This window comes from Dermochelys coriacea, chromosome 26 (genome assembly GCF_009764565.3).
Source record: "Dermochelys coriacea isolate rDerCor1 chromosome 26, rDerCor1.pri.v4, whole genome shotgun sequence".
In the NCBI taxonomy this organism is placed as follows: domain Eukaryota; kingdom Metazoa; phylum Chordata; order Testudines; family Dermochelyidae; genus Dermochelys; species Dermochelys coriacea.
The window spans coordinates 6,040,135-6,146,530 of NC_050093.1; the positions used below are offsets into that span (position 1 = coordinate 6,040,135).

General features: G+C 49.2%; 2 protein-coding genes across 15 annotated transcripts; both read left to right on the top strand.

Annotated features, from left to right (window-relative positions):
• Window positions 1–1,918: 1,918 nt before the first annotated feature.
• PPP3CC (protein phosphatase 3 catalytic subunit gamma) lies at window positions 1,919–57,181 on the top strand. Of its 6 annotated transcripts, XM_043502966.1 has the most exons (15): window positions 1,938–2,192; window positions 24,508–24,705; window positions 25,006–25,130; window positions 36,447–36,558; window positions 39,307–39,452; window positions 40,759–40,898; window positions 41,927–42,004; window positions 42,111–42,205; window positions 44,139–44,264; window positions 45,311–45,388; window positions 46,057–46,083; window positions 46,932–47,013; window positions 47,700–47,797; window positions 50,884–50,913; window positions 52,249–57,181. In XM_043502966.1, exons 1-15 carry the CDS (start codon window positions 2,141–2,143, stop codon window positions 52,422–52,424), a joined length of 1,563 nt encoding a protein of 520 aa, XP_043358901.1. In that variant the 5' UTR covers window positions 1,938–2,140; the 3' UTR covers window positions 52,425–57,181. The 6 variants fall into 6 exon arrangements, with proteins under 6 accessions (XP_043358903.1, XP_043358901.1, XP_043358902.1 ...); XM_043502967.1 differs by lacking the exon at window positions 50,884–50,913; XM_038384718.2 differs by lacking the exon at window positions 46,057–46,083 and having other exon boundaries at window positions 46,935–47,013.
• An 8,908-nt stretch (window positions 57,182–66,089) lies between these two features.
• On the top strand, window positions 66,090–101,469 carry SORBS3 (sorbin and SH3 domain containing 3). 9 transcript variants are annotated; one of them, XM_043503005.1, is made up of 24 exons: window positions 74,998–75,972; window positions 80,514–80,633; window positions 81,473–81,859; window positions 82,697–82,814; window positions 83,679–83,923; window positions 84,387–84,450; window positions 84,902–84,937; window positions 85,398–85,473; window positions 86,789–86,885; window positions 87,631–87,702; window positions 88,317–88,376; window positions 88,942–89,028; window positions 90,602–90,654; window positions 93,335–93,480; window positions 95,064–95,155; window positions 95,656–95,702; window positions 96,383–96,497; window positions 97,214–97,339; window positions 98,409–98,930; window positions 99,278–99,384; window positions 99,822–99,928; window positions 100,161–100,617; window positions 100,951–101,257; window positions 101,298–101,469. In XM_043503005.1, exons 1-22 carry the CDS (start codon window positions 75,814–75,816, stop codon window positions 100,220–100,222), a joined length of 2,898 nt encoding a protein of 965 aa, XP_043358940.1. In that variant the 5' UTR covers window positions 74,998–75,813; the 3' UTR covers window positions 100,223–100,617; window positions 100,951–101,257; window positions 101,298–101,469. The 9 variants fall into 9 exon arrangements, with proteins under 9 accessions (XP_043358945.1, XP_043358947.1, XP_043358942.1 ...); XM_043503010.1 differs by lacking the exons at window positions 74,998–75,972; window positions 101,298–101,469 and adding an exon at window positions 66,090–66,204 and having other exon boundaries at window positions 100,951–101,291; XM_043503012.1 differs by lacking the exons at window positions 74,998–75,972; window positions 101,298–101,469 and adding an exon at window positions 66,093–66,204 and having other exon boundaries at window positions 93,338–93,480; window positions 100,951–101,291.
• The last annotated feature ends 4,927 nt before the right edge of the window (window positions 101,470–106,396 follow it).

Sequence of the window (106,396 nt, forward strand, 5' to 3'; positions counted from 1 at the left end):
ATATGACTTTTCCATCTATAACTTCTGATTACCCAGCTTGTGCAGATGCTGGCTTTAAGTGCAGTGCTGCGTTTTAAACGGAAGATGGCATTGATGCCCATTCATGCATCATTTGATTGGTTGGATACTTTGGTTTGTGGTGCCCCTTTCTCACATTTTCACTTTCCAAGTGTTCACCTTCTTAAAACGATATGTCCATTCAAAATGCTGTCTTTGTGCAGCAAGCCAATTGCCTGTTTAGGATTTTAGAGTCCCCTAGCGGGGCTTGGGGATGCCTTGTGGATTTCACTCTAGTTCACATGAAGCGAGTCTGGGCCAGAGGGACCTGTGTCATTCTTGCTGCTTTATTTATTTTTTAAAATGAGCATAGTCAGTTTCGACTCAATGTCACATTCCAGGCTCTTGTAGCTTAGCCCAAAACTGCAGTAGCCTGGTTGTAACCACTTTTGTTTAAATACATTTTTTTATTGCTTTCAAAAACAGTTTCCCACTAGGTTTAAACAAACAAACCTTGAACCATCCTGGCTGCCCTTACAATACATAACACTGAACAATAAATTTGGGACAAATATGACTTACTGCTGTCCTCCTAATGCAGTGTTTGAGTTGAGAAATCAAGCATGCTCATCCGCACCGTTAATACTGAAGAAGCCTTACTGATGAACTTGGCTACGTTGGGCATAGACCAGAGCTTCTTGCCTCTTTTAAAATCATGGCTACATAAGTACCTCTTCTTTTCCCCTCCCCCCCCCCCCCATCAGCAACTCTACCTCAGACTATTGGCTCAGTTTAAATCCCAGAAATTTTTGCCATTTTTGCTACAGTTAATCCCTCTTCTCTGCTAATTTAAAATGACTTTTCCCCAATTGTAAAAATGGCTCATTTAAACAGTTTTCTCTAAAGTGGGTACCTGTTTACCAATAATTCCCATGCTGCTGGTTTGTCACCGCTACCCATCCTTTATCTGTACGTTTGTCAGTCTCATTCCATTCCTCTGCCTGTACACGAGTACTTGCAATTCCCTTTTTTCCTGTTTAAAGGTGAGCCTAATAGTCTTGTTTTGTTAAATGCATACCCTTGGAATCGCGTGTGGGTCAGGTTAATGGAGCCCTGTGGCCTGAGTGCGTGATGTCTCTTTTTGCCTTTGGAAGGGCTAGCTTAAGCCCTGTGGATAGGGATGATGGCTGAGTGTGCTGCAGCCTGTTCTTTCAGTGTGCATTAGCATGTAGCTTGGTGGTTGGGCAGAGTGGTGGAGGCAGTGTCCTCTGTGCATTGCAATCCCTACACATGTCATTAAAGGAAAACTACTGCACAAAGCTGGGGGGGGGGGGATAGGGAGTGTCCTCTCACGACCCTGCCATGCTATACTGCAGGATGCAAAATCCTGTGGTCCGGGCCGTGCTTTGAGCCTCTGCCCCGTTGGGTAGGAGGCCTCTCCCCTTAATGGATAAGGTGATGCTGGGTGGAGGGGTCCCCTGCAGCTCTGCCCTGGGGGACCCTGGGTGTCCCGCAGGGGCACGAGCTCTGCGGTGCGGGAGCTGGATCAGGCTCGGGGAAGGCCTCCCTTCGCCCTGCTGCAGGGGCTCAGGCTGCCTGCTTCCCGCCGCAGGCCCCAAGCAGGGCCGGACCCTCGTCACCTAGCAACACAGGTCATGCAAGATGGGGGGGGGAGGGGGAGGAAAGGGTTCCCCGCAGCTTGGTCACGTGCCCTCCGAGGCGGGCCGTTCCGACAGGCGCCTGCGGGAGAGCGTCTGCGCGGGCGGAGCAGTGCGCGTGCGCCGGGAAAGGGCCGGGCGGGGGTGGGGAACTGGGGAGGAACACCCGTTGGTGCATGCGCGCAGAGACGCACAGGGACGGTAGGTGGCGCCTGCGCACGAGAGGAAATGAGGGGGTTGGCGCCTGCGCGCTCTGGGCTAGGGAGGCGGAGGCAGGGTGGCGCCTGCGCGCTGACGGCGTAGGCTCGGGGAGGGGGTGGGGAGAAGAAGAGCTCGGGAGGAGCCGCCGCCGCCGCCGCCTGGGCACCGAGCGGATCCGGATCCCTGCGCCGCCGCCGTCAGCAGCGGGGCCTGCTCAGCCGCTGTCGGAGTCCCGGCTCCCCGCGGGAGGGGCGGTCCGGGAGCCGACGCGGGGAGGCGGCACCATGACCGGGCGCGGCCACAACAAGCTGCCCACGACCGAGCGCATCGTGAAGGGTGAGGGGCCGGGGCGCGGCCGGGGGGGCGGGGCTGCCTCCCCCCGTTCTGTGGCTATGGGGGGGGGGCGCCGCCGCGCGGTGACTACCGGGGGGGGGGACCTGGGGGTTCCCGCGGTCTGGGCCCGGAGGGGGAGGCTGGGGCGGTTGGGTTGGGCACCGTTAGAGGCGGGGGAAGGGGGGGGGGTTACTGCGCGTGGGGAGGGGCCCCCGTGTGTGCGGGCGGGGGCGGGGGGGGGGCCCTGATTGCAGGGAGCGGGCGGGCGAGCGGTGCAGGGCGGGGAGCTGGCTTCCCTGTTGAGCTCGCTCTTCACAGGTAAAGGAGGGGGGCGAGCTCAGGGAGTTGGGGGTTGCGGCCCCCCCCCCCCCGGCCGCAGGTGGGGCGGTGTGGGCACGTGGGCGACCCCACTTGCCCATTTCCAGTCTGGGCTCTCGGAGTCACGGAGCCGAGCCGTGGCCAGCGCTTTGGGCTCCAAGGCGGGTGGAGATTTCCCCTTGCCCTCCCTAGCCCCTGATGTGTAAGGCACCTCGTTTTGTGCCTGCAGCTGAGTGTCTTCCTGAAGTCCTCCTGCTTTGACGTGCTGTGCTTGGTGCATGCTGCCCTGCGCTGAGCGCCTCACCTAGTCGCTGCTATTTTAAAACAGCTGATGATGTTGGAAGCGGTTAATAGAGAGGAGGGCAAAATGTTAATCGAGAAGTTCCTGGATTAGTTGGAAGCTTGTACAATGTAGACTTAGCTGCCCTAATTAATCTAATGCCACTCTCATACCCACGTGTTGGAGAACATCTGTTTTTTGTGTTTGATTTGTTTAAATTTTTGCTCAGCAGCCACCACTACTATACAATTGCACCGTTACAACAGCTGCTCACTTGGGCATCTTAAATTGTTATATTCAGTCACTCTGCCTTTAACCCATCCTGTTACAGGGACTGAGATATGGACAGAAATATGTCAAATTTCACATGTATGGAGCCTCTGCTGACCATTTTGGTGCTTACACTGTCACCTCTACCTACTACTCTAACCTGGGCCCAAATGAATTTTTACCTGTTCAGATGTTAATAGCTGCTGCTTGATACATAGACAAAGTGAACCAGGGTGGCAGCCAGGACCCTGAGGTTCCTGTGAGTTGGCTAGATGTTTAACATTTGGTCTCTTTTGTGATTTAGTTTAATATTGCTGCTAGAAATGAGAGGGTAATGTCAATTTAGTTCTCTTGTATATTAACATTGTTAGCTTACATTGTAGCTGAGCCTTTGGACTCATTTCTGTGAAATCCTATTAACAACGATGTGTACCTTGTGGATGCACTGGATTGAATACATTCAGTAGAGAGAGTAGCTTTGGGTCTAGACAGCAGTGCGATATCTAGAAAGCCAGAGTTTGGGAATGACCTTTGATAATTAGTCCTCAGCCAGGTGGAGCTCACACACGTAGTGAGTTATTCACTGGAGCTTAAAGGGAGACAGTATGATCATTCACTACACAAATGCATGCTGACAGTATGTAGTGAAGCATGGGGGGATAGTCTCATAAGGAGGCTGCCCTATAGCTAGAGTGCTGTGATTTGGACTGGCTTTGGATGCCTCTGGAGGAATTTCATCCATCTTTAAAAAAAAAAAAATTATTAAAAGGTGATTGTAAAATGTATTTACATTTTAAACCTAAAGAGAAATCAGAGCTAATTTTGTTCAGTTCCTGCACTGAAAAAGTTTCTCCTCTTCTGTTACATATTTTAATAATGTTTATCTTAAGAACTTACATTTCCAAAGGACTGTGAAAACATTAGCCTTAATTATGTTCAGTCATAAACAAATGGAAACACTGTAGTTCCTCAAGTTTGTCTACTTACACCTATTATTTTAAAGCAGCTCAGTTTTTCAATCCCGCGTTAGACCCCCTTGTATTTCTGGTTCATGAGATATCACTATTAAGCAGCTCAGCACATAACCAAGTGATGTCTGTTTTAACCGAACATCTTAATCTTCAAACATTTGTTAATAGTTTAGACATGGCCAGAAGTAGGTGTCAGTGGAAGCTGTCAAGACATTACTTGAAGCAAAATCACTCAGCTATTAAGATAAGTATAGTTTTGCATATATATATATATATATATATATATATATATATATATATATATATATATATATTAATTACTAAAAAGACCTGGCATAGATCAAAAGCCTATGAAATGCAACAAAACTTCAGCATGGTGGAATGTGATACTTTAGTTAGATGTAAACCCTCTGAAATGGGACTGCAAATGAAATTTCTATTCTATTTGGGCTCCAAGGAGGGTGGAGATTTCCCCTTGCCCTCTCTAGCCCCTGATGTGCAGATCACCTCGTTTTTATTAGCAGTCTCAGCAGTGAGGTTAAGAATTGGTAAAAAGAACAGGAGTACTTGAATGGAACATGTATATACATTCAGAGAACATGAAGTTGCCATACCAACTTCCACCTTTTCATGTTCTCTGCATGTGTATATATATATATAGCTATATGTTCCATTCTGTGCATCCGATGAAGTGAGCTGTAGCTCGCGAAAGCTAATGCTCTAATAAATTTGTTAGTCTCTAAGGTGCCACAAGTACTCCTTTTCTTTTTGCGAATACAGACTAACACGGCTGCTACTCTGAAACCTGTCCATTAAGAATTGGGTGGACCACGAGGACTGACCTCCCTTCTCACACCTATTCGTGGATCATCCAGGACAGAGGTGAACCATGTTGTCAGGGAATAATGCTGTACACCTCTCCTCTGGGTGAACAGGGCATTGATCTACAAAGAAGTAACTTGTAAAAATAGGCCTTCAGACATGTCTATTGTACAGTAAAGGTTCTATTTCATAGTTCATACTTCATGTACAATCACCTTTGGGTGTAAAATAAATCATCTGGAAAGTAGTGGTGATAGTGAGAGTAGCTGTCTACAGTGGGGATCCTGATTTTTTTTCTTAACTAAAAGTTATGTCCCGATGACTCAAGTGGACTGGAGAGAGCAACCCGACTACTGAGTTATATTTACATTTGTCTTTATGAAGAATTCTTAAAAAAACCTGATATTGTTATTTCAACCCTTGGCCAGATCAAGGCAAAGAAATGAGAGCCTCATCTTTACTTCTTCCTGAAAAAAAGTCACCGAGTTATGTCAAAAAAGAAAAGGAGTACTTGTGGCACCTTAGAGACTAACAAATTTGCTAAGGTGCCACAAGTACTCCTTTTCTTTTTTGAGAATACAGACTAACACGGCTGCTATTCTGAAACGAGTTATGTCAGTGTGTTGGGATCTTGACTAATAACTATGAAGAACTGAATTGCTAAAATCTAGCATTTTCTCTTTTGGCTACAACCACCATTTCATGTTTCTCAGTAATCAGCATAATAGCTTTATAATGTAATACTTAAGACTTATATAGTGCTTCTGTGTAGCCACTAATTTGCAACCCTTTTGTGAAATAAGGAAGCGTATTCAGTGTTTTACAGCTGGGCAAACTGAAGCCCTTAAGAAATAAAGTGACTTTCTTAAGGCCATGCTGCGAATGATAGCTAATGCTGGGATTAGCATTTGGCAGTTCCTGCTTTGGTTGAGACCACATTGATAGATATCTCCCACAAACAAGAATTGTTTTTTCGGGTTAAGATTCAGTTTACCATCTTTCAGAACTCCCTGTGTGCTCCTCTCTCACAAACACTTAAACTTTGTCAGTCTCATAGCTGCATACCCAGCTTATTTGTATTAAGGGAAGAGCATAAGAGGGGGTGAGTTTAAAAGCCCTCAGCTTTTCTTCGCTAGTGCTTGAGCTGCTGCTCTGACAATTCACCCAACAAATTTATCATAAGAACGTTTAGTTCTCAAGATAGAACAGTGTTTCCTTTCTTGTTTCAGGAGTCCAGTTCTTGGTTTGGATTTTCCAAACATGGGTTAGATCTCAAGACCTATGGCAGCATGCCATTGAGGAGTTAGCCAAGAGAGTAAATAGCAAGTCTAGGAAAGAAGGACTCCTAATAAGAGGTAGCCAAAACTTGGAGATTTCAATATTTATGGGAATGGAAGACACTGTGTGCTGGTCAAGGTGATGTCTTAACAGTATGCTTGTTCAGCTCAGATGAGGCATAGTTTTTGAGTGGAATATAAATGCACAAAAGATGGTTCATCTTGCTCTTTTTGTGCAGGCCACGTCCCATATACCAGTTTTGGCATGGGCAACTCTTAGTATAGGGCAGCTGTTATTTTTAGAAAGATGGGGTCTGATTATGCAGTCCATATTTGGGCAAAACTCCCAATGATTTCAATGAGGGCTTTCCACTGAGTGAGAGCTGTAGGGTTAATGCTAATTTGGTGTATTCTGCTTTTCTGTGGCTTTGAAGGGGTTGGTTCAGATTGTGTCAAAGCGAATCAAGATGGAGCTAGAAAATTCGCTGTTCTACCATGCTAGGTCAAAACTGTTCTGAGGCCTTGCACTTCGTAAAAAGTTGTGGTTTTAAAATATATACCTTGTTAACATACAGTATTCTTATTTTGAAGTTGAATATATTTCTCCCCTATCTGAGGTACTTACAGATGCTGTACAGTTATTTCATAACACAACACATGGATAAAAATATCAAACACATACTAGCCTAAAACTGCATACACTGGGAATGGGACTCTTATAAGGAGGCACAGAGATGGACCTTAATATGAGGGAAATGTTTATTAAAAGAAATAAATATATGTATGAGGGTCTTCATAATAGCTGCCATAATATTTAATGTTTTCTTTTGTGAGCTTAGACAAGATAAACCAACTTAATTGGTTTATCTTGTCTAATGTTGTAATATTATGACTGAGAATTAATTTATGAAACTCTTGCGGCGGTGTGGGGGAAGCCTACTGTAGGTAGTGGTTAAAAGTAAGGACAAAGGGTGCAAACTTATTTGGGGGACGAGGGGAGCTTTCTCAAATCTTGGGAGCACCACACTAAAAGTGCCAATGCCAGCTGACTTAAGACACATCAGTGGGATCCCTAAAAGCCAGGTGGTGTCACAGCACAAGTACTCATCTGGGCAAGGCTCAAGATCTTGATCATAGATATGGCTATACCATTAAGGGCTATAGAAATCTGGAGATCTCACTGAATATTCCTTAATTATTGTCTGATCTTTTCTGCCCCAAAGACACTTCTTAGGTCAGGTGGTCTTAATTTGATGTGGTTTGAGATGGGACAGCTTGCAGCCTGGGCTTGAATTGTCTGCTGCAGAATTCATGCTAACGCTATCAGATCATGTGATGATGCATCCAAAAATGCAACAGAAATCAAATGCATTGCAGACTGTAGCACTCTGACTAATACCTTATGGAAGAGTGAAAGATTAAACTATAATGTGCATCTGGGATTAAATGTCTCCTGCTCAGTCCTGTATATTAGAAGTGGCACCACCAGTTCATGTGTCTAGCAACCTTTATAATATGAACCTGGCTTGAGCAAGTGCTCTAAACTGGGTCTTGGTAGCTAAAAATATGACTGCTCTCTCTTGTCGTTATGCTATCCTCTGATTATTCTGCATTTTAGCAGAGGTGTCTAGGCTGCTACCAAAGCCTAAAATATGGTAGCAAAGATATAAAATCATTAGAAATCATTGATGAGGCTTTGTGAAAATATAAAAGGTTGGGGTGCATTTGTATTCCTTTGGAGAACCACATATGAAGTGCCAGAATGGTGCAACTATATAGAAAGGCGGGGGAGAATCCCATGTGTAAGGGGCAAGAGTTGCTGTTAATGGGTGAATCTTCTGTATATAATGTGATTTTTCTCTATTCCTACTGTCTAGATATTCTTCTGTGAAAGGTTAAAACTCCGTTCTTCATATTAAGGTCTGAACCTGCTGCTCAGAATCCCAATTCTCTAGCAGTCAGAACAAATGAGTTCAAATCAACCAGGTATCTCGATGAAATGAAAATGCTTAGCATTTTTCATTTAGTTTAAAAAAAAAAAAGACATGACTCGAATCTACCACTCGAGCTGTAATATCATTTTCAGTGTTTAACTGGTTTTATGGCTAGAAAATGAAGGAAGGCTGCTTGCTTAGGAATTGAGTCTGCAGGAAGTAGGGCAGGGTGCCGGCTTAAAATAGTAATGAAGGCTGGCCTGTTTGTGATGAGCAGAGCTATTTAGGTAAATCCTGGAGTCCCAGTGGAGGTAGAGCCACACATTAATCTCAAGATATTAGCTTGTAGACCAGTAATTGACTGAGTTTATCTCTGACGACTCTTTATTGGTTTTCAGGCATCTCCTGTTCAGTCCTTTATGCTTCTGTACGGATTGCCTTGCGATGCCGGGTATGTTTACTAGCTGTACAATGTGTTAAGGGGTTTAGACATTATTAAGCAGTTTGAAGCAAGGGAGCGGGCTATGTGAAAGCAGCAATGTTAATATATAATAAAACTCAGCTGTAAAGCCCTTCTTCAAGACTGGTCTCTTGGCCTGCAGTACTGAGCTGGGTTGGAGTCCTGGGTCAGGAGTACAATAAAAGCTTATGGAGAACATGATGATTTCTGTTTGATTGGTATTGGTGGGCTCCACAGGGAGGTCGGTCTCTGACTAGAAGGCTGATGGGCTGACAGGATGAAAAACAGAGTTGGGAGGATAGGGGTTGGAAATGGGATGCATGAGGAAAGTCCACATTGATGTGGCAGACCCCAAGAGGGATAGGAGAATGAAATCCTGTTCTGCTCTTTTAAAAGACTTAATTTGCAGGGAGTGGTAGTGTTGTGCTATCTAGACTGCACTCCTGACTTCAAACCTCCAGTCTCTGAAGAGGAAGTCTCTCTAGCTTCTGTAGCAGCAGCATCTCCAGCTATGAAGCTATAATAGATTCTTGCTATGTTCCCATTAGTAGCAGAGGTGGATGTGAGTGTATCGAGTAATACGACCTCTTCCAGCTGGGAGCCTGGGTATGTTACTTATGTGAGACTCCTAGATTTTATTTATGTGAGATCCAGAAATCTAAATCCGTCTCTTCGCTGTTGATTTTTTTGAGGGTAGGGGTGATGATAAATACCTTCTGGCTTCTACAAGAGCAATGATGATGGTTTCTGAGACTTAAATTTTGCCCCTCTGCCCCCACCCCAAGCTGAGCAGGACCAGGTGAGATAGAATATGCAGTGTTCACTCCCATAGCTAGCTACAGAAGGCTTTCCATTTCATAAGCAGGCAAGGGATGGTGACCAGGCATAAAATGGCTTTAAAACCAGTAGCAAGGTAATTCATCTTATAAAATTGCAGTGCTCAAATTTGTAACCTGAAGATTTCCTAGAGCATGGCCAATAATAGATATGAAGAAGAATTTCCCTTCTGGTGATAGTTGTAGTTTCTTTGTATGATTACTATAAAGTGATTTCACTTTTTACCCATGTTCATATCTGTAGAATTAATTTTATGGCACTTACCAGGTTTTATAATTGATTTATGAATAAGGCTGTAAGAACATCATGATTTTTTTGGTTCAAAAGTTGTTGCCACAGTTTGATAAAGCTGTGGCTTTGGTGCAGGGCCAAATTTGAGTGTGCCAGGTACAGTGCCATTCACTCAGTTGGCTTGGCCACCTCCCGTCGTGACAAAGGGGCAGCTGGGCGAACTCTGAGTGAGTGGCTCTTCAACCCTGTGAGTGGATGGCATGATGAAGAGCTGGCCAGACCAAATTTGAGTGAATGGTATTGCGACCTGGTGCATGTGATCGCAGTGCTAATCAAATTTGTGGGAACTACAAGCAGATGTGATGTGTGTTAATAGTTTCTGTTTCTACAACAAAATAACAGCCTGTGATTTTCTTACAGACTTGTATAAGAATCTTTTGATATGTTACAATGGGGTGGAATAACTCCTCTTAAAATGGTGATTGAATTTAGGTGATCTTATAAAGGGGGTTTGCTCCTGCTTAGCTTTGTAAGCTGCTTGCAGGTGAACTGCTCCAACTGAGCTCTAATATAGGCTCTTTGGGACTGGAGGGTTAGATTTTATAATACCATATATTGCAACATCTTTCCTACAAACTATCACAGTGATTGCAAGACATTGTCTGGGTGCAGATCACTGGGAACAGTGGAGTAAAGACATTGTACAGTGATTTAGAATCTGTTTGTAACCAGAACTGATCCCAGTGTAAACAGAGCTTACATTGAAGCATTCAGCCATATGATGAGTATTGGAAGGCAGAGAAATTGAGTCATCCACGATTATACCGTGTGACTTGGTAACTTTTCTGCAGTGGATAATGCAAGTAATTGAAATCTTTGCTACTGGTAGTGATTGTCTCTTGCTCAGTATAATGCAACACTTTGGTCTAAGGCCTGCTGGCTGGGCTCTGCATGCCGGTGTCACAGTTAGCAGTGGAATCTTATGAAAGTTTGTGGATGTTACTTTGCTTAGGTTTTCCATATGGAACGGGTCAGCTTATGCCTACAAAGCTGGCTTGAGTCTGATCTTAAAGGTATGCTCTGTGCAAAATCACGTTCCCTTAAAGTAGGTTTAAAACTAGAGCCAACCCCTCAACCTCCTCTCCTCCCTTCCCCACCCCCCCATGCCGCTGGTAGTGTCAGACTTACATTTACCAGCAGGTGGGGAATTTGTCTTTGATACAAAGACCCTACTGTTTTTATATTAATAATCTATTAGTGGACTAGCTGTCAGCTTGCTAACCTTGTGAAAACAGGTGGCGAATTTCCCTGTCTGCTGACATCTAGGAATCCCCTCTGGTCTCCTTTGGTTAGCTCACTTTTTTTAAGTAGCTGCAGCTGTTTGCTGGGGACCTCATGCTTTTTTTTTTTTTCCTCGCCAAGCTTAGTGATGACCCTCTCAAGTCAGCTGAGGGAAATCATCCAATCTGATGGAGCTGATGAAAGGAAGATGACAAATCTGATGCTGGGTAGCATACTGTTGAGTGATTGTTTCATAGTAATATGTGTATTTTTAACTGCTGAAAAGTCTGTAGAGCTTCAGTGTCTTAAAGATTTTTCAGGGCTTACTGCTCTCCTTTCTCTACGGCATCTAGCAGTTTGAGATTGCAGTTCAGGTTCCTTATGTTACTGAGCCATCAGAGTACTGAGTCAGAACACAGTAAGTCATGGTCCCTGCCCCAACAAGCTTAAAATCCAAGACAAACCAAAGACAGCAGATCAGTCATTCAGCTTTGGCTCATTAGGAGCTGGAACCATTGTATAGCAGTGCAGACACTTGAAAACTAAATTCAACTTTCCCAGGCAAGTAGAATATTGGTGTCTTAATCATGAGTGGGAAAGGTGAGGGAATAGATTTAGTGTTCCCGTGGGTAAATTTTCGTGACTGTCTTGCAAAAACTGAAGTGAAACAGGGCTTCTGCAGGTAGAAGGATAGCACTACTGGGCTTTCCAGAAGACATGTCATGAGTTTGGGTCTCGGCTGCAGCCGAGATATTGAGCTTGGTTTGCAGGGAAATCCCATTGGCAGGAAATGAATCCATGCATGAAGAGTTAATTTACATAATGAAAGTTTTGTAGCTGCTCTTCTTGCTATGAGTTGGGTGGCTGATGCATAGTGGCAGTCTTAAGTTGCCTCTGTGTTTTAATTAGTACTCCTATTTCAAATCTCACGGCACTCTTGTGAAACCAAAGTCCTCTCTCTACAGATGTTGGGGAAAAGGGGCACAACATGCCCCCCTGTGCGTGCAGAGAGTCTTATAATGAATTCCATTAAATGGAGAGGTGAGAAATAGCAGAGTTCTGCACTGTCTTAGACTTAGTCTGTATTGGAAAAGTTTTCCCAGCATAACTATACCAACAAATGCTCCCAGTGTAGATGCAGTTTATCTTGGCTAAAGCACTTAATTGCATCTGCTTGAGGGCATTTGCCAAAATAAAAATATAGTTGGGGGCGGGGGGGGGGGGGAGAATCTCACTCCTAACTGACAATGATGTGCCAGCAGAAGTTTCTAGTTGTAGACCTGGCCTCGGAGCAGTAGCTGGAAGGTTAGCCTGTGTTGCATGTTGCTTCCAAACTGTTCTTGTGGACTCAGATTTAGTTGGCTTTTATTTTCTAACCTCCTTGTATTTATCAGTAGGTTCTCTCCACAGGGTGGGAAGGGCTGTGGAGGGGTGCACTTTCAAAAGGAGCTTTAAAGGTGATTAAATTTTGGCACATATAGTATTTATGTTTATTGGCATTTTGAAACATTAAAGTGTAACTTGATTATTGGAATTAGATGCATGTGGCTTATAAATAGACATTGAGGGCCAAATTCTGTTACGCTGTTGGAACAGAAAGGTGAACTTTGCCTCAAAAGTTGAGCATTGCTCCTTTACTGGAATGCAGTTGATAAGCATTGTAGTGGTGAGACTTAAGGTTCTGATTTCTAAAGGAAGCATTTCAATTCAGTGGTATATCTGTGTGACTTGAATCTAGTATTGTGATAACTTACTGTGTTTCCCTCTTCCCCCATGGAAAAAATTGTTCAACTTTAGCATGAGTGATTTTTTTTTAAATATAGTGTAGATTGTTTAGGATTTTTTTATAGGCAGCTGTTTTTATCCTAATTTCAGAAGAAATGATCTGGTTCAGTATGAAGGGTAGGGTAAGCATTCTGAATCTGTTCCATATAAAAGATGAATTTTCATTCAGAAGATACAGCTGTCTTAGACCAGTTTCATATTAGATCAAAATTTTTTGAGAGCCCTAAAATCACCCCTCGGAAATCAGGTGCTTAAACACTCCTAGTCTATTTGCGGTAGTCAGCATTCATTAAAAAATGAAGTATGCTGTAAAAACAGGGAAGGAGGGTAAGATATCTAGAGTCTGAAATTCAGCATATCTACGTTAATAGGGACATGGAAAGTGAATCCAGGGACTGTCATGGGGATCTTGGCTGTCTGCAACAGTAAATATTCACATGATGACGATTGGCCTGACTTCCAAGGTGCTGAGAACTTGTAGCTCTTGTCCACTTCAACTGGATTTGTGGATGTTCTGAGATTCAGGCACGTTATTCATACCAGAAAAGGGAAATAAAATAATCTGCAAAAGTTTAGGTGGTTAGAGAGGAACAAAGAGCTATAAAGTGGTGTAATAATAAATATTTACATAGTGATCGTGACATCCCTGCAAGGTAGATGCTCGTTTTATTAAGTGGCCTGCCTAAGGCATGAATTGAGTTTGGATCAAACATTAATGGAGCAAGTTATATTCTGTGGTGGGTAACAGGTTAGAGGAGCTGTTGTTTGATTCATGTTGTGATTATTTAGTTTCCATGATGCTTATTTAGCTGAAGTGGTAATTCTGCTGTGGCTCATCAATATTGCTACTTGTGCCAGAGTTGCTTTAAACTGAATAATGGCAAAGATTATTTGTCTGGGTTGGTCCGTGCTTCAGAAAGTTAGGATGAAACAGATCTGTTCTTGCAGACGCTTAACTTCAGTTTAGTGTGAGGGAACATCACATAGCTCAAAATGGGGCTCTAGGAATGAAGAGATCCTGGGATGACCAGAGATTTGTGCAGATGATCATTTCAAGAAGTAAAGATTATTCCATGGAAAATTTAATTCTAGCTATAAATATATTGGGGAACTAACAGCAGGTTTGAATTTGATGAGTTTACTTAAATGTTAAGGGTCAGCCTGGGTTCAACCCCTTTGAGGAATCAGTCTGGGGAAAAGGTAAGAAACCTAACTTGGTTTCCTGTTTAGACTGTACACCTATAGCAGTTATCCACAGGACAGACCTGGTCTTCTTTAAAAATATTGGGAAGCCTCTGCCTGCCATTAATGTTTACAACTCTGGTTGTAAAGACAACTTCATTCTCGGTCTCTTCCGCTTTACAGCCTCTCCTTTTAAATGATTTCTCTCTCCTGTTCCCTCCCCCCAAATGTCCACCTTTAACCTTTGCATCGTGATTCTGTCAGATCTCGCAGGTGAAGCAGGGTTGGGTTGGTCCAAGATGCTGCAGGAAGCTTGTGTTGAAGATTTAATATGTGGTATTCTTCCTTCTAAGTCAGTATGGGCCCAATGGCCCAGCATATTGCTGAGGACAATATATGATTTATTTATATTCTAGCACCTAGGAACTGCTGGTGCTGCTGTTAGCTGGGGTATAAAAACAGAGATACTGATGGCTTGTTAAAAATTCCATAGCATTCTTTTCATGTGTCTTCGAGATGTCAACCCAAGAGTTCTGAACAAATTCCATCTGGAGGGATTACATGCTGCCTACCTGTCATTCCCCTTGCGGTTTAACTTCATTATGTCTGTTCATTTCCTATCTCTCAGTTGTGTACTTGGTTTGAGCTGTTTCTAAAATGCTCTAAGGTCTTGGGACAAAGTGTGCTATAGAAGAGTAAATTAGTAAATTCTGCATGTGTGTGGTGACGGAAGTTTGCAGCGTGTAACAGGCTGAAAGAAGATCTTGTTATGGTGCCATGGAATAAAGAGAAATAGTGAAACAGATTGACTAGAATATTGCTGTGGCTGTATAAAGATGTCATCCATTGCTTGCCATCCAAGTATTTGTTCCCTGTTAATTACTGTTACAGCTTTGCCCATTGCTGAAACTTTAGCCTTCTGTGGACACAGAATGGCACACTAGTTACCTTTCATCACTGAACCAGGTGGATTTGTTCAGATTGAGCCAATTGACTGAAGTAATAGTCTGAACCCTAAAAATATGCAATCAGCTCTGTTGAGTAGAAGAATGTTAAGTTACAAGTGGACAAAAAGAGAAGATCTCAGGAAATACAGCGTTGCAATATTTTGGAATAGAAAATGCCAGAGACCTGACATTCATGCTATTCATAATTTAACACAGGAGATAGTTTCTTGTAACCCTTTAAAAGGTTTTACAGAACTGAATCCAGTACAGCATTTTTATTGTGAATGTTCCTACCTTGAGCATCTGGGTTTGATCTTGGCAATAATTAGATCTCTGCTGTGACAGGTGGATATCTGTTGTCATGAATTGTTAGACTGTTAGCTGCTTGCAACTAGACATCTAAAAAGTTTGACAAAGTGGTAGAAAGCATGAAATGTTTGGAAGCTATTAGTACCTCAGTCTATTTAGATTGATCTAAAGGAGACTCTTTCAAGTTAACTTTTGTCTGAGTGTAGAAATGACAGTCTAGCCAAAATCCCCTGTGACTTGTACCAAGGTGAAAGACTATCTGAAAGGGTATGGTTCTTGTCAGAACTGTTAGCTGTTCTTTCAGAATGCTTGAAATGCCTTCCCCCCTCCCCCTCCCCCCCAGCTTTTAGCCATCTGTTGAACTAAGCAGCTGTAATTCCTCCACTCATCTGACTAGAAGCAGATGGGAGAAGGAGCCCATTGCAGTGAATGACTTTTCAGGTGTGCTCCCATATTGGGTTCAGGACTGGCAGCATAATCTCTCTGATGTTCACTGCTGAGCAATACTCTGTCATTTTAATCCTGAGCTGCTGCTTTTGACTGGAAGTCTTGGATGGTTTGAAACTTAAAATCTGTCTTCTCTGTCTGGTTCTGTCCATCAGAACCATTAATGGAGGGCTTGGGAACAAATTAGTCTGTACCAATCATCATTTTAGGCAAATGCTTCTTATTCCTTTTTCAGTAATGAGTATTGGTTGTTGTTTTGTACAATTGTCCGAGTAATGGTGGTGGTAGAGTTTTTGTGTTTCCGTTTTCATGGCGTGGGTCTGCTCTTTTTGAAGGTGTGGATTACTTAACTCTGATCTTGTTTAATGCTTGTTACTAGCATGATTTCTTTGACGGGTGATGATCATTTTTTTTTTCTGAACACATTAACCACAGTGTTATAAAACTATGCTCTGGATTGCATTGCCTAACACAGTCTATGCTCAAGAAGACTATTACCATGTTTTAAAAGCTGTGTAGCATTATTAAATTATTATTTAATGTGTCCATCTTATGAACATTTTAAGCTGTAATGTAGAAAAGGTGCAGGCCTTCTACTTAAAGGGCATGGAAATTTGGCTATGGCAGAGTGACTTTTTGTGGGTGAGTTGGTTCCACACTAGAGCTGCCTGATACCTGGTTTTGCAGTGTTTCAGAAAAGTGGCTTTTTGTCAGGTTGTCATTCTGTAAATAGCCTTTTGCCATATTCAGCCTCTAAGTTTGCAGGCTAAGAATACCTGCAGTTGGTGCGTACACCTGGATTTGTAAATATAGAGCATGTTAATTTCACCAAACATCCATTCTTGCACTGCAGTGTGCCAAGGATATTGCTGTCCTCTTAGTTTTACTGAACTCCTTGAAACACAACTGACCCCTTAATCCATTTTAGATCATAGATGTTTACATCTCAAAGTTCACGTGCCATCGTGTCCCTTTTGTCTTTGCATGGCATGTGGTATAAAACGTGTGCTGTTTTGCTAACCAGGCAGTCTAATCTATTACTCATTATACTAGGTGTGTATGGTGCTTTGCAAAATCATAGGCTCCTGCCACAAGGATTTTGTAGTCTAAATTAGATTTGACACAGGGATGATGGTAAACAAAAGGAGTGGGCACGAGGATCTTAGTGAATGATCTTGAGAAGTTCAATGTTATGTGCACCTTCCACCCTCTTTGAACTTTCTTAAACTTAGTATTTATGGGCAGTGTCTTAGGAGCCTCATGTCAGATCAATTTAGTACTCTTCATCTTCAGATTACTTTGACAGTCTGTAACTATCCTTCTCATCCCCCTGTGAGGTAGATATGTATTTACACCTTTTACAGATGGGGGAGAATGAGGCCCAGAGAGAAATATATAGCCCCATGGTGTGAGATGATGGCAGAGCCAGGGCTTGTGCAGCTTTCAATCTCTTGATCTAACCACTAGATGGCGCAGCCTGTACCCTATGCTAACTAAAGATAGTACTGTAAAGAAACTTCCTCCACAGCACCTTCTTACAGTATCGACCATTTCAATGGGGTTGAGTGCAAATGAGGGCAAAATCTATAATGGTGAAAATTAGTACATGGGATAATTACTTGCAGTGAATTGATACAAGCCTTTATACAAGTTATGCTGGCTAACAGGATTATTTGCTTTGGCAACACTGATTACTTAAGTGCTCATCCTTATCACTTACTGTTTGCAGGAGACATAATCATTGCTTAATAATATTGACTGGGTTTTGTTTTGGTTAGAGCCTCAGATTTTGACCCCTCTGTCTGGTTGGGAGGATTTTTCCTCTGTCCTCCTTGTGGACTCTGGCATATTTGGTCCTCTCCAGGTATCACAACATGCTTAACTACTATTCCAGCACCTTTCTACAGTACTGGCTTAAAGAACTGTTTTTGGCTTGGTCTGTGGGAAGTGAAGTGAGGAATATATTCCCATATACAGTAGGAGATGCAGTAATAACTAGCACAGATTCTCCTCCTTGGTGCATGTATGCAGCACCCATTCCTCTAGGGTCACTGCAGAGTGGTGGACAAATTGGCGGAGCAGAAAAGAAGTTGATCACATAAATCCGATTCCATCTGGGAGTTCGCAAAAAGAAAAGGAGTACTTGTGGCACCTTAGAGACTAACAAATTTATTAGAGCATAAGATTTCGTGAGCTACAGCTCACTTCATTGGATGCATTTGGTGGAAAAAACAGAGGAGAGATTTATATACACACACACAGAGAACATGAAACGATGGGTTTATCATACACACTGTAAGGAGAGTGATCACTTAAGATAAGCCATCACCAACAGCAGGGGGGGGAAAGGAGGAAAACCTTCCATGGTGACAAGCAGGTAGGCTAATTCCAGCAGTTAACAAGAATATCAGAGGAACAGTGGGGGATGGGGTGGGAGGGAGAAATACCATGGGGAAATAGTTTTACTTTGTGTAATGACTCATCCATTCCCAGTCTCTATTCAAGCCTAAGTTAATTGTATCCAGTTTGCAAATTAATTCCAATTCAGCAGTCTCTCGTTGGAGTCTGTTTTTGAAGCTTTTTTGTTGAAGTATAGCCACTCTTAGGTCTGTGATCGAGTGACCAGAGAGATTGAAGTGTTCTCCAACTGGTTTTTGAATGTTATAATTCTTGACGTCTGATTTGTGTCCATTCATTCTTTTACGTAGAGACTGTCCAGTTTGGCCAATGTACATGGCAGAGGGCCATTGCTGGCACATGATGGCATATATCACATTGGTAGATGCGCAGGTGAACGAGCCTCTGATAGTGTGGCTGATGTGATTAGGCCCTATGATGGTATCCCCTGAATAGATATGTGGACAGAGTTGGCAACGGGCTTTGTTGCAAGGATAGGTTCCTGGGTTAGTGGTTCTGTTGTGTGGTGTGTGGTTGCTGGTGAATATTTGCTTCAGATTGGGGGGCTGTCTGTAAGCAAGGACTGGTCTATCTCCCAAGATCTGAGAGAGCGATGGCTCGTCCTTCAGGATAGGTTGTAGATCCTTGATGATGCGTTGGAGAGGTTTTAGTTGGGGGCTGAAGGTGATGGCTAGAGGCGTTCTGTTGTTTTCTTTGTTGGGCCTGTCCTGTAGTAGGTGACTTCTGGGTACTCTTCTGGCTCTGTCAATCTGTTTCTTCACTTCAGCAGGTGGGTATTGTAGTTGTAGGAATGCATGATAGAGATCTTGTAGGTGTTTGTCTCTGTCTGAGGGGTTGGAGCAAATGCGGTTATATCGTAGTGCTTGGCTGTAGACAATGGATCGAGTGGTATGATCTGGATGAAAGCTAGAGGCATGTAGGTAGGAATAGCGGTCAGTAGGTTTCCGATATAGGGTGGTGGTTATGTGACCATCGCTTATTAGCACCGTAGTGTCCAGGAAGTGGATCTCTTGTGTGGACTGGTCCAGGCTGAGGTTGATGGTGGGATGGAAATTGTTGAAATCCTGGTGGAATTCCTCAAGAGCTTCTTTTCCATGGGTCCAGATGATGAAGATGTCATCAATGTAGTGCAAGTAGAGTAGGGGCATTAGGGGACGAGAGCTGAGGAAGCGTTGTTCTAAGTCAGCCATAAAAATGTTGGCATACTGTGGGGCCATGCGGGTTCCCATCGCAGTGCCGCTGATTTGAAGGTATACATTGTCACCAAATGTGAAATAGTTATGGGTCAGAACAAAGTCACTATCTGAAGCAAATACTCACCAGCAACCACACAACAGAACCACTAACTCAGGAACCTATCCTTGCAACAAAGCCCGTTGCCAACTCTGTCCACATATCTATTCAGGGGATACCATCATAGGGCCTAATCACATCAGCCACACTATCAGAGGCTCGTTCACCTGCGCATCTACCAATGTGATATATGCCATCATGTGCCAGCAATGGCCCTCTGCCATGTACATTGGCCAAACTGGACAGTCTCTACGTAAAAGAATGAATGGACACAAATCAGACATCAAGAATTATAACATTCAAAAACCAGTTGGAGAACACTTCAATCTCTCTGGTCACTCGATCACAGACCTAAGAGTGGCTATACTTCAACAAAAAAGCTTCAAAAACAGACTCCAAGGAGAGACTGCTGAATTGGAATTAATTTGCAAACTGGATACAATTAACTTAGGCTTGAATAGAGACTGGGAATGGATGAGTCATTACACAAAGTAAAACTATTTCCCCATGGTATTTCTCCCTCCCACCCCATCCCCCACTGTTCCTCTGATATTCTTGTTAACTGCTGGAATTAGCCTACCTGCTTGTCACCATGGAAGGTTTTCCTCCTTTCCCCCCCCTGCTGTTGGTGATGGCTTATCTTAAGTGATCACTCTCCTTACAGTGTGTATGATAAACCCATTGTTTCATGTTCTCTGTGTGTGTGTGTGTGTGTGTGTGTGTGTGTGTATAAATCTATCCTCTGTTTTTTCCACCAAATGCATCCGATGAAGTGAGCTGTAGCTCACGAAAGCTTATGCTCTAATAAATTTGTTAGTCTCTAAGGTGCCACAAGTACTCCTTTTCTTTTTGCGAATACAGACTAACACGGCTGCTACTCTGACATCTGGGAGTTAACAATCATGTAAAGCTAGCGGTGAAACTTACATAAAAGTTCTTCGTTGCTCACATCAATGTATTGGCACAAATAATCCTCCATTTTATCTTACATAAGACTCTACTAATTAAGATTACTGGGAAATGGCAAGGCAGAACTTGCCAGAAGTTTTTCCTGGATTGTTTCTGAATTGTGGATTGGCACTGCCTGTTCTGTGGTCACATACCCTTTTCATTAAACATGCTATCCTAAATTCTATGGCCTGACTTTTTCTAAGTGCTTTAAATGCTTAGGGTGATGATAGCGTTACTGGCCATCTTTAAGACTTGAGAAAGCAATGACGTGGTTGTGACGTTGCACTTCATATGTTTTATGGAAATATGCTTGAGTGTGAATATGATGCTTTATGCAAAAGGTCTCTTATAAGGTATCATAAAAAGTTATAACCTACTGAATATATTCCTCCTGTTTGCATGCATGTATCATTCTTGTATCTGAAGCTAGAAATATGAACTATAACTCTCAGGTCCGATCGTAATTGTGCAAAGTGTGGGCCATTAATGGTCATTGAGAATCTTGATGGCTCCCATTGACTAGGACAGTTGGTTGTAAATGGTTTATTTACCTGCATGCCTTCCTATGTACTCGTGGACCAACCTAGGAAGAATGGAGACTAGGGGTCTTACAGTGATACGTGACCATATCACATGATACTGGAATCCATCTTAATCCTTGTACTTTTCCACTGATGAGGTGGGGGTGGGGACGGGGACAAATACAGACAAGATTCCGCCTTGTGCCAAAGCTATAAAAGGAGGTGGAGCAAGACAAAAAGGGCTGCCAGTCATGAGACAACCCCTGCTTACCACTTGAGATTTCTGCTGGATCTAACGCAGACTGTACCAGGGGAAAGGATTTGGCCCAAACTAGGAAGGAGTCTAGTCTGTGGAAGAAGCTTATTGGAACATCTTTGAGGGTGAGATTACCTGTAAATCAGTTTCTTAATGTATTAGGCTTAGACTTGCGTGTTTTGTTTATTTTGCTTTGTGACTTACTTTGTTCTGGCTGTTATTACTTGAAACCACTTAAATCCTACTTTTTATACTTAATAAAATCGCTTTTGTTTATTAATAAACCCAGAGTAAGTGATTAATCCCTGGGGGAGCAAACAGCTGTGTATATCTCTCTATCGGTGATATAGAGGGTGAACAATTTACGAATTTACCCTGTACAAGCTTTATACAGAGTAAAATGGATTTATTTGGGGTTTGGATCCCATTGGGAGCTGGGTGTCTGGGTGCTGGACAGGTAACCTGCTGAGCTGTTTTTAGTTAGTCTGCAGCTTTGGGGACATGGCCCAGACCCTGAGTCCGTGTTGCAGCAGGGTAGCATGTCTGGCTCAACAAGGCAGGGTTTTAGAGCCCCAACCTGGCAGGGAAAACTGGCTCAGAGGTAATTTCAGCACATCAGGTGACAGTCCCAAGGGGATCTCTGTGACCAAACCCATCAGTGGTATATTGGCTACATAAAATAATTCCTGATTTACCTTGAATTTTCTTCTCTCCCTTCTGAGTCATTTGACTTTCAAATTCTATGAGCCTGCCATAAGGCGGAGCTAGCAGGTGTTAGGACAACTGCTGAGTTCCATACAAGAATTAACTTTTCATATGATTGATTAGTTACAGTAGTGCCTGAAAGCCTCAATCAGGGTGAGGCCCTAGTGTGCTGGGTGCTGTACACAGATTTGTACTGCACTCATTGGTGTCCCTCTCCTTCTTTCCTTCGCCTGCTTCCAACCCAACCCAGCTGCCAAATCCTGCAATTTCTTTCTGACAACTTTCAGTGAATAAAGTTATGTCACATTATTGCAGTCGCAGAGTGGTGGACTGGGTCACCTTTCATTACATCCAGTCTTGTTCTCCTTCTGTCCTACATTCCACGTTATTTGGAAAATAATGTTCGGCTTCTAAGACACTCTCAGCATATGCCTGCACTGCAATTATACACCCTTGGCTGGCCCATGCCAGCTCATTTGGGCTTGCAGGGATCTAAAAGCTAAGGGTCCCAGAGCCTTGGCTCTGGCATCAGCCCAAATGTCTATTCTGCAATTAGACAGCGCCTTAGCTGGAGTCAGCTGGCAGAGGCCAGCCGCAGGATTTTAATTGCAGTGTAGACCTACCCTCTGGTGTAGATTTGCTGTCTTTCTCTCTGCCCCAGGTTCCAAACTAAGGGCATGTCTACACTATGGGGGAAAGTCGATCTAAGCTACACAATTTGAGTTACGTTTAGTAGCGTAACTCAAGTTTGTGGGGTCCACACTATGCTGTCTCGACGGGAGATGCTATCCCGTCGACTCCCCTTACTCTTCTCTTTCCGGTGGAGTACCAGAGTCGATAGGAGAGCGATCTGCAGTCTATTTAGCTGATCTTCACTCCTTAGGGCTTATCTCCATTTCCGTCATAGGTGGAGACAAGCCCTAAGGAGCTACTGTATTTGCAGTTAAGAGAGATCAGTTACATTCCTGTTAGTCACTGTATTGTTTGATAAGCAACTTTACCATGCCTATAAATTCAACAGTTTGGCGTATTGAACGTCTTTCATTGATGATTGTTAGGCACATCAACTTCATTTGCATTTCAGTAATATTTTTGTGTTGCATCTGATTTAGAGTTAAGAGCAATTCCATTTTCCCAGCACATGGTCATAACGTTGAAGTTGGAGATGGGAAAGACCTGGTACCTTATCTAGTCACAGTTGGGATTGTGTGCTCTGACACTTGGAGATGCAGCCCATGCAGGCACACCCAGGGTGGGAGTGACTAAGGTGTCTTTAAGCCACTTTTGTGGCCTCAGGATTCTAGGTAGTTCCAAGGGCAGTCCCCAGCTGCTTGTGGACAGCAGTACTAATCACAGTCTCCACAGAGATGTGCACCATGGCCTGTGCCACAGCTGATGAGGGAGCTACATAAACGGTACCTGCACCACAGGAATTTTCCCTGGCCAGATAAGGGGTTTTTCCTGTCAATTTATGCTCACAGTGCCCAGGGGAGCCCCTAGAAGCGGAATTCCTCTTAATATATCTGTACCCTAGCCTCTTCTTCCCAATGCAGAATTCTTCCCTATGGAGTGTTTTACTAGTAATGCTTTATCTTGAGCATTTAGATACTGCAGTGATGGGGGCTATAGGAGAAAAGTGGAAGCTAGATGATTGAAAAGATACATGGTTATTTAAGATGTTTCTAAAAGGAAATGGAAGCAGGACCCAAGATCATCTCTACACTACATCTTTGTGATAAGAGAGGCAAATAGCTACAAGCAAATCAAGTTGTATGTTGTCACCATCTTTAGTTGGGGGACACTTTTACATCTGCATGACTGGATTTTACCTTTAGTCTCCCTTTCTTGCTGTTTTGAGAACACCCACAGCATTCAGTCTTTCTGGAGCTAATTTTTCAGAAATAGAAACACTGTATCTTTGAAATACTATGCAGGGTCACTTGTGTTTTATTATTTTTAATTTATCCTGACCTGAGAGATGGCAGATGGGAACCTTAATTTGATCACCACTAACAAATCATTAGAAATTTTTCTTCCAAATTTCACATACTTCCTTTTTGTGCTGGAAGCCTCTAACAAATAACACAGTTCTGTTTCATGAAAGTATAGTGGCTTTTGAAGTGTCACCACTTTTAACGTGGTAAAAGTTAAGCAGTGCATCTCAAAGGTATGCTTAGATACTGAAGTGATGGGTGCCTTAGAATATGTACAATAAATGAATGAATACAGGGTATCATCATGACTAGCCAAGTGCTACCCTGAGCTGAGCCTGTATGAGTCGCACTTAAAATAGTGCATGTACTGAATAAAGTGCAAGGTGTTGCAATGGTGAAAGCAACTTCCTGATAAGTTATGCAGGTTGAGCTGCAAGCACTAATGCTCATCCCCTAAGCTCTAGATAAGCATTACTTGATCGCTGTCCTCTACAAACAAGTACATTTGGTTAGTTATTCTACTGGTATACAATATTTGCACCCATAACCCATCCCTTCTAAAACTGTCTTAGGGTAGTGGTTTCCCTCACTAAAGTGAGGAAACACTTTAGTTCCCACATCTACTGTAGTTTTGCACCCCTTTCACCTGCCCCAGGTACACAGATAACGTTTTGCATGGCTGTATATGGTGATTTCTAATGTGAGGCTGCCTGTTAGTTGGGTTGGAAGCATAACTTTGATATTGTTGCATTTGAGAAGACAAATGTGTATTGAAACAGATGCTTATGACTGTTCATGTCTGAGCGCTGGACAGAAGTCTAATGCTGAAATGTGAGTATGAATCCCTTTAAAGAGACACATTGCTAATGTCTTTACTTCTGTTTTCTAGCTGTCCCATTTCCTCCCACGCAACGGCTCACACTGAAGGAAGTGTTTGAGGATGGAAAGCCCAGGCTTGATGTCTTGAAAAGCCATTTGGTGAAGGAAGGGCGGCTAGAAGAGGATGCAGCATTGAAGATAATCAATGATGGGGCTGCCATTCTGAGGCATGAGAAGACAATGATTGAAGTAGAGGCTCCAATCACAGGTCAGAGAAAGCTTTCTGAAGCTGAAGTCACATATAAAGGCTGTCTAGAATTGCAAGCTGCCAAAAATAGCAGATCTGCTGTTGCGTGTTCTTTTCATCATTTTTCAGGCAGTGGGGTTTTAAAATTGCCTTTACTCTCAGAAGAGGGAGTATTTTGGTAGCATAGATAGTTTTCACAGAAGCTGGATATAATGTCACAGTAGCTTAGGTCTAAGTGAAGCCATGCTCCCTGTTGCTGCCATGATTTTTCTCTTCTTAGCATGTAATTCCCTTTTTTGCTCTCCTTCCCCACCCCCTTAGTGTGTGGTGACATTCACGGGCAGTTCTTTGACCTGATGAAGTTGTTTGAAGTTGGAGGATCACCCAATAACACCCGCTACCTCTTCCTGGGAGACTACGTGGACAGAGGCTACTTCAGTATAGAGGTGACAAATAAACCTGTGCCTTTGGGGATTACGATGTTAAAGTCTGAACTAAGCCTAACAAATATTTATCTCTTACACCATTTTTAGGTTCTAGTATGTTTCTGCGTAAGAGGAAGGCACATTGCTTATAGGTCATCTACTTGCAGTGTGATTTGTTAGAAAAGTTTTATTAAGCAATGGGTCATTATTTTTGAGGCAAGTTGAAAGTTGTGCCCTCAACATGTAGAGACAGGAAAACAACTGTGGCAAGGCTAATGTCTAAACTCTTGATTCTGAGTCTGTAGCTTTAATTTCACATGTTGCTGTCGGTCTGATTGTGAGCACAGCAAGAGGGAGAGTTGATCACAGGAGCACTCTTCATATTGCCCATAACATACAAGGAAGCAGCGAGTTTCCTAGCAGAGGAAGAAGAGATACTATCTACCCATTAGCTCCTAAAGTATTCAGTGTTGCATGAATATAGAAGGCTGGAGTTAGAGGGTGGAATTTCACCCAGAACATTGGCCCGAATGAGCCACACAATAATCACAGTAGAGTGTCCTCTAACTACATACCTAACTATGTTGTAGCTACATGCTTTCAGTGTAATGTCAGTCATCACACCAGGATTTTGTGACTCCATTCACTGATCGTGTGGTATTGCAGCTAGGCAAAGTTGAGAATTGTTGGTCTTAAAGGACAGATTTAATTGACTTTGATTAGTAACAGTTAGCTACTAGCTCTCTGAATGGTTCCTGGTAACTGAACAAGCACATAGTACTCGTGTCAGGAGGTGGTTGTGACTTGTCTCCATGTGGAAGAGTTACTAGTAAATGCCACAAACCCTGAGGGGTGCTATCTCACTTTGCATGAAAGTGGAGTTGATTACTAAAGGAGTGCTTATTCTAGGTACAGACACAGTATAACAAGTGACATTTGAGACTATCAGAGAACATAAGATGGCCAAACTAATGATGCCAGGGCTTGTGGGTCTTGCTTCGCTATGCAGCATCTTATTCTATTGCCTTTAGATGTCAGATATGAGAACAAAGGAAATGAAGACATGACCTATTGGAACTCAAGCAGAATTTGTTTGCATAGATCAGTTAAAATATAAGTCGGGGACTACCAAAGGCAGCAATAAGGGTATTTAGTGTAAATAGTTCTTTGAAGGATATTTACTACCAGAGTATTTAGTGGGGTACCACTTGCTGACTGTGTTTTGGCAGCTGCCTGGCTTCCTTTCATCCTAATACTTCTGGGCTCCTACATATTGACTTTAAGCCAAGGTGAGACACTGAGCAGTTGCTGGGAGAGTGGACACATTGATGCTTGAGAGGTTGGATTTCTGATGTTCAGCCAATAGGATTTCTGTAGTGCTGGCACTTGTGCCTTTGTGTATTATTTCTGGAAGGGAGAAGGAATGACTGTAGTTTCATGCTATTCCTACTTAAACAGTTTGGTTTGTGCATACTCCAGTGTTGTGTGTTTAAATGGATTTACCTGCCAGAGATATTGTCGAATGCCAGTTTAATCCTTCAGTGATCTGAGGAATATTTCTTTTTGTGGAGTTAAAGTTGTGGATACGCAACAGCGTATGCTCTACAGAACATGGACGGGGAGGTGGCTCCCCAACCCCCAGCCTTTGATCCTGGGATCTTATCACAGATAGGCTAGATTGTCTAGCATGTGGGAGAAAGATTAAGGAGTAAGTGCTTAAGTACTGTGGTGGTGGGCGCAATTTGGACTAAAAATGGGAAAGCATCAGAACCAGGAAGAAGTGTGTACAGCAGGCAAGGAAAATGGATCACCGGGTAGTCTTTCTAGGGAGAGGATTGAGCTGAGAGAATCTTATCACGGAATAAAGGCAGCAAATTTGAGTTAATCAAATTTTGCTTGATCTGGTCCCTTTTTAAGCCTAATACATCTTAAAAGTTGGAGACCTTTATAGAGCAACCCAACCCTTTCAGTCTTTGGAGACATTTGGGACAGCTGTTCTTTGTAAGCTGTCAGCATGAATCCCTTTCATGCCATTCTTGACCCTCCTCTCCCCCTTTCCCTTGAGTCCGCAGGGGAGATAAAGCCATGAAGCATTCTCTTTCCCCACAGAGCAAGCATTGATCTTTCACGAAGCAGGGTGGGCTTTGATTAGTACATGCGGGGGCTGATCCAAATGTCACTGATAAAACAGAATATAGAAGGCTTGCTTCCCTTGTGCTTATTGATGTGTGCCTTTTCTTTCCACCTACTGCAAAGTGTTGCCTATATGTTTAGAGAGATTCCCATAGTGGTGTGTAATAAACTGCAGCAGCACCAGTTTCTATAGTGAAATGTCGGCAGTTCAGCAAACAGCTTGGACAATAGCTGTGTGGGCAAAGAAGTGGCTAGTTAACAAGTGGCTGGTTAATCTAGTTCTTTGTTTTTTTCAGGGTTTCTAACATACAGTGAAAACATTTTCAGAGGTGACTGGGTTCAGAAGGCCGGCTGCTGTGATCTGAGATACTTGAGTGCCTTAGTTTTGCAGGCACAGTCTCTTTATCACAGAGATTCAGGTAGTTGTAAGGCATCCAGATTTTGCTGTGCTTTCCAGTTTAAAAAGGTGAGGAATGCTGGCATCCACAGACCCTTTTGTGAGTCATGGCACAAGCTTGTGCATCCATATGCTGGGAGGGGATATTATCAAGTGTCTGCCCAGAGCTACTGATGATCATGACCTTTTAACTGAGTGAAATAGGACGTAATTGTATAATTGCATCCTGATGTATGCAGTCAGGAAGCAGGACACAAAACTGGGGACCAGGGAGGTGTTAAGGCAAACTGTATTAGTTGTTAGGGACCCAAGTGACCCTTGGAAGATACCTGTGTGGCCATGAATATTTGATGGGTTGCCAGGGTAAAAGTGGCTGTTTGTAGCGTACAAGCTGAGTATTCAAATATGCCCAAAAATCAGTTCGATCAGCTCAGAGATCTTTACCAAATTCTTTCTGGACCCACTGTTTGTGTGTGGTAATTTAAAAGCAACATCACATGGTGATAGTTAAAATGAGCACAAAGATGCCACAACATTTTTTTGTTGTTGTACAGAAGTTGAGGCTTCTGATTGCAAAAAGGAAATAGTCTCCGGGAAATGTTTGATCTCCGTGCCTGTCATTTAAACCATCATTGCAACTGGGTCTAATTAGCTCATTATTTGGCAGCCTTTGCAGAAGACAGGGATTGACTAGGATCTAGAGACTGAACTGTGTCTCTCCAGAGTGGGGTTGTTGATCCCTATTGTGTAGCAGTCTGTGAGGGAAGCTGGCATTGTTGCTATTGCTGTTTTAGTACCTGTTCTAGGGATAAACAGAGGCATCTGGTCTCCAGAGCTGTCAGCACTAAACTCACACCCAATAAGTTAAAAGTAAAGGAAAATGTTCTCATTCCTAGTGATCTCTTGTAGTGACGTGCAGTCTGGATGCCATACTATAGGCTATGTGCCTAGTACAGTGGAGCCTAAAGTGCAGGCAATATCTGTGCTAAATAAACATACTTCATTTGTTCCCTTTCTCAGATGCAAGACTGTAAGGCATTATATTACAATATTCAGAGGCTGGTTAGAATTGTGGCTCGGATTGACATCAGTTCCACATAGCTTCCTCTTTATAAATCTTTCCTTCCTTTCATATCATGGGTGCCTATCTCGGAAAAAGGGATTCATTTTGTTATAGATAGTATTGTAGGTCTCCTGCAGATCTGGTGGTAAAAGCTGACTGGTATTTTTGCTCGTAAGGAGTCATGATTTTGCAGTCTTTGTAATTCTATTATGTAAGTTCTGGCTGTTTACTGGACTGTTGTGTTTCACATATGAAACATGTAAGTTTAAGAAATAAAAAACCTGTGCACTTGCAAACAGTTTTTCTGCTGCCAGTGATGTGAAGGGGGTTTGGTAACTGATTATCCCCACCATCTGGAAGTGAAAGGAGCTGCTTTTTAAAACATGCATATATTATTGTGTGGTTTCTATCAGATTTTTAGTCAAACACATTCTGTGCATCTTCCACTTTTGTGAGGATATCCTGTCTTAGAGGCTCCTACATACAGGCATTTCAGCAGTTGTGTGTTTCCCAGTGTGTATCCTGTGCACTGTATTCAGAAAAGAATCTAATGTATAAGCACCAACAACAGGAGTGATACTTTAACTTAATTTTTCCCCTTTAAGATATCAGCTGCTAAAGTACAGGGCACTGGATTGGGACTCAGGAGAGCTGGGTTCTACGTCAGATCTGCCAGTAACCATCCGTGACATTGGACGATTCACTTCCTCTTTCTGGCCCTCCATCTTGTCTCTTGATTGAAAGCTCTTAAGCGCTGGGAATATTTTTCACTCTGTGCACAGTGCTTAGTGTGATGAGGCTCTCGTCTTGCATGGAAACTCGGTGTGTGTGGTACCATAATACAATTAATAAAATAATGTTTTATTAAATATAAAATAAAAGAATTGACCAGAAACTGAATCAGTTTTATCTATCAGTAGAGGTGAAGTGATGGTGGTGCAGAGCTTTGCTGGATTCATTTGCTAAGTTAGATTTCATCAGGGCTCCTTGTTGTCATTGTTTAATTACAGAATTTAATGTACGATACTCTGGCAGGGCTAGAATGTACAGTTTTGTCTAGGATGATTAAATATTGAAGCAACACGGTCAAAGTTGGTAAGCCTAAAATTAGATGGAACAGCTCTTGTTTTGGTTTTCAGGTATATGCACGGAGTAGAATTCCTGTAAATCTCATTAAAACTAGAAGGGAGCAGTAAAGAGGTGTGACATAAAATTTCACACCTAGAGTGCTGAGTACTTGCTTTCTTCTGCATCCCTCAGTTTGGAAGCCAGACGTACTTTTTTTTTTTTTTCCATGATCGGAGGAAATCGCCAAAAATTGACCTTCAGGTTGGCACTCATGACTGGCCCATGTAAAATGAGTTTTGTCTCACTCCAGTTCCAATTCCCAGTAGAAGTGTCCTTAAAAAAAAAGACACGATAGCTCTAATAGACCCATTTTCTGGAGCACTCCTCAGAGTGGCCAAGATTGACCGGATTCAGGAGACCAAACCCCTAGAGATTGTCCAGCCAAATAAGGGTTCAGACATGTTGACAGGAAACCTTGCATGGCCATGGTTTTAGCTATGCATTGTGGTTTAAGAGAACTTTGGTCTCTAGAGTGGGATTTCTAATTTTAGCATATTTCACAAAATTCACATTAAAAATTAATATTCTAGTAGACTTAATGTGGGGCCTCCCAACCTTGACAATGTCACTACAATTTCTAACAAGTGTGCTTATCACAGCCTGGTTGACCCTGCTGGTGATTCTGATATTACATCAGAGAGAGAAAAGCATGTTTGAAGGGAAACTGACTCCTCTCTGAGAGGGGGGGCATGTTTTTGCTTTTAAACCTTTTCTTTCAGTTTGACTCTGTTCTGTCTTGTTAGCATTATTAAAGAAAGCAGTGATAAGCTTCTCTTGCTAAACCGTGTAAGCTGTAAATTCACTTTGATTTAACATACCAAACTATGTGCAATTGTAAATAGAAGCTGGATTCATTCTCTACCCCATTCTGCAATAAGACTGAATAATTCTCAGTCTGTTTTCGCATAATATTTTCAAATACTAAGCATTTAATCATATTCCCTTGCTTTGTCCATTCATTACATTAGCTGTATCCCAGAATACATAACCCATTAAAGAAAAAATGTGGTCTGAGCATAAGGTAGACTTTTGGAGCTCTTTCTTTCTGTTCCCTGCTTTGCCAATGACTGCCCTTCCCCCCACCCAACCCCCCCGTACATGTTTTCCTATCTATAGAATGGCAATACTTGCCTATTTCAGAAGAGGGATGGAAGGTTTATTATTTATAAGCACTTTATAGATGCAATTTTTATTAATTTGTAATTCTCAGCTGACCTTTATTTAAAGGAACATATCTCTGTTTATAATGCTAGTTATGTATTTGCATAAAGGGACTCTTAAAAAGATTCTTCAAGGCCCCCTACGATTTGATTCCTTATGCTTCATTTAGGAAATGTTCCATCATGCTTTATTGCAGGCAGTTCTGATCTCATTCTTGTAAGTAGTGATATGTTACAAGAGTAAATCTTTTGTATGAGTGTCAGTTTGTAAGGGAAGAAATTAAATATTCATGTATGCCTTGGTGCATGGCTTTAGGCTTTAAGGTCATAGACAAAAAGAAATTAGATTCTTAAATCTAGTAATCCATAATTGTCTCAAGTTGCTACTGAGACGTTGTAACCATTTAGTAATCTGTTTCTAGACACAGAGCCTTGGAAAATCTGGATAAGGGATCTCTTTGTAAATCACCAACTAAAAAAAATCACATGAATACAACTATAGTTATCTCTCTTACTTGTTATCATGGGTCCTGTAGAGACATCAACAGGCTGTTCAGTGCTCTTTGAACTATGTTTCTCCTTACATGTTCCCTTAACACCAGTGATTTTTCAGGTACTTGTGAAATATCCATACACCATTTGAGACTAAAATGTAAAGTTTGATTTAGAGTTCTGTAGTTTTTGTTCTGTTGTCAGAAAGCATTGTTTCATGGTTACATCCATTATTCTACACTACTATATTTTTTTTAAAAAGTATGTATTGTTAATAGCTCTTCTCCAGGTTGCTAACATGAGAGATGATTTAAAACCGAAAGAACTTTTAAACTCTGTTTTCCACTCCATCATTGCTATATCTCCCCCCCACCCATTTTATTCAGGCAGTGAAACCAGTTTAGTCAGTTCCCTGATCTTCTGTCTCCATCCCTCATGTCAATTTGTGTCATTTATAGTAACTTTCATTTTCTGGTTCTCATGTGCTAGCCCTGATCTGTGACATTTAGGTTGCAAACGCACCAGGATAAAGTTAAAATTGCAGAATATTTTTATAAATTTGTGGGAACATTTCTCCTATAAATAGACTTAGTAAAGCCATTTTATTCTGGATCTAAACGGGCAACCTAAATTGCCTGACAATGTTGCATTATCTGTAGTAGTAATTAAAATTAGGATTGTGTAAGCATGTCTCTTCCTGTAAGGTTTAAATTCTGTAACATGCAGAGAGATGCTTCAGAATTACATGGGACTCTGGAAATCCTTATATTTACCTAGGCAGAAAGGCTCCTTATTCTCTGGAGATTTTAAGGTTTCAAATGAGTAAATCAGAGCTTGCCTGGAGGTTCAATATTTAAGTACCTTGATGTTTTAGCCATCTGTAATAGAAACTGGATTGAAGTTGTTTTCTCTGCTCTGGAATTAATTTTTATACCACAGCAGCTGGCTTCTGGAATACTGTGCACCCAAACCAGCATGTATTAAGTGCAAAATTTGCTTTCTGATGTCAACCTTCATCTTTCGTGTTGTGAAAGAATGTACGGTTTTTGCAGCATGTCGGCCTAAAGGGCAAGTGCTTGTTACAAACTTTAATCCAAGCCATGCTGCTTGTTGTCATAACAGATTATCTTCCAACTCTCAAAATTGTCAAGGCAAACTTGATATCACTTCTCGCATGTTAAACAAATGAGCTGGTTAAGTCAGTTTGCCAACCACAGTATTATATAAGTATATTCTCTTTAAAACATTTATCTTCAGAGCTTCCTTGGCAAGCTAGCCTGGAGTATTTCCCTGGCCCTAGTAAGGCTGTTGTGTCAATTTGATATTGGTCTGTTCCGCAGTGACAGAGGCACTTGTTCAGTGACACTGTTCAAAGCAAACTTGTGAAACTTTTTTCAGCCCCCAGAGGGTTTTGAGTTTTTCCTGTTTGGGGCTTTTTCATTTCTTCAAGCATCTATATCACATGAATATAACATGTACATGAATATAACAAGTTTGGGGTTTTTTTTCCCCCCATACTAGAAATGTGAGGCTCTAACTAATAATCAGCATACTTGATATAATGGTCAGCAAGGACATAATGATCTCCAGTTTAGGTTGCAGGTGGGACAGCTGTAGAGATACTGTCCACCTGTTTGTGCTTAGCTGCTCTGAAAATGAGTGCTCTTACTTTGGTTTCTGCTGATAGGGAGGAAGGAAGGAAAAGCTACCCCCACCCAATGCAAAGTTGGTTTCAGTTGAATGAGATCTCATCTGTCAGTTCTCTAGCTCAAGCCTAATATAGAGAAATGTGTGCTGTGGCTTTTCCCCCACTGGTGAAATTGGCCAAGATAAGATCTGATGTTGCTTATGGAGCTAGGTTGCTCTTAAGGTTTTACTTGAAATCAACTTTTTGGGTTTATTTTAAGACGGGTGAACTTGAATGCCTGTTATTAAATGAGGATATTGATATAACAGGCACCACAGAAACTTCGTGGAATGATGATCATTAATGAGAGACGGTAATACTAGGGTATAAAATATATAGGAACGACAGTGTAAGTCACACTAGTGAAGCAGTGGCACTGTATGTGAAAGAAAGCATAGTCAAATATAGTAAAAATCTTAACTGAATCAAACACAGAATCTCTATGGATAGAAATTCTATGGTTGAATCAGAGTATAGCAGTAGCAATATATTACTGACCACCTGACCAAGATGGTGACCATGATTGTGAAATGCTTAGAGACTAGAGAGGCTACAAAATCAGGAAACCAATAATAATGGGGAATTTCAACTATCCCCATATTGACTGGGAATGTGTCACGTCAGGATGGGATACAGAAATAAAATTTTTAGACATCATTAATGACTACTTCTTGGAGCAGCTAGTCCTGGAACCCACAAGGAGAGAGGCAATTCTTGATTTAGTCCTAAATGGTGCACAGGATCCGGTCCAAGAGATGAATGTAGTTGAACCGCTTGGAATAGCAACCATAAATGTCATTAAATGTAACATCCTTGGGGAAAATACTAAAGAAACCCACTACAATAGCATTTAACTTCAAAAAGGGGAACACAAAAGTAAGGAGACTAGTTAAATGGAATTTAAAAGGAACGCTCACCAGAGCGAAATGCCTGTAAGCTGCAAGGCTTTTAAAAATCACTGTAATAGAGGCTCAAACTATGTGTATACCCCAAATAAAAGAGAAAACAGGAAGGAGCGCCAAAAAAGCCTCCTTGGCTAAACAAGTAAAACGAGTAAAAGAGGTGGTTAGAGATAAACAGACGTCTTTTAAAAATTAGAAGTCTGATCCGACCGAAGAAAATAGAAGGGAATCATAGGACTGGAAGGGACCTCGAGAGGTCATCTAGTCCAGTCCCCTGCAGTCATGGCGGGACTAGCGAACGTATACTCTGGCAAATCAAATGTAAAAGTTTTATAATTAGGCAGGCCAAAAAAGAATTTGAGGAGCAACTAGCAAAACACACAAATTAACAGCAGTTTTTTTGAAGTACATCAGAAGCAGGAAACCTGCCAAACAATCAGAGGGACCACTCAACGATCGAAATGCTAAAGGAGCAATCAAGGAAGACAAGGCCATTGCAGAGAAGCTCAGTGAATTCTTTGCATTGCTCTTCACTGCAGAGGATGAGAGTGAGATACCCACACCCGAGCCATTCTTTTTAGGTGACAAATTTGAGGTGTCAGTAGATGAGGTTTTGGAACAAATTGATAAATTAAACAGTAATAAGTCACCAGGATCAGATGGTATTCACCCAAGAGTTCTGAAGGAACTCAGATACAAAATTGCAGAACTACTAACTGTGGTATGTAACCTATTGCTTAAATCAGCCTCTGTACCAGATGACAGGAAGATAGCTAATGTCATGTTGGGGGTTTTTTTTTGTTTTTTTTTTTTTTTAAGGCTCCAGAAGTGATCCTGGAGATTATAGGCTGGTAAAATGAATTTCTGTACTATGGTTTCAACCAATTTGCCTGGTACTGAACAGAATTATCAGACACTGAGATGAACACAGTATGTTGGGGAATAATCAACATGGCTTTTGTAAAGGGAAATCATGCCTCACTAATCTATTAGAATTCTTTGAGGGGGTCAACAAATTTGTGGACAAGGGTGATATAGTGTACTAGACTTTCAGAAAGCCCAGTGTCTCTTGCCAAAGGCTATTAAGCAATGTAGGCAGTGTGGGATAAGAGGGAAGGTCCTCTTGTGGATCAGTAACTTGTTCAAAGATAGGAAACACAGGATAGGAATAAATGGTCAGTTTTCACAGTGGAGAGAAGTAAATAGCAGGATCCCCAAGGATCTCTGTTGGGGTTAGTGCTGTTGAACATATTCATAAATTATGTGGGGGAAAAGGGGTAAACAGTGAAATGGCAAAGTTTGCAGATGATATGAAGTTACTCAAGGTAGTTAAGTCCAAAGCTGACTGAGAAGAGTTAACCAGTTTTGTGAGATCCTTTTGTGACTGGCAACAAAATGGCAAATGAAATTCACCGTTGATGAAGCAAAGTAATGCACATGGGTAAACATAACCCCAACTATAAATACAAAGTGAAAGGGCCAACATTAGCTGTTACCACTCAAGAAAAAGATCTGAGTCATAGTGGATAGTTCTCTGAAAACATCTGCTCAATGTTCTGTAGTGGTCAAAAAAGCAAACAATTTAGGAACCATTAGGAAAGGAATAGATAAGACAAAATATCAGAATGGCACTATATAAATTCATGGTACACCTTGAATACTGGTTGTCCCATCTCAAAAATATTAGAGTTGGAAAAAGTACAGAGAAAAGCAACAACATTTATTCAGGGTATGGAACAGCTTCCATATGAGAAGAGATTAAAAAGACCAGGACTGTTCATCTTAGAAAAGAGACAATTAAGGGGCAATGTGAGAGGTCTAAAAAAATAATGAATGGTGTGGATAAAGTGAATAAGGAAATGTTCTTTAACCCTTCACATAATACATGAACTAGGGGTCACCCAGTGAAATTATTGGGCAGCAGGTTTAAAACAAACAAAGGAAATATTTCACACAACACACAGTCAACCTGTGGAACTTGTTGCCGGGGATGTTGTGAAGGCCAAAACTGTAACTGGGTTCAAAAAATAATTAAATAAGTTCATGGAGGATAGGTCCATCAATGTCTATTAGCCAAGATAGTCAGGGAGGTAACCCCATGCTCTGGATGTTCCTAAACCTCTGACTGCCAGAAGCTGGGACTGGATGACAAAGGATGGATTACTTGATTAATTCCCGCGTTCTGTTCATTCCCTTTGAATCATCTGGCACTGGCCACTGTCAGAAGACAGGATACTGGGCGAGATGGACCGTTGATCTGATCCAGTATGGCCATCCTTAAGTTATTCCAAACACTCTCAGTAAAGTCTATAGATGATTAGTGCCCTATAAAAGGTTTTATGACATACCATCTTCTCCTTCCATCTCGTTTGTAGTGTGTGCTGTATTTATGGAGTTTAAAGATAAATCATCCCAAAACGCTGTTCCTGCTTCGAGGGAACCATGAGTGCAGGCACCTGACAGAATACTTCACCTTTAAACAGGAATGTAAGTATGCCCAATTCTCCTCAGTAATGACATAGAAGCACTAGCACGACTTGGCCAGGAAGTCCGCTATTGGGCCTGCCTTGGATGGCCCAGCTGGCTTTGGCAAATGTATCTGCACCTAGCTGTCCTCTTGTTTCCAATATTCTAGCACGTTGCTTTAAATGCTGCTCGGTATTTTGGGTTGAACCAATCCTATGGAGTACTGAACATATGCTAAAGTAGCATTTGAGTTCTCTTGGTAAAAGGAATATGAATGCAGATAAAAGAAGCACAAGCCCATCTCCTGTGTTCCTGTCTTACTGACAAATGGTTGCATGCAAAGTCCCCCCCCCCCCCATCCTCCCCACAGCTTCTAGACCCAACACCCTATAATTACGGCCAAGTGACTTTCAGTTCAGTTTGTGCAGCTGGAATTAGTGATTACAGCTAGAAGAAAATAAAGGACTCTTCCTAGTGTTTGTACTGGGCAAATCATTACCACTAAGATAATTTTATTTTAGTTAAATATAGTATTTATAACTTTTTAAAGTATGTGAAACTAGTGCTGGTGAAAGGTAAAGTGGCATGCCAGCCCTAGAGACTGAGATCCTCTCTCGACACAACAAGCATAGCAGAGGCAGCAGTTGTGTGTGCTTTGACCCTGACCTGAAAGAGTCCTCTCTCTAGAGGACAGGCGATAGTTCAGCTCTGTGGCTCAGCCTGCTGTCAGAGAAGTAAAGTGTGACAGGAATGTACCTAAAAAAGAAAAGGAGGACTTGTGGCGCCTTAAAGACTAACGAATTTATTTGAGCATAAGTTTTCGTGAGCTACAGCTCACTTCATCGGATCCAATGTTGCATCCGATGAAGTGAGCTGTAGCTCACGAAAGCTTAGGCTCAAATAAATTTGTTAGTCTCTAAGGTGCAACAAGTCCTCCTTTTCTTTTTTGCGAATACAGACTAACACGGCTGCTACTCAGGACCGTGCCTGTTTGTTCAGAAATGAGCTGAGGCACAGCTTGCTTCATGCTGAACACTGAAGAGCCATTTGATGATGGTCGTTATTGCTCCCAACTGAGCTGGACTGGATTTGTGCTAGAGGTTAAAGGTTCTGTATTCTGTTCCCTGTTGAAAAGCATAATAAACAAAAACTGCCTTTCTCTTCCTGTACATAAATGTTTCATTACAGAAGCCTTTTTGAGCCACAGAAATAAAGGATGGAGAAAATGAAATATTCAGTAATACCACTTTTTCCTTGTAGATGAAGGTCAATTTTACAGTAACAGTAAGATTTTTCCAAGACAAGGTTGTGATAAAATATCACCATCTAAGATGGCTGCCAGACATGAGACCATGTGTACTTTGATATGGTGATCCCCTAATGTGACGGCATGGTGTTGTAGGCTCTTACTACTTCAATAACACCTGATGGGGGACGTTTCTGAATCTATCTGGCAGCTTGTTGTGAAAGCTTAGTTTCTGTGTTTAGGAAACCCATATCAATTCTGTGACACTTACTGAAAACCTTCCTAGCCTATCTGTTAAAACAATCAGCAAAAGACATCAGATTGCAGAGCATTAATGGTTAAACCAGCAGGTGTCTGGACATATTGCTGCTTAGAACAGCACCTCCTGTTGTATCCATAAAAAGAAATCTAAAACATTGGCTTTTAGAATGCATTTTAATGTGGAGATTGCTGAATGTGACTTTTTTTTTTTTTTTGGAGCCATTTGGGCCAACTCAGCACGCTAAATAAGAGAACTTGTTCTCAGTGGCTTCTTGTGGGGGAAGGAACCAGATCACTTTTTGTGTTCTAATCCAGTCAGGTCTCGGGCTAAAAAGGTTGGGTCAGGTCAGTACTCAGGAGCCCTTGAAATAACACAAGTTGCAGGGAATGGTGCTGAAAGTGCACTGAAGGGCTCTTTTCTCTCTGAATCAGTAATGAACTATGCCTCAGCATTGTGAGAGAACTGCTACTAGTTGATTGTCTCTCTGATATCAGGCTGAGGCATAAAGCTGAGAACCTGACCATATGTGGGCATTAAAGATTATATGCTATTTCTTGTAAGACTTGGTGTGTTAACCCCTGGCATCCTGGTCAAATTCGAGCTCCTTAGCCTCCCCAAGTCTCCCTTGAAGCACTTGTATCCAACTGAAACGGCAATTCCTGATCTAAACTGTTACATGGTTTTGCTGTGCCAAGTTAAACAGCTGTTGCAGTTTCTAGTGTATAGTCTGCATCGTAGTTGAAGCTTGTAAGATTCTTTGGGGTCCTTTGAGATGAAAGGTGCAATATGAATGTAAGATATTTATATGATTTTTATTAGTCAACCAAGTTCTTTCTAGCCTTTGGCAAATGCTGAGGCGCCTCTTCCAGGAAGTTCTTGGTATGGAGGTTAACACGCACTAGGATAAATTCATTTCTGAGCTTGAGGGGAGAAGATTAAAGTAAAAGTTCCTAACTGGGGCCACATTGGAAGCCTTTGACTTTCGGGGTCATTAAGTATTTTTCTAAGACAGCTCTGCTAATGTGCTAGAGGAAAGCTTTGCTTAGAATGTCATAGGTGTAGACTGTTTTTATTTCACTGTCTATATTCGCTTCCTGGAATCTCTCTGACAATGCTAGAGATCAAGGCCTTTGCTGCCAGTTCCTGTAGTACGTTAGTCTGAATGCACGAACGGTCTGGAACCTTTTCATTCAACTTGATCAACCCACATGGGGTAGAAGATAAATCATCTTCTCTCTCTCCCGCCTGCTCTCCCCATTAGGTCGAATCAAATATTCGGAGCGAGTGTATGATGCATGTATGGATACATTTGACTGTCTTCCTCTCGCCGCCCTCCTAAACCAGCAGTTCCTGTGCGTCCATGGAGGACTGTCTCCAGAAATCACATGTCTAGATGATATTAGGAAAGTAAGTAATCTCACTAGTCATTCACACTGACATTTTTATTGGGCACTTGTATTACTAGGGTTCGATTTTTAGTTGCATACTCTCAACCCATCTCTGATGGACATGAGTTATTGCTTCCTCTGGAATCTTGGATTGTTGAAGTTTGGTCTTCATAGGACTTTCTTTGATCCCTTTACCGAAAGGGGTTGTCTGCAGTTTAAGCATTGGGTGCGATACCCTCCTGGGAGCCCAAGATCTCAGCAGGAACAAATCAGCTTTTTTTCTTTCTGAGGTAAAGAAATTTGAGTTCCAAGCAGTTCAGTGTGCATGGGCCTTTTGGACATGTGTAAACAAGCCAAAGCCCTGTCTATTGCACGGACGTTACAGCTCCTTAGTCCGTATTATGGAGTGTTCGGTGCACTGGTTAATAGCCTTTGCACCCCACAGGTGGGTGCTGCATATAAGTAGTTTGACGTTCTTTGTTGAAAAACAAGCTATGGATGTTTGATATTCCTCCATTTTATCTGCTGTTTCTGATACTCCCCCATGTATCTTGAGACAGCATTATGGTCTGTAGTTCTGCAGCACAGCTCAAGCTACTTTGTGTTTGAGGGTTATGGATCACACACTTTTCTTCCTCTCTCCCACCTCATCCTTAGTTCTCTCATGCAGCCAGAGCTGGATGGTTGCAAGGGCCTGACAGATTGTCCCAGAGTTGGGCCTTCAGTCAGCCAAACTCCAGGCTAATTAAAGGCCTTTGGGTTGGTTACTATGACATGGTTCCAGCTCTTCTTCCTAAATTGCTACTTGGTAGCTTGTCACTGGTATAGTTTGCATTTTCAAGTCTGCAGTATGTTTTTTGTTGTATAGAATTTACTTTTTCTGCCACCATGTAACAAGTTAATAACATCCTTGATGCTGACTGCATTGAGTTTCTGTAGACACTTTGAGTGTAGGCAACATTCTCTAGTGGTTAGACCAGGGAGCTTAAAGTTAGATAGTATGTGCTGGTTCTCCCACAGCGAAGATCTCTTCTGAATGTTTTGAGGGAGAAAGGAAAGCAGGCAGGGGCAGAAAGCCAGGCAACTCATGAGCATCCAAGTGAAGACGAGATGGCTGCCACTCAGACCTTGCTCCCCAGAAGATGGAAGGAAGGAAGGAAGCTCAGATCTGTTGAGTAGACTCAGTAAGAGAGGTGTCCAAAGCTCTAATCCTAATTCATTCAAACTAGCCCATCTCCAGAGCTCTTCTGCTTAGGGGCATGTGCCCCTTCGTTACAAAGCCACTTGACCTCCACAATTGTCCTCATTTTGTGTGCTCCTTCCAGTTAGACAGGTTTAAAGAGCCTCCAGCCTTTGGTCCGATGTGTGACCTACTCTGGTCTGATCCATCAGAGGATTACGGCAATGAGAAGACGCTAGAGCATTTCACTCACAACACTGTTCGAGGCTGCTCCTATTTCTACAGGTAAGCGGAGTTTCAGTGGGGCTCAGATGAACTATGGCTTCTGACTTGCCCTGGGTAGTGTTTAAAAGCGAATGGAGAGAGGGAGTGAAATCCGATAGTTGTGTTAAATGCCCCTACTTACCAAGTTCTTGGGTTGTCTGTGTTAGCACAGTAATACATGAACTTGCTTTAAAGCTGTTTTTCCCCTATGGGAAATCTACTTGGGTAGTACCTGACTCCCTGAAGCTGCCCCAGGTTGCATCACTTGATGAAACCGCAAGTATCCAAGGTTGTAATGAGACTTCTGCTACCTGTTATGGTGCTTTTGGAGAGACTTTCAGGGACCAGAAGGTATCAAGGGGATTTCAGAAGGAAAGAAATAATTTTAAAAGATAATTTTTTGTTCTTGGCTCCTTGCAACCTGGCTGGTTGAGATTTAGCACAGGAATCCAGACTCACTACTGTTTCCAGTATGCTTTGTGATGAATCTTTAAAAGATGGCACTGTACATGGTTGTGGCCTTATTTCAGAGGCGCTGAGGGGTTGCAGCTTTCATTGGCTTTGAAGGGTGTGACTACACTGCAGCTGGGAGTGAGCCTCCCAACCTAGGTAGACAGATTGTGACTGCAGGGCTCTAGCTAGCATGCTCAGAATAGCATTGGGAACATTGCTGCACTGGCTGAGGCTTGCACTAGCCACCTAAGCGTGAAGCCAGAGGATCAGGTGGGTCCGAGCTCAGTGGCTAGTGCAAGCCTCCGCTGGTGTAGTAACACCCATGCTGCTCTTTTTAGCACACTAGCTTGAGCCATGCAAGCGTCAGTCTGCCAGCCAGGCTGGGGGCTCGCTCCCAGCTGTAGGGTAGACCTATGCAAAGATGTTCAGCACGTCTGAAATCGGCCCACAACTATGTGCAGTGCTTTCATTTAAAGATTACTTCCAAAGCTCACGAGACCATTAACGCTCTTTGTTCTCATTTCTCCTGCCTCCCTAGAGGAGGGAGGATTTTTGTCTTTGCTACCTACTAATGTATTTAAAACTCTTCTTTTCAGTTACCCTGCCGTCTGTGAATTTTTGCAAAACAATAGTTTGTTATCTGTAATCCGAGCTCATGAAGCCCAGGATGCCGGGTAAGTGCTGCAGTGCTAGTACTGAGCAAGAATGGGTTGTTTTTTTGTTTTGTTTTATTCTACCCTTAGCCAGACCAGAATGCTAACACCATGCCCTGCCTTCTAGATACCGAATGTACAGGAAGAGCCAGACAACAGGCTTTCCATCGCTAATCACAATCTTCTCTGCACCAAACTACCTAGATGTGTATAACAACAAGGGTAAGGCGGGCAAGGCTATGTCTCTGCAGTTGTTTTGGATGCCAGTGCTGTTTTAATATTAACCCTTAAGAAACCCCTCTCCACTTCCTCCCTCTGTTTTGTTAGCAGTAGCCCCCGCTCACTCTATCCTTCTCATTTGAATGAAGCCTCTTCCACTTCTCTAGGTGCACGCACAGCCTGTGAGCCAGATCAAGCTAGTCACTGAGCCCAACTGCATCATGCTAGCTGCTGTGTGCTGCTACCCCTCTTCTTCCAGCCTGGCCTGACCTGCTGATATGATTCTACTCCCACACATCTGGTTCTCGGCTTTCAGGGGGAGGTGGGTGTCTGGGAAGTGACAGCTGGGGAAGGAGGTGGGACAGCTCCAAACAGGCTCCTCAAGATCCCTGAAGTTAGTATTACCTTTTTTCTGCCACAGTGGTCTGATGGAAGCCTAAGAAAACATCTCATCTTCAATGGGATGTGTGCCTGGGATAAGCTAGGGTTGAATCCAAAAGAGCTTCATTAAGTGTCAGTTTGACAAAAGCCTGTAAACTCATAGTGAAGGTTGCCACTCTGTGTATGACTTGACCCTATCCCAGCCCATGTGTTGAAGTACCAGTGCACAAAGGAATAAAGAAACCATGGAGTTAGTAGCTTTGGATCTGCATTTCTTTCCTTTAGTCAGTTCAACTTAGATACTTCAGCATCACATTATTTTCCTTTTTTGGATGATGGCACTGAATGAAAAGTAGCTCTGCTATTAGCATTGCAGCTGCATTCAAATTGGCAGCAGATTGTTATGGCATTGCTTACTGAAGTTGCGCACTGTTTCTTTGACATGATCAGGTCAGTGGGTCCACAGGACACACTATAGCTAGAAGCGTTTGACATATGTAAACATGAAGGAGAAAGAGGAAGAAAATTGTTCAGAATAGTCCATGGTGATTATAAATACAAATAATGGGATGAATATGAGGAAAGGTAAAATTTAGGCTGAGAGCAGGAACTCTTTCCTAAGAGCCGGATCTGTAAGGCAGAGGAATAGTCTTGAAGAGGAGTTGGTGGCAATCACTTAGTTACTCTGGACACAGCCCTAGTGTGTGCTTCAGAGGGAGCAATCTTAAACTGCTTGGCCAAGAGTAGTTAATAGGCCTTCACCTCTGATTCTGGTATCTGTGGGAATGTCACCTTGTACCATGTCATCAGGGGCCCTTAAATGAATATTGACATGCATTGGGAAAAGGAGCATTGCTGTGAAATTACAACCACACTGAGGACTAAACGCAGTTATGAACCTTATTTCTAAAACTAAAAGCTAAAGCATTTTTCTTAGTCTAAACTGGACTAAGTAGCAAACCTAAACAAGAGCCCTTCTTTCCCACTCTGACTTTAACTGGCTTTAATTGGTTATTAAAGTGTGCCCCTCTAAGATGGCAAGTGTGTATGCTGTTATAACTAAACTGTCCAGTTATAAGCCCTGGGGGAATGACATGCATGCTGGTAATGGTGACACTGCTGCTGTGACATGCAGTTACTGTCCATGTTCATAAACTGTAATCCCTCTGATATTAAATAAGAAGTGAGGGAAACTTTATGCCTATCTTTCTAATCTTGACTTAGGATCCAAGAGTTTCTAGTTCATGGTTTCTTTGAGGTGACGGTTTTGAGGCTTCTGAGCAGAGTGTACTTTTTCTTTAGAGTCTCATTATATAGTCCTGGGGAGCTGTTTGGAAGATGAGCTATTGTGAAATGTCTAAAACTTCATGCCCTGTAGTCGATAAACTGAAAATACCACTTAAGCCTCTTAATTCTAGATGAGTAGTTGGTGCTGCGCAAATGGAACTGGTTGTCATTGTTTGATCACTAACGCTCAGTGCTAGAGGGAGACGGTCTTTGTGCCTCAGAGCTCACAGTGCCTGCATACACACATTCCCTCCCTCTCCTTTTCTAGCTGCTGTGCTGAAATATGAAAACAATGTCATGAACATCAGACAGTTCAACTGTTCTCCACACCCGTACTGGCTTCCAAACTTCATGGATGTCTTCACATGGTCTTTACCTTTTGTAGGGGAAAAGGGTAAGAAAAATAAAGCTTTCAGATTTTGATTTGGCCTAAACAGTGACAGATCATAGCACTGTATGTGTTAAAAGCCCCCTGAGGGTAACTAAATATCTGTAAATATCAAATCAAGGGATTATCTTGGAAGTTTTAAATATGTGATGCAGCTTGGCAGTGTAAAATGGTATTGATAAGTAGTTCAGACTTATCATGACCTATTGTACAGTAGTAGAATTGATTGCTAAAGTTCATCAGATTTTAAGTTTCTTTGGGGAAAAAAGCCTGCTTTGCCATAACCAAGAAGTTAAATAAAATGGTCCCTGTTTCACAGTATTTTTGTACTGATGAACCAGCCCTGATTAGGTAATTCCCCCAGCTGTGCTGAAATCTTCCATGGTAAATACAATGTAGATGTGTGGCCCATCAGAAAGAGTATTCACCATAATCAGGGAGAGGCTTTGATTTCAGTTTTAATAAGGTATGGCTGCCTAAAAAAACAGATTGTGTGCCAAAATTCCCGCTTCTTAACAAGGAGCGCCGCTCTCTCTCCCAACCAGTCTAGATTCTCTTTCAGGGCTTTAGGATTTGGGGATAGCTTAAAGGTCTAAAATGTTTACTCTGTGGAACCAAAGGTTGAAATCCCAGAAGAGCCGACATTCCCTGAAACAGATGGAGTATTATGCAGTTTTTGTGGGGTAAGGGGAGTTAAGGGGGATTGGGAAGGGACCTTAACTGAGACCCAATCTCTTCTGCATGAACACTGTGGATACCCCACTCCCTGACCAGTTCCCATGCAGTTGTGCAGCATTCTGTGCAATGCTCAGATTGCACCCACTTCTATGACTGAGGATCTCAAGTATCTAATCAAATGTATTTTGGGATCCTCTGCAATGAAGGATGCTGCAGAATGTAGCTATAAAATATCTTTGGGCTCCCTCTTCAAACGTATAAATGACTGATCTCATTGGTTCAATCCAGTTCATTCTCTGATACCCTTACCCCTTGAGCAGTGTGAGCGCCAGCCCCCTCTAATCTTCCTACCTATTTGTCACTACTTCTTGCAGTCACAGAGATGCTGGTCAACATCCTCAACATATGCTCTGATGATGAGTTGATTTCAGATGGTGATGAAACTTTGGAAGGTAACAACCTTTATTACAAGTTGGGCTGTTAACAGTGGTGAGGGAATGGTTTAAAGCTAAGCTAAGAGATTGGCATCCACTTTAGAACTAGAAACAAAACTGTCCCTTTGCGATCCAGTGACAGTGAAGTGCATGGGGTTGTCCTTCTTTGTGGCAATGCACTCCTCACTTAGATAATCTGAAGAATGATTTCCTGGAATTACGAGGTCATGGGATTATTCCCCAATTTATTTTTTCTGACTCGAACATTATTACTCAATCTACTGCTGCAGACAGTCTTTCAGCTGCTACTCTGACCCTCTAGATCTAAACTTTAACACTCAAGCACTGGGCCAATTTGTCCTTCCTTTTCGTACTAGCTCCAGAAATGGCAGCCAATTATTTGGTCCTGATTAGTGATTTTTGAAGTTGAATGCAGGTGGAGTAATACATACATTTTGATAAATGGAAAAGTACTGAGAGAAAATAAAGTAAATGTGGCATGGAAGTAGTAGAGAGGTATAATGTAACAAGGTGCCACTTCCGTCAACAGGTGGAGACTTTAACCCGCTTCTCTCATGGAATTTCATTTTTGATTTTTTTTTCCCCTCCTTCCCATGAAAATTAAATTTTGTTTCTTCTATCTCTGTCTTCATCTCCTTGTTTCTTGGTGTCTCCTCTCCCTGAAGATCACTACATTTCAAGCTATCAGAAAGGTACCCAGCTAGAATTTGCTGCAAGCTTAATTCTCACTGCCTGTGTCACCAGATTCCTTGGAGTGGATTTGAATAGCTGACTAGTTGGGGAGGCTCTCCATCTCCCTTTCAGTTTTAACATAAGCGCCGTGTGGTTTTTAACCCTGCTGTGTTCCTCTAGGAACTTGAGAGATGGGGTCACATTTCTCTTTGGCTTCCTAATGCAGCCACCTAGTGCATGGCTGAACCATTGGTGCATGTTCAATCTCCAGTTTGACTTGTACTGTTCTAATGTGTGATAGTGCCATTTGAAGACTCTTAGCTGAGAGGAGATGTATCTATCCTATTTTATCATCAATCACCTTCCATGCTTTTCTCCCAGCATACACAGTAAAAGGGGAATACACCTACCTCACTGTATGTTTGAGTGAGGGTCAAAGCAGAGTTGCAAGGCAGTGTGTGTTTATGCCAGAGGTGATGCTTGTGTGACCACTCTCCCTTCTGCAAGCACAAGATTTGTCTGTGTTCTGCCTTACCAAATGTCTACATGGCTGAGTCATTTGTGTTACGTTATGTGTAATGTGATCTGACCTGTCAAGTAAAGATCTGCTGCTTCCCGCAAGAACTGTGTGATCCATTCTTCTGGTGGTTCTACTCTTTCCTTAGACCTCTTTGTGTCATTTTGTCAGTGTCTCCATCCTCATTTCCATTGCAACCCCCTCCCAAGAGACTGTATTCTAGAGAACGTAGCTGTGAATTCGTAATCCATGATTTCTCTTTCCTAGAGCCAGACAGATGCTGCATACTGACATTACCTGTGGCTTTAAAAGGGGGGCAGGAAATCCTTACACAATTTTTTTCTTTCAAAGCAGGCACGACAGTCCGTAAGGAGATCATCAGGAATAAGATAAGAGCCATTGGGAAGATGGCGCGTGTGTTTTCAGTTCTCCGGTAAGAAGGCAACTTGAGAGTGTTTTGTGTATGAGCTTAATGTGCAATCTGGGTACTGGGGGTTGCTTCTCTGTCTGACCCGTATGAGTGAAGGTAGCAGTATGCAGGCAGGAATCCAGCTGAGAGAGACTGCACAACTGTATCAAAATGGGGAGTCTGGATTTGGGGAAATTGCTCCCATCTATCTGTAGTCTGGTGCTGCAAAGCTGATGGTCAGTCCTGTTCTTCGGGGACTACAAAAACCTCCATCCCATCAAAGCTAGCATCCTCATCAACGGAAAAGATTAGACCTGTAGTGGGGATCCCTCAAGATCAGAGGTGCATTTCATGTAAATAAGGAAGTATTGGTTGAAGTGATTGCCTTGCCCTTGGCTTTGCTGTACGTCGTCCTAGTAAATAGAGCACCTGAGCTTGCAAGGTTATATTAAACTTCCTGGTAGAAAAAGACATCACATGGAAGCTGTTTGGATCACCTTTGGCAGTTTACTGCCAATATGGTACAGACCTAGGCTTGAGGGTTACCCAAAGGCAAGTATGTAGCATTCCCCTGGGAGGGAAGGAATATTTTAGTGAGCATGCCGCTTGCTGTAACCCTCTTGCCTAAATGCTGGCTCTGGTAAGAGTAATCCATCCTTCTGCATCTTTTTTTTTTTTTTTTTTTTTTTTTTTTTTTTTTTTTTTTCCAGAGAGGAGAGTGAGAGCGTGCTGACTCTCAAGGGCCTGACTCCCACAGGTACGCTGCCCCTGGGAGTCCTCTCAGGGGGAAAGCAGACTCTACAGACTGGTGAGTACATGGGAAATAACCCTTTCAGTGAGCTCCATGCACAGTGTATCTCATGCTCCAATGTTACACATGTACATAGGTGCTTCTCGACGTGTGGCTTGGGACATGCGAGGGAGCCACTAGCACTTGTTTGGAGGAGTCAAGATTCTCTATTTGCCATATCTGGTGTTCTGCTGAAGCAGAGCTGGCACGGAAGTATCTGGCCTTCAGGTGCCACCATAAACCATTGTGCCAGTTCCTACAATTCCTCTCCTGCAGCACCATGGGAATGGGGGCAAAGGATTCTCGGGAGGACCATTGTGTGGGGTCATAGGAGGGAATGGTTGAGAACTCCTGGTATAAAGTGATACAAACTGGGATGGGGGGGGGGGGGTCTTTTTTCTAAGATACTAGTATAATCTCTTGGTCAAAGGATTGTCCCCCCTCTGCTCTTAACATTGCCTCCAGGCATTCTCTGCTTCAGCTGCTCTCCTGCTGCTGTGTAACAATGTACATAAATAGTATGATAAATGAGTCTGCTTTTTAGGGTTGTTTTTATCAAACTAAATCCCTTTGTTTTCAACCCTAATATTATGATTCCAGGAGGGGGGAACTTATATTTTTACTTTGAAATAGGTTAGTTCTCTCAAGTATGTTTTTAATGTTCAAACTTGGCAATCCTAGTGACTTGGTCCATTGGGTTTGAGTAGCTTTCCTGTATGCTTGTTACTTTCTCTGTATTTTTGGCAAGTACCCTTGTTGCTTCCCACCAATCAGTCTCAAATTACATTAACGTTCTGAGAGTGGCACTGATCAAACCTCACATAAGTAGTGTGTTTCAGGCCACAGGGGGTGGAGATTGGCTGGTGGTCAGGGAATGAGTTATCGTAATGTGTGTCCCCAGGGGGAATCCCGTAATCTAGTGTTTTAATCCTTTCCTGCTGCCAGTGCTTCAGTACTGGCATATAATCAGCCTGCTTTCCCTTCCAATCAGCATTGGGTGGTTTCCTGATGGCTCAGAAAGAGGTTTGTTCTGGGACTGTCTTTGATTAAATATTTCATGGGTGCTTGAGGGGAGACTTGCTATTGGGCTTGGAGGATGTGGCATCTTCCCAAGCTTTGTAGGTTTTCTTTGTCCAAGGAGATGTGCGAGTTTACGCTCTGTCCATTGTGATTTCTGGCACACTGATTAAGCTACAGGCATGAGAATAGAAAGTCAGTAGGTGAGAGAGCAGATGTTCACCTTGAAGGTGTTGTTGTGATGACCTTGGAATACAAAAGACTAGAGCCAGACTTAGTCATGTAGCATTGTTTTATGCAGCTCTAGTTTGAAGGATGATGCATGTTATAGACCGGAGAGATGCAAATAAGCTTAGGACACAGACTTCTGTCTATTGCTTTTTTAGGTTATTCCTCTTCCCCAGAACCCCCACCTCCTCAGAGGTGACGTGCAATGCAGACATGTCCCAAAGTTTCTAAAGAGCTACGCTTTGACCTGAGGTGAAGGATTTTAGCTTTACACAGCTTCATAGTGAGCTTTGTGGTTTGATCATAATAGTGAGAGAGATGGCAGATCAATTAGATAATTCCTGCTGCTCTTACCCCGTTTTCCCTCCTCCTCGTTCAGTCTCTGTTGACTTCCCCTCTTCTGTATGAAGTCTGAGCTTTTCACCTTCAAGGCAATCCATAACTCCACTGCTACCTGCATTTCCATGCTCAGCTCCTAAGCACCATCCTGCTTCTCGTGCCTTTCCCAAGCTTCTCTCCTGGTCATTCCTTGTCCTTTTTGTCCACTCCTAACTTCATGCTGCCTTCCATGATACCCATATGCTTGGAACATGAACCGAATGCCTTCCTTCAAAAACCACTCTGGAAACTCCCCTGTTCTGTCATGCATTCCACAGATAATGTCCAGACTGAGTTGTGAGCATTCAGTGTTGAATTGGGTCATCTTGTGCCCTCATTGGGAGGGCGGGGGGGCTGGAAGTTGGTTTGCTCCCCTTCTCACCATCTCTGCGCCTTTTACAGATCTTTAATAACATGAGATTAACAAGAGTCAACTAAAGATGCTCAACCCAGAGCTACAGTGTTAACGCACAACACTATCCCTTCCTCACCCTCTGTCTGGAAGCCTGAACACGTGACCTGTGCATTATGCCACACGGATTTAACAGTCTCAGGCACTCGCAAGCCTAAAGGGGAAATAGATTCCAGTCAAGGTCTGTCCATTGAGAATGCCCTGCTACCAGGTGTTTCTGACAGGGGTTAAGAGCACATGCATGTTGACAATCGCAGCAGTTCCAGGGGCGGAGGGAGACATGACATTGCTGAAACCTTATGATGTCCTGTTGCTTAGTAACCCTTTTTGTGGGAGGAGTTGAAGCCAAGTAGGTTTGAAATATCTGCCTGTGTTGCGTTCTACTTCAAGAAATCAGGAGCCGAACAGCCTAGTTACTGTGCTACTCAGCACTCCGCTCCCAGAAAAGGAGCCAACCCCCTTTCCTTCCCCTCCTGTCCAAGTGCCAGCCTGTTGGTTAAGGTCAGCTTCTTCTTTAAATGACAAGGGCACTTCTGCCACAGGTAGGTTTGTGCACTGCAATCTCCTTGAGGCAGTGAGTTCCATCCGTGGAACTCTCCTTCCCAAAGCATCACTAAGCTGAAGACAATAGCTGGTGCCCATTAAAGGTCGGCTTTGCAAACCAATGGAAATGTGGCACTCTTCAGTTTGGGAGGTACCAGCCCCATGGCTGTCATGGGACACACATGCACCTGGCCCAGGGGGTGCTGAAAGGCCAGCCCTGTTAGTTGCTTTAATTTTTTTGGACGCAGCAGTTTGACATGGATGGTGAACTTCATGCCACTAAGAGGAAGGAGGCTCCCAAACAGCCTGAAGCTTGAATCCTTAGCTGAAAATCCCAGCTGAGTGAAATCCCCTTCCAGTCCTTCTGTCTCTAGTTCCTGTCAGTCCTTCTCTGCCAGCTGATCTTCATCATGATCCTTACTGGGGCGGGGAAGGTTGTGGGTCTCTGTAATGGCAGCAATAATGTTAGTTCACTCACTCTTTTCTGTCTTCATTTTTGCATGCCACTGTTCCTCCTGTATTACAGCCACAGTAGAAGCGGTAGAGGCACGGGAAGGTATGGCTAGAATCCTGTGAGAGACTCAATCATGTTTGTCTGCTAATTTTAAGGAGCTTTATCAGCAGTATGAAAGCTTTTTACTCTTGCATCACCAAAAACGGGGGAGGATTGGCCCCTTCTGGGGAAATAAATAACATACTGGGCTACCTCAGATCTGTCTCAGCCTTGGTGTCCCAGAGATGAGTTGGAATGCTTAATTTCATGATACCGGGCTTCTGGGACTGCTGTATTTCTGTAGCAGGAACCCAGACTGAGAATGTGGGTGTCTCATCAATGTCCTAGTGTTGATTCCTGAAACTTCATCACTGGATGGCTTGTTGCTCAGCTCAGGCCTCTGACGATATGTTTCTGAAGGCTGCGAGAACAGTTGACCAAAACAATATAGGAAATATTTGATTGTATTTATTGCTATCGTGGCTCCTTGGGATCTGATCTCAGCCTTTCCCTAACCTTCGGGTGGAGTGAACACAGTGTGGAGAGGCAGTATCCTCTCTGCAGTTAAAGTAGTAATACCAGAGTAATGAAACTACTGCTTTGGAAACTTACATTCTCCTTCACAATTTTATCGGATTTACATTGGGTAAAACTGCATTATTAGGAGATTGCAATATCCGAAAGAATTTAATCTTTAAAAACACTTAAATCTATTGTAAAGCAAACCAGGTAAATGTTTTGTGTAGGGCAGTCCCTGCAAGGAACTTGAATTACTGCAAGGTTGAGTAGAAAGAAAGACGTACACATCTGCAGTGGGGCTCTGTCCCATGTGTTTAGCTCCTGGTCATGCAAGATAAAACGCTTCCTTTCCGATCCAAGGATTAGCTCTTTCTCCTCTTTATGGCGTTGCAGTGCGTGGTTTTTGTGTTGAAGTAAAACGCCCTTTGCTGATTTGTCCTCACTGTGTGTTTTGTTTTTTTTTAGTATTACGTTTTTCAGCTTTGAAAGTGTGCTGCTATTTCACTGCATTAACTCTTCAGAATACAGGGCACATGTCTGGCCTGCAAGTTGCCCTCGCTAAACAGTATCACGAGGGAAGACATAAGCGAAAACAATGCAAATAAGCACTGGCTTTATTGGTGCTGCTGAGTAAATTTGAACTGGGCCCTAGAAATCGGTTTAATGAAAGATAATGAAACTCTACATGTCGCCAATATAACTTCACCAGTTCATGAGACAATAACAGAATCATACAGAGATCTGCTACTTACTTTTTCTTAACCAGACATGTGCTCTGTAGCCACGACTCTCGGTTCTGTAGTATGGTGTGTGCTGATAGGCTGTTCCTTGGTATGCTATTGCACAGACTGACGCTCTTCTTTGCCCTCCTCGCTCTAGCCATCCGTGGATTTTCACCGCAGCACAAGATCCGCAGCTTCGAAGAAGCCAGAGGGTTGGACCGCATTAACGAACGCATGCCACCACGCAAAGATTCAATGCACCCAGACGGGCCGGTGAACTTGGTAACCTCAACAAACTCTGCGGAAAAGAACGGCACAGGGAAGAAAGCTTAGTAATGGTTCTAATGCCCAATCTGCACCACTAAAGGATCCAAAACTTAATGAATTTTATTTATTTATTATTGGGGTGGGATAGGGATGGGGAGAAATAAACTTAACCTGGAGGCACGTTCATAATCCAGTTTGCATCCATTCTGTAAGAAAGGTGACCATTTTGTAATTTTTTAATTTATGTTCAGTATATAAAAAGTCCATCTTTTTTTTTTAATTTAGAAACCAATCTAATTGCTAGTGCATATATGAAGTGTTGTGCTGTACAGCTGACCTCTCCCCCACACAAGGGGAACCTCTGAGGATTAAAAAAAACCCCACACAGAGTCCCAAGCAACTTTGATCTTTGACTTTGGTACAGTTTTAAATTAGCCTGTGCTTTCAAAAGCAGCATCTTTCATTTTAAAACATGTTTTCACAACTGTCTTCACTGAGTTTGCTGTTTTCTTCAACTTTTATTGTCTAGCTGCATCCGCTGCTTTAGCAATTGATTTTGTGGAAGATGGCATGCTGCGTGGTGCATCTGGTTCAGACCCATCCTTCTCTTTTTGGAAGACTTTTTATTCTAGGTGACGTTAAAGTGGATAGTTCAGATTCCAGCAGGGGTGTTGCATTATTTCTTGGGGATAAGGGTACGAATTTTCCAATTCTAGCATATTTTTTTCAGGATTCCAATAGAACAAAAAAACCTCTTTAGTATGACCTGGAAGGTGGGCAAGGGAAAGCATCCCCTCTAGTCTCCATTCTTTCTAAAGCTTCTGGTTTTCAGACTCTGTGAAGCAAACCATTTGCATCGTTCCATCAGTACAGACAACACTTGAAGTGCATCTAAATGTTCTTTACAGAACACCATGCATTTTGATTTATAGTCCATTGAAACAGGAGTAGGTCAGTGCACACTAGGGAGCATTTAGTGCATGGAAGCAAGATCCATGTAGCCAGTTAGTGCACTAGGATTTACACCCTAGCTTGCCGTGCACCGTGTCTTGACAAGCCCTTGGTGTTGGTGTTGGGTTGTTGCCACAGATGGTAGCAACCAGGACACACGCAGACCCCACACCCACGCACCATAAGGGATTAGGCGAGCAAGAACCTAGTGCCCAGTGAAGGTATGGAAAATGTATGCTGTATGGAAGATGGTGAGTCATCCAGGGAACATCAGTGACTCCATCTGAAAGAGGGAATAATTTACCTGACCACAGATAAGTGGATAGATGGCATGGAGAAGGATTGGTGATCTATACTGATCATTGCCTCCTTCCCTTAAATATCTGTGCTGTTGAATGGTCAGCGTAGAGAGGGACTTGTGAAACACGTACATTCTTGGAAACCTCTGTGTCCTTCGGTTGTACTGAGGAGGATAATTTTTAGAGAAGGAAAGTGGCTTGGAGAACTCAGTGGATCTTGAAGGCAGTTTGTATAGTATATCTCTTAGTGAGTTGGGGGAAAGGAGATCTCTTTAGGGGATGGTGGGTTTCTACTATAAATGCACCACTGGGGATGCCAAAAGATGGCCACTATACATTGTAAAGTGTTTTGAAGTTGGAACCTAAATAAGCAAAGTACCCAGTCTGGTTCATTTACTTATTCAGACTTGGACTGAATCCAGTTTTGAAACAGACTTTGAAAAATCCAAACCTAGTTGCTTATTTTTATGAAATGCAAACTCCTCATTTCTTGCCTTTCCCTTATTGGTCATTTTAGCTGAATCCCCTCCTCCTTATTCTGTTGCAAAGCAGCATCACTCAAATGCTAGTCCCTGGCTGCTTTTCACTCCCCTTCCCACTTGAACAAATGTATGACACCTAGTTCCACCAAGCAGATGAGCAAGGTTAAACTCTATCCTCTAGGTGATCCATGCTCCCTGTTCTCTGTTTTGTCTTGAAGCCCCTTGACGTTACCATCTTTCCTTCATGCTGTGGGCACAGTCTTTGATTCCAGTCCCAGAGGAAGGCAGCTGCCTCACGGGAATCTTTTAAATTGTCACTTCTAATGAGACGTCACAAACTTAATTTCATGCCAGTTATTTAGGACGCTGCATCTGAGCAGATGGGGGTTTTAGCGATGGACTCTTCAAGTCACGTGACACCTTTTTTTTTTTTTTCACGACTGCTGCTTTGTGAAAGTGAGTGTTTTTGGAAGGCTTGTCTGTTTCTTACTCCATGTGGGACAAGGGGTCCCTTTCAATATCCCTTTTATTTCTATGGCATCTGTTCCAAAGCAGGAATAGACCTAAACATTACATCTTGCTTTTAAAAAATGGATGGTTGTGCAGTATGCTACCCTACATGCTCTGACCTGGCTGAGATCTTCTCTGAGCAGCATCTCTGGTTCAAGAGCCAGGCACCAGAAGGAGATGAATCTGTCCCTCCTTAGGGGTTAGTGAATAATGGGGGGGATGTTTGACTAGGTGGGATCCCTCCTGTACATAGTAATGGTGGGAGGAGAAGACACTGCCAAGATATCCTCTGCTCATCACGCTTTGGAAGCTTAATACTGAAAGTTGTTTCTGCCCCAGTTACAACGGAAGCTTTGCTCGTGGACTCTGGGCTGCTGGTGTTGGCTTTCTTGAAAAGAAAAGGCGTTTGTTCATGAAACGCTGTCCTGTTCTGTGCTTTTTTTTTTTTTTTTTAAAAAAGCAGGTCGCACTTCAGCCCTACCTGTTTCTGCTGTGACCCTCTTTGCCCTTACTCCTCAAAGAAAAAGATTAGTTTCTGTTTCAAACCTGGAGACTCACCATAGCATTGCTTAAGTGCAAAGCATGGAGCTTCGAAACCATAGTTACTGGAGCTGCGTGCCTGCTGCAATTATCCATCCTCAAATAATCGGGGGACATAACTGGGGGTGACAGCTGGCTTCCTAAATTCTGATTGGCTTGTGACTTAGCAATATGTTGAGCCAGAGGGGGCTTGTTTTTAAGCTTGTTAATTGTTGGGTGTTCCTTAAACAGGAGTCCCGAGTCCTCCACTAATTGTCAGTCAACGAGGCTGTCTCCGATGGGGAGGAGCCCAGCTCTCACATTAGTCACAATCCGTTCGAATGAGCAGTACTGAGCGGCTCTGACAGCAGTCGCTAGCCCAGCATGTTGTGGGTGGATGGAGCTCTCTGGGTGACTCATGGCTTCCCCATGCAGGAGCTATCAGGTCTTTCCCCTCCTTATTCTATCAAGCTGAGAGCTGCTGGAAACATGTTCCATATCCCACACAAGCACATGCAGATAGGATGCTGTCAGGCGAAGCACAGTCTTCAGTTGCTATGGGAACGGTGCCAGGGTCTGTTTCTTCAGCACAGTTATGCAGTGTTCTTAATGGGGCGAGGGGGTGAGCAGCAGTGCAGATTGGGGAGAGTGGGTGTTAATTACCCCCTTAATTGATGTTCATCTTGTAACCTTCCCTGTCCTGGCTTTTCCTGTTTAATTCAGAGGTTAACTAGCTCCTGTTGCGTCGAGTGGTGCTGTAAATGGGTAGCTGTGTGTGAGCAGTGGTGATCGTGCATTGACAGTAGGGGAGGAGTGTACCATCACTAGCTGCAGTTGTCTTGGACATGTTGAGATTCCACCTTCAATCAGAGCCAGGAGCGGCCAGGATTTTTGCTTTTAAAATGTAAACAGTATGTGAACCAACCTTCAGTTCTAAGCATTTAAACATTGCAGTCCCCTTCACTTCTGTTCTTTGTATCCCAAGGGAGGAGGGGGAGAGATACCTTGAAGCATAGGCCTTTGAGTGCTGGGCAGCTCTGGAAAGAAAGCAGAGCTCATTCCCAGCAAAGCATCATGCCTCAACCACAGCCTTTGGTGCGAGAGGGGCTCCTGCCCTTTTGCATTGTAACAGACGAGTGCAAAGAACTGTGGCCTTCAAAGCCATGTCTGAGAGGGAGGTGCTTAAATATTTCCCGTGCTCCCAGTGCAAAAGTATTGCAGAGACATGAAGTAGTTTCTCCTCTTCCAGCTCCCCATCCCAGCTCCCAGAAACCCAGCACTGGTTCTGCCTTGGAACTATGCATGTCTAAAGAGGCCTCATCTCAGAGCTCCATTCCGTCCTCTGTTTCCATCCCCTCTTGCCAGCCAGCTGCAGAAGCTTGACAAATGAGACTTTGCAAAAAAACAAAAAAACAAAAAAAAACAAAACAAAAAAAAAAACAAAAGCCAAGGAGTACAATCAGTCCATGGAACTCCAGACTATTAAGGGCAGTGCCACTGCACTCCTTTCTCCACAAGGCTGTCCCTAGCAGCCTGTCTTACTTTTGCATGTTATAGCAAGGTGCATGCAACAAGGAGGGAGTCAGCAATGGGATATTTTAGCATGGGGAACAAAGGTGCATTCACCTTGTTTTGGGAGAACCTTTTACTGTGATGCCATCCCGCACACCTATTTTTAAGGGCCTTTCTTGGCACACCACCACACTCGGGTAAATCTTACCTAGCTAGATTCTTGTAATGGAGCAGCTCGGAGGCTTGTCTGCCTCAGATCCAAAGGACGGTCAAGCCCCTAAGAACATGTGTTGGATATGGTGATGATGACTTAGGTTCTTGCCGCTGAAGGAGCATATGCCCGTTGCCTGGAGACTGCCTCCTTTTTTTCTTGCTTTTTTTAGTTATGTTTAAAAAAAAAAATGGTGAAAAATGTTATTTATTGGCAGAAATTATTTAATATAATTTCTCTTTTTTGTGAACAAGGAATGAATTTGTTAGAACTGTCTTAATGTAAATTGGAAGTCATCTTTAAAAAAAAAAAAAAAAGTTAAAAATTAAATGACAGTCATTTGGCTCTGGTGTCTTTATTCAAATCCAATTCAGTGTGGTGCGTCTGAGGATCATAAGAATGGCCACACTGGGTCAGACCAAAGGTCCATCCCAGCCCAGTATCCTGTCTACCGACAGTGGCCAATGTCAGGTGCCCTAGAGGGAGTGAACCTAACAGGTAATGATCAAGTGATCTCTCTCCTGCCATCCATGTCCACCCTCTGACAAACAGAGGCTAGGGACACCATTCCTTACCCATCCTGGCTAATAGCCATTAATGGACTTAACCTCCATGAATTGATCCAGTTCTCTTTTAAACCCTGTTATAGTCCTAGCCTTCACAACCTCCTCAGGCAAGGAGTTCCACAGGTTAACTGTGTGCTCAGTGAAGAAGAACTTCCTTTTATTTGTTAAACCTGCTGCCATTAATTTCATTTGGTGTCCCCTAGTTCTTATATTATGGGAACAAGTATATAACTTTTCCTTATTCACTTTCTCCACACCACTCATGATTTTATATACCGCTATCATATCCCCCCTTAATCTCCTCTTTTCCACGCTGAAAAGTCCTTGCCTCTTTAATCTCTCCTTGTATGGGATCCGTTCCAAACCCCTAATCCAGGGGCGGGCAAACTTTTTGGCCTAAGGGCCGCATTGGGTTTCAGAAATTGTATGGAGGGTCAGTTAGGGAAGGCTGTGTCTCCCCAAACAGCCAGACATGGCCCGGCCCTTCCCCCCACCTGCCCCCCTCCCCCCCGCTTCTCGCACCCTGCCGGCCCTGTCGAGACCACTGCCCCATCCACCATCCCCCTCTGTCCCCGGACAGCCCCTGGACCCCCCCTACCTCTAACAGCCCCCTGCCTCCCCATCCAACCCCCCATCTCCTTCCTGACTGTGTTCCCCCCGAGACCTCTGCCCCATCCAACCACCTCTTCTCCCTGTTCCCTGACTGCCCCCCACTGCCCCATCCAACCCCTCCTCTCCTTCCTGACTGCCCCCCATGGACCCCTGCCCCATCCAGCCCCTCCTCTCCTTCCTGACCGCCCCGACCCCTATCAACACCCCCAGCCCCTGACCCCACCCCCTGAACTTCCCTGCCCTCTATCCAACCCCCCTCCCCCACTCCCTGCCCCCTTACCATGCTGCCTGGAGCACCAGTGGCTGGTGGCACAGCTGCATGAGGGCAGGCACTCGGGCCGCCCGGCTGGAGCCAGCCACACGCAGCGCAGAGCACTGGGTCAGGCTGGGCTCTGCAGCTGCATTGCCCTGGGAGCTCACAGCCCCATGCCCAGAGCATTGCACCAGCGGTGCAGTGAGCTGAGGCTATGGGGGAGGGGGCTAGCCTCCCTGGCCAGCCGCTCAGGGGCCAGGCAGGAGGGTCCTGCGGGCCGTAGTTTGCCCACCTCTGCCCTAATCATTTTAGTTGCCCTTTTCTGGACCTTTTCTAATGGCAGTATGTCTTTTTTTGGAGTTGAGGGGACCACATCTGTACGCAGTATTCAAGATGTGGGCGTACCATGGATTTATATAAGGGCGATAAGATATTCTCCGTCTTATTCTCTATCCCTTTTTTAATGATTCCGAACTTCCCGTTTGCTTTTTTGACGGCCGCTGCACACTGCATGGACATTTTCAGAGAACTATCAACGATGACTCCAAGACCTTTCTCCTGATTAGTTGTAGCTAAATTAGCCCCATCATATTGTATGTGTAGTTGGGGTTATTTTTTCCAATGTGCATTACTTTACGTTTATCAACATTAAATTTCATTTGCCATTTTGTTGCCCAATCACTTAGTTTTGAGATCTTTCTGAAGTTCTTCACAGTCTGCTTTGGTCAGTGGGTTTCCAATCATTGGCATATAAGGCCTGGAGAGGAAAATTCTGCCTCTGTTTGCACAGGGATTTGTTCCTCAGAGTGGTATTTTTGGGGTAGGAATGCCCTTTCCATGTCACATGACCTGCAGCCACACCACTGTTGTGGTGATCTTGCATGTTAACACTGCTACCTACTTCTTATGTATAATGCTTTGGCCAGAGATCTCGCGCCCTATAAAAAGGAAGAGAAGATATTTAACAGATGGGGAATCAGACTCTGAGAGCGGACGTAACTTACCCAAATCACCCAGCCGAGCCAGGAATAGAATGCAGGTCTCCTGACTCAGTCCATTGCCCGAGGCACTGGGCCACACTGTCTCCTGCAGCTAAGTCTGGCTGGGCTGACTCAGGACTTGATGGGAGACTTCGAAGAAGCAGGTTGGTGGTGCAGGAAGTTCTATTTTATTTAGGTGTATTAATACCATGCTTATCACCATGGCTTCAGAGTACCACTGTGGTGCCCTGGATCTGGTAAGTACTCTCCTCTTAACATGGCTCACAGAGCTGTGCTCTAGGACGGAGTCTGCTGCGTAAGAGGGGCTGAATAATCATAGTGATTAAAGATGTCCAGTCTTTTCTTAAAGATGCGGGTGTTTAAACACAGTGAAACTCCAACTCAGCTAACCGTACTCTGCCTGGCTAAATTCCCTCTTTTGTTTCCGATGGATTCTTCTTCCCTTCCTACCTTAAACTGTGGTGTAGTGCATTCACTACAGCTGTTGCATTGCCGGCTAGAGGTTGCTGATATTCCTATATTTCACCTCCCTCCCCAGGTAAGTTGAGGGTTAATTATAGTTTAAGGAGCTCAGATCCTTGTCTGAAAGGCAGAGCAGTAGATGGTACTATTCTAGCAAAAGCCTGTGAGTTGTCCACCAATCGCTATTCTGTAAATAGTGTCGTCCTTTCAGTCCTGGGGCTTTCACTGGGAAGCATTATGGTCTGGAATGGGCTTCATTTTTAAATTGTACTTGGGGGTAGCTAGTCTTTACCACCCCCTCTACTGAAAACTCTACAAGCCAGTGCCTGATTCCCAAGTATTGCCTGGATTTGCTGTGTTCACGGCTCATGCTGCCATTACACCAGCAGAGGGTGTTGCTGTTCTTGCAGAGAATCTCAGGTCAGGTGCTGAGATGTTGGTGTTGCTTTATTTTTAACATTCAAAACGGAATAGGATTTACTTGATTGATAAGTCATTTGCACCCAGCCTCCTCCACTGTCTCTTCCCCCTCCGCCCCGGCCACTGTTTAGCACAAGCTGGCAGGAGAGACATTTCCCCCAAGTCAAGTGCAAGGATCTGAATAGGTCTAGGCTAAGCACTCTTCCCTCTTGTGTTTCTGTATTTTTTTTAATTCCCTGGTCATGTCTGTGCAGAGATGATTTCCATTTTCTGAACTGTGGACATCTAGTAAGATGTCACAGGCTCACATGTGGTCTTATTATTCATTTATGTTCCAGGAGGGCCTCAAATCTTCACCTGAGACCAGGGCACCTGTGCTAAGTGCCGTACGCACTCAGATTGAGACAATCCCTGCCCTCAAGAGCTTTCAGTCTAACCAGACGAGACAGGCATAGCGTGGGACGGGGAAGGGTGTTGCCCAAGGTCACACACAAGTGAGTGGTTGAGCAGGAAGGAGAACCCAGCTCTCCTGACAGCCAGTCTGGTGCCCCATCTGCTGGGCCAGGCTTTCTCTTGTAAAGCTGGGAGTGGCATGTTAAACACCAGCAAGATTCCAAAGGTTGGTGATAAATATCATATATGATGCCTATGTTTTACGATTCCTCCTTTAAAACCCCCTCCTTTTCCTCGCCCTAGAGCAGCAGTTCTTCCCCCACCCCCTCTGTGGCATTACGGAACAGCAATTGAAATTCTTCCTAGTTCAAGTTTGACAGGGAGGGTAAAGTTCATACGAGTCAAGTGACGTGTGAGTTACAAATACACATTAAAACTAGGTTAACCTAGCATGGAGATCTCTGTGGAGGAGGAGAGAGTTCACCAAGGATGACTGAAGGAGGATTAGGTAGTGTATAACATGACTCTGATCTTGCATAGCAGTTAGAAAACACTGCTGGGCTTAGTTCCGGCTTTATTACTGTCAACAATGATTGCGTATAGCCTGGTGCCAACTGCCGTTTTGGGCCCATCTGCCCCTCCCCTGTAGTGCTACAGATCCTGTAGTGACAAGAGCCATGTAAATACCAAGAGAAAGCGATGAGCCTTACTGCACCTTATTACTGTGCTGTTCTCACTGCTTAAAATGATCTCTGTGTGAATCAGGGGCCTACATTTTAGACCAGGGGTCGGCAACCTATGGCATATTAGCTGATTTTCAGTGGCGCTCACGCTGCCCTGGTTCTGGCCACCAGCCCGGGGGGCTCTGCATTTTAATTTAATTTTAAATTAAGATGCTTTAAACATTGTAAAAACCTTATGTACTTTACATACAACAATAATTTAGTTATATATTATAGACTTCTAGAAAGAGACCTTCTAAAAAGGTTAAAATGTATTACTGGCAGGCAAAACCTTAAATTAGAGTGAATAAATGAAGGACTCGGCGCACACTTCTGAAAGGTTGCCGACCCCTATTTTAGACAATCATTGCTGTCCATTTATCACTGCCCCTTGGAATATGTGCAAATGTCTCCCAAATTTGCTGTAGGAGATGGAGCCCTGTTCTGAGAGTGACTCCCTCAGCAGGGATTAATTTCATCCTACAGCTTGTTCCTGCTAGTGTACGGTGTCCTTCTATGGGCTTTTCAGAGGTTAAACAAACACTCGGCTATCTGGTTCTCTTGCTGGCCTAGATCTTTGAATGGAGATTGAGTTCCACCTGCTGGAGTTACGCCTGCGGTTTCTCTTTAGAATCCTATTCCCCTCCTGCTAAATTCTGAATGGTGGCTTTGCAAACATAACCAGTCCCATGCTGCTCTTTGTGGTTACTTACCAGAACCCCCCTTGGGGCTGTGGCAGGTCTGAGCAGAGGCGATTAGAGGCTGCAGTTGATGCCTTAACAACACACCACAACAAAACATGTTGTACTTAGTTCTACTTAGCTCATGCTGTTCCACTGTATTTCTGTTCCAAAAATGACCCTGCTGCAGGCAGAGCTGCCAAAACAGCTATACCATATACCCGCAGGCCCCATCCTCTCATAACTTCCATTTTAGGATCTCCAAGCACTTCACCAATTGTGATACATTCAGCCTCTCAGTGTGCCCATTTTGCAGATGAGAATCTGAGATTCATAAGCGTTCAGTAACTTGCCCAAGGTTACATAGCAAATAAGTGCTAGGGCTGGCAATAGAACCCAGGAGTCCTGACATTCTGCATTTGTCTCTTCTCCCTTTGCAACAGTGCTTGTCTAAGCAGAAGAGGTGATCGTGTGCATGGGGTGGACCCAATCCTGTGTGGTATGGGAAGCCCTCGCTGACTGCTGGAGCGCATGCCCCCCTTGCACAAGTGGGCCATCGTGCAGAGGTGACACAAATAGATACACTGCTGCCCCTCTGGGCTTGCGGGGACTCGATCTGCATTAGCCTAGGCCAGGCACAAAGGAGCGCGCAAACCCAGGTGCTGTAGGGCAGCAGCAGTGGCTGTAAGGTGTGCTCTTCCTGGAGGCATCTGAGGGGGGCCACCAGTTCCTGGCTGATCTGATGGGGGTAGCGACGGTGCGTGGCTTTTGAAATGTGTTGATGTACTTCACGAGCATCCTCAAGGGAGACGGGGGCCAGGTCGAGACCTGCTGCGGGTAAGTTCTTGGAAGGTTTTGAGCACTAAGACCAAGGGTAGTGCTCAGCCAAACAAGTGACGCGGAGCCCAGCTGTGGCATGCTTGATAGGCTTGTATGGTTACTACTGCTTTTCTTATCAGCTTTCCGTTCACCTTGTGAAATCTAGTCAGTTACCTTCAGCTCAACAACACATACTCATAGCTAGATGGCTTGCCAGGCCCTAGTTTAACACGTGCTGTTTAGCGCTTGCCCACCCCGGTGTCTTAAAATGCTCCTGCTGCATCGATTCCATTGGATAATGGTGAGTTCATCTTTAAACACCAAAGGAAGAACTCCTCCCTGCAGGACAAGTGGTGTTTTGAGCCTTCAGGATGTACATAAGCTGTATTAGGCAGGTACCGGTACAGACGAGATCTCAACAAGCAGACCTAGCCCCCTGCTTGCACTCTTGTTGTTCATTCTGCCCAGTGGGGTATGCTAGGACATCCAGGGGCTGACTTGTTTTCCTAGGGTAAAACATGGAGTTAGCCACGCTGCCTGCTTATACATGAATGCCGAGTGCAGCTGCTTGCTGGACTCAGTCCCCTGCGAGAGGTGTCTGCTTGAGTTATGGAAAATCAAGCTGGACAGAGCCCTGGAGAATATACCATACGGAACCATACTGCCTTGGCCTGCAGTGCCATAGACAAGGTGTAATCTCATCTGTCTTTCCCCATCTCTCATTTCTATGGTGCTTCCAGTGTGGAATATGAGGCCAGTGACTTTGACTGCAGGCACTAAGCCAGTGGTCCTGAACTATAGATACCAAAACTTGCATAGACTTCAGGGATAGCGGGAGAAGGCCCCATATCCTAGCCCAGGCAGGAGGACCTAGGCAGGGTAGCATGAAATCTCTCTCTCCCTGCAGGTTCCTCTATATCCCCCCATCACAGTAGAAAATCTGAGCCAGAGCTGATGCAGGTACAATTTATTTTTCTGTATTATTACTATTCATGAGTATAGCATGAGTAAACAAAGGCCTCCAACCAGTGACTGGGGCCTCAGGGGCCCAGGTGTGGTACACGTACAATCTAAGGCCTGGTCTACACTTAAAACTTAGGTCAGCTTAGCTATATTGCTCAGGGCTGTGAAAAATTTCACGCCCCAGGTTAAGTAGTTAAATTGACTTAATCCCCTTGTGTGGGCTTAGATAGGTTGATGGAAGGATTCTTCCACCAACCTAGCTCCCCCCTCGGAGAGGTGGATTTACTACAGTGCTGGAAGCACCCCATCCATGACTGCAGCAAGTGTCTGCGCTGTAGAGACATAGCTGCAGTTGTCACTTATAGTGTGGACATGTGCTAAGTAGGGGAACTCAATGTAGGAGACCATTTTGACTATTGTAATAGCAGCATCTCAGCTGCAGAAACCTGGCTGCACTGCTGTGCATCCCCCCAGGATTTCCTTTCATGTTCCAACCAGCCATACCCAGGATCCTGCTAGGGTAATCCAGAGGCACTTTCCCAGAGTTGGAAGTGTACTGTATTATAATCGTGGCTACTGCTAGAACATGGTATGTGTCTATATTGTTTTGTTTTCCCTTTCCTTAGGGCATCAGCATTATTATGGCTGTTTTAAAACAGACTGGACCCTCCTCTCTTCTCCAGTGCCCCAGTCCCTAATAGTGTTTTCCCTCCCCTGGCTCATTGCCTCCATCCCCTCAACCTGCCCATCTCTCTCTCACTTTGCCCCATTTACCTCTTCCCCGCCCCCCAAACATTCAGTTATGTTGGACAGAATAAATAATGAGAAGGGATAAAAGCCCCACCTGCTGCAGGGCACTGACTCATGGAGGTCAGGAAGGAAGCCCACTTATAGGTAGGTTATTGCCTAATTAGTCACTAGGGGACTTTCTTGCACCTTGTTCTTGAAACAGCCAGTACTGGTCATGTCAGAGCCAGGATACCAGGCTAGATGGGCCCCTGCCCAGATTTGGTCTGGCACTGCCTCTGGTCTTGTCTGTTTTCTCCTCCTCACTAGGACGAGGAACTTATTTTTCTGAGCAGCCTAAGAACATAACAATGGCCACACTGGGTCAGACCAAAGGTCCATCCAGCCCAGTATCCTGTCTGCCAACAGTGGCCAATGCCAGGTGCCCCAGAGGGAATGAACAGAACAGGGAATCAAGTGACCCATCCGTCCCGCCATCACTCCCAGCTTCTGCCAGTCAGAGGCTAGGGATACCCAGAGCATGGGGTTGCCTCCCTGACTATCTTGGCTAACAGCCATTGATGCACTGATCCTCCATGAACTTGCCTAGTTCTTTTTTGAGCCTATTTATAGTTTGGGCTTCTACAACGTCCCCTGGGAACAGGTTCCACAGGTTGACTGAGTATCGTGTGAAGTACATCCTTATGTTTGTTTTAAACCTGCTGCCTATTCATTCCATTGGGTGACCCCTAGTTCTTGTGTCATGAGAAGGAAGAAATCACACGTCCTTAGTCGCTTTCTCCACCCCAGTCATGATTTTATAGACCTCTACCGGGGGCTGGGGGGAAATACGATGGTCATTCCTTTTCCAAGCTGAAAAGTCCCCATCTTTTTAACCTCTCCTCATACAGAAGCTCTTCCATCCGCTGACTCATTTTTGTTGCCCGTCTCTGCACCTTTTCCAATTCCGATAGATCTGTTTTGAGAGGGGGTGACCAGAACTGCCCACAGCATTCAAGGTGTGGGTGCTCCATAGATTTATACAGAGGCACTATGATATTTACTGTCTTCTTATCCACCCCTTTTCTGATGGCTTCTAACATTGGTTGCTTTTTTGGCTACTGCTGCACGTTGAGTGGATGTTTTCAGAGCCGCCTCCTCTTTAATGCTGGTTCCCTGGAACTTGGTGCTCTCCTTGGAGATCTCCTTTGCACCATGAAAATTCCCCCAGGCACCCACCCACAGCAGCTGCCTATCCAGCCTAAGCTTTAAAGCTGCCCCCTGCTGGGAGTCAGAACTCCTGGGTTCTAGTCCTAGCTCTCCTTCCTTGGGGAAGCCACAGACTCTCTGTAAATTGGTGATAGCATCACTGATTTAGGTAGGAGACCCCTGAAATCCCTGGGTGAAAGCTAAAGCTTAATATTGTGAATGCAATGCCAGGCGAGTGAGTGCTGTAAGAGACATGAGCTCTGTGCACCCGGCTTTCCCTGCTGGAAGGGAATATCTAATCAATCAGGCCATGCCTGCATGCTCCTAGAGCTGTCCGGCTAGCACCCTGCCATCTAGCAAACAGGAAACGGTCGAGCTTTGTTGATTCTTTCACAGTCTGCGTGTTAAATATTCGACAGAAGGACGGTCAGGGCTCAGATCAGCAGGAGCAGCGCAGCGTGAGGGCGAGTGAAAGCTTATACTTTGGGAAGGAGGATCGCAGGGCGAAGACCACTCAGCAAGCAGGAGCCAGGGAGGTGAGTGGGGTCTGCACAGACTTTGTTATGACCCTTGTGGATGTTAGCTGGTTTGGTGGGAGCTCTCTGGGTCAGCAAGGCATGGACGTGGGGCTGTGGCAATGTGTCTCAGGCTACAGAGCACTCTGAAAGGATCATTCGTAGGCAGCTGCTCTTTCTCCTTATGGCATTGTATGTGCATTGGGTACAAAGGCCACCAGCCTGTTAGGAGCTGAATGCATGTCATTCAGATCTCATTGCAAAGGTCATTTTCAGTGAGATCTAGGGCAGTGGTTCTCAGGCTTTCCCATTCTGAGACCTCCCGCATCTAACTGGGATCTCCCCAGCAACCCGCAACCATTTGGCAGGGTGGTCAGAACCCCTCAATACGTGTTTGTAACTCCCAGGCTGAGAACCCCTGCTCTAGGATTTAACCTCTGGGCTTGATGACATGAGCTATTTACACTCCTTGCCTGTGTAGTATAGAGGCAAATGTACTGTTTTGATGGAAGATGGGCTAGAATGAAATGGGAGAAATTCCACTAGCAGAGACAAGGCCAAGTTCTTGTCCTTCCCTGTGTTACCAAGACCACAGTGATTGTTAAATCTCACTCAGAGGACTGTAAAACTCCAGCTTGTGTGTCACTAGTTACGCTGTTGCTTCCTCTGCATTTTTTAGTGTTGTTTGCATTGTGGTAACTCCTGGGAGCCCCAGTCATTGACCAGGAGCACCCTGTGCTGTGTGCTCTACAGACAAAACAAAAATACAGTCCCTGCCCCCCAAAACATAAATGAATCATAACTGACTAGTCAGTTTCTTCTGACCCTGCCGCAATGAACACTTTGCAAACTTGGCAGGGGCCTGTTCACTTAATGCATTTATTTAACTATCTCCCCTGGAATTTAAAAATGGAGTGGGGGGGGGGAATCCTGGGAGTAGTTCTGTTGGTCTGAAGTTTTGTGAAACTTTTTTTTTTTTTAACCAAATCTAATTTTGGGGGATCAGATTGGATCTGACCATGTCTGCTTGCATGTTAGAAACAAAGGCCCCAGTCCTGCATTGCGTTCCGTGTGAACCAATCCCTGTGCCCACATGCTGTCGTCCTCACCTGCCTGCTCACTGCAACCTTGAGGTTTAACGTGCTGGCGCTAGCTGTGTGCTGTGGAAGGGGAGTGGCGGTGGCACAGAGCCTGTTCTCAGATCGAGCCCGCTATGACCCACAGCGGGGATCCTTGCCCATCTCAAACGACTGTGATCTCGCTATCGGAACATCATGACTGCCTGGAATCGGTTGTGCCTCTCAGCCTGTGGGATTTATCTACTTTAGTGGGCCTGTTCTTTTCTGATGCTTCATTTCTCATCCTATGTACTCCCCACACTCATCTCCTTTGGAGGAAGGCTTTTCTTATGTGGTGCTTTATGTTAGCAAACCAGCAGGAGGTGCCCTGTTAACTCTTCTCAGTGGGAGGAAAATGACTTCATTGTTTAAACACACATACTCGCCACTCTCCAGCAGGTGCCTGAGTTTCTGGGCAGTCTTTAATTGGTGGGCTTTGCTGGGGAAAGCAGCTTTCAGTCTGTGCGTATTCAACTCTGGGCTACATGCCTTCAGTAGCAGGAATGCCCACTGAGGCAGTGGACCAGCTCTATGCTAATGCCCCTAGGTCTGTCCAGACCCTGAGTGATTTGTGCCAACATCAGCTGTTTCTACTCTGTCAGCATTAAAGCAATGAACCGGTGCTCAGTTTCTCATGCAAAGGCAACGTGGAGTATTGGGGGGACAGGAGATGGGGGATCTGCTTTAGCCCAGGCTCTATCTTCTCTTTCAAGACGCCTCTTTATCTGGATAGTGCGGATGAGATAGGCTCATTGAGGGAGAGCCCAGAAGGCTTTCGCCGCAGAGGGATTAAAGATGAAAGAGCAGGGGGCTCTGGGAATTCAGCCACAGCCCGTTCCTGTGTGCCAGAGGCTCTGGATCGTTGGAGGAATGTCTCAGTTCTCTAACAAAAGGAAACTAACCAGTAAGGTATTGTAGGTTTCTGAGCTGACTTCACTTTCCAGAGGCTTTTCACCCCGGCACTAGCTGGGAACTCCTGGGGGGATGGGGCTATTGGTAATAAGTGACCCTAAGCAGCGGCATGTCCCCCCTCCAGCTTCTACACACAGGGGCAGCAAGGGGGCTCCGCACACTGCACCTGCCCCAAGCGCCGGCTCTGCAGCTCCAATTGGGTGGGAACCACAGCCAATGGGAGTTGTGGGGAGGGTGCCTGGCCGTGCCTCTGCGTAGGAGCCGGAGCGGGGAATATGCTGCTGCTGCTGCTGCTGTTTCCAGGAGCTGCTTGAGGTAAGCGATGCCCGGAGCCTGCACCCCTGACCCCATCTCACACCCCAACCCCGGGCATCAGCCCGGAGCCCCCTCCCATACTTCGAACCTCTCAGCTCTACCCCCCCAGCCCAGAGCCCACTCCTGTACCCCAAACCTCTCGTTTCTGGCCCCGGGGGGGATGGAGCAAGTGGGGGAGGGGCACTGGAGAAGGGGTGGGGCCTCAGAGGAGGGGCGGGGCAAGGGTGTTCAGTTTTGTGCCAGTAGAAAGTTGGCAACCCTAGTGCAGAAGGGCAGCCTGAGAGCCAGTTCGGCCGCTATTCCCAACTCTCCCTCCCCTTTGTAGGAATGTTGATTAAAGGGAAATGCAGGCAAGTGCCTTGTCGCCTTCAGCTGCCCCGCTGGATTAATCCCTTCCTCCTGGAGATTCCCCCTTGCTTTTACTTCCCTAGAGCAGCAGCAGCGTGGAGTCTGCCCCACTTCACAGGGCTCTGGTTTCAGCGACAGGGGCAGATCAATGCTTCATTTGGACAATGCCGGCTCGGCTTTGCCTGCTCAGGGCACAAGATCACGAGAGCTCTCAAGTCAGGGCCTGGGAAGAGCAGGGCTGGGGAGGTGTTGCCCCATTTCCTGTGTGGGTGGTGAGCCAAAAGAGCAGCAGCTGTAGTCAGAGGGGAAGGAAGGCCCAGACAGTGCAGGAGAGAGAAGTGGAGATGACCGCGATGTGAGGCAGGGCTGGGGAGCAAAGCCCCTTGCGCATGCCCAGATGCACAGCAGTGCAGGTCAGTGCTGGGCTGGTGAAAGGAATGCGGGGGACAGAGCTGGGGCATAAAAGCCACTGTGGTCTCCAGGCTAGTGCAGTCAAGTGCAGGGCTGGGGAATGATGCTTAGATCGAGGCTTGGGGGGCGGGGGGAGAAGGGAGGAAGGACTGAGAAATCCTTGCAGGGGTGCAGTGCTGGGGTTAGTGGGATCAGACAGAACTGGAAGGAAGGTAAGTCTCCTAGCTTTGACTAAACCCCTGGGAACTAAACCCAGAGGCCACTTCCCTGTCCCCTCTGGCCACAGCAACAGACTAAGGGAGCTCTGTCCCAGGGTGGAGAGGGACGTAGGGCTCTGTGCAAGTCACTATTGCTTCTGCATGAGCCTGAGGCTGCAGCTGGGCAGGAGAGGGTGGGGCTTCCATGGGGGGCTGCCAGGACACTGGAGCGGGAAGCAAGAGATTTAAAGTAGCTGCCCAGCTCCTCCTGCAGCGCGGGACGCTCGGGCTCAGTCTAACGTACACATGGTGGGGATGGACCTGGTTGCTGTCCATCCTTTAGGGCTAGAGCTGGGTTTCCAGCACAGCCCATCCACGGTCCGCTCACCTTTAGGGGGTCTGCAGCGCTCGCTGTGGCTCGTGCTTCCAGTCACATAGCACGGTCCCATGGGAAACCTGTCTCTGCCTTCCATCTCCAGCATGTGCTCCTGCCCACGAGTCCCAGATGGCATGATGCCCCCTGAGCATCAAGCTGTCCGGGGGGGGGGAGGTTTAGCTCTGTGATGCACCTGTGAAGATTTGACCCCAGGAGTGGCTGCATGCCAGCAATGCAGCGCACCCGCTGTGCAAGAACCAGGGCAGCTCCCCCTGCAGTGTTTGACTCCCGAACTACCTGCCATCACCCTTCTAACCAAATCCCTGAGAGCACCCCTGCTCCTGGGGCACTGGCCCTGCTTGTCTGCCATGAGGCTCCTTGCCTGGTGCATGCAGCTCTGCAATGGTCAGGGGCTCCATTTGTTCCCTGCCTCCCCAGTTTGCCCTACCCCCTTGAGTCCATTGTTGCTGCTGAGAGGATGGAGACAGCTGCAGAGACACCCAGGGGGTTGGGAGGAGCCGCTTCTTCCCAGATTCCTGTCTCACTGCTGGACTCGTGTTGGGGCTGGGAGTCGGAACTCCTGGGTTCTATTCTCAGCTCTGGGAGGGGATTGGGAGTCTAGTGGCTAAAGCGGAAGCGGGGGCTGGGTATCAGGACTCCGGGGTTCTACTCCCACCGCTGCAGAGTTCTTCGAAAGGGCCAGCGCACTCCACATGATGTATATGCCTGGCAGAGGGGCACCGCAGGTGGCTGTAGTGGAGGGGGCGCTAGGACCTGGCTCACTGCCCCTCCCTGCATGTTGCTTGGACAGCTGGCTGCAAACACCCCAGCATGGAAGCCAGGCTTATCCGGACCAAAACCAGAGGAAAGACACGAGATGAGAACCTGCCTGTACAATAGCTCCAGCCAGTCATGCCCAGTCGTTTCCACTCCATGACCTCATCTCTTCCCTCCAGGGAGCTGGGCTTAGAGAGGCATGAGCTGGATCATAAGGCTAAGAGATGCTGCTGCCAAACTCCCACTGTTTACCAGGGATGGATCCCTGAAATAACCTCACAGCCAGTTCAGGGGGGCAATGGCCCTTCTCAGCTCAAGGAAGCAGCCCACTTCCCCCCCCAGTTTATCCAACCCAGTCTAGTCTCTACTACCCTCATGTCTCTTTCATTCCTCCTGCATGCTCCACCTCTGCCTTGCTAGACCATCTCCCACACTCGGGCGATCCCAGGGTGGTCTGCAGAGCAACGGTTTCGTGTTGGCGACTGCGCTGCCCAATATGCCGTCCACAGCATATTCGTCTGCCCTGCAGCAGCGGATGGTGAGATGGGAAATGGGCCGAAAGTAGAGCCTTTGATCCAGCTGACTCCCCTCCTCCCATCTCCTAAGAAATGTGGCTCGGCTACAATAGAAGCCGGCTGCAAAGATGATCGAAGAGGAAGAATGGATCGCACGCGGGTGGGGTGGCTTGCCCTGGGGCTACAGCATATGGAGGCAGTCCCTGGTTCTAACACAGCCCCGGTCGGCAACAACTGCAAGTTGTTCCCATCTGGGGCCCATGCGTGAAATGAGTTTGTCTCAATCCAGCTCCGAGCACAGGAGACGTCCACAGCACCAGTGCCTCAGCAGAGGGCGCTGGAGACTGACCAGCCTCGGTCAGGACTGACGCAGGTTGCACGGAGCTTGCTCTGCTGCTTCTGGGGCAGAGGAGAGACCAAGGTCTCCAGGCTGCAGGGCTGGCAGCCTGTCGCAGACTCTTCAAGGAGCAAGGAGAATTGATCAGGGGAGTGAAATATGCATGTTGGAAGGGCATGCATGGCCAGTGGGGTGTCGGGCAGAGGCTGGCACCCTACCCCTCATTAGACTCTGCATGGGGGTCTGGGCTGGCATGTTTGTGCCGGTGCACTTTGGGGATATGCTTCTCTGTATCTGTGTGTGCACATGTTTGCATGCATGAATACGCACATGAATGATCGTTAGTCATGTGTGCCTCCATATGTGTCTAGAAGTGCGTGCGTGTGTGTGTGGTGAGGGTGCATAACTGTCTCCATGTATCTGTGGATGAATGTGTGGCTCTAGCGTGTATGCTTGCGTGTGAGAGCCCGTGAGTTCTCAAGGCCTTCGTGTTTTGTAACCAGTCAGAGTGAGCCAACCTCTGTGTGTGTGTGTGTGTGTGTGTGTGCGCGTGCGTGCGTTTATTTCAGCCCTCTGGCTGGGCTCCCTCTCCCTGGAACGTGTCCTCACTCCCACACTCTGGAAATGTCACTGGAAACTCTGAATGGCCTTTCACCGGCTCCGGATCCATGTTTGTTTTAATTGCAATGCTGCACAGTGCTGCGGGCTTTCCAGATAAGCCAGGAGGGACAGTGGTGGCCTGGGGCGGGAAGGAAAGGGACAGACTTCTTAGGCACTCTGTGGGCAGGCCAGAAGGGATTTGCTCAGCTGCTGACCTTGCAAGGGTCACTAAAACCCCGGAGCAATGGGCAGCTTGTCCTCAGTGACTTTTCCCTGCAAATTCTCTGCTCCTCGGAGTGTGTCCCCTTGCGTCACTAGCAGTCTCTGATGCTTGCTGGCAGGGGACATCCGGCCCTGGGGGAAGCTGTCTCAATCTCACAGAGTCTGTGAATGAGGGAAGGCTCTCTCTGGGGCTTCCTTAAAAGAGGGACTTCTCCCATGCTGGGGGCTAACTGCAGGAGCATGGTGCTCGCTGGCGGGATGCCCCTGGAGCGGGGAGGACCAGCTTTCCCTCCATCCCCGGTGTCAGAGGGCACGTTCTTTCTCCTCGGATTGTTTCCCCTCCAAGTTTGCTTGTTTTTCTGGGGGGGGGGGGGGGGTGTGTGTGTGTGTGTGTGTGTGTGTGTGTGTGTGTGTGTGTGTGTGTGTGTGTGTGTGTGTGTGTGTGTGTGTGTGAGAGAGAGAGTGAGAGAGAGTGAGAGTTGCTCCCCCTGCCGCTCGCAGCACGACTATTAGACACAGTATCCCACACACTCAGCCCAGCGCTGCTCTCCCACTGCACCGTACTGCTGCTGGGAGCCAGCCCTTCGGACCCGCTGCCTGGGCTAGCAGCAGGCACGGGACTCGGTCAGCGTGGACAGCTGCCAACCGGGTGCTGCTAACCGTCCTAGCTTGGGAAGTGCCCTGTTCTCCGGGGACGTTGGACGGAGTTCCTTGCCAGGCTCCTCTAGGAAGGTAGGGAGCTGCCTTCTCTCTCTTGTGTGTGTGTGTGTGTGTGTGTGTGTGTGTGTGTGTGTGTGTGTAGGGGGGGTATATAAGCCAGGATGGGGGTGGAGGGAGTGGAATTCTCATCACAGGAACCCTCCTATTCGTAAAAAGCCAAAGGCACGAAGGTTTTTAGAACAATCTTTATCAGACACCCCGTGCCACCGGGTGGTGCAATTCGAGCCCAGTCTGGATTCCCTCCTGCACCAAACCCTGCAAACTCTCAGCTCCCCACGGCTTTGGGGAGAGAGACCAGAGCTACAGGTGGTTTGTGTGCAGAAGGACCGGAGCCATGGCACTGCCAGCCTGGAGCATGACTACACTTGCAAACGGAGATTCTGAGGTCTTTTGCCTCTGCCTGTCTCATTCCTGGATTATAGGATACATGAGCAGAAGGGAATGGGATCCAGTGGTTAGAGCAAGAGGGGCTGGGAGTCAGGATGCCTGGGTTCTCTTCCAAGCTCTTGGGGAGGAGTGGTTAGAACAGGGGGCTGGGAGTCAGAACTTCTGAGTTCTTTGCTTGGCTCTCGGAGACAGCGTGATCGAGTCGGAGGCTAAGAGTCAGGACTCCTGGGTTCCTTTCTGTAACCATGGGCAAGTCGCATCTCCTCTCTGTGCTTCAGTTTCCCGCCTACAAATCAGAGATAATAATAATCCCCACTTCACAAGAGGGCTGGGAGGCACTGTTTGCTATTGATGATGGTGATTCTTGTGTTTCTAACATGACTCTCAGTGCAACATGCAATTGAAAATAACAGCGTTCAGCATGTCTCCAGCCCAGCACCCTCTACCCCAGGCTGTCAAAGTGCTGCACCCAGAAACCACAACCCCCCTCTCGTTCTCATTAAAAAAAACAGCCAGAGGCAATGTAGTCCAGTGAGCAGGACACTAGACTGACTCTCAGGACACCTGGGTTCCATTCCCAGCTCTGCCACTGACCTACGGTGTGATCTTGGGCAAGTCACTGCCCCGTTACTCTGCCTCAGTTTCCCCTCCCAGCATTTCTCTTGTCTGTTTAGGCTGAAACTCTTCAGGGCAAGGACTGTCTCTAAATATGTGTGTACAGCACCTGGCACAACTGGAGTGGGGGGAATATAGTTCTAATTATCCATATAAGTGCCCAATCCTTTTTTTTTTTTTTTGAGTCTTGCTAAGCTCTCGGTCTCTGTGATATCTATGGCTATGAGCAGATTGTTTTTTGTTTTTTTTTTAAAAAAGCATTTCCTTTCATCATTTATAAATATGCTGCCTTTCAGTTTCATTGCCCAGGCCTCTGATCATGTATCATGAGGAAGGGTAAAGAAGGGCACCCAATCTCCCCTCTCTCTGCCATTTAGCTACCCGCCCCTAGCCTGTCCCCTCTGACCCATCTGCTCTGTTAACTGACCCATCTCTGCAGTCTCTCTTCACACAGGAATCTCTCCAGCCCCCAGCCCCCCTATCTGCTCTTTCCTGATCGAGATGAGTGACCAGAGCTCAGCACTCCAGCTAGGGACACCCCATTGATAATAAGAAAAGGAGGACTTGTGGCATCTTAGAGACTAACAAATTTATTTGAGCATAAGCTTTCGTGAGCTACAGCTCACTTCATCGCATGCGGTATTTTCCACCAAATGCATCCGGTGAAGTGAGCTGTAGCTCACGAAAGCTTATGCTCAAATAAATTTGTTAGTCTCTAAGGTGCCAAAAGTCCTCCTTTTCTTTTTGCGAATACAGACTAACAGGGCTCCTACTCTGAAACCCGTTGATAATGGCATCATAATAGGGTTGACTCCTTTGGTTTGCTCTTTGGACTTACCCCTTAATTGGGCCCAGTATTGGTAAAGTGCTTTGAGATCCTTGAGTGCCAGTCCCTGGAAAGGAGCAAATGGTAGCAATTATTATGGCTCGGGGGTAAGCTGTCATATTGCAAGCTGTGGGGGTGGCGGCTGGGTGGGGAATGGAAATGTTCAAGGGGACGCCAAAGGAAAAAATGCTTCGCTGGCTCTCAGAGAGCTACGCTGTCCCCATAATTGCATCCAGACTCTTTCACGCCCCAAGAAAAGAGTGATGCAGGCTCTCTGCAACTGCGCCAGGCACAGCCTGGATTTCCTGGCAGGGATCTGAAGGTAAAGTGTCGGGCACTAATGTGAATAGATGCCCCACCCAGCAACCTAGCTCTGGGGAGAGTGTTTCCTTTCTCAGAGTGAGGATGGCAAGGGGAAGATAAATGCACTGGGCTGGCACCATGAGAGTTAGACTTTTGCACTGTGATAGAGAGCAGTGCAAGCGCTGGCTGGGCACGAGGATGGTGAGAGTGGTGTGGGCACCAGCTGGGTATGGGAGCAGTGAGAGTTGAAGAGTACATGGCTAGCCGCCCCAGGGTGAAAGCACAGAGAGGGGCCCTTTCTGCAGGTTGGTTTCCTGCCCATTCCTCCTCAAACCTGGTGCTCCCTGCTGTGTGCCAAGCACCAGCATTGCCTTGGGCACGCCTTGGTGCAGAGGCCTCTGTGTCAAATCCCCATGACACCACCTCACCCAGCTGTGTCCAATAGGATGGGAGCAGTGCCCTCTACACCAGGGAGGGAGTGAGCCAGAGAGCAAGGACCCAGGCTGGGCCTTGGGCCGAGACCCTGGCCAGGGCTGATTCTGGAGAAGGAATCTCCCCTCCTCACCCATAAATTCCTTTGTCCCGTGCTGTAACAAAGGCAGCCTCTACAGAGAGGCAAGAGGCTGGCAGGGCCGTGGGCAGTGCCACTGAATGCCTCAGGGAGAGAGGGGGACAGCAACTGGCCTGAGGCTGCAGTTCGGAGCCCGTCCTGCCCTCTCCAGCTCAAGGCGTTGGCAACCTGCACCACAGGGTGCTCCGTGGCCTTGGGGTTCAAAGCCAGGAGCAGCCAGAGATCAGCAGCTGTTAAAGGTGAACTGCAAAGGGTTCATTGCTGCCCTCTCAATGTCTGCCCGGTTCTGGTGGGGTCATGTAGTGTTGGCTGGGAATGGTGAGTGAGTGATGGGGACCTCATGGGAAAGTGGGGTGCAAAGGGGGTGGATGGTCTGGGCTGGGGAGCAGTGTTGGAATGGTTATAGGAAGGGGTGCAGTGGGGTTGGAGCTGGGGGGATGGGGAGCAGTGTGGGGTGGTTATTGGAAGGGGTGCAGTGGGGTTGGAGGTGGGGTGCGGTGTGGGGTGGTTATAGGAAGGAGTGCAGTGGGGTTGGAGGCGGGGGATGGGATGCAGTGTGAGGGAGGAGATGGGGCAGTGAGGGAGCACGGTAGGGGAAGAGGTTGATGGCTCAGGTGACCAGCTAAGTAGTTCTTGGATCAAGACAAACGCCATGCTCCCGTGCAGCGGGCAGTCTGGAGTTTGTATGGCAGCAGCACCAGCATGTTCGAGTGCTTCGCAAGTGATAACTCATTACCTCTCTCAACCCCCTGGTGCCCTGGGGAAATAAATACTATCCCCATTTCACAGATGGGGAAACTGAAGAAAAGAGAGGGAACGTGACTGGCCCAGGGTCACTCAGTAGGTCAGTGGCACAGCAGGGAAAAGAACCCAGGAGTTCTGGATCTTAGCCCCTTCCTCTAACTTGCTGGACCCCACGACTCCTCCCAGAGCTGGGAGTAGAACCCAGGAGTCCTGGTTCTGTTGTATGTTGAGCAGCTCAGTACCTAAGGGGCAGTGAAGGTGAGAGACTGGTTAAGGGACCTGTGTGCTGCTTGGGAAGAATGGAGCTGCCGGAGAGACACTGGGACACATTCCCCCTTTCCTGCTCCCCTACCCTGGGTGCAGTGCCAGGCCCGGCTCTGTTTTATAGCAGTGACTCATCCCCTCAGTCCCAGAGCTGGTGGGTTGTCCCTCCCCTCCGGATTGTTCTCCTGCTCGAACACGCTGCTCCAGTCCCCTCTCTCTGGGCTTGCCTTTCTCTGCAGTGTTTGCACTGGGACAGTACTTGGCTTTGGAAATATTTGCACACCAGCTGCACGCCAAAAGTTTCACCCTCCCCCACCCCCCCGCAGGGCAGCATTCTCCTGCCAGAGCTAAACCAGTGCAGCGAGTTTCATCCAGCCTAATGGACTATCCCTGGAGTCGGGGGTGCCCAGCTGGCAGGATGGGGGTGCTGAGGTTAAAGGAAGGGGTGTCCCCTCACAGTAAGGGGAGCAGGGAGGTCAGAGTGGGACTCGTGGGGAAGGCACTGCTCAGATCTTGGTGCCAGGGCTCCTGCCCAGACTGGTCCGGGAATAGTGAGCGCATGCCCTAGTGATGTGGTTTCCGTGCACTGGAGACTCCAGCTCCACACCTGCACCTCACCCTAACAGTGGGGGAGACTTGGCCCTGTACCAGCAAGCAGACCCCCCCCCACCCAAGCCTGAGCTGGAGCGGCAGCTCCAGGCACAGATGAGTTGATGGCAACCTCAGATGCTGGTGAGGAATAACGGATCCTCCTTGTGGTCCTGCCCCTCCACTCTGCCATGGGCATTGGCATCTGCGTACCCACTTGGGGTCACTCTCTTTCCGGCCTCTGACCAAGGCTGCAGGGAGGGAGCAGCAAGCTGGCTGGGAACAGAGAGAGCGAGAGACTGGTCTGCATTAAGGACCATGTCTGGGGAGAAGGCTTTTTGCTGAGACATTAATGCCCAAAGGGGAATCCCAGCTGGGTTTGTTGGTGGCTGGAAGTTTGAGGGCAGATCTGGCCAGAGTCTCTTTTCCTCAAGCTGGTTTCTTCCCTTTCCCTCTTCTTCCCGTCTCACTCATCCCCTGCTGAGTTAACAGCCACAGTGCCAGAGACATCTGGGCTCAAGGATGCAGGGTAAAACTGCAGGGTGGGAACTGGCAGCTGCATCTCCCTGTGTGCTGCTAGTGTCGGCGAGGGAGATAAGAGACAGGGTGAGTGTGTGTTTGTGTTTAGGGCTTTATTAAACAGTGACAAACAGATGCAACCACAAATACTACAATGTTTTGGTGTCTGTTTCCGTCACTTACTAATGGGTTTTGGTTCTTTTCTTTTATGTAGTACTGCATTATGTACACGTATTCACGCACAATAGTATGTGATCATGTCATTAAAGACAGTAGGGAATCTTTGGATCCACCACGCAGATGTCTGCTGCTTGAGCTAACAGAGTGACCGATAGCAGTAATAGGCTGTCATCCTCCAGATGGACCAGGACTCTTGGGTTCCATTCCAGGCCCTGGAGGGGAGTGCGCTGCAGTGGGCCCTTTCCCCTCCAACCTGTCCCAGTCCTGTCGCTTCTGCACCCCTGACTGCTCATCCCATTCTGCCAGTCCCAGTCTCCACTACTCAAGCTTCTCATCCCCGTCCCAGGCTCCTTGCCCAGCCCTTCCCAGTTCAAACTTCCACCCCTTGCCCAGGCAATCCCGGTTGCCTCCTCCTGGCTCCTCATCCACTCACCCCTGCACACCGATGTTCCCCATTCCCACTGGCTCCCAGGCTCCTTGTCCAGTCTCCATATCCTCACTTCAACCTGCCTCCTTCTCCCAGGCTCTTTGTGCACAGTTATTTTAATCCAGCAACTACCGGGTTAATGAGTTGTCGCCCGCACATGGCTGGGCTGGAGTCCCATGTGAGCGGCTGTGTTTCTGTTGGCTGGAAGAGCCTGGGAACCAGTGTATTTCCCCCTTAGATTGCAAGGTTTTCAGGGCAAGGCTCTGTCTGCTAAATGCCAAGCGCCCTGTGGATGCTGTATAAATAACACCACGTTGTTGCATCTGGTGTTCTAGCCTGCACCTATGTTTGCTGTGCCGACCGCTGGGCAGGCACAACAGGGCTGAGGGAAGCATGCTGGCTTCCCGGAAAGAGCTGGTCAGTGCGCCTCCTTGTTGGGACTGTGCAGCCCCTGGGGGGCCAGGGCGGAGAAGAGTCTGAAGTGGATTTCTGCTCCCGTGCGGAATAGGCATGGCTGCTGGGGAACGGCGCCAGGTGTGTGTGTGTGTGAGCCCCTGGCTTCTCCTCGTCCCCTGCTCCGCGAGCCCACGGCCCTTCTGGCTGTGGTGCAGGGCTCCGGCCTGAGCAAGAGGGTTTAGGTGATGGGTCTGCGCTTGCCACTCCATCGAACTTGGCCTGGAGGTTGGGGCTCTCCTAGTCCCATCTCAGCCCCGCCTCCCGCCCGCCATGGACAGATGAGGGGCTGTAATCTGCCCACAAAACTCCTAGCCCGGGGGGTGCCCCAGAGACAACAGGGGGCCCCCAATGAGTGGCACTGCCCTAATTGTGCTGGCTTAGCTCCATGCTCAGCTCTGCCAGTCGGGGCTGCCTCCAGGAGGGGACTGTCACCTCACTGGCCTTCCCCAGGCTTGGAGAGGGACGGGGGCGTTGCAGTACTTTTGCAGGTGGCTGCTGAGCCTGGCGTGGAGAAAATGGGGGGGGGGGCTAAAACAGGAGAGGTTCAGGGAATGGGGAAGGCTCCTCAGGAGGGGCTTTGTTGGGAGCCCCACAAGTCCCGGGGCAAGCACCAGAGCAGGACAGGGAAACCAGGCCCCACAGTGCAGGGCCAGGGCCCGGGCCCTATCTCTAGAAAGGCCGGGTGTAGCCGGGCGTCACCCTCTGGAGGTGCCCATCAGGCAGGGCCGAGTGACCCTCCGACTGCTCTGGCTGTTCCGAGCCCGCCCTGGATTGTTCCCCGTGAGCCCCAGCCCCAGACACGGCCCCTTCCCTTCTGTTGACCCAGTGCTGCCCCCAGACGGCTCTGCCACTCCCACGATGGTGGAGCCAGGCAGCAGCTCCGACTGTAGCTTGTTGTTCAGGGCTGAAGACAAGGCCGTGGCATTGTCATAGCAGCAGGGAATGGCCAGACACAATGTTCGCGCTGGCAGGGAAAGGGGGTAGGCGCTGACCTCGCGGTGGACCCCCACCAGTCACGGTGTGGGGAGGGGGGGAGCTTTGTTTCCCAAGTGCGCAGCGTGCAGCGCTGACGGTCTGGCACCCAGCTGTGGCCAGGATCTCTCTGGAGCTGGGATTTAGAGGCTCTCCCCTTCTGCCTCTCTCGCCTGGGGAGAGTTGTAGATGGGAAGGAAAGAAACTGAAGCCATTCCAAATTCCATCCTGCCACCCCCCAGCACTGTTGGATTCCTGCACCCTGAGAGCCCCCGTTTGCCTCTGCATGCAGGACTCAACAGGTTCCCAGGCAATGATCCTGCTGTCTCTGGGGCCACTGCTACTTCACTGGGTCTTGTCTTGCCCTCGGAGCATGATGTTGCAGCCCCAAAGCCCTGGCTGGCTATTGGCTTGGTGCCGTAGGCACCCTTGCCAGCCTGAGTGCCCGGCGACCCTGGTAGAGGCATGAGGCTGCCAGGCAGTGAATCTGGCCTCTGGATGGGGGTGGAATCAACGGGGACAGGCAAGCTGGACCCCAGTTTCCAGACCAGCGAAACCCGTGTCTGTGCTGCCCTCCATCCTGGCTGAGGCTCAGGGCCGCGGCCACATCTCTTTCCCTCTGTGTTGCAGAGCCCTGATGTGCTGACCCCTGTGCTCCACCCTCCCGCCCCGTGGTTCCGGGCAGCTGAGAGGCATGAGACAGCAATGGCGTTCCAGGCAGCCCCATCTGGGACACTGCAGCCCCGGAGCGTAAGACGTTGATTCCCCTGAGCTCCTGTTGTTTTTACCATCATGGGGTCGATGTGCGAATAATAGCAAACGCTTCCAAGCGGCCCAAGCTGTGGAACAGGCTCCCCTGGAAAAGCCTCTGTTTTACAGCCAGGGTAGCTAGAGCCATCTGCTGGGAACGGTCCTTTGCTGGGTCAACGTAGGCCCTAATAGATCTTGGCCTGGGAGCCAGGACTCCTGGGTTCCATTCCCGGCTCTGCCACTGACTCCCTGTATGCCCGCATGCTCCAGCCACACCGTACCTGCTTGATGTCTCTCCCCCCTCGCTGTGCCTGTCGCCGTGTGCTCAGTGCTGATGGCACGGGGTTGCTCATGGGCGGGCAGTCGGATTGGGGCGATGGTGGCTGCAAAGTGAGGTGGCGAGGGAAAGCCTGCTCAGGAATCAGAGCGTTGGGCCCCTGTCCCTTCCCAGCTCAGGGCCCCGGCGGGGGTGACTCAGGGGAGTCCCATCTTCATTCCATACACAACAAACACAAGGTGTGGCCCCCAGTTCAGGAAATGGAGGGAGGGGAGAGCATCAGCAGAGCTGTTTGACGCGGGGAGCTCCCGGCTGGAAGAGCAGGAGGGGCTGAGGGTTGGGATTGAGGGACCCACGGGAACCGGGAGGGGGTCCAGAGCTTGAACAGGGGTGGGGCACTGCAGGACAGGACTGGCAGAGCTGGGCTGGAGACCCAGGGCTGTAACAGGACAGAGGCGCACTGGCTGGGTGTTGGCACATGGTGGTAGAAACGTGCCCAGCACCTGGCTGTGTCAGCCCCCTCCTCTCATCAACAGTGAACTCATTCCTGCCCCTCCCACAGGTGCGACCCCTGGGACCTCTCCTGCAAGGCTGGGGACCGGAGCCTGCTGCGCAGAAAGCACTGCTCCTCTGCAACTCTCTTCCCACGCCCCTGCAGGGGACATTCAGGGCAGCTGGGAATCCCCATCTCTGGGAGAGACACGGTGCACATCCAGCAGGAGCAGGGGGCAGCGGCTGCTTTCCCCACAGTCTCTCCTCTCCAGCCCCCTATGCCACGGCAGGGGGCTGCCTGAACCCTGAGGGGCCCCAGGGCCCCAGCTTGGAAGACTTCGTCCCATCCCACTTCCAGAAGAGGGAATTTCTTCCTGCTGCCAGGAGCCCGGCAGCCCCCACGGTCACATCCCCGCAGCCATCCATGTGGGTCCCACTGCAACACAGAGGACCCAGGGTGAGTGGAGCCTGCCCTGCCCTGTCTGGAGCGACAGCATGCCGGCCCTGGGAGCTGGGCGTGCTGCTTACACAGCATGGGGAGAGCGGTGCTGGAGCAGAGCCGCCTAAGCTAGCAGCCCTGCTGGGTCTCTGGCCCAAAGACAGTGGTTGGGGCCAGATGGGCAGCCCTGGAGATTGACCCAGGCTTCTCCCACACACTGCCCCACCCATGTGCCTCACCCTGACCATCAGGCCCATTCAGCGCTGGGCCCTTTCCCTGGGGCTGCCCATGAAGGGGGTGACTGATGCCGATGGGGACGGTGGCCTTTGTGTTGTAGATGCTTCGCCCACTGGACTGAGACCCACCCACCCAGCCTCCCCCAGGGGCCGCCGAGCGGTCGTTGGATAGCGATGGGTTTTGGTGCTGGCCAGCCTAAGCCGGAGTTGAACCGGTGACCTGGTGTCGGAAAGCTCAAGGGGGAGTCTCTTTGCTGTGCAGTGTTGGGGCCCATGTCTGAGGAGGGATGGCCAGGAGACACGTTCAGCCCCCTCTCGAAGTCCAGACTCCTTCCCCACCTATTGTTGTATGCGGCTAGCTCCAAAATCAGAGAGGGGAAACTGAGGCCTCAACTTCTCTGGCACCTGCTACCTCCTAATCACCCCAGCACCTGCTCTCTGGCATTCAGTGTGCTCTGACTCCTTTGCCCCTCAACTCCCCCATGCCTGCTGTAACCCACACTTCCCAGTGCCCTCTGTGCCCTGACCCGACTCCCCTGCACCCAGACTCCTTCGTGCCCACTGTCTGGGCCCTGCTGCACCCTGCATAGCAGAACCATATTGTTTCCCTCCCCCATAGGTGCCCGTGATCCATAACTGCAGCTCCAACACCCTGAACTTTGAGTTCCGTGACACGTCTCCCCGCACAGCCTGCAATGGCACTGCCGAGCCTAGGAGAGCTGCCCCCAGGAGCTCAGGTAACTCCAGCCAGGGACGGTGGCCCACAGTGCTGGGCTCAGAGGCCCAGGAGAGCCCCTTCTGGCTCAAAAGTCCTTCCAGCCAGCCCCATTTCTGGGGACCATGGGCCGTGTGACTGCAGGCCCAGATCTCAAGGTGCAGCTGTCTCAGTGCGTCCCCCTAGGAGCGGCCGTCTGCCTGCAAGCCGGAGGTCCCAGGAAAGGGTGGAGCACAGAGCATTCTCAGGGGCTGAGAAGCAGGAGAAGCTCAAATCCCAGCCGCTCCCTGTGCCAGGTTTAGGCCCAGCTCCACTCCCAGACCAGCCCTGACTAACGAAGCAGGGGGCAGCCTGGGGGAGCCACCGAGCTCAGCCAGCTTGGGGAGGCACCTCTGGCAATGTGCTGGGGGCAGGGAGAGAGGTGTGGCCCCTTAGTGCCAGAACGGATGTGCCCCCTTCTCGAGCTGGATAGTAACGGGCAGTCAGGGGAGCCGGGCACGTCCCCACCTGGAGCAGCCCATCGCCACCACAGCCCTGCCCCCAGAGCTCACAGAGCAGGGACTGAACCCAGCCTCGGATTCGCCTTTCCCAGCACTGCATTTAAAGAGTGGTGGGGAAGAGACACTGAGTGGGGAGCTGAGGCCTCCCATTAAATATAACGTGGCTGTTCTGGGTTCCCTGGACTCCTGGCCCCACATCTGGACACTTGGTGTGGCAGTCTGTCTGTCAGCCCATGTGTCTGTCCAGGGGACGTGGGCCTTGCTGTCAATGGGGCTGCCATTGTGCTCACCACTCAGGCCCTCTGGCATAGCAGAACCCATAAGGCTTTGACTGACCGTGCCCTGAACCCCATCTCTCTGTCTGTCTCTCCCCGCCTTGCTTGCAGTGAGCGACTGGTACCAGACCTGGCCTGCCAAAGAAACGAAGACGCTGAGTTCTCAGGCAGGGCCTGTTCCCATCCCGGCTGGGTCGGCAATGGGACCCCTGGAGAACGGCCCTCTGCCTGTGCCCCACGCAGCCCCCTGTTCGGCCGCCTGGACCAAGGATAGCAAGAGGAAGGACAAGCGATGGGTGAAGTACGACGGGATCGGCCCGGTGGATGAGACAGGGATGCCGATCGCATCACGATCCGTGAGTCCAGGGAGGGAGTGGATTTAACGGGTCTTTAGAAACCCCACTGCTGGGCTGGAGTTCAGGGAAGGGAAGCATGTGGCCCCTCGCAGTCGGTTCTGATCCCAGTGCCCTAGTGCGGTGCAAAGGGGGGCAGTGCTGCAGGGTAGGGGGCTCAGGAGGAGGTACTCTCCCCTTGCAGCCAGTGCTGACCCCCAGGCCCTAGCGGGGCGCAAGCTGGTGCTGTGCCCCACGAAGTGGGGTGGGACGATCAGTAGGGGGCGCTGTGCTGCAGGAGGTGGCATCTTATGCATACGAGTTAAATGCAATGTCCTGGCCATCATTTGCCACCTGGCTGGGGCCAGTTTCCCTGCCCCCCACCAGCCATGGCGTATCGACCCCGCTGTAGCTTTCAGCTCCCCGCTAGTCTCCTTGCTGCCGGGCTGCTGCTCCTGATGCCTTGTGTGTTTGCTTCCAACGGCAGAGCGTGGACCGGCCCCGGGACTGGTACCGGAGCATGTTCCAGCAGATCCACCGCAAGCTCCCGGGTAAGGTCACCTCCTCCCTCGGCAAACCTTGGAGCCGCACGCTGGGTGCAGGGGCCTTCCTGCAGCAGCTCGGCTAGAGCGATGCCACGCACCTCTCGTGCCCTCCCACACTTCCCTCCCCCCCGCCGCATTTTTTGTAACGAGTCTGTGTCGTTCAGCCAGCTCCCCTGCCACATGTGTCTGTCCTTATCCTGGGACAGAGGTCAGGGATCGACTAATCCCCACCACCCCACTCCCCTGTGCCTGTTCCTGACCACATCCCTGCTGTTCCCAGAATTCCCATGGGCCTCCCCCCCGCCCTGCTTGCTGGGTTGGGTGAGGGAGCTGGGTGAGGGAGCCTGCCTCCCGGCAGACAGGGTAGGGAAGATCCCAAGCTGGGGTGCTGATTTCTGCCACACCAGACGTTGCCCCATCCAGGAACCTGCTCACACCAATCTCCCTCCTCTTCCAGAACCGCACCTGGACTGGGATTTCCACCACTGCGTGGGTAAGCAACACAATCTGCTCGCTGGAGATGGGAAGTATCAAGTCCTTTAACATCGGGACAGAGAACAAGGGCCTGGGGGTCCCCTCACCCATCTCTGCAACCACTGTTCATAGAGAGCAGGGCTTGGGGCCTTCCTAGGGACCACAGCTTCCTGCCCCCCCTGTTCATAGAAAACAGGGCTTGGTGTGTCCATAGGGACCACAGTTCCCCTCACTGGTCCCTGCCCCCGTGTTCATAGGGAGCAGGGCTTGGGGTGTTCATAGGGGAAGGCCCTCCCCAGGCCCTGCAGCCCCCTGTTCACAGAGAGCAAGCGGTTGGTGTTTCAGTTCTCTACACTCGGGGTGCAGTGTTGGGCTCTGGGATGGTGCCCTGTGGGAGCACACAACCCCTGGCCTGTCCCTCCAGGAGTCTGCGCCATACCCCTTTCCGCACTGGGCACTGACCCGTTTGTCTCCCCCAGAGCCACGCCCTCCGGCACTTGCACGAAAGGACCCCGCGCCAAGTGGCTCCCCTTACCTGCAGAATGGCCTGGACTGGTGAGTATAGACATGGGAGTGCTTGGAGGGACGGGACATGCACGCCTCTCCTGTGGGGAGGAACAGCAAGCCGGAGGTGCGGAGGGGAAGAGCCAGGCCTCTAGGCTGGTATCCCTGCCCCAGAATAGATCAATGACTCATCGGTTCAGTGTCCCACTTCCTGCCACGCCAGATGAAATAACTGACCAGGCAGCTCTGCAATCTAATCTGGTGCCAGGCTGGAACAGCCCAGTGGCCGATCTAGCCAGCTATCCTGCCTCTGACAGTGGCCAACACATGATGGTTTAGAGACAAGTACAAAACCCTTCCTGTGCCACCCCAGTGTGCATTATCATCTCCTGTGAGGACATGCCTTTCTGGCCCTGGGTCTTGATCAGCTTGTATCCTGAAGGATGAAGACCAAGGGCCTTTCTAATCTGACCCTGGCTAGGGGTGCAGGTGTGGAGTCTCTTTGAATAAAGCAAGGAATCCAAATTTCAAACCACTGGCCACAGCAGCAACATCCTGCAGCAGCGTGTTCCACAGGATAACAGCACTGTGTGGAAAGAAATGCCACTTCATCTACGCAGGCTTTTCCTGTTCTTTGTGCCCAGATGGTGTGTCCCTGCTGCAAAGGGCAGGGAGGGACTGCTCCCCTTCCAAACAAACCTTCCACCAGCTTGGAAAATGAAGTTTGTTGGAGCTTTCCCCACCTCCCCTTACCCTCTCATGATTATACCTACCTGGTACCCAGCTCAGCTGCCATGGGGCAAAGCCTCCCCCTGCTTCAGAAGGGTCTGCAATGATGGGATGGCTGTTAAAGGAAAAATCTTGGTGTCTTAACAGCCACTCAAGTGCCTCTTCCAGCTCCCAGCCCTGAGGCCAGGGGTAAGGGCACCTGGAACTGGGCTGCCAGGGGCCGGGTGGGTGGCACTCCCTCCTCTGAGTCAGTGCTGATCCGAGTGCCCCAGCATGGCTCGAGGGGTGTTGTGTTATAGGGATGGATGGCTCAGTAGGGGGCGCTCTCCCCTCGCAGTCAGCACTGGCCCCAGTGCAGCAGTAGGGGGGCTGTGCTATCGCGAGTGGGGTGGCCGTCTTAGCAGTGGGCGCTCTCCCCCTTGCTGATTGCAATGCCCCAACACAGCCTCTGTGCTGCAGGGAGTGGTGGGAGGGCATCTGCCCCTCCGTGTGGCCCGTGATCGGGAGGCAGGGGGCATGCAGCCCTGTTGCGAGAGGGGTGAAGGGAGTAGCCGTGCCCTTTGCAAACAGCTTGGGATGCCCTTGGAAGCTAGGCAGCAGGGCAGAGCTGCACTCACCCCACTCCCTTTCCTTGCAGGAGGGGCCAGGAGGCAGCCAACGATGCCGCAATGGAGCCCGGAAGCATTTTCGACTACGAACCCGAGAAATCATCAGTATTTGACCATCCCAATCCAGTAGGGAGCCTTCCCTGCCCGGGCACCACCCCCGGGCCTGCTCTGTTGCGGGGGGGGGCTCTTGGCATTTCCTTTGGCACAGATGTGTCTCCACACAGCTTAGCTCCGTTATACTGGCTAGTTCTTGGGCTGGAGGCATTTTCCAGGGGGTCTGCACTGAAGCAGGACAGCCCGAGCGGGGAAGCGGAGCCGAGGCTGCGCTCTCTCTAGCTGCAGTGGTGTCTCCCTGCTGGAGAGAGCCTGCATTGATCTTGTCAGACGCTTGGGATCCGTCCTGGGTCAGGCCCTTGTGCCAGCGCCGCTCCAGGGGTCGGTCCCAGAGCTGCAGCGGGCTGTTTGCCTTACTGTGTGCAGTCCCTCCTGATCTCTGGCTTGGAGTCCGGCTTGTGCTCCGTGCCACTGGGTGGGAAGGCTGGGAAGCAGAGCCTGAGGCTACATGGGGCGTGGGGGGGTGATAGTGTGGCCCGGCATGACGGGTATGTGTGTGCACAGGACATTAGCATGTGCATGTACGTGTCTGCATGAGGCTGCCGGGGGACTATGCCATGTGCATGGCGTGCCGCACTGCATGCCCATGCATTGCTGGACGCTAGCACGCGTGTGTGCACCTGGGAGGCTACGGGAGACCCTGCCACGTGCCTGGCACCTGTGCAGGGCGAGATCCCCAGGCTGCGGCTCCGGGAGTGCTGGCAGGGGCCTGAAGTAGGAATGTGCTTGTGTGGCTCTCTGTCTGTCCCAACTGCAGGCTGCAGAGCCCCTGGCGGGAAGTGCTGACAGCTGGTACCAATTTCTGAAGGAGCTGGAGACGGGGAACCTGGTAAGAGCCTCCTGGTGCTCTTCCCCCCCCCCAGCTGCTATGGGGGCTGTGGGATTGAGAGGGCTGCTTCCCGCTATCTCAGGTCCCCCAGTGTCCCTCTACCCCCCATTTCCTATCCCATCTCCTGCCATGTCACATCAGCGTCTTCCTTCTGCAAGGGACTTTCCCTGCGGCCCCCTGAGCCAAACCCAATCCCCCTCTCTGTGGGCGCTGAAGGGGTCCTTTGGAGTGCCTGGCTCCCCTCACCTCTAGGCCTGTTCCATGGGATCTGAGTCCAGCCCCCCCGTGACACCCCGCTGGCCTCGCTCAGTGTGCAGGCGACCCCCACAGGGATGTGTCCCCCACACCAGCCCCTCCTAGAGACGGGCTGCTGGCTCCCTGCCCCACGCCCAGGGCGGGCTCACCACCCACCTTGCATTGCAGGAACCCTGGAATCCTCCTGGAGGGAGCGAGGTGGCTGGAGAACAGTCAGCGGGAGTGGCAGGAGCACCACTGGGGTGGGCCGGGGAGGGAATGATCCTGCCTCGCTCCCTGGCTGGAGCGGATCCGCCTTCGCCCAGTCCCTGCTAGAGCGGGTGCTTTGCTAACTGCTGCCCACTCGTTGACTTTTGCAGCCTAAGAAGCCCCTGGCAACATTTCCTGCGGAGCCTCCCCCACCGTCCCAGCCAATCGAGGTAAGTGCCGTGCAGCTGTGACGGCTGGAGCAAGTGTCAGGCACGCGCTAGCAAAGCCGGAGCTGCCCTCCGCCCTGGGGTGCGGCCCAGTGAGCATGTGCTAAATGCCTGAGAGAGGGGAGGGAGGGTCGTGGCTTCCCCTACAATGTGCACTCCCAGCCCACCCCGTGCAGCTGTTCTGCAGCTGTGTTTACTGGCTTCCATGGTGCTTTGTTTTCCCCCTCCCCGGCTTCCACGCCAAGGTCTAGCGGAGGTTTCAATGGGTCAGCAGAGGCTCTGCTGCCGAAAGGGAAAGAGCCGCACCGTGGGGCCACGGCGCCGGGGCATCCTCACCCCGTGGAACCTCCATGCCCCGTCGCCGTGGCAACAGCACCGTGCCAGAGCGGTACCAATGCGCCTTTGTGGTGTCCTGGTGCTGGGGCACCATGCCGAAGTGCATCCCCGCCACCACCACCCTGGCACCGCCGGGCAGGGTCATACCCTGGCATCGGCCCCTCCGTGAGTGCGACCAGGCGGTGTGCCGGCTGGCCCTGACACACGCTGTCTCCATCTTCCCCCCAACCAGGTGTTACTGGAGAGAGAGCTAAAGCAGCTTAGCGAGGAGCTAGACAAGGACATGAAAGCCCTGGAGACACATCGGCACCCTTGCAAGGTATCCTGCCTCCACTCCCCGGGGCAATCCTTTCCGCATAGCTGTCGCTGCTTATTGCTTCCAGCTCCTGCTGACCAGCTGGCTCAGCTGGTGCCCTTTGCCGTCCACATCCTCTTAGCTCTCCCACCCCGCAGGACTCGCCAGCGCCTCCTGGGGCCTGTGCTGATCACTGCAGAGCAGCAGGGACTGGTGTTCGTGAAGGGAGGGGTGTTTTTCCTCTTGACTTCACATCTCTGTGCTGGCTCCGCCGAGTTTGCATCCCGACAGAGGGTTGTCCGTTTCTCACCTCCCGCGAGCAGAGCTCCTGCTGGGGACTGGAACCAGGCTCTACGGACATATTGTCCGTAGACAGCCCTAGCTCCTGATGTACCATCTGTACATACCCTTCCCCAGGATATTAGCAACCAGTGGGACACTGGCTTTCTTTTGAGACCTCGCGTGACGGTCTTTGGTGAACCACAGTGGACGTACCAGAATCAGGATATACCTCTGAGCCCCCATGACAGTTGGTGTTAAGAGGTTCTTGGATCGCAGGGATACAGGGCCTCTTCCCCCGTCAGGGGGCACTGACTCTAATCCCGCCCCAGGTTGCGGGGCTGGCTGGCTCAGAGGGACAGGGAGGGGTCCACACGCTCACACACCTTCGTTCTCCTCAGGAATCAGTCGCTTGGCATTGACCCTGTGCCCAGTGTAGGCATTGCCAGCAGCTCTGCTTGCTGGCTGGGACAGGTGGGCAGCGCCAGGGTAGCCCAGGACCGAGGGTAGGGGAAGCTCTTACAGACCCCGCCACCATGGTGCGCAGGTCACACGGGCCTGAATTGGCTGAGCTAATCCCCAGCAAGAGTCCCACACCGGGCGCTCTGCGGGTAGCGGTGTGAAAGCCTCCTCCAGGCCAGGCGCTGCTCAGCCACGCGGGGTACCCGGCTCTGCCTCTGGACTCATGCTCCTCTCCCTCCCTTCTACCCCCAAAGGCACGGTCTGTCTAGCTATTTTGCAACGCCTGCCCGCCCCCGTAGGCAATTCTCTGTCTAATCTAATCTATCGCCTATCCCCAGATACACTCTTCCTTTATCCACCTGTCATAGTTCTAACACACTGTCACCATAGCGTCTAGGCACTGTCCGTCTGTCCTCTGTCCATCTGCCAGCCTTGCTCTCCCCCTCCCCCCGACCCCTATAAAAAGAATCGGTCCCAGATCCCTCATTCGCCCTAACAAACCCTGGGTTTGGGTGGCAGCTTGGGAGCTTACAGGACACACCTCTGTCCCTCCCTGCCTGTCTCCCCATCTCTCTGCCTCCCCCTATCTCCATGGCCCTGGCCCTCTGTCAGCCTGTCTCCCTTGCTCTGCAGGGGCCTTGGCCTTGCCCCCCGGCCTCCCCCCCCGCAGAGATGTTGGACTCTAGGACCCTGCTCTGGCCCCACTTCTCCCTCCCTGCCGGATGGGCCAGTTCTCCCTGCTGGCTTCTTATTGGCTCCTCTCTGCCAGGACTTAGACTTGTGCTTCCTGCACAAGACAGCCTCTTGGATGATTAATTTTCTCTTTCCCCCCTTCTCTCGCTGTCTCTCCCTGCAGACTTCCTCTGCGGCTCCCTGTGCTTGCTCCCCTTGCCTGACCTCTGCTGCCCGGTGAGTACAGCCAGGTAAAGCAGGGCATTGGGGCTGGCACGCTGGGTGCCCCCACCCAGGTGCGGCAGCCTTTGGTTAGCTGGCGTCATCCCGCAAGCAGCTCGGTCCGCCCAGTGGCCTGGGGCTGGTGAGCTCAGAGCGGATTACGAGAGGTGCAGAAAAGGGGGGAGCGAGGGAAAGCTAAAGGGATGAGCGAGCGAGGCAGAGAGAGAGGAAGGAAGGGTGTGACAGCAGAAGAGCGGAAGGAAAGAAGAGCCCCTTGCTCACAACTTACGCATCATGAGTTAGGGCTCCTCGGAACTGCTTGTTCTGAGCAGCGAGGGTACAGGGCACTTGGGAAGGGATTGGAGGACCAGAGGATTGGTGGCAACTAGCAGCTGGCCCCAAGGGGCCGTGCGGGCCTCTATGTCAGGGTGCGCCTGGGTGAGCATACGCCTTCGAGCGCCCCACCGCTGCCCTGGGCGGCCTGCTGCTCCCTGGCTGCAGCTCCCAGCCAGGTGCCTTTCCTGGGTCGCATTCCCCTTTTCCAGGGATTTTCCAGCCAGCCAGCTTAGTTCACATTGATCTCTGCCAGGTCCCACCCCACAGCAATACAGATGTTTCCCAGCGTAGGCGTGACCTGAGCTCGGAGCCTGGGGTCTGTGCTCTTTCCATGCACTTTCATTTTGGAGCAGATCATCACATTCTTTCAGCGTGATCAGAATCCAGGGTGGTTCCCCTCTCTCTCTCTCACCATCAGTCACAAGGGCAGTGCCTACAAGGGGTTAAGCAGAATTCCCAGGAAACCTTTCCCGGGAGCCTCAGATTCTGTCCTTGCAGCTTCAGGAATCAAAAACAAACACTCCACTTGTAGGTCCTACCATAAACAATGGCCGGGTAGGCCCTGCAAGAAGCCAGGCCTTTGCTTTCCTTCCCGGGGGCTGCAGTGGATCCATAGGGGCCTCCCGGGGAGGAGGGCAGGGAGTAAGTCACGAGGGAAGTCCACTCCCTGTCTAAGTCTTTGGACAAGGGGGGCATAGGGCAGGGTGCCCCCCCTCCCCCGGGTGTCCTGCTCTGCCATGCACCCTCTCCGGAGTCCCATTTGTTTTCCCTCAGCATCATTCAGGTGCCTGGGAAAATGGTGCTGCTCCTTTAAGAATTCAAAGTTAAACTTTAGCCAAGTGGCTGTAGCCTGCCAACTCCTTGTTGCTGCTGCTGTCTCAGTTCCTGCTGTGCGGGCCGTGCACAGGGAAGGGAGGAACCAGCGCTACCCGCCTGGCTGCCAGGGTAGGAGGCAAACTTCGTGTACCCACTCTGGCTGAGGGGGGCAGGACATGCTGGGACCTGGCCAGGGGAATGGCCTGCAGGGGCAAAGAGGAAGAAGGGAAGTGGCGGGGCAGCTGCAAGGCAAGAACCCAGATTCCTGTCATTCCCTTCCCCCAGTTGGAACTAGAACCCAGATGTCCGGGCCCTGAGCCCCCCACCCTGCTCCTGGAGGTTCAGAGAACCCAGGAGTCCTGACCCCCAGTCCCCCGCCCTAACCCACGAGACCCCACCCTGCTCCCGGAGGTTCAAAGAGAACCCAGGAGTCCTGACCCCCAGTCCCCTGCCCTAACCCACGAGACCCCACCCTGCTCCCGGAGGTTCAAAGAGAACCCAGGAGTCCTGACCCCCTGCCCTAACCCACGAGACCCCACCCTGCTCCCGGAGGTTCAAAGAGAACCCAGGAGTCCTGACCCCCAGCCCCCCGCCCTAACCCACGAGACCCCACCCTGCTCCCGGAGGTTCAAAGAGAACCCAGGAGTCCTGACCCCCAGCCCCCCGCCCTAACCCATTAGACCCCACCCTGCTCCCAGAGCTTCAAAGAGAGCCCAGGAGTCCTGACCCCCAGCTTTCTCCTGGTTTAGCTGTGGGTGAGATGTAGGGAGGGGTTGGCTCTCTGGGTGGGAGCAGGGGTCTGGCTCTTTTGGGGCCATGGAGGGAGGAGGGGAAGCAGGCTGAGAGCAGGAGCTGTGTCACAGGTTGCCTGGCAGCCAGGTTGGGCTGGGCCGGCTGCTCAGAGACTCCCCCGGTGGCTCCAGCAATGGGGCTGGTTTGTTTTCCATGGGCAGTGGAGGTGGGACCCAGCAGAGACACACCCTGTGTCTGCTGCTCCTGGCCATCGCTCTGCACTGGTGAAGTAATGCCGGCGGGTGGCGTCTTTGCCCTCAGCATCCCGTTGGAACCAGCCCCTAGCTGGGCTGGGGGGCACGCTGTGCACTAGGCTGCCTGGTAGCTCTCTCCCTTCCCAGACTGGAGCCCCAGTTACCCCACTTCTCCCCCAGGAACCCACCCCTGCTAAGGAGGGGCATGCCATGCTGTCAGCACCCTGCTTACATTACACCCCCTTGTACTCCCAAGCCAATTACCACTAGGCCCTTGGAATAGGAGGATCTCACTGTTCCCGAAGGCCTGGCACCAGTCTGCAGGGGGGCTGTCTGGGCATGCAGGGTCTGTGTGTCGCTGCATGGGGTGTGCGTGTCTGTGAGTGTCGGGGGGGGGTGCGCACATCCCGGCAGATAATCACTCCCTATGGGTCACTAGCCGTGACCTTGTCCCTTGATTTCCTCTTGGGATCGGGCAGGGGCGCCCTGAGGTTTTGGGCCTGGTTATCCACAGAGGCCCATAGTCTCTCGGACTGACTCTCTGCTCCCTGCTCCAGCAGCCCGCCGTCTGCCTGCCGTTCCCATCCTGCCTCGGCGCAGAGCCCCCCCGCTGCCCACCACTGCCCACCTGCCAGCCCCAGCATGGAGAGAGGGGACCTGGGCCTGGCCACGAGCGATTGGAGCAGGTCTCCCCTCAGGAAAGGTGAGGATCTCTGCACGCAGGCATGTCCTCCAAGGAGCTGTTCCCCTCTGCCCCCAGACCCCCGCTGCCGCTCATGCCTCCACTCTAGCCTTCTCCAATTTCTCCTTCACTCGTGCTGTCCTGTCTGCTGGGAATCCTCCCCCCGCCCGCAAACCATGGAGCCATTCCCCCCTCTTTGAATATTGCCTTGACACCTGCCTTTCCCCTTCCTCTTTCTCCCATCCAGCCTCCCCCTCTGGCTCACCTGTGGTCAGACCATGTGTGCAAGACCCTACATGCATTGGTCTCATCCACCCCTCTGCACCCCAGTGGCTTCCCAGCTGCCCGGGCCTCAACCCAGCCATCTAAGGGCTCCTCCCTTTGCGCTGGGTTTTGGGGTGGGGGAAGGTAGCTGTACTCTTCCAAGCTCCACCCAAAACCCAAGCTCTGCCCACTGGAGTAGTGACCTAGGTAACTCTGGTGACACTTAAGCGTCCCTGATGGCATCCGAGCTAACCCGCGCTGCGATGAATGGGGCAGTTCGCCCTTCTCAGAGTGATTGTTTCAGGCTCTCTGTAGACTCAGGCAGATGTCACTGCATTACCTGCACGTGTTTCAAGTTTTCAAGGTTTTCTTCCCAACCACAAAAATATACTCCTTTTTCTTCAGTGAAAGTGGAGATTCTGGGGAACAAGGCAGCAGCTTGTGGGTGCACAGCTGTCTCCTGGCCCAGCCCAAACCCTGGCTCTGGGTCTATTGTGCTGCTCCACATGCATGGCCTAAGGGTGGATGGTGTCACAGACAGAGAGGTGTAATTTGGACACTGGCTGGTGTAGACAGTAGCAGAGCTCTGGTCATGTTCACTGGGGAGCAGCTGGATTGGCAGAAATTAAGAAATTTGCTTATTTGAGTCTATTTTGGTAGATGCAAAGGAGTCTGTGTGGCTGTGAGCTGTCAGGAGAATGTTAATAGGCAGTATCAGGGGATAGAGCACTGGACTGGGGATCAGAAAACCTGGGTTCAGTTCCTGGCTCTGCCACTGGTCTGTTGGGTGACCTCAGGCAAGTCACTTCCCCACTCTGCCTGAGTTTCAGGGTAAAATGGGACTAATGACACTGACCTCCTGTGTGAAATGCTTTGAGATCTGAGATGAGCTAGGGGTGCTACTAATACCTTGAGACAGTGAGTCCAGACTGGAGGGGTGGGTGAGAATAATCGTCCTCAGCCTACAGAGAGAGAGGAAGCAGCTTGTCCAAGTTTGTGGCAGAGCTGGGACTAGAACCAGGTCTCTTGACTCCCAGCTGCCGCACTATACTGCCTCTTCACAGTCTGGGAGAGGTGCAGGCACTCAGAACCCAGGTGTCCTGGTCCTTCTATCTCAGCCGTGTGGTGCCCTCCCATGCTGGTGGCTGGATATATGGATGGGAAAGGCACCTCCACTGGCGCCTTGTCTCTGCAGATTCAGAGCAACCCCTGGTATTGGAACAGTGCTGGGTGTCTCCTCGTAACACCTGCCTTCCTCAGCCACGGGGGCTGTCAAGAGAGCTGTGAGTGTCTCACCAGAAGGTGACGTACCCATCCCCCTGTTTCATGGTTCTCTGCAGATCCCCCAGGCCACCCTGGGAAAAGCCCCTGGGCTGATGGGAGTGAGTCCATAGAGGCGGTGGATGGACCGGTAAAGAGAGAGGACAAGAAGGTGAGGCTTGGCCTTTTTCCTTGGGAACGTCCGCCACTCGCAGATGACAGAGCTGGGACACTGGGTTGGTGAGACATAGGAGAAAGCTTGCCGGTGTGTCTGCAGCTGGTGGGGCAGCAGGTCACTTTCCACCCAGCTAGCGCAGGCCTGGCATCTATCATTGGTTCTGGGGATTGCTGTGATGCCGAGTAACCATAGGTGCTACCAAGCCAACTCCAGGGCTAGGGGGCCTAGACAAGGGAGACTGCCTCCGGCTGTGTATGTGAGAGAAGAATTAGCCAGTGACTGGGGCTGGCATCTCTGCAGGGGACCCAGGAGCACTGGGAGAAGTGACCAAGCAGTGGGTGGCTTCTGGGTCTCCCTCAGGAACTAGTGACTACAGGGTAGGAGACTGGGTTCTAGGGACTGGACCGAGACCAGGACCTTCCTGGGACCCCAGGGCTCTGGCTGCGATCTGATTTGGTTTCACCCTCTTTAACTCTTTCTCTCTCCCACCCCAGATGAAAGCTGCTCGCGTCAAGTTTGACTTCCAGGCTGAGTCCCCAAAGTAAGTGGCACCTGGTGGATCTTTGTTGTTTCCAGACCCGAGGTCCCCTGAGCGGGTCTGTTCCTATCAGTATAGCCATCCCCCTCTGTCCTGGTGGACACAGCCACCGTGCCAGCTGTGGAATTGGCCTGTATTTTCTCCTTCTCCTGGGTGGATTTAGTTGGTCAGTTTGAATCCTCAGGGAATCGTCTCTGGCGGGGAGTGGTGGAGAGCGACCTGGCCTATGTGATGCAGGATAGCCCCTCTGTCCCCTGGCTGCTCCTGCAGAGATAGGAGAGTAGCTGGGGCAGGCCGGGAAGAGGGTGCCAACTTCCCCCTCGCTGGGTCAAGTCTACCCAGGGGTGCAATTATGGACCAGAGCGGGGCTGGCACATCCTGAAGGGTGAACTTAACGCCTGGCTCAGCCTCAGGCTCCATCGTCTGGAGAAGTGGGGGGATGGCCCCTTGCGAAGTGGGCACCCTGCGGGACTGGGTCAGCAGCAAGAGAACTCCCTACAGCCAGGAGTTGAGGTGTGTCCCTGCTGATGGCAGGGAGCCAGGACTCAGCCCAGCATCAGGAGTTACAGGCGGGGATGGCCTCGCGGATGTGTCTCGGGGCGAGGGAGCTCCTGGCTGGAGGGGGCAGGCGCCAGCCCCCCGGAAGGGCCTTTGGGCCATGACGCTAGGCCTTGACCTTTCAGGGAGTTGACCATGCAGAAGGGGGACATCGTCTATATCCACAAGGAGGTGGACAGGAACTGGCTGGAAGGAGAGCACTATGGGAGGGTGGGCATATTCCCCTCCAACTACGTGGAGGTAAGGACAGGGCTGCTGCTGACACGATTGCAAGCCTGGCTGGAGGGGCGCATGCCCAGGGCGGGTCCCGAACTCTCGAGGCGAGGGGGACAGACGTGCCCAGCTCTGCCATTGCCCCCGGGCGCTGACGGCTCAGCGTCAGCCTGGCATCGAGTCTGGCAAGCTGCTCCCTGGACAGGCTTCTCATTCAGCACTTGGCACTGGTGCAGGAGTAATGGAGACGTGCCCTCTAGTGGCCAATGCTGGTGTCACGCCTGCATCTGGGCATGGGCAGCCATCAACACCCTCTTCCAACCCCTCCCGCAGCCCCAGGATAACCCAGGCAGAAACCCTGGCAGGACCAGCTGCCTCCCAGTGGGGACCGAGCGCTCCCATACCCTACAGCTCCCTCCCCCCAAGCACAGCCTAGACCTTCTCTCTGCTGCTGCTGCTGCTGAACCGGCTGGATGTGCCGAGCCTGCGGAGCTAGAATAGACCCGGTGTTCCCTAATATCCCATCGACATGACTGGCTGATAGCAGGGTACAGGGAGAGAGCCAGCAGCGCTGAAAGGGTTAACCCCGTTCCCCTACACCTGGGGGTCTTTAAATGGAACATGCCCCATCCCAGCAGGAGGGGGCGGTATCGAGGCAAGGGCTGGATGGGGTGCTCCGGACAGACAGCTTCCCATCAGCTGCTGCCTTGCTTCGCTTACCCTGCTCTGTCTCTCCCAAACAGATCCTGCCTCCCACCGAAGTGCCGAAGCCCATCAAGCAACCCACCATCCAGGTGCTGGAGTATGGAGAGGCCTTGGCCCAGTACAACTTCAAAGGGGACCTGGTGGTGGAGCTGTCCTTCCGCAAGGTACAGAGCCCGCCCGGTAGGGGTGCTGGGCGCGGGGAGCACAGAACGGTCATGAGGAAGCTCATTGCAGAAGCTGTTAGCTTCAGGTCACTGTTCAGTGCTTCGTAATGACAAAAAGTCATTTCCACCTGGCAGCTGTCCAGTGGCCTCTGTGAACTGCGTTTGCTGGGTCTCAAACTGGTGCCTGGCCCTGTAGCTGGCAGCCTCAGGGAACCGTCCCTGACGGGGCGTGGTGGAGAGGGACCCAGCCTATGTGATGCAGGCTAACCCCTCTGTCCCCTGGCTGCCCCTGCAGTGTCGTTCTCTGCACTGGTCCCTCCTGGGGACTGAGTAGGGATGCGGCATGTGTGGGATGGTGGCGCATCATAGAACTGGAAGGGACCTCAAGAGGTCATCTAGTCCAGTCCCCTGCACTCATGGCAGTACTAAGTATTATCTAGACCCTCCCAGACAGGTGTTTGTCCAACCTGCTCTTAAAAATCCCCAGTGATGGAGATTCCACAACCTCCCTGGGCAATTTATTCCAGTGCTTAACCCCCCTGACAGGAAGTTTTTCCTCATGTCCAACCTACACCGCCCTGGCTGCAAGTTAAGCCCATTGCATCTTGTCCTATCCTCAGAGGTTAGCATCAGGTGCGCTTGGCCCGAACCTGTTTTGTGGATGCTCAGAAGGTGTCGGTCTCCACAGTGGCCTGTCCAGAGCCCTTCCCCAGCACTGAATCCGCTTGCAAAGAGCCATGTCGCAGTGACGCCCGCTGGGCTAAAAACGAGCATCACCCTCAGGCCGCATGCTCCGGGGGCCGAGCTGCGCCACACCGGCGGCACTCCCCTCCACGGGACAGCACTGCGCAGCTGGCCGGACTGGACATTGCACGCCTGGACAGACCCGTGGGGCTAGAAGGGGCAGGAAACCAGACTGGCTGGGCTGTTGGTGCGGCCGGATGGACCTGCTGGAGCAGGAGATAAGAGAACCAGGGGTGGGCTGGTCTGTTCCGGAAGGGCAGGAAGCCTCAGGGGCCTATGTCCCTATCCCGGGGGCTCCTAACCTTGCCCCTCTCTCCATCCACAGGGCGAGCGCATCTGCCTGGTCCGCAAGGTGGATGAGAACTGGTATGAGGGACGGATCTCTGGCACCAGCCGCCAGGGCATCTTCCCGGCCAACTACGTGCAGGTGGTGAAGGAGCCGCGGGTCAAGGCCTCAGAGGAGTTCCCCGCCTCCCCAAACTTGACTGCCCCTGCCTCCCCAAGGCTGCTGGCTCACGCAGGCTCACCGGCCCAGCTGCACTCGCCCGGTAGCCTGCGTTCCGATCCCTCGTCGTCCTTCCTGGCGGGCTCTCCCACTGCCCAACGGCGCGGCACGGAGGGGGGCATCCTGTCATCCTCACCGCGCCATTTCGGCTTCACCTTCCCTGCCTCCCCCAAACTGCAGCATGCCGGAGTCTCGTCCAGCCTCCTCCAGGGGCCCCAGAGCCCCCATCTGGCCCCCAGCACCGCCTTGCTCTCCCCCCTGAGTCTGAGCCCGCAGCCTCCGGCCCCCTCCCGGCCACAGGAGAGTCCACCCGCAGCAGTGCCCTCCTCGCTCCCTGGGCAGGTGAGACAGTCATGCTTCTCCTTCAGTCCTTCCTTCCCCAGGTCACCCTGCCCTGTCCTGCCCAGCCTGCAGCGCAAGGACCCCACTCCCTCCAGTGCAGACCCTGCAGCTGTCCCAGGACAGCTGGTGAACCCTGGAGTCCAATCACCCGCCCCTGTAGCCCCCCATGCGTGGGGGTCAGCATCTGTCCTCTGGGCTCTCTCTCTCTCTCTCCCTCCCTTCTCCACACCACGGGGCTCATTCCCCCAGTGATGCAGGTGGAGTGCCCATCCCCTCGACCTCCGGCCTCCTCTCCCGGTGCTGCTCGCTGTTGTCCAGCGCACCAGACTCTTCCCTTTCCCTTGCAGAGCTCCGTCCATGAAGCCTCGGTACCTACAGGCTGCCACCTGGGCGGTGCTGGGCACCTCCCCCAGGCCGTCCCGTCTGACAACGGCTCCAGCATACAGTGGACCCCGTAAGTGCAGCCGGATCGCTGGCTTCCCTGTCTCGGTGAGGGGCGCAGAGGAGCAAGGACCCCCTACTCCATTTGGAAGCTGGCCAAGCTGGCACGGGGAAGTGACCTGTGCCGAGGGCTGGCTGCAGACACCCCGCTGAGGCGCTGGGCTGGGACAGTGTCCGAATTGTTACCCGAAACGAGGGTCTTTGCAGAGCCGCTCGCTCAGTGAACTGCGACCAGCGGATTCTGCTGGCGGCTGTACGAGGTCCTCCCACCCATGCAGACCCCTGGGCTTAGTGCCCCCAACATGCCTGTCTCTGTCGATGCAGCGCGGGAGCGGCTGGCGGGAGGGAAGGGGCTCTGCTGCCTTGGTGGGCCTGGCTCAGTTCCTAGCACCCGCCGGGCCAGGCCAGTGCAGGTGGAGCAGGGTCTCATGGGCTGATGGGGTCTTGCAGGTTCCGGGCCATTTATCAGTACAGACCCCAGAACGAGGACGAGCTGGAGCTGCGCGAAGGGGACCGGGTGGACGTCATGCAGCAGTGTGACGATGGCTGGTTTGTGGGTACGTTTGCCGGCTGGGGGGAGGAGGGGAGATGCTACCCATGGGAGTGCTTGGGGGAGCAGGACAGGAGCTCCCAATGACTCCAGTCCCAGCCTCTCCCAGGGGGGGCGCCGTAGGGGATAGTGCAGGACTGGCCATGGGGGGAGGGTGGTGTTGGAAGGAGATGAGTTTCTCCCGCAGGGCAGTCTCGGACCCCTCCCTCACGGCCCTCCCTGTGTCTTCCCGCCCCCAGGTGTGTCCAGGAGAACCCAGAAATTCGGCACCTTCCCTGGCAATTACGTTGCTCCTGTGTAACGTCCCCCTGCCCTGCACCCCAGCACGAGCCAAGAAGAAGCTGCAGCTGCGACTCAGGCTCCTGCAGCCGACCCAGAGCCGGCGCCGCACCCTGAAACAAGGAGAGGAACCAGGAGACGGGGATTGGGCCCAGCCCCCGCCCCCACGGACATTCCCAGCAGGACCCTTTTGGTGGCTGCTGCTGGGGAGCTCGGCACTGGGACGGGCACCTGCCTCCCCTAGTAAAAGACCCCCGCTTCCCTGTCCCAGTCATTCAGCTCAGCTTCCAGCACTGCCTCGTGGGGCTCCCTCTAACGGGGACCAGTCCCCCAGCCTTACCCCCCCGTGGGGCTCCCTCTAACGGGGACCAGTCCCCCGGCCTTACCCCCCCGTGGGGCTCCCTCTAACGGGGACCAGTCCGCCGGCCTTACCCCCCCATGGGGCTCCCTCTAACGGGGACCAGTCCGCCGGCCTTACCCCCCGTGGGGCTCCCTCTAACGGGGACCAGTCCCCCAGCGTTACCCCTCGTGGGGCTCCCTCTAACGGGGACCAGTCCCTGTCCTTCCCCCCCACCCCCTCATGGGGCTCCCTCTAACGGGGACCAGTCCCTGTCCTTCCACCCCCCACCCCGTGGGGCTCCCTCTAATGGGGACCAGTCCCTGTCCTTGCCCTCCCCCTTGGGGCTCCCTCTAATGGGGACCAGTCCCTGACCTTATCCCCCCCGTGGGGCTCTTTCTAACAGGGACCAGTCCCCCAGCCTTACCCCCCATGGTGCTCCCTCTAACAGGGACCAGTCCCTGTCCTTTCCCCTCCCCGTGGGGCTCCCTCTAACATGGACCAATCCCCCAGTCTTACCCCCCCATGGGGCTCCCTCTAACGGGGACCAATCCCCCAGACTTACCCCTCGTGGAGCTCCCTCTAATGGGGACCAGTCCCTGTCCTACCCCCCCCGCCATGGGGCTCCCTCTAACGGGGACCAGTCCCTGTCCTTCCACCCCCCACCCCGTGGGGCTCCCTCTAACAGGGACCAGTCCCTGTCCTTCCCCACACACCCCCGTGGGGCTCCCTCTAACATGGACCAATCCCTCAATCTTAGGCCCCGTGGGGCTCCCTCTAACGGGGACCAGTCCCTGTCCTTCCCCACACACCCCTGTGGGGCTCCCTCTAACATGGACCAATCCCCCAGTCTTAGCCCCCGTGGGGCTCCCTTTAACAGGGACCAGTCCCTGACATTACCCCGCCCCCGTGGGGCTCCCTCTAACGGGGGACCAATCCCCTGCTCCCCCATGGGGTTCCCTCTGATGTGGACCAGTCCCCCATCGCTGCCTCCAGGGCTCTCCCTGGCAGGGAGTCTCACCCTGTGCCTGCTCGATAAGTATTTCCCAGTCTGTGCCTCGCTGCAGAAGGTGTCTGCATCCTGCGGGAAGGGCCTGTTCATCCTTTTTCTCCAGCTGAACCTCAAAGCGGGACGCTCCTTTCTCCCTGGGGAGGCACAGAGCGCTATATCTGCTCCACCACGCCCTCAGGAGGGAAGCGGGCACTGAGCCTGCCCTCTGCATCTCCATGGACCCAGCGAGTTGTGCTGAACCCTGTGCATGCATGCGGCTGACGTCTGCAAGGTCGCTGTCCTCTCCGGTGCTCCTGCCATGTTGGGGGGACGCGGGGAGGGCAGACTCCTCGAAGCTGCCTGTAAAGGGCTGGCTCACGTACCCGGAAACCTGATCTGCTTGTCCTCTGTTATTAAAGATCAGCCTCACCCCATGCGAAGGCCCCGCCTGGTGATCGTCAGGGACGGGCGGGAATCCATGCAGCAGGGCAAAGGGCAGCTTGTGGCCAGTGGAACCCTGAGGCAAGGGCAGATGCCCTTGTTGCCAATGCCAGGATGCACCGAGTGTGATAGACCTTCTCTGAGCAGCGGGCAGTGCCCCAGCTAGGATCCCTGTGCTCCTCTTGCCCTCACGCTGGGTGCAGTCACTTCTGTTCTGTATCAGCTAAGCTGTTCGCTGGGCACCCCATGCTGGGCACCCCCTAAAGCGTCTCTTCACACTCCGTGTGGCGACGGCAGACCATGGGACACGATGTGCCCCCTGCGGACCTGCTCAGGCCAAGCCTGAATACATAAAAGGGTGTTACAAGGAGGAGGGAGAAAAATTGTTCTCCTTGTCCTCTGAGGATAGGACAAGAAGCAACGGGCTTAAACTGCAGCCAGGGTGGTTTAGGTTGGATATTAGGAAAAACTTCTTAACTGTCAGGGGGGATAAGCACTGGAATAAATTGCCCAGGGCAATTGTGGAATCTCCATCATTGGAGATTTTTAAGAGCAGGTTAGACAAACACCTGTCAGGGATGGTGTGACCGGGGTCCTAGTGGGGAGCTAGCTATGGTCACTCAATTAGAGTGAACTGCAAAAAATGGGGCAGACAGACCCCATAAAGCTGGTGGATGTTCCAATACTTAGATTTACCAAAGTAGCAAAAAACAGCTTCTTTATTACCTCACTGGTTACTCAGAAGTCCAGACAACACAGTTCCCTTAAAATGATCCAACCTCAGGCCTCCATCCAGGTACCCACGTCAAATATGATGAAAATTTCTGTAAATCTTATTTTGTCATATAAAAGAAAAGGTTCTACCAATCCCAAAGGATCGGACACGTTACCTCCCAGGTTAATGAATGTTTCAGATCTTACCCAAATACGCGCTACAGGCAATTCTTATTAACTAAACTAAACTTTATTAAAAAACAAGAGAGCGAGAGTATGGTTAAAAGATCAATATACATACAGAGATGAGTTCAATTCTTTGAGGTGCAGATTCGTAGCAGAGATGGTGAGCTTTGTAGTTGCAAAGAGTTCTTTCAGAAATAGTTCATAGGTTATAGTCCAATGTCCAAATCTCATATTCAGGGCATACCAGCATAATTCAGACCTCAGTCTTGCGACTCAAATTTCCCTTGATGAAGCCTAAGCAGATCTAAGCTGACAGAATCAGGACCCAAGGGTCTTTTATATAATTTCATTTTATATAATCTTTTGACAAGGTGGGAGTTCAAAAGGTAATTAGGATGACTTTGGAGGAGGTCCATCACCAGTACTTAGCTATAAAATTAACATAAGGCAATTTGCTTGTTCCTCCACCATTCACAGATTATTTGCTATACATTTCAAAGAGGGACGAATACCGATATCCCGTGTTTACAAATCATTTAAATGCTAGGATGTTCTTTTCACCTCTGAATTATTAGAATACAGCATATATAGGGACTGTTGATTACATTGGCGACCCTACTCGTACATATGTAAAAACACAAACATTATCTCCCCACATGTCTTTTGAGGGTTACGGATGGTCTAGATAATACTTGGTCCTGCCGTGAGTGCAGGGCACTGGACTGGATGACCTCTTGAGCTCCAGGAGGTTATTTAGTGACCAAAGGGCTGCTGACATGTTACAAGAGAAGTGGCTGCTCCGAGCTGGGGCAGATGGGATTCAGGAGCCTCTGGCTGCTCCCTCACAGACACTCACCCAGGGCAGCCTCCCGGCCTCAGTTGTGCGGGACCAGCCTATTCCTGCCCTGGAATCTCTTGTAATGACTCGGATGGTCAAGGGTGGCGATTCAATAGGGCCTGGCTCAACCTAGGGACCAGGACAATATCGGCCCAATATTTGTACCACTCCTTTCCATCCCTGGCCTCCTTGAGCTTCCTCTCCCCGAGCTCGCCTTTGACCTCCACAGGCAGAGTGCACATCCAGCTGGGGGGTCTCAGCGGTTTGGGCCGCACAGGCCATTACACTGACCCATCCTAGTGGCAGCGCTAGGACCCACGGACAGTAGTATCTCCAGGCACTGAGAGAAGGCTCGTGAGTTTCCCCAGCTGGAACGTAGCTGGCCCTCGCTAGGAACAAGGGTGGCTGCAAACTTCCTCCATTTAATACAAGTGAAAGGGGGGCCCTGGGTTCCAGGCAGGCTCCCAGCACCCCAGTGAATAAAGTCTGAACAGGGCTGGACACACTGGCAGCCACCTTTTACTCTGATTCACTCACCAGGAAACCCCACTGAATCAATGGGAGTGGGCAGGGTGCCCATTGGCCCGTTAGCTGTGTATAGGGGGAGGGATCGGGGCAGGTGGTCCTCAGGTCAGCGCCCAGGCAGGAGGAGCTGTAATTACAGGTGCAACATCAGCCCTTCTGCAGTGCGTGGCTGCAGAATAGAGTCATGGGGCAGTGCTATTTACCTGCTGAGGGCCAGCGCTGGAGGGGACAGCGTTGGGATACAACCAGCAGGTGGGTGACTGAGATTCCCCAGAGCCAGAAGGTCAAATTCTGGGAGCGCTTTGTTCCCCATCAGAAGGAGCTAACCCATGGGCCAGGCCGTTTATTAGGTGTGGAACTGTAAATCCAGGTTCTGTCTGCCCTGTCTTCCCATTAAAGAGTCCAAGGCATTTCCCTGACAGGCTGGAGTTTGCCTTTGGCTGAGGTTTCCCCTCACACACCGGCTGTGCTGTGTTGCCAGGCCACCCCACCTTAGAGGTGGCTGCATTTCCGTGGAGCTGTGCCAGGAGGGTGTCAGGATTTGCGGACTCTAGGTTGTCTTGGGGCTGCCAGCAGGAGGGAATCGCTGAGCTATTGTAACAAACCTCCAGCCCCACTGTCCCTCTGCTGTGTGCTACAGAGTTTCGCACCAGCAGCAAGCACAGAACTCAGATCTCCCTGCTCGAAATCACAGGCCCCTGCCACTTGAGCTAAAGGAGAGTCTCCATCAGCTGTCAGCAGTGTAGTACCTATGCCACACAGATGAGCACTTCTGATTCCATCCAGTAGATGGCACGCACGCACAGCCAATTAATCGTATCCGATCCTACAGAGCATCGCTCAGCCTGCCACCTCCCCGCTGTGGGGCAAGAAGCTACAGTGCGGAGGAAGGGGGAGAGAAATAACACAATCAGTTGTCAATGAGACTAGGCACAGTTCCTTAGCACAGACAACATTGCCTGTGCCCCTGGTGTTGCAAGCTGGCTCTTCCGAGGTAATGAACAGCGGTCTGTGGGGGGACAGTGTCTACAGCGGAGAAACAGGAAGGGGGGAAGCCTCTGTGTGAGCCTCTGAAGCCCCTATGCAATCTCCTTTCTGTTGTCCTGCCCCCACTTGCACCCCCTCGTAGATCGTAAAGACAGCAGGAGCCATTGTCATGACCAGCCAGTCCAAGCTGCCTCCCGCCGGCTGGCCGGAGAATTCCAACCAGTGATTCCTGCCTGCAGCCGGCCATTTGAGCTAGAGCAGAGCTCTCAGAGAGAGACGTCCATCCTCTAGTTGGGGACGGGGAATCCCTGGGCAGCCCATGCCAGCTGCTGACCACACACCCCATCAGACAGGTGCCTCGGTGCCACTGTGACTGTTTCTCTTCCAGAGCCAGCCTGACGGGCCCCATGACTTCCCCTTGTTGTCACCGCTAGCCTCAGCTGAGTTTGGTTCTTCTCCGGCCTCAGCGTGCGCCGGAGTGTGTGTGTGATGGTCATTCTCTGCTCTGGTCACTCTTGCCATTGGGTCACATTTCCAAGAGCCGCTAGGTCACACCGGCGCCTGCGGGCCGCCCCCAGGAGTCAGGGTTCTCTGCTCGGTGTCCCCCTCTGGATCCCTAATTTTGCACCTTTGACCTTCACTCCTGACCCTGTTCTTTCTTAGTTGTCCCCCACACTGATTTGGACCCCGGGTCCAGTGGTCCCTCCTGCAAGGCTGGGGGATGGGCCTTTAGAAGCAGAGGGGCTTGCACCCGCCTGCCTCCCGGAGCTTTCCAATAAGGCCCCTAGGAGTGATTTAGGCCCAGCTTGGCAAGGGTAGTTAGGGGCTTAACTTCAGGCAGGCATTGTGGCCAAGTGGCTAGAGCCCTGCACTGGGACTTGGGAGACCTTGCTTCTCTTCCTAACTTGGCTACTGGGTAATCCCAGGCAAGTCCCTTTCCTGCTCTCTGCCTCAGTTTCCCCATCTGTAAAATGGGGATGACAGGGAGCGTCTTGGGAATGAGCGACAGGGGATGGATCACTTGATGATTCCCTGTTCTGTTCATTCCCTCTGGGGCACCTGGCACTGGCCGCTGTCAGAAGACAGGACACTGAGCTAGATGGACCTTTGGTCTGACCCGGTAGGGCTGTTCTTATGGAGGTCAGTGGGAGTTGCATCCGATGAAGTGAGCTGTAGC

Bases quoted from the DNA above. Each gene is read 5' to 3' on its own strand.
- PPP3CC (XM_043502966.1), top strand. From the start codon at position 2,141: ATGACCGGGCGCGGCCACAACAAGCTGCCCACGACCGAGCGCATCGTG. The intron at 24,706-25,005 runs GTCAGAGAAAGC...CCACCCCCTTAG, and splicing joins AGTAGAGGCTCCAATCACAG to TGTGTGGTGACATTCACGGG. The intron at 50,914-52,248 runs GTATGGCTAGAA...TCCTCGCTCTAG, and splicing joins AGCGGTAGAGGCACGGGAAG to CCATCCGTGGATTTTCACCG.
- SORBS3 (XM_043503005.1), top strand. From the start codon at position 75,814: ATGCCTCAGGGAGAGAGGGGGACAGCAACTGGCCTGAGGCTGCAGTTC. The intron at 82,815-83,678 runs GTAACTCCAGCC...CCTTGCTTGCAG, and splicing joins AGCTGCCCCCAGGAGCTCAG to TGAGCGACTGGTACCAGACC. The intron at 93,481-95,063 runs GTGAGGATCTCT...GGTTCTCTGCAG, and splicing joins CAGGTCTCCCCTCAGGAAAG to ATCCCCCAGGCCACCCTGGG.